We start from the raw sequence: 144,179 nt of genomic DNA on the forward strand, positions 1-144,179 counted from the left end.
CTGTTGCTACTGCTAGTGGCTGAAGACTGTTGTTGCTATGTGTTTTTATATGTTACTATTCCTCTTCAAAATATTGTAGTAAAGGTTTGCCATGTCTCTCAAAATGAAGCTGATAGTAAGGACAGTACCATTTTGGCCCATTCTAGGGAAAATTAATTACTGCAGGTGTTCATCCCCAGGGGAGAATCTGCATCCCTGGGGCAGGTCATCACCTCTCAGCAGTGAGGAGTAAATGCCAGGACTGCATTTTCTCCTATCCCTAGGGAGGGAGAAACAACTGCGGACAGAGAAGGGCAGGAGCCAATGAACTTCCTTGCACATACACAAAGCAGTGGAGAAGGTAGAGAATGAGAGAAGGCCACCTGCCCCTCTGTACATTCTCAGAACAATTTGTGCCTGGTGACTCATACAGTGTCAAGGGCTGCTAGTGGAAAGGAAACCAGACCGAGTTTCCTCTTCAGCTTTGCTCCCTTGAAAAGGCTTCTTTCCCCACTTGCAAAATATCCATAATGTAAAGTATTTTATGAACTTCTGGGCAAAACTGACCTAAGTGGCATTGTCCAAACCCATCAAAATCTGACTGTTAAAGGAAGATCAAAGTCAAGTTCTATGGTGAGATTAGCAAGCAATTCTAGGAACCTCATTCTATTGAACAATACCTACTGGAGGGTATATTTTTTGTAGGATTTTGCAATTGGGAGACGGTTATTTGCAGCAGTCACAGAGACAGTGTAACAAAATCAAGGTAAATTAAAACACAGCTTTGCTGCAATGAGTGATTTTTCAAAGTTATGAAATTAAAGGAATTTGGGGCAGGATTTTTTTAAAAAAAGGATTATTTTGCTTTTTGGTTGAGTTTGAGAGAGGTCATTACTGTTAGTGATGTTCCTCTTCATTTCTTTGTTGAGTGAGTCATTGGATTTGTGGACTGAAAACCACACTTTGCTCTTTCTCAAGCATAATAACCTTCACCTCCTGTATTTAATATATTTTTGATTTCCAAGTGCCATAATTTCTTGTATTGTTGATGACTAAAAGCATGAAGCTAGCATTTGATAATACGTTATACATTATCAAAGTACCATAAAGATGGGGGTGTTTTTAACAAAACAGAGGTGTACTGAGAAAAGTTACATTCTAGCTGTCATGACTATTTTTCTCATATCTAGTTTAAGCTAAAAACAGTGCATGGAGTCTGGAGAATTTAAGTAATTTTTAGGTATTGACTTTGCTGCAATCTGGGTGTACAGGATGTTATTTTTTACTGTAGTTAAGAAATTTGTTGGACCAATATGAAAAGACTGAGAAACTGTTGAACCTAAGAGCCTAGTAATTTTTTTTTTTTTTTTTTTTTTTTTTGTACGGGCTTATTTATACATTCTTAAACTGGTTTTACAGTAAATGACCCATGAATCAAGGTAAATGTCTTCACTAGCGGGTTGTCAAGTACCAGATTTTCAAGTCTCTGTAAAATAGGACCTCTGAAGTAGTATTTTCTTACTGCAATGAACTGGAATTTACAGATGATATATCCAATAATACCAACATAAACTTAGCAATCTACTCATAGCATAAAGCCTTAATATTGAGGTTAGAGTAAAGCCTATGACTGGCTTTGGAAGTGATATAAAGTTTTGAGGAGTATATTTTCCTCATTCTGGAGGGATTTGCAGGTGTAAACACCATAGAGAATGTATATCCACTGCTTTCTACTGGAAAAAACAAAAATACGAGACACTTCAGGGAAACCTCTGGTTTCCAAAATCATTCATATACTTAAATTCATCATGCTGAAATTAGTCATGTGTAAAAACCTGGTTTCCTGTGAGCATAAAATTTGTTAGGATTTATATTGTTGCAGTTAAAGCCAGCAAAAGCTCTTTAATAGTGGAAAAACTGATACATGTGAATATTTTCCAGTGTCTGGATGCACTGACTTCATTCTGCATACTAAATATGCATTTCTGAGGGCAGATGCTGCTTCAGTATAGCTGCCCCTTCTGTACATCCTTGGTTGGTGCATGCTGCTCGCAGTAAAGCCTTCTGCTTTAGTGCCCATCAGTCATGGAATACTGGTGCAAGACGACTTCAGGAGCATGACTGGAGTGTGCTATAAGTGTGCTATAAGTGTGCTATAAGTGTTCACCCTCTTTAAATATTCCCCGTTTCTCCTTGTTCAGGAAATCCATGGTTGTCTTCTCACAGGCAAGATGCAGGAAGAGCACTGATGGTAGGAAAAGGAGTCTTTAACTTTCCTTCAGTTCCTACTTCAGTGACAGACATACTTCCCCTGTGCAGCCACTCACTCACCTCTGCTCCAGTTTCTGCTCACACTGATCATCATTTATTTGTTCTATATTCTTGTTTCTCTAAGTTCCTTCTGAGCACTGTGCTTCTGAGGAGAGGATGAGAGTTGAGACTGTTGAGCCTGGAGAAGAGCAGACTCAGGGCATATCTCATCAATGTAAAACTGAAGGAAGGGTGCAAGGAGGACAGACTCTTTCAGTGGTGCACAGTGACAGGTCCAGAGGCAATAGACATGAAAGAAACTGTAAAATGGGAGATCCTCTCTGAACATCAGCAGAGAACTCTAAGGGTGACTGAGCCCTAGAATGAATAGGTAGTCCAGAGGTGTCATCTTCGCACTTGGAGTTACTAAAAAATACACCCAGATATGTCCATTCCAAGCAACCAGCTATAGATGGCCCTTCTTGGGTGTGTGGGGGATTTGACCAGATGACCCTTTCAAACTCAACCATCTTTTGGTTCTAGGACTTTTTGATTCTGCTGTCAAGCCAAGCATTATTACTCTTCACACTTTCCTGTTGCTTTTCAGCAGTCCACATAGTTCCCCATCCTAAAGCAGCCTTCACTCCTCTCAAGCACTCTGGCACGTTGCACAGAGAGGCTCACCCTCTTTAGTTGTGCTCTTTCACCATAAACCTAAAGTAAACAGCGTGGGGGTTGCTGCTTGAGGGCTGCATTTAGCTGTGCTTCTCCAGAATTGTGACTTCTTATTCCTACAGCTTATTTTCTGGCATCAACTCAAATGTATACCTCAACAAGGGAAATCCAAGTGAGAATGGGCAGATTCCTGCAATGCCATCTGAACTCAATAGCAAAGTTGTCGCCGAATTCAATGGGAACAGGGCAGAAACTGGAATACCAGGATGTTAAGGAAACCTGACTGACAGACTGACTAACAAAATAACTTATCTGATAATTTATATTAAATAAAGGGACTGTGAATAGCTAGCAAGCAACACAGTTTGGGTATGACATAATGTTTTCACCAAGCTCAGTCTGCAAAGTCAAAATATGGTTTATATTCACATCCTTTATTAAAATTCTAAGTGCCATTGATACCTGGGGTGGATAAATTCCCATGAAAAATGTCTCACACTAGGTAGTCAACAAATCTTAGAGGTCTTTTGGGTAACATCACTTACCCAAAAGCGATAGGTTTTGTGTGTACCCCACAAGTGTATGGGTTCTGAGTGGCATTCCTGAGCTCCTGGCTCTCTTCCAAATCTCAGTTGTAGTGCAGGGCAGGCAGCTCAAATCCCCAACTCAAGTTTCCCAACCATTAATAGAAAGGAAGAGAGACTTGAGAGTATTGCAATGAATGCATAAAAATGGCTGCTCCTATTATTAAGTGAGATTTTAGGACACATTCATCTGCAACTAAGGGCATTATACTCTGGGAGGCAGTGAGGTCTCATCCAGAACTGCAGTCTAAGCAGCAAGAAAGGTTGCATGGTTGAGTGATGAAGCACAGTCTGCTTCGTTTTACTTATACTGAGCCTATCTCCAAGGTTGTCCTCAAAGATAGCTGCCAGCAGAGCACAGTGGCAGTGGGCAAATATGCAAATATGTAGCATGTGCAGGATGTTAACCACAACTTGATTTGTGAACAGTGGCAACTAGTGAGGAAAACAGTTACCTGGAAAACTGTGATTTCCAGGGCCAACACAGGCTCACTGTGGTAACTGGAAAACTGAAAATACTTTGTCAAACAAATTGATGATCTCAGTCTGGTTTCTTGATGGACTAGTGCCTGTCTATGTTGCCATAATTGCAATGATCCATGCACTGCATCAAGAAAGACAGAGGCTAAGGCTCAAAGTCTCTCTAAACTGAGGCATTTTAGCTGTGAAACCATCACTTTTGAGTAAACTGAAATCTAATTCATGAAAGTGCTTCAAAAGCATGAAGAACCAAAAATAACATATTCAGACAATTTTGTTGTAAAACATCACAATCCTTGCACCAGCCATGCTTTATGTTTCTAGTATTTTTACATCATTCACTAAAACAAGGTGGAGAAACAGTGGTCAAACATCAGGTTATTACCTGATATTATTCTTCCAAGAGGAAGAAAAGGTATGTACACAAGTGTTCCTTGGTGGCTGGGTTTCAGATAAATGCTTTATTAGTAGGAAGCATACTGCTTGGATGACATTACCAATTCTTGAAGGATTTATTATGTGCCATTTAAAACAGAGGGATTTAAACTAAAATCTTGCAAAGACTTAAAACCTCCATGTTTAGCTTTTCACCTCCTACATAGTTTTACTGAGGTCAATGAAACTATTCACTGTGGAAAGCTAAGAAGGTGTGTAAATCTCTGTAGCATTAAACATTTTCTTGATTATCTCACCAGGGACTGGAGACAGGGATTGACAGCTATCAGACACCAAGGGTAAAATGGCAACTTGTGTCACTGAATATTGGCTTAATTGAAAAGCAGCATTAAGAATTATGAAACAATTCTGGCCTTTTTCCCCTAACTTGCAGTGGGTGCTATGTGGCTCTAAACTGCTCCCTTCAAGTACCCTCAAACTGAGATTTGCTCACCCAAGAGTAGGGCACATTTTGACTGTCAAAATCAGTATTTACAATTTTTTTTTTTTTTTTTTTTTTTTTTTTTTAAGTATTTAGCACATCTGGGGTTGCTGGGGACGTGTGTGTGTGTGTCTGTGTGTGTGTTATGGGAGGCTTGAAAGCAGACCCTCTGCCTGGGTCACGAGGGTGCTGCACCACCGATAATCATTCTTCTTCTCACCCTTCGTCTCATCCTTCTCCTTATCTTTCTCCTCATCCTCCTCCGCTTCCCACCACCCCAGGTGAACACAGCCCGGTGATCGTAGGCGCTTCGTAAGACGCTGCCGAAGAGGGGAAGGGGCTTAGCAGGTCTGGGGACCGCGGAGGCAGCGCGGGGAACGGGCGGGGGTGACGGGGAGGCGCCGCAGGGGCGGGAGTGGCCGGGGCAGCGCCAGCGGCGGGGGAGGCGTCGGTGCCGGCGGCGCGGAGTGCGCGGCGCAGGGGCGGCGGCCCCGCAGCCCGGGCGGGCAGCAGGTGGGAGCGGAGCGGAGCGGAGCAGCGGTGCAGCGGGGCGGGGTGGCTGGGAAGGGAAGGGATGGGCTGCGCACCCAGCATCCACGTTTCGCATAGCGGTGTGATATACTGCCGGGACTCGGAGGAGTCCAACTCCCCCCACCAGACCACCACGATCTCTCAGGGCACCACCACCCTGCACGGCCTCTTCGTTAAGACAGACGCGGCCGACTCCATCCCCTCCGTCCTCGCCTACCAGAGCCGGCAGCCGCCGCCCTCCTCCGGCCCACGCCGCAAGGAGCGCAGGGAGTCCGGCGGCGCCTCCGCCCGGTCCAGGACGCCCCACTGCTGCAGCGTCGAGGCGGAGACCCGGACCAGCAGCTCCAGCGCCAAGGTAAGCGTCGCCGCTCCGGAGGGAATCTCCGGCGGTGCTGGTGCGGGTCCCCGCCGGCCGCGGCAGGGGGAGGACGGTGCGTGGAGCCAGCGCCTCCCCCGCCGGAGGATGCTCGGCGGGCGGGATGCAGCTGGCAGGAGCGGTGCCCTGGTGCCTACTGACTCACCGCAGCTGCGGCGGCCGGGCCGGGCCGGGCTGGCACTGCTGCGGGGGGGCCTCCTCGCCTGGAGCTCATCGAGGGGGAGCAGCAGCCGCCGGGCTCCTTGGGCTCTCTCCGCCTTTCTCCACCCCGAGCCCACAGCCTCGGTGCGGCTCCGGGGCGCCCTGTGCTGGGATCGGCCACGCACACCCAGCGAGCGGAGAAAGGGTTTGTTTCGAGCTCTGTGGCTGATGGCAGAGAGTACTTGGTGCTGGCTTTACTTCATCCCTTTTTCTTCCCGCCGTAGCTAGTTAAAATGAACTGTTGCTTCTAGGCGTGGATATTCGGCTCAGAACCGAACACTATGATCTGCACACGTATGCTAATGAGCTTTGCTGGTGTAGGGCTGTGGAGATGCTCCTGGAGGAGCGGGCGAGGGCTATGTCTCTAGGGTACCTGGAAGACTTGTGTCCCCCTGTCAGTGGCTAAGACAGGCACTGCTGCATCCTGCCTGTCAACGTCTTCCCTTAAGTTTAGCACTTGAAAAGAGATAATTGAGCTGGATTTTCTTTTTCCATGATTTCCATGAGGTTTGTTTGGTTTGTGGTTTTTTTTTTTCTTTTAATATCAGAGTAGGCAACTTCCCTGAAAGCCTTTTAGAAATTAAATTTTGCTTTGTTCCTTTGACCCCTTCCAAAGTTTATTAATAAAAAACCAAAACAAAACAAAAAACAAAAGAAAACAAAAAACTAGTGTCATGATCCCAGCTGCATCTTAGGTTACTTTTCTGTTGTACTAAGAAAGCAGGATATCATGTCACAAAGTAATCCTAGTATTTTGTTAGAATATCAGTAAGAAATTCCAAAGTTATAAAATATTCCTTAATAATTTAAAAATTCAGAAGTCATCTTAAGGAAAACACAAGTGCGAGAAATCACAGAAAAAAAATCCAAACACCCCCACAGCCCATTGTCAGATTGTTAGTTCAAACACTGAGAAACTTGTAGAATTGTCTGCAGTCACATTGACTGTTTTACTCATTCAGATGAAGAGACTGCATCACCAACAACTGGGACAAAATTCAAGCATGACTGGAGTAAAACAATTCTTGTATTTCTTGGAGTTGTAGATTTATTTGTATTTTTACTAGTCAGAGTACAACACTTAAGACAAAATACGTTTCTTTTTTAATGCAGAGGAGAGCAAAATCAAAACACCTTTACAATTGTTTTAAGTTGAGAATAGAAAAGAAAATTAGAAGAATTGGAAAAATAGTTTTTTTAGTCATAACTCGGTTCTCAATAGTTGTTTACTATATGTTTTTACATTATGTGCTGTTATAAACAAATATATTTCCCAACTTTCTAGTTATTTAAACTGAATATATTTCAGATGTTTTTGAACTTTCTGATTGGTATTGTAATGTTATGGGTTCAACAAGGCCCAATCCTGGGTCCTGCCCCTGGGTCACAACAACCCCAGGCAGCTCCACAGGCCGGGGCAGAGTGGCTGGAAAGGACCTGGGAGTGCTGGTGACAGCAGCTGGACATGAGCCAGGCTGGGCCCAGGTGGCCAAGAAGGCCAATGGCATCCTGGCCTGGATCAGCAATGGTGTGGCCAGCAGGACCAGGACAGGGATTGTCCTCTGTACTGGGCACTGGTGAGGCCACACCTCAAATCCTGTGTTCAGTTTTGTGCTCCTCACTACACGGCATTGAGGTGCTGGAGCAAGTCCAGGGAAGAGAAACGGAGCTGTGGAAGGCTCTAGAACACAAGTCCTGTGAAGAATAGCTGAGGGAGCTGGAGGTGAGAGAGAAGCCTGAAGAAAAGAAAGCTCAGGGAGACCTTCCCACTCTCTACAACTGCAGGAAGGGAGTGTACAGCCAGGTGGGAATTGATATCTTCTTCCAGGCAACAATAGACAGGATGAGAGGAAACAGCCTCAAACTGCTCCAGGGAAGGTTCAGGTGCTACATCAGGAAGAACTTCTTCACACAAAGGACTGTCAAGCATTGGAAGGGACTGGCCAGGAAAATTATAAAGTCACCATCCCTGGAGCTGTTCAAGAAATGACTGGATGTGGCACTCTGTGCCATGGTCTCATTTATATAGTGGTAATTGGTCAAAGACTGGATTTGATCTTGGACATCTTTTCACAGAATCACAGAATTAACTAGGTTGGAAAAGACTTTTGAGATCATCGTGCCCAACCTATGACATAACATAACCTTGTCAACTAGCCCATGGCACTAAGTGCCACATTCAGTCTTTTCCAACCTAAATGATTCTGTAATTCAGTGATTTTTTTTTGATAGCTTCACTTCTTTTTACCAATTATGAGTTTGTTATGTGTCTGGGATTTTTGAAGTTATTTAACAATTGTTTCAATTATATAGTAGAAACATTTCCGTTCTTATAAGAATTAAGGTCTGTAAAATTTTTACATTTTTTTTTAGTTGAGTTAGAGCTGCCATTCTTACTGATTTTATAAAAGAATCGACTACAACAGAGTTGGCTTATTACTGAACTATCATAAAGGCAAAATAGTATACTATACTTGACAGATTAAAAAGAAGTGGAAAAGTGTGGAAACATGTTTCTACAGTAGTACATGATAACAATATTTATTTCTATAAAAGCTCAGAAGTGAAAAATAATATTATTTATTTTGGTATGGAAAGAGTGTCTAGCAATACCACTTGGTTTTAGCTGCTGTAGTGCTAGTTGCATGTATTAGCAATATTGGACATTCTATACCATATGGCATCCCACTTGGGGAAAGAAGGAGGAAGGCGGAGGAGACATTTGAAGTGATGGTGTTTGTCCTCCCAAGTAGCCACTGCACATGATGAGTCCTGCTCTCCTGGAGATGGCTTTACACCTGCCTACCCATGGGAAGTGGTAACTTAATTCCTTGTTTTGCTTTGCTCGTGTGTGCACCTCTTATTTTACCTATTAAAGTGTTAAAATTCATGAGTTATTTCACTTTTACTCTTCAGATTCTCTCCCCATCCTGTAGGGGGTGGAGTGAGTGAGCAGCTGCCTGGGGCTTAGTTGCCATTTGGGGTTAAACCACCACAAAATCTCATCTAAGTGATCAATATACTGGCTGTTAGCACTATTATATATTAAAATAAAGCTGTTGGGTAACTGCTCAAACCACTTAAACCATGTTGCTTGGTGTGTCTTCATTTTGTGTTCTGAACTGCTCTTTAGCTGTTTACAGAATCAAGTATTGCACTTTACATTTGATCCTGCCTCTTTAGAATGTTTTAAAACTCACCCACACTATGGTATGAAACTAGCATTAAAATAAATCAACCTGTAATAATTTCAACCCTATTCAGTTCAAATAAAAAATAAAATAAAAGCCAACCAAACAAAAAATGATCCCATGTCACTTAAAATATATGGACCTTACTTTCAAAGTCTATTTGATCTGTATTAATTTGGCATGAGGTCAGTGTTACAAAAAAATTTTTTTGTTGTTTTCTTTTCTTCCCCTTTCCTTAATGAAAAGTTCTGAACTGTTCAGAGCATTGAAATGTTTTGATCCCATCTCACTCACACTGTTTACGAGTAACGGTTCAGCAGTTTTGGTGGGTGGGTGTGTTTCTTTCGATCTTGAAAGCCTGGTAAACAGTTATCTACAAGTTGCCTGACAAAGATCTCAAGTGGACTTGTTAAGGTTTAGAAGATGCATCTGTACCTTAATTTGGGAGAGGACTCACACTTTCTGGTGCCCAGCCATACTCTCTGTTCTTAAGGTACTTGGGCAGAAGCACTCAATTGAAAAAAAACCAGATATTCCTTCCCCTTTTACCCTCCTTAACAAAGCAAAATATTATTATGAAAATAAAGAGTATTAATATCTCAAATGCCCCACCAGCTTTGTATAAAGATACAAGGCATTTAGCTTCCATCACAGGAGCGCAACAATGAGCTGAGACGATGCTGACTGTATAATGGCTGCTTGACCCATTGCTCAGTTATTGCTGGTTCTGAAGTGCAACAGTACCAGCTGTTCAGCAAGAAGTAAACACTTTTTTGGACACTTCCTTGGGGATTTGAAAATGTAAAAAAAATGCTTACCTTGTATATGTATTACATCTTTTAATTATGGTCAAATCTTAAGCAGAAGTTGTGAAAGTTGTGAAAAGTTCTGATTTTCTTGAGTATCTTGAGACTTCAGCATTAACAAAATTTTACAGCAACAGACAAGTTTCAAAGCTCATGTTGCTAACATATTAGCTAGATGGAAAAAAACTCCGAACTACTTGCAGGCTTCCATTGATTACTTGATCATATTTTTCTTCTTGAAATTACAAGAACAGCAGGTATACTGAATTGGTTCTTCTTATGCTGTCTTTTTTTGTAGAAAAGAAAGGCTTGTTTATGAGCCTCTCTTGATCAGTCACAATAGCAATAGATTTGACAGTTTTCAGGCTTTTCTGTAGCAAAATAATTATTAGACACAAAGCTTAGAAATAAGCAAAAATACAGTGGAACAGTATCTCTTACCAGTGTTGGTCTGTGTTAAGTTCCAAGGTGGAAGTGTTGGGACATATCCTTCTCTTCAAAATGTCAAGGACCTGGGAGTTTTTTTTGGTTGGGTGGGGTTTTTTTGTTGGTTTTTTTTTTTTTTTTTTTTTTTTTTTTTTTTTTTTTTTGTTTGTTTGTTTGTTTGTTTGGTTTGGGTTGTTTTGTTTTGCTTTGCTTTGTTTTTTATGTGGGGAATTAGTCAAAGACTGGAGCAGCCAAATATGAAGGGGAGAACATCAAGAAATCCAGCCACTGAGAGAGTTGCATCAGGTTCATGGGTCCTGTAGAAATACAGTCATAAGTATTGCCTTGATTTCAAATACAGTTGTTTTTCAAGCAGTACCAAGTATAAGAAAAGTCAGTGTACTTCTTGCACTTCTGGTTTTGTTTGAGGTGTATTATGGTTTAACTGGCTAGTAAGTTCTGTGGCATGAGGAACACACCAGATGTACTGTAAACTTAGAAAATAAACCTCCCAACTCTGTAACTTATTGTGATGAGGGTCCATTTCACAACTCAGTAGGACACCTCAGTAGACATAAGATACCTCTTGAATATAGCTGAGGTGTGCAGAGTTGGCATAAAAAAATTGAGCAGGCCAAAAATTGTTGAAATATGTTACAGTGCAGGACCTTGTTAATTTAGTCTAGCTGTTCTCTGAGAGGTGCTGGCCTGAATAGCTCTTACCATAAAGAAAATTGCTAGTATAGAGGTGTTCTTCGGTGACTAAGCCCAGACATCTTAAATTAATACAGTAAAAGGACTTTTGCTGCTCTGTATATGACCTTTCCATTTCTCCTTCAAATGATCCAGGTGAGTTTTGGCAAGCACTGTAGTTATGCTCTTAAGCAATGCTAGACAGAAGAACAGTTACAGAACAGATAAAACCATTTCTTCAGAAAATATTAAACCACCTGGCAAAGAGAAGCCTGATTAATGACTTCACATTGAGTCACACAACATTCTGGACTTCCAAAACTGCTCTGGATGATATGCATTTATACCACTAAATATAAAATGAACGCATGTGCGTGTGCACACAGGTGCATAAGAAAAGAGAATTGCTGAAAGCTTGTAAGAGAACAGTGAGCCTCAATAGTTTCATTAGAACTCAACAGGTCCAGGACCTCTCTAAGTCCTTCACTAAAAATTTATTTTGGAATTTTGACTTTCAGCGCCCAAAATACCCAGTGGTTTTAAACTGACCACTACCAACATCTGATTTACACATTTTACTGTTTGATATGCACAAAATGAGACTGAGGTTTTATCTTCTGAGGGGCTTGGTGTGCATCTTGCAATATTTTCTCTATTGTACATGTAATTTTTCTAAAAGTGTCTTTAGTGAACTCTGGATGTACCTGTGTGGCTGCTAGAAAATAATATGTGAAGTGTTTTATGATGCAGCAAAGTTTACGTATTTTTGGTGAGTCTTGTCAAACCCAAGATTATAGCTTAAGGAAATCAACAATCACATTTACTCACGTAAAGACCAAAATACAGAGCATTGTGAAGAGCAGCCTGTGTATTTGAAGTGGTTGAGGGCATGAGCTTACAGCAACAACTGCCACCTGATGATCTCTTGTGTACTACTGTCTCCCTCTGGCATAGATCAGTAGGTGCACTTCTAGCCCAGAAAGTCACCAGCAGTCACCTTGCTGCAGGGCAGCAACCCAACACCTGACTGTCCCCTTGCTTCTCCAAGGGCATCTTTTCTGGGACAGTCTCACAGACCATAAAGTAGAATGAGATCATTCTGCAGGAGCTTCCACAGCTCCCCCAAAACACCAGTGCTTTTGGCTTATGAAGCTTGAGTCACCTTTCCCTCTATGTGAGGAAGAAACTCTGTGCAAAGATACATTATTAATTCTGAGTTAAGGTGACATTCTCTACAGCTTATTGGTGGCAGTGTCTACTCCAGGTAATTTCCTTCACTTGAGAGGACCATTAGTCCATTTGCCGGTAAACTTTATTTTTCCCTTTCAGTTCAGCCATTTGTGTCAACCACAGCCCCATCCTTCAGCATCCAATTATTTATAAACCTCTTTCTCACCCATGTTGTCAGCTGTAAAAGAACAAAATGCATTAGAGACATGCTGTTCCTTTGTATTACCTCTGAGTCTTTGAATAGCGAGGTACTCTGGAGAATAGTTTTTTAAAATCTGTGTTTATCTCTACCCTGTAAATCTCTGACTTGGCTATCCAATGCCAAATATTTCATATCTTGGATGTAGAAAGGGTATAGTGCAGATTTATGCTGAGAAACCCCTCAGCTAAATGGTGCTACTTCAGAAGCTGTCTCAATATTAAACTCTTAATAATGTGAGATATTCACTTTGAAAATGCATGCCTAATTTTGATATAGATGTACAATTCATTGACCTTTTGCCCTGGATTCAGATTGCATCTGAGGAGGCAGCTTTTGATCCAAAAGGATGGGAAAACTGGACCAATGCAGTTGGTTTCATAGTATGGAAGAATGGAGCAGGAATTGCAAAGATCTGGACCACCTGGACTCCAGCACACAGAATTCACAGACAATATAGCCAGGTGTGAACATGTGTATAGACATTATTAAACCACATTTATGTAAGAATTCCAAAGGAACAATGGATAGTTGAGAGAGACTGCATCAGTAGGGTCAGTAACATCCACTGATGAAATGGGTAGAATGGAGTTTTGAAGCAATAGGTAGTAAAAATCAAGTTATTCAACATCTGTTTGTAAGCCTAGGAGAAACTGCTCAAAGTCAGTTTTCATATAGAACTGCAGCCTGTCAGATTTAATTATAATTAGTTTGTTTACATTTGGAAGAGTGAGGTCTGATTTCTATCTTGTTATATGCATGTTTTCATAAAATAGTGATATAGTTACAGGTGGTATACCTGTCAGTGCTGTAAAAAAAAATCAATGTAATTGAATGTGGAATTGAACATGAGGTCTCTGGTGTTAGCTTGGGAGCAGCTTCCAGCAGTCAATTTTCCCTTTTCTCTTCGGTTAGCCATTTTGCCGCAAGAACAGTGAGAGAGGCTTTCCTCTTCCCCTGCTGCAGATTTGGAAGGCTGTCTGTGGGCACTGTGGACTTCAATGTTGTCAATGGTCATTGTTCTCCTGCAGTTATCATGTCCTTTATAAAATGCAATTTATCAAACCATTGTGCTAGCCCAAAAACCAAGAAATCTCTTTTAGAAAAGGAGAGAGACAATTAGGTTTAGCTTTTTGTATGCGTTCTTTTCCAAAGTTAATAAAATTTCTTCTGAGGCCCCAGAAATTCTGGAGGTGTTAATGTGATGGCTCAAGTGTTTTCTGGAGAGACTCCCAAACTCAAGTCTCTGTTTTGAAAGTGTGTAAAAAGGTTCCCCCTTTTGTGAGTACATTTCTTCCTAGACTGTTGGCTATTGTGGGTTTCTCTTTCTCTTGCTTTTAAGATTGCTTCCCTGAAATCCATGCATTCCAAAGAGTCCTGCCCAATGAATCACTACTTCCTCCTTGTCACAATGACAAATCTTTCTTAAACAGCTATTTAATTATATTGTGAAAAAACACAAGATTTCAGAAAGGGTGGTTATATTACATTCCAGAATAAATCTATTCACATGTGTTAAATGTTTAGGTCTGTGTTAATGTTCCAAGCAGCGTGTGGCTCGTGCAAGAAGTCAGTAACTGCCATGTCAAACATCTTGCCATGGCCTTGTTTCAGGCTGCTGCATTTTACCTCAAATTGCAGTGTGAAGGCGTCTAGGATAGCAAGACAAAAAAGTTAAGATTTCTTGCATTCTCATGGTCATGGTGTACTGATCTGCAGCTGCTGGACAGCGCTCCTTCCCCTTGGAGCTCTGGATGGCAGCCACAGTGTGCTGGTGGAAACCTGGGAAATCTTTGGCTACCTTTGTTCCAAAGACATTGAAAAGGTCAGCTGGCATACTATGATGGTGTGGTGGGTGGCTAGAGAAGAGATGGATGAAGTGAAGGTCTGAGATGGACTAAGCAGGTGAGATATCATTGTTCAAGTAGTAAAAAAGTGATCAATCTAGCCAAGCTGGGGTGGTTGTGGATGGGTCCTGTGTTATGGACTGGAGGACATCAGGGCAGAGAGACATGCCAAAGGGAATGGGGCTTAAGGGGCATGTGGGTAGAGAGGTGTTTTGGGGGGAAATAAAAGTCTTTTCTTGGTGGCACTGGATGTGTTTTTTGCTTAGGAGTCTTGAGGAGATGGGATGTCTGAATCAAGAGATTTCTATCCAAATCTTAGAGCTGCACAACAAAAACATACCTTTACCGCTCAGTGCTGCAGCAACAGGAATTGCCTAGATGATGTTCTGTGTACAAAACTGTAGTAATGTATTCACTGCTGCCTAAAGTCACTTGTTAGTCTTGCTTCTCACCATTTTATAAATGAGCCTATCACAATAGCAGAGGACTCCTTCTACATCTTATAGCCAAACACTTGAAAGCAAGAGAGAAGTATCTAATATTAGTCTAGACAAACTGAAGATCACTAACTACCTGTTTTCTGAAGGAAGTTTTGACAAAAGAGAGACAAAAGTATTCTCCCCAAAACCAAAATTACAACAACAAAATAACACCAAAGCAAAATGAGTTAACACTAAGAATCAAAATTGTTCTAATATGGTGATATTACTGATATAACTGGTTTTGGTATAACTTCTGAGATAAGTTTGTTAAATGGCAGCAGGCAGTCCTGTATTGCCATCCCAATTAGGAGAGAATTCACACAATGTGTTAGCTCTGTGAGTCTTGTGCATGGGATTCATTTTAACTTAATGGTATTTCTTTCAAATGTAACTTTGTATAAATAGTGTCATTTTGTTTGGTGCAGGAGTTTCTTTGATACATTCTGGCATTCTGGGATTTTTGTTTGTTTGTTTGTTTTTGTTTTTGTTTTTGTTTTTTTGTTTTTTGTTTCACTGCGACAGAGCTTTTACTACTCTAGTTCTTTAGGAGAGGTTGGACTGAGCAACAGAACTGGGTTTTTTTTGGTTTTTTTTTTCACACCATTAGTGGGTTATAAACTATGTGTTTGATAGATTTATTTAAGGCTCACACTCAAGACAAAAGTTGTGCAAATCTTAAAGATAATATATTTTAAATGTCATAATTTTAAGTTAGATTCTGCGCATCCTGGTGGTAGAGATGTCAGACTTTTTCTTTCAGATTTTTGAAAGCGAAATATAAAATTACTGAGACCAGAAAAACTAGTGGGACTGATGAGTATTACAGTCAACCAGAATGGGTGTCTGTTTTCAGATACACATGAACAAGAACAGCTGATGCACATACAGATCTCTCTTGGCCCTCTGGCATTTTAGTGGCTTAGGGATTATCCATACAGTTCAAAGAGTTCAGTAATGAACTGTCTTCAAAGAAGGGAATCTTTTTCATGGGTTCCACTGCATTTATACAAGAGGCTATTTTTAGATGAAGCTTTTTTTTTTTTTTTTTTTTTTGCCTCTTTGGAGCTATAAGACATCTGTGACCTCACCTTAGATTTGAAAAATCTGCTGAAAGTAACTCCTTTAAGGCCATCCTTTCATGTTTGCTTTATTGTTATTTTTTATTTAGTTGCAAATATCTGCAGACCTGTATATAGTTTTAAACTGAAAAAGGTGCTATATTTCTGTAGCTCACATGTGAAGTCTTATCACAGAATACTGTTTTCCTGCATGACTGATGCACATGATTGCCTGTCAAAGGATGACCCATAATCGTCTGAATTTTTTGTGTATCATTTCCTATCACTGAAGAAAGAGAAGCATTTTATTTCAAAATCTAATGAATGAGCTTAAAATATAGTATTTACTGTACAAAACAATGTTTAATGATATGACATAAAAACTTGGTATCATTTTGCCCTTCCAGCCCCAATGCAGAAATGTGAAATGCATACATATAGTCCAGTGGTACAAATTCAGAAGTCGCCACTGCATATGTTAGAATGCAAATCTTGCATCTGGAAAGATAACACTGACATCAGTGAGATGATGATCTGGCTTTTTTTAGATAGGCAGTGGGCAAAAGCTATTCAAATGTTCCGAAAATTTCCCCACATTTTATTTTTAATTCAATAGGAATAAATTACTGGGCTGTGATACATTCTCTTGCGGCTAAGGGGCTATCAGGGATCAAAACAGCTGGCATTATACCTCCTACACAGCCCTTAGCTATTTTAGCTGTAGTTGGGGTGGGCAGTGCTGCTGCTCCAACTGGCTTGTTCCTAGCTCTCCCTGATAACTGTTCAACATTTCTTGGTGGGTGAAGGAGGTAGTGGCCAGGCATTGGTGCAGTATACAAGACACGCATCACTTGGAGATGTCAGCAGTGCATCCTTTCATTGATTGGCCACTCTCTCTGTCACAGGATTTTTGTTTTTCTCCTGTTCCTTCAGCGTAGGATCACTTAGGAAGTGATCACGTAGGATGAGGATAGTTTGCCTTCTTTGAGCAATGGGAGATTCTTTTGTATGTTTGTACATATACTTGCGGTATTCTTATTTGCAGGTGGGTGAGCCACCTGCTGGCATCTTTCCTCCAGTTTTGGTTGACTTTATTCCCAAAATACATTTTATTTATTTTATTGACCCTCTCATTGCCCTTTCTAATAGTTGCAGAGGTATTGCCATTACTGAAAATGGGATCAAAACAGGATACTTTTAAATGTGTGGATTTCTTGGTTCTTTTTGGTCACAGTTCACAGCTTGCTTCTACCAGCTGCTAAGTATCTTCAATCATTCTTCCTCACTCTGAAGGAGGGTTGTTCTTTGTCTATTCCAAGTATCCCACTAAACGGATTTGTATCTGACAATATAGGTATATCTTCTTTTTTACTATCAATATGCATGACATGGACAAGAAAAAATCATGGCATAAATGTGTGACAGAAAAAAGTACCTTCATGCTGCCTATCACAGAATTAAGTGCAAAACCAGGAAGAGCCTTCTGTGCATCTTCTCTAATCTCCTTTCGAATTTTTCCTGCTTGCCTTCTTAAAAATTCACTCGGCAACTGACTTGTATGCTAATGGGAAGTTGTAAGAATTGGATTTTCTGTTTATTCAAGAGAAATATTTCAGCCACAAAGTTCTGGGAAAAATGTTTCATGTAAATTAGAACTTACTATAGTCAGTTTGAGATTCTGGTTATATTTTGATAAAAATGTTCGCCTGATTTACTGCTTCTTCAAAAGCCTTTATTTGTAATACATTAATATCTTCTATTAGCTGTGAGGATCCAGCTGAAAAATTTCTCCCTATCTGGTACTGCTAACTTCACTTCATGCTGCAGTGCCAATGTCCAAAGGCATGTTACCATAGCGATACCCACAGTAGTTTTAAACCAACTTTAGGTTACTAAAGCTTGAGTGCTAATGATTACTGCAACATCAGCTGCGGAATGCACACTGTCAGGATGGATACACACTTCAGCAGCTGACTACACCTAACTACAGCCCAGTGATGTTCCTTTTTGAGGTTGGAAGCATAGGACTGAGACCTTAACAGCTCCTGCTGAGACTGAGCCACTCTTGTACTAGGGCACCTGACCAGATGCATAAGCACCTCAGCTGTACCACTATTATAAGGGAGAAGTAGGTGGCCTTGAACAACTAGATCAAATCTAAAAAGATCCAGTGTTTGCAATTCCAAATGGAATTGCAGTGCTTGCTGCTCTTCCTCCTTGTTTGGTAACAGACATGGGGTTTTTTTTAATTATTTGTGATGATGTATTTCACACCTTGGGTAGAGATTGCACTGTTAGATCAATATTCAGGATGAAAAATAAAATGAATGATTGTTTACTCATCTCACCATCAGCCATAACATCTTGTATGTAGTTACAGATTTGGCTCCACTGTGTTTTTAATGCTTGCAGATGTGTTCAGTGAGGACATACAGAAATGGAAGTTCATTCCCTTTTGAAGAAAAAGATGAAGTGGAGCACTAAGATGAAAAATTTAAGAATCAATTTTTAAATAAGTATGGTTTCTTATTTGGTTTGCTTCTGATCTCAAATCTGTCAAAAGAAACTAAACAAGGTGGATGAGTAGGCTGTTGCTGCTTCCGTTGTCATGTTTCTTTTCATGGAGAACCTAGTCATACGAGTCAGCACATGGATGAAATGCTTTCCTGTTATTGCTGGCAGCGACAGAAGGGTAAAGTGTATGACAGTGGGTTGTGTATGTTCTGTTGTATATATAAATTCATGAAGACTGCTGTGCTGCTTCATGCTGTACACATTTCAGTGAGAAGTAATAAACTCAGGTAGGAACAACTGCAAGTCTACCTGTCAGGAGCAACATAGAAAATCATTAAACCAAGCCATCTTAAATAAGATGGGCACTCTTGCAGCTGTTTCATTTTCTCAGAATCAGTCTTTAAAGTAGTAATAAATCTTTTCGAATTAGAGTGTATTTATCCTATTTGTACAGTCACAGCCTCTTCACTAGTCCTCCATAACAATGGAATAATTTGTCATGGGTACCAGTGAAATTACTGTGTTCATAGTATAATCTAGTTACTTGAACATGTGTAAGGACTGTGCAAATCTGTGTCTAAACCTGTGTAAATACTGCACTTTTTGGCAAGTGTCTCATGTAACAAAGAAAATTCAAAGTAATCAGTATGCATGAGAAATGCAAGAATAGTTTTTATTTGCTGTGAGCATAGGTAAGCCTTCTTCATTTTCCTAATGTGGTAACATGATCAATAACTACAAATTTTTTGCATTACCCTACATGCAGAAGTAGGGTAAACTCTTTTATGATCTAATATAGGAAAAGTTTGAAATTTCAGTGTCCCAAGATCTGAGATGGCCCAATGCCTTTCATGCTGTGGCTTTTGCCTCCCCAGACAATACTGCGGAGACAGTTTCTGCTTTGGGATGAGGATTCCTGCAACACCGCAGAGGTTGTCTCAGTGTGACCAAGTGGGAGCAAACTCCCTTGGCTGGAAGAGTAGTTTCCAATGCACAGATGAAGATCCCACTCCCAAAAAAACAAGGGAACTGTACCTAGCCTTGCCTTTAGCTTGCCTTTGTAGACTTCCAAATATATATTTCTTAGCTTACTCCTGGTAAGTGTTTTTAGGCAATCATATTTTGAATGTGGTAAAAGTGACTGAATAATTTAAAAAATACCTCTGTATACATCATGATCGAAATGCAAGATTAGAGAATTACTTTTCTTTTGATTTGTATTTTTAATGGCAGAGTATATTTTTGGGGTGTTGTTTTAATGAAGTGAAATATAAAATGCCAGTTAATACAAAGACATTTCATTTAAACTTTTTAAACTGTATGGGACAAACTGTATCTGCAAATATATATGTGTCTCTGCTGGAAGTTGCAAGAGGAATTGAAACACAAGAAACTTTGATAATATGAAATATTAAGTATTAGCCAGCACTTCAGACTTTCATGGGGAAATGGCATTTTCTTAGCATTTTGTTTGTATTCAGTACAGATTTTCTTAAAAACTGATGCTGAAATGGGTCAGCAGTGCATGCTTCTATAAACTCCCCATAGTTCTCATCACTAGCAAAACTACTTCTCACCTTCTTTCTCATCTTTCTGCTAACTTTTGTGGGGGCTCTTTTCCTGAGACCTCCACTTGTCCTCTAGAATACACAAGACAAATCCCCATCTCAGAACAGAGCTCTTTGCATGGTAAGTACACCATGCTGACTGTAAAATTGCCTTTAAGTCTATCAGAGCTGTTGTCTCTGACCTACTGCAGATTCATACCTACTGCAGTGGTGTGTCAAGGCCACTTATTTTTTAGAGTACACAAGGCAAATTCCCATTTCAGAACAGATCTCTCTGCATGGTAAGTCAACCATGCTGACTGTAAAATGCCTTTAGGACTATCAGAGCTGTTGTCTCAGACCTACTGTGGATTCAGGGTATGTTGATTCACACCAGCTTCGAAAATATGACTATATCTACCTAGAGGACTTAAAAATGTTTTTGCTTTATTTTTAATGTAAGTTTTCTGAATAATCTGTATCTGTTACGTAGTGGTCTCTATGAAAAACATAATGACTGCAAATTACAGAATGTGTCAGACTGGGCTGTGCTTCTCAGCTATATATAAAAAAGGAGGTAGCGTTCCATGGTGCCCATAGCATGAGATCCCAGCAACAGTACAAAAATAAGTAAAAGAGCTTTTTTTTGGAGGATTAATAAGTGAAAAATTATTCCTGTGTGTTTTGGAAATGTCTAAGGCCTTCAGTAGGGAATGGATGTGGGAGGTGTCGCACGTGCTTACACTGGTCTGGTACAAATTATCCTGTGTTGACCATTCTTAGAGATACAATGTTAGTTTGGTGGCTTGATATGACCCTTTGCAGCTGTTACGTCTTTGCAATCCTGATCTTCATTGAACCCTGACTTAGCAAAATATTTAGGGGCACAGTTAGAACCATCCAGCTTGACTGGAAAAACCAGAGCACCCATTTGACTTAACTTTTTCACAGGGTCATTGCACCCAGAAGTTTAAAATAGCCTTGGGGTGGTTATGACCCATGTCTGGCAGCAAAATTTGGAACAGTTGGTTAGCTCCCTGCCATTGAGGTCTAAAAGGGAAAAATGGGATTTCTCCAAGAACTGCATGTGTGAAAATTCATTGTTTTAGTAATTTTATATGGATCTGAAGACTTGAGGTCTAAATTCTGTAAGGGGTAGTAATGATATATTTGCAATACCGTAACTGAAAGGGTATGGGGTGCTCTTTTGTTAGTCAGTGTGAGGATCCAGCAATCTGCATTACCACTCCATCACAGGGTTTCTACAGGTGGGACTAGTGAGTAAGTCAGAGTCTTCTATGTGTGCCCAGAAATGAACTTTTTTATGTTCTTTGACTGTAACAATTACGGACATTTTATTACAGAGAAGAAGGCCTCCCAGCCCAAAGTCTCTTATTTGCTTTTGGGAAAGCATTTTATCTTTAACAGCAACTTGCTGTGTGAAGTAAAATGTAATTTCTGGACTCTTGGGTCAGAGAGCTGGCCCTTGCAATTGTTGGAAGCCACCTCCTGTATCTCCTTCAGTTTTATCAAAGCCTTGAAAAAGTTTATTTCTGGTCTCTGATTTACTGATGGAAGTCCTAAGCTGTCATGTCTGCTTTTTCTGTTGTATTCAGCTAAAAAGCTTCTAACAGATAGCAACAAAACTCTTTGTATTGTTTGAATTTCACTTAATTTCTATGACTCCTGCAGCCAAGGCTCTCTGCTACCCTACCTATCTTGCAGTTGGTTTTTTTCCTCCAGTTTTTTTAATAGCTTTGCCTGTGGCATTCCAACAAACCCTTTTCAGCAGTCTTGAACAGGACTAGTTTATTAAATTGTCTTTCTCTTGAAAATTTATTTTATAATTTTATTATATATATATATATATATATATATATATATATATATATATATATATTTATAAATATTTAAATATGTTTTTATCTGCACTCATTTTAGAGTGACCCCATATGTTTTATAAAATGATATTGTATTGCATCTTTTGTTCAATATAACTCAATATTTTTGTTCTTCCATAGAACTCTGTCACAGTGTGACACAGATTAGTACAAGTGGCCTGAATGCCCAGACCACTTTACCTGCTCTCTTGGCAGCTCCTTTCCTTCAGTTTATGGCAATCAAATATTTCTTAACTTCTTTGAAAACTTAATAGGACCCAGTTAGAAACTTACAGAAGTTACTGTTTCCGGTCTTGTGACATGCACTTGTAATAAGTACAATATTAACAGGGAACACAACATATTTCCCTGCAGAGTGCCTCTAGAGATAGTGGTAAAATAAAGAGATATATGAGAGAGATATATAATGGAAAACTCAGCAATAGCTTTTTCTGTTGTAATCTCATGGACTGTAGTGTAACAGTGTGAATAATTTTTGCATAAGCAGTTATTCATTGGAGTTGTCCATGATACAGGGTCTAATCCACTGAAGTGAAGACATCATGTCTTATAAAGTCTGTGTTGGTGAAAATGTTTGTCTGTGAATTGAAACTAAAATATTTTATGGCTTTCAGAGGCTGGATTTATTGATAAGGGTGGTTGGAAAGTGTCAGGCTTTTAATGTCCATGTGATCTCTTGGAGAGGAGATTAATACTCTTCCACAGTTCATGGTAGGTATATAGTTCCTGTTGCTTAGTAAGGGCTTAATTCAGTGAAGTCCTGAACATTTGGGCTATGCTACCTTTAACTGTACAAGAAGCCCTTTTTGTCTCCAGAAATCTTGCTCATAAAATAGAATTAAACCATTGCTGAGATTGGTCAGCTTCTGCAGTGTAAGGTGCATTGAAACTAGGCAACTGCGACTCTTCTTTGGGGAGAGAAAATTTGACAGTTAACATTGCACACAGCAGGCAGAACTTCCACTTTTAATTCTTAAGGGTGGAAGTTCATGCTGTGCATGTGCAGAAGCCATGGGAGAAAATTGATTGGCAAGACATTTGCAAGAGAGTCATGCTTCACTGTGTATGCAATTTTTTTTTATCTTCTCAGTAATGTGTTGGTAGTAAGTTGCATAATTACATCCTCATAATGGACAATCCTAATGGTGGACAAAAATAACTAATTTGTGTTCAAAGAGATGTCAGTACATAAAAACTGGAATTGCAGTAAGAGGTCTCTGTAGAACATTTGCATGAGCCTTGTAATGCTGGGTCTGAACTGTGGCACTTAATTTAATGCATATTTCCTTGGTAAGAGTGAAACAAAATGTCAAAAAAATACTTTTTCCAGAAAGCTTTTAATTTCACACATACACACCATGTAAGTAGTGATGAGTAATACCAAAATTATTATTGCTTATTGTGTAAGTAATAATTTGCACTGGTTCAGTAGACCAGGTGAAGGTTTATTGTATGCCTTCTTTCCATACTTTTGCAGAGCTTATTTGGATTGCAGCTGAATGCAAAAGTTAAATCCTAAAATCAGATATTTATCCTACCTGCCTTTATATGAATAGAATAATAGCAGTCAAATTTTCATGTCTGCATTCAAGTTTTTAAGACTGGGTAACTAAGTTTCATCAGAGAATTTCTTGTTTCAGTGAGGTATGAATTCTTCAGGTGCATCTAACACCTGCTTCTCTGTTCCTCTGAGTCAGACCTTCTCCTTTCTCTACCACTTCATGTATGTCACTTATACCTACCTTGTATATATACTCCTTCTACTCTTTCTCACTCTTCATCTCTGTTTGAGTAGGGCTTATAGGATCAGTCAGCCCATGTGCCCTATTATAAAAGTCTTTTGTCTTTGAGAATTGTAAAATAGGTGAGACAATCTTTGTAAACACTTTGTTCTTGAACAACAAAATTCAGAGGGTGGCAATTCTGGCTTTGGGTAACGTCTATTGTGGCTTAGTTTGATGACTCACGAGTGGGTAAGGCACCGTACATATCGCAGAGTGTCATATCTGGATATCAGTCTTGGAGTATTTGAGACATGACTGCTGCTGTCTGGATTAGGTGTAGTGGTTTTGTCAAAACTAGAATAGAAACTTGAACTGAATTAAATGTGATCATGAATTATTCAGTCAGCATAAGAGCCTTGGAGCTGTTTATTTTGATGAGAATTTGGCTTTGATTTTCGTTGTCTGCACAATTTTTAGTGTGAGACATGGCACAGATTTTCATATTGATAATTTGTAGTTTCACAATAACAGACAGTGCTAAGCTGGAGTCTTTGTTACAGGAGACAGCACCACTTGTGATACTTGAGATGGTAGGGTCTGCTCTGGGAATAATTGTATTTGTGGGCTTCTAACTAAAGGGTCAATGGCAAAATAGTTAATTTTGACATCTATTTAAATCCTAGGTTTGGATTTTAAAGTCAATGTTAGACTGTAATGGGAAAATGGTCCATAGGTGTCTGTTATCCTATAAACTTGGGAAGATTTAATTTTTGTTTTACTGGTGTTATACTGCGAATTTGCAATTTGGAGTGTTGTTGGGTTTTGTATTTTTGTGGAGGTTTGGGGATATTTTCAATAGAGTTCCTAGGCATAATTCTAAGACACAACTTGTGGATGCTAAAGTTTTAATCAAAAGCCAAACTGGTTGTTTTCCACTGCCTGCTCCCAAACTCAACAACCAAGACAGAAGTGCTGCCAAACAAATGTTGTCTGACAGTGTGAAGGAGCAGGGAGGAGAGAACATTGTTTTCAAAGGACATGTATCTGTCCTTTATGTACAATGCCCTGTTCTTTACTGGAGTGTATTTTGGTTTTTTTGTAAAATGTAGATCAAAGTTCAATGCTGAGGTTTTTTCCTTACTGCAAGACAATTCAGAAAACTTCAATAAATGACTCACTCTCATCGGAACATGCTTGTTCTGGATTTTGTTGGGTTTTTTGGCTTTTTTTCTTCTTTGCTCCAGCGAGAGGAGTATAGTGTTTTATAGAGGTTTTAGGCTGAGATAGTATGTAGGTGGCTTTCAGGAGCTGGCAAAAGAAGATAGGAACAGACCTCTTTGAACCAGGAAAAAATTCATTCCAGCAATGCCCACCCAAGAGAAGAAGTAAGAGGGGTAATACAAACCCAACACGCTGATGGTGACATCCATCATGCATCTCTGAAAAAGCAGCCTGGTAAGCACTGCAGCCTAGGGCTGGAGTTGAAAGCTAGCGGTATCTACAGTGAATAGTGTTGGAGAAATGGTAGCACTAAACCACATGTGTTGGTTTTGCATGGCCAGTAGCAGGGAGGCCACAGAGGTGGCTTCTGTGAGAAGCTGCCAGAAGCTTCCACACTGTCTGGCAGAACCAATCCCTGATGGCTCTGAGGACGGACATGCTGCTGGCCAAGGCTGAGCCAATTAAAGATGATGGTAATACCTCTGTGATAACATGTATAAGAAGAAATCAAAGCAAAAGTAGCGGCATACTTTTAATTCCAGCCAGAGAAGAGGAGGTGGTGAGAACATGTGAGGGAAACAACATGGAGACTCCAAGGCCAGTGGAGAAGGAGGGGAGGAGGTGCTCCAGGTGCTGGAGCCGAGATTCCTCTGCAGGTCGTGGTGCAGACCATGGAGAAGCAGCTGTGCCCCTGCAGCCCATGGGGATCCATGGGGGATGCAGAGATCCACCCACAGCCCATGGGGGAGGTGCCCATGCTGGAGCAGGTGGATGCCTGGAGGAGGCTGTGGTCCAGTGGGAGACTCTATGGAGAGAGGGGGCCCTGCTCCCAGGCTGGAGCAGCCTGTCCTTGGAGGACTGCACCCTGTGGAAGAGTGACCACACCACAGCAGTTTTGGGAGAACTGTCTGCCCGTGGGAGGGACTCAGGTTGCAGCAATTTTGGGAGGACTGCTGCTTGTGAAATTGGAACCATGCTGGGGAAGTTCACAGAGAACTGTGTCCTGTGGGAGGGACCCCACGGCCTCACAGGGGAAGGATTCCTCTCCCTGAGCAGCAGAAAACCTCAGGTGATGAACTGACCAAAATCCCCATGCCCTGTCTCCCTGTGCTGTTGGTCAGCAGGAGGGAGGGGTTGGGGGAAAACATGTTTTTTAAGGGTTTGATTTTAGTTCTTATTATCCTCCTCTGATTCTGTTAGTAATAAACTCAGTATCTTTAATTTTAGACTATTTTGCCCTTGGAGTATTTTCTCCCAGTCCTTATCTCAACTCATTAACTCCTCATGAGTTTTCTTCATGAAATATTCTCTCTTCTGCCCAGCTGTAGCAGGGAGGGTGACTGAGAGGTTTTTGTGGGTGCCTGGCATTTGGCCAGTATCAAACCATGACACCACAGCACATACCTTGAGTCAGGTTTTTTTTTTCACTTTTAACCCTTGTAATAGAGTCCGTAATTACCTACATGTGCACTTATACACCAAGATTTCAGGTGCTGCTTCTCAGACTGTTGAGGGGCATAATCTTAGTGATTTTGTTTACTTTCAGTAAAATGCTAAATAGTTTATTCTAAACAGTGGAAGCCAAGACAACTACATTTTTCAGGCTATCTACTACTGGAAGAGTAATGTTAAATTAATTGAGGTAGGTAACTCAGGTGTATGCAGGTAACTTACAGATGCTTTTTCTTAATCAGTGTTTGGAAGGCAAAGTAAACTTTGCATTTTAAAATGATTGTTTGATTGCAGACTAGCAGTATGCATCACAAGTTATGAGTATTTACCTAGGCCAAGAGGTGATAGAAGACTATCATGACTATTTAGCTAATCTCTTCCTGCAAATTATGTTCTAGCTGTTTCTGTTCATATTTCTATGATTGTATTACCTGAAATATCCAGTATTAAAACTCACTTCTTGGGTTTTTTGTATCAATTTTCATAGCCATGCCCAAGAATTGATCTACTGTATTAAACCATAAACCTGTCTGCCTTGGGAAAGTGTAAGGAGTCTTAGGTAACAGAGAGAAAAGAGGACAGATGGAGAGGGATCACTCCCTGGGCCCCTCTTAACTTATACCTGCAGGGCCTGTGAGTTGAGGTCATGTTCCACTGATGTGTTGTGCAGCAGCACAGGGGCCTACCTTTGGTAAGTTTTGTTCAACTGCTGTTTTAACAGTGCCCCTTCCAGTGGCCTGCTCTAAGTGCAATCAAATTTCTTGTATTGGGAATACTCTTGGTGAGTCATTCTTCATTCTGCTCTACGCTGCTCCTGATTTCATAGATACCTGTCAGGTCCTTAGGAAGTTCTCTTCCTAGAAGAAGCAGCCTAGTCTTTTTAGTTATCCAAAGATATCTTGAAATTTCGTTATTATTCTTGTTGCTTTCTCTTCAGTTTTTCTAATTTTCGTTAATTTGTCTCAAGGAAAGCAAAAGATTATATACAACACTGAAAGTGTTGGTTTGCCATAAATTTACGTGGTAGTATAATGTTGTTTTGTTTGAATCTTTGTTCCTATCCTCACACTGGTTGATTTTTTGACTACCTCAACATACAAAGATGAAAATACAATTAACTTTTATATCTCTCTGTATCTATAGTCTTGGATTTTTCTCTCTCCCAGACACCAGTGCAATTATTTTTGAAACAACTCAGTCTCAGTTGGTGTGTTTTTCCCTAAGGTAAAGAAATTTGATCGGATTCCCCAGTAATGTGTGTGACTCATACCTCTGTAAAGTTGAGAATGGACAATAATGACAGATGGATTTACAGAAAGAAGTCTCACCATGCCAAGATCCATAAGTCTGGACATATTCTGTTCACTTTGACAGATGTTTGTAAAAGTTTGTTTTCCCTTCACCTCTTCACACTGCAAGGGCATTAACATAACTTACCTGCCAAGCATATTCAGTGAAATGAAATTTGTGTGCTAACAAAATAAATATACTCTCAGAGAAACTTCTGTTGATAAGTCAAAAGTATTCAAAATAAGCTTGATGCATTCTGTAGTTGTTTTTCCTTCCAAAAATCTAACATAGTAGTTTAGAAATTAAAGCACTTGTCCAGAAAATGGATTTTACTTCCTGTCTTGTCAGTATAGGCTGGAATGTGATTGCTGAGCCGCAGCTATGCTGACAAGGGATAGGCAAAGCCATGGCTGATCAAGCATCTTTCAGCACCACTTGAAGGGACTAGATGGCTTTCAGGGGTCCCTTCACACCAAAGTTTTGTGTTTCTTTATTCATTGGAGTTTCACTGAACAGCTCAAGCCATTAGCCAAACCCTTCTTCTTATTCATGTTCCCAATATTTGGGGGAAAGGGAGGAAATTTCCCAGTGCTGTGAGTTTTGAGACACTCTACATGGTCAGTGAAGAAAGGGATTATCTTAATTTACATGCCCTGCTGCTTTGTGAGCAGAAAAGCATAAGCTAAGATGAGCTATAAACATCAAGGTTAGGGGGTGTAAGGGACAGCATCACTCTGTGCTTGTCCTGCTTTTGCATTTTCCAGTTTTCTATCTGCTTCTGGCCACTTCTGAAGACAGGATGTTGGACCAAGATTGGTTGGTTCGACCAATTTTTTTGATTGTTTTTTAAAAATAGGAATGTGTTTAGAAATCCCCCCAGAGATTTTTTTGGGTTTTATTAAGGAGCATCCGACTCAAATATGTTCAACCAACTGTATCTCAAATACCAAATTTATTCTATGTTGATACCAAGAACCAGAATTTTGGTAGTGATCCTAACACTAATGATCCTTGAATCCATGTAAGAAAAATCTGCATGGTGAGAAATGGTGTGTACAAACTGCAGGACTACTTCCAGATGCTGTTGAAAGCCCTAATCTGCAAATTATAGGAATAAATGGGATGTGAACTACCCTCTGTGGATAGAGGGTTTCTGAGTCTTTTGCAGCCTTGAAAGGTCTCAGAGTAGCTGCTGCTGTGAGCAGAATTGAGGACTGCTCAACAATGGTAGTTTGTATGCCAAATGTAGTACAATAATGGCTGAAGTAGTGTCTTTTCTGCTTGTTTGTTCTATTGTCCTATTATGATAATGTATTCACAAGGAAGCTGCTACCAAACTGTGAACAGAATGTAAAAAGTCCTAAAATAATATTCTTTCTTCAGTTATCATTTTATATCAGATACACGTTTATTATCTTAAACCTCATAGGATTATTTTACAAGTGTCAGCTGGCTTGTTCAAGAATTCATCTAAAATCTCTATCAACTTGACACTGATATTAATTTCTCAATTTTTGTTTTCCTTAGGGTGATCCACTACTTGTGACCTGTTGGTGCTAACTGCCTTTTGTTTCCCTCTCTCTTCTCCATGTCTTTCAGAGGTTTACCTGCATCCCTTTGGTTTGCTTTTCTTCCCTTACCACTGATTTTAAATTGAAACTGCAGTATTATATGAGCACTACTGACTCTAGTTGCTTAAAAATGGACGACTTATGTCCTGGGCACAAAAAAAAGGAGTGAGAAATAGAGACAAAACAGATCTGTGGTTTTGACTACTTTTTTTTTCTAATTTCTTATTTGAAACACAAGTCAGGAAACCATATAGTAAGGAATGAGAATGAAGGAAGAAAGAAATCTTAACATCTATTCCTGAAGCTGATTCTGAGACAAAACTTCTCAGCTTTGCACAAAAGGAGTTTGTGCAAAGGAGAAGCAGACTCTGAGAATGAAACACAAATAACCCCAACCAACTTAGACATTCATTATGTTACCAACTGTGTAATTCACAGAAATTCAATTTTAAGCATTTGATCCTTACTTTGAAGTTTTTATGAGGACTTCTGCTTATCTCCAGAACTGGTGACCATCTTATCTCTACTAAGATATGAAGTCTTGGCATATGGTTCACACTGAAGAACACGTGGAATTAGCAGACAGAAGCATCTCTATGGCAGGTCCCCTTAGGAACCCAGTCAGACTGGTATTCAGAGTGCAGGAGAAATGCAGGGACTACAATGGGCTGGTGGATCTGATATTCTATGCCTAGCCATGCTTGGTTTCAAATGCTTCACTGCTAAATGAGTGCTCTCTCACCAGTGAAGACAAGGTTGGTAGGGAAGAAGGAGGTGGGAAAGAAAGTTAGGGCTTAATGCTCCTTTTCAGACACAGGTCATTGCAGAAAAGGAACTCAAAGGTCATGGGTGAGAGTACACAACAGGAGCTGAATTTCATAACCCAGAGGTGAAAGTAGTCATGGAAGGGCTCTTCTTCCTCTTGACTTTGTTCTGCTGCCTTTTAAATATCTAATTCTCTTGTGTACAGTGACATAGCTTTAACTGGGGGTATTAATATGGCCTCAGCCCAATTCTGCTTGCTTTTGAGTGACAGAAGAACCAGATGCAGGTTTGTGAACACTACCCTTGAACTATATGGAGACACTGCGAAACCTACAAGTCTTGTGGATTTGGGATCCTGTGTGTTGCCTGTGGATGCAGTATTTTTATGCTGCATGCCTCAGTGTGTGCTGTCACAAATGTTAACAGGTCACCACTTCCAAATGCATGTGTGTATTTTTACGTACGTATCTCATGGATCAGACTTCTCTTAGGAGTGCTTTTAGAGACTGCAGTGGCTGAACCAGCAGTGATAAAACTTTATTTCTTCTAAGTAACATGTGTGTTTGATCATTGTTTTCAGAAAATAAAATAGCATGACCTTGCATTAACTTCAGAGTCGAGCTATCCAACTATCTAATGCTCCTTGGGACTCCGTGGAAAAGTGGCAGTCGGCTGGCAAGAGGGGAGCAGCTCGTGGAGCAGAGTGAGTTGGCAGCCCTCTAGTGGGGGGGGGGGAATGAAGGGGACGAGCAGTTCAGCAAGTAGATGTAAAAGTCAACTGGAAACCACAGCAAGGAGAATCTGACAGGAAAAAAAAGAAGTAAAAACAATAACTACAAAACCCAATAGAATTTGACAAAAAGGTGGCAGAGAGCCATCTTTCCTGCAAGAGAGTTGCTGTAGTTACTGGGACAGTAGCTGTTCTGGTGGGTGGAGAGGATAAGGAGTCAGTCAGTCAAATGAGTGAGGCAAGGAAAGATGGTGTCTGAAAAACCTGGGAGGTCAGACCACAAAACCATCTAGCTCAGGACCAAGCTCCAGCAGTATGAGTATGTACTGTAGGAGTGATTTGTCCTACTTAGTCTCCCAGCCTTTGCCAAATTATCATTTAGGGGCTTTTTGACTCAGAGGTGAAAAGAGCTCTCCAGTTTTCTCCCATAAATCTGCCCCTTCTTTATAAACACAAATCACTAAACAGGTCAAGTGATACTCTCTGTGACTGTAGGAGCTGACAAAGAAAGAGGGGGAGACTCCAAAGAGAGAAAGAGTGGCCAAGTGTTAAATTATACAAAAATACCTGTAGAGCTGGATGGACCAGAAGTGAAAAAAACTAAAAGAGGAGAAAGATTGTGATACAGTTCTATTAAGGAAGACAAGACCAAAAAAAGGGGGAAGAACAGAAGAATGTAGCTTTGCTGAACAGCAGAAGGGGATCTGGGCACCCTTGTCTAGTGTGCTGTAGCAGGCAGAAGTGCAGGATACCAGCTCCAGGCCAAGGGTGTTGGACAAGAGCTCTTGGCCCTGTGTCTCGTAAGGGATTCATGCAAGACTAAGGCCAGGGTTGAAGTCATAAATGGTTGTAGACTGCAGTTTGGCCAGGAAAAAAAAAAAAAAAGCCAAGGGACTTGAGGTTGAAAATAGTGGTGCAATCAAACATGAAAATGGTAGTAGCCAAGGAACAGGCTGAAGATTCAATCTTCATCAGCAGTGTGGATAGAGGAAACTGAGCTGGAGGGCAGTGCAAAAGAGCCCTGGCAAAGATGTGGCCAGGGAGCACAAGGCTGAGGTGAAAGCTGGGTCAAAACGAGATTCCTGTTACTGGCTTGCAAAACCAAAGGGACAGGTGTCTGAAAACACTACACAGCTGAATGAAGGGATGCACTTGTGAAAGGGAAAGGGAAGAGGGCAGGGAGCCTTCAGGGCAAAAGGGACCTTGGCATCTGTGTGTTGCTTCTCAACTGGCACATCCATCCTGAGCCTTTTCAGGAGGCTGAATTCACCGACACCTTTGCATCACTGCTTGGTTGGCTCTAGCTGCTGTTGTTGCTCTGAAGCAGGACAGAATTATGCAAGAAGATTTTGCTGTACTAATTAGTCTACACTAATTACAGTGGCGTGTTGGTAATTACTGATCATTCATAAACTGCATGGACTGTAACTCTGCAGCCATACTGGGGTAAAGACTTTTGTACTGGTGATTTAGAAAGGTGAAAATTCAATGCAGTAGTAATGCATTTTGTTTAATGGCACTGTTATGATAGTAAGGTAATTGGTGATCACTGGTTTACGCAAAAGCATAAGAGTTAAGAAAGCGCTATTGACTTTGTCCAATTATTGGTTTCATAGCTGATTCCTGGGGAGATTGCTTAGGAGATCACAATGATACTGAAAATAATATTGGGCAGTTAAAAATGTTAAAACAAACTCTTTTTTTTCACTGGTTTTATGCTTTTATTATTTCTAGGTGGTTATTTCTTTGCTTTCAATACAGTGTCTGTTCCTCTGCTCACTGAAATTAGGGATTTTCTCACTGGCCTCTTTGGAATCAAGTTTGTCTCTGCATGTTTTACCAGAAAAGTCTGTTATGAGCTACTACACAAATTGATTTAGGTTGCAGATCTATTAGCAGTCCTTCCTGGCAGTCAGTCAAATAATGAGAGCTTTATTTAAATTGGAAATCATCAGCAATGTGATATTCACTTAAGTGAGGAAATGAATAGAGGTATGGTTATGGTATCACTAATAAGTAATGTCCACATGGTCAGATTCTTCTGAGAGTTCAGAAGATGTGGAATTAATTCCTTCAGGCGAGTGAGAGATCCCTACGACATTTATGAAGGCCAGGCACACATGTCATTATTTTTGCTACCTCCTTTATCTGAGTTTGACAGAGAAAAGTGAGTCAGTTACTTATACCCACAGCAGTTTGGACCTATAAATCCAAATGTCTGATTCAGGTTGTAAAACAAGACTCAGAAAGGAGAATGTCAGACATAGTTTTTGCTATATCTAATGAGGTTTATTTATCCTTCCCATATTCAGGTTCATTACCAATCTTAATTTGTCCCATCTGTTTCTGTGCATTGTATAAGTGATGAAGTTGAGCATTTTAGGAACTCAAAGACTATACATAGCAATCTTTCAGGTAGAACAGCACCTAATCTCTATCCCTCTGTGGTTCTGACACCATTAAGTCTGCACTGAGCAGGACAGAGACACGTTCACCTACATCAGGAGTTTCTGATTTTCTAATCTTCACCTAGCTTTCCTGCTGTTAGGAAAGGCAGAAGCACCCTGAATCTGGAAGGAAGGGAGGAAGAGAAATACCCTGATTTTTTTTATCCTTCTATTCAAGTGCTTTCTATTCATTCATGAGGCTGACACAGAAACAGCTGGGAGAAAAACTCTGAGTCAGAGTCTGAGTGAGTGGATTATTTTGTTGCTGTTGTTATAAAATAAACAGGATAAGAAAAGTGGCTAATCTATAAAGTAATCTCTGTAAAGGACTTGATAGACTTGCCTGTACTGATCTGTCTTGGACACAGTTATTTCATTTTTGACAACACAGAGTGACTAATGCTAGGTATCTTCTGAAGCAGTAGAAAGTGGAAGGCATTCATTTACAATGTGAGTTACCTGATATTTCCCTGGCATTAATAAATTGAGAATAAAATAAATATCTGTGCCCAAACATACATGGATGTGTCTGTACTCTTTTTTTTTTGAAAAATCTGATGCTCTTGATCCATACCTTCTGAGACAGTTTGAGCTATAAAACACACTTTTGCTCTGAGACTGACTGAAGTCTGTTGTGTAGTCTTACAGATTTGTCTAATGAGATCACTTCAAAACTTTTTTTTTAATCAAAGTGTATGATGATAAAAGATTTATTTAAGAGTTTCCTATTGAATCCTATTGGAATCTGAACGTGCTGTTTTTCTCTTTCGGTTGGGGGGAATAGGAGTTGTGAACTTTCAGAGAACTGTTTCTTTAACTTACTCCTAACTCATAGTTGATGATGGGTGCTAACTTCGTTTCTGTTCAGATATGCTTACTGGCACTAAGCTACATTCTGCTACAGAAGGAATTCAAGTGGGAAGTGAAGCTTTCCTGTGAGAAAAGGAGAGGTTAACTACACTTATACTGGGGGCAGTTTTTGCTTTGGAAAACAGAGGCAGGCTTTGTAGTTTAATCTTTTGGAGTACTGCCCGTTACCACCTTCTGACGTACGTTGCTGGGCTGAGAAGAATCGATGCGCAGTGGTGCATGAAAGTCCAATGTGTCAGTTGTAGCTGTACATAATGCCACTGTCTCACGTGCAGGCAAGGCTGTTAATGCTTAACAGTATCGTATTCTCTAAAGGAAAGATTAGAATACAGGGAACTTCATCTGTTTTTAATGTTTATACACATTCCTTTGAAAAATACATCTTTTAAGGATTAAGTATTGCCCGTATAAAAGGCTCAGATTAATGAGTACCACAGAGAAAAATGCCACAGAAATAAGGCTCCAACATTCCTATGTGCCAGGGAATCTGCCTACAATTAGGGTTTTGGTCAGATTACATGTCTTGCAGGGTGATTTCTTTAACTCATCTATACCTGGGGCACTTGGGGTACCTGGGCAAGGAATCTGCCCTTTTGGAGATTGGTAACATGCAACTAATTTTCCATATGCATGAACATTTTAAGGGTTTAAAGACTCTTTTTGTTAAGTATGTGCACCTGTGTGAGGACATATGTATTGTTCTGTTGCTTAACAACCTTCTGTAGCTAATGGTCTGAAGTGAAACAAATCAGTAGTGTATGGAAGAAGTGTATTGAAATGTATCAAGACACAAAAAGTATTAACGTAGTCCAGCTCCTAAGAAGTATAACAAACAAAATATCCACAGCCCACATGTACTGGCTTTCTTACACCAGGTTCAAATTATGATGTACTATCATGTCTTCTGAAATATCATGGTTCACATGGTAGTGATATTTTTACCTGAAAACTGAAAGCTATGGTTCTGGAAAACAACTTTTAATCTGCAACCCAAACAAGTTCCCTTTTCTCAAAAGTCACTTCCTTCCCTATCAATCCCACTAAAACATTATTATTTAGAATATGTCACAAGACCTTTAAACAAAGTTCTGTATTACATTCAAATGAATAACTTTTGGCCAGAGATAAATAGCTTTCTGCAGTCTCCAGCAAAAACAAATAATTCTATGTAACCTAGGTACTCTGTTGGGGAAAGAGGGGAAAGGAAGTGTGTGTTTCTTGCTTCCTTATTTAAAACCCTACCATTTTTAACTTACAGGCAAGTAAAACAAAAATAGGAATTTGGTAAAGATGATGTAAGATGCACTTCAAAGTAACAAAATTAAAGCTGCTATTCATATACCAGTATGCTTTTTAGCGTCTTTCATGGTTCTGTTTGATCTTTAATTCTTGTATGTAAAATGCTACCTTAAGAACCAGACTGAAAAAAAAAATCTGTATTTCTCTTCTTTAGCAGGCTTCAGCTGCAGAAGTACAAGTTGGGCCCATGAGACTGACACAATACCCAATTCAGGTAAGATGCTCCTTCAGTGTCTGAGAGAGCCAATTCAGTATAGATAGATGAAGCAATTAAGGTTCAAACTCTTTAGTTAACTATAATACTTTAATTTCACTTGTACAAGGACTGTGAAAGGGATAATGTATGTTTTGTGCATCTGATTGCTTGAGAAGATCTACAAGTAAATTAACTTGGTAAATAAGACCTTTAGACTTCCATTAACATTCCCTCAATCCTTGTATCTGTCCTACCAGTAGGAGTGTGAGTGTATGTGCATCAACCAGGGAAAGAGCTGCCTCTATGGATATTAAAAACTGTTCAATTTTGATATACCAAAGCTGAGAGCTTCATGAAATTTAGGTGTATGTTCAGTTTTGCTGGGTTTTGCGCAACAGGACAGAGAACTGTAACAAGACAGAGAAGTATGTTTTACAGACCACCAATCCAAGAAATCACATGACCTCCAACAATACAGGTTCAAATTCAGCTAAGGAGCAGCACTTCTTATCTATACATTCTTCTTTTTCTGTACATTTTGTTCCTGTGAAGTATCAGATGACAAGTGCTATTTTTTCAGCTTATAGTGGATGTTGGAACTCTCAGATTATAGGAAATTAAATAATTTTAGACTTTAACATTGTTTTAGTGATACATAATTCATCTGAATTATTTTATGTGTCAGTTAATTCTGTAAAATACAGAGACATGTAGTCATCAGTCACCCTTTCTGTGAAAAGCCTACGTGTGGAAGAAAAGCATCATAAAGCTTTACATTTTTATGCCTTTACATTCAGTCTTAATGATGACTCAGTCTGATGAAATTACTTGTTTATATTGTAATAAGACTGTGGAGTAGTGACTTCAACAGTTGAACAACCTTCAGTTTTGCAGGGAATTTCAACATAGAAGTGTGGAACTTTTCACAGAAAAATATTTTTAGATCACGTTCATCTTCAGGAAGATTATCCAGAAAATATTTAACAACTACAAATACTCTCAGTGCTTTTGTCAGGGTATTACTTCGTAGAAATTGGATTTCCTCAAGGGAAAGTTGGATTTTTGTTGTTTTTAAAAACTGACTTTCTTCTTGGTATCTTTTCAGATGGGGGTGTTATTTTGTCTTTACATTTCACAACTGAGAATCTGTGTAAGAAAAGAATATGTCTTAAGCAGAAATTATTAAATAAAATCATTAACTGAAGAATTTTCCTTAAAGATGCTGCCATATGTTAACTTATTTACAGTTAAGTAAAACACTTCATGTAAACCCACCTCGTTTGTTTGTGGAACATACCACCTTACCTCAGAAAACTTGGCAAGTAATGCACACATCCTCACATTTTTTATTCCATCTTGACAATACAATTATGTATTTCTCTGTGCAGTGCAAACAGCTACTGAATATTACATTTTAAATGTCTATTTGTGGATGATTAATCATGTTTACAATTGTCTGAGAAGTTAAGTTCCATTTGTTAAAACAATTGCCACTGGAGCTTTTCATAGCAAACTTCATTTTATGCTGCTGTGTTTTATGCAGTTATGGGACACCTGTGCCAACCTCAAAATGCCACATATTTTTTTTGTCTGAGAAGTGACCTCACTTGTGCCTATGACCTGCCATAAAACCATTTAATAGATTCCCCACTGGCCTTCATGATCATATATATATATGTCAGAGTAAAAATCTGGTTTCATTTGTACAGAATTGTGATCCAGGTGCTTCTGGCTTAAGAGGCAAAGGGAAGAGTCCAAAGTAAACCAGCCAGCTCCAACCCTCCAAACATCCCATAGACAGATTGCACAATTGCCTCAACTTTGTACCAAGGCTTGTAAATGGGAATGGTTTGATTTCAGAAATGACCATGCTGAAAGTACACAAAAATGCGCTTTCTCCAGGGGACACGGGAGATGTGGTTTTTATAAACAATTAGTGTACATAAAAAAGGTGTTGGATCCTCTTGCAGAAATGTTTGCTCATAAACGTTTGAAAAAGTTCCTACTCAAATGCTGCATTTTCTCACCTTTTAGGACATTTATTTGCCATCATCTCTTTCACAGCAGTTGACACTGTGATCTTCCCTGATGAGCTGCAAATGAAGCACGATGATGCACAGCATTTTGCTGTTTCCTCATACCAATATAACAGGAGTATCTCTGTAACTTTATTCAGAGATACTATGTCTTTTCCATCTTGAAAGTCTCTTACTGGGATATCATGATTTGAAAATAATTAAGTAGCTTCTTAAGTTGCTGTAATTTTCTTTTTCCTTTTGATAGCTTGTTTATCCTCAGCTGGTGTTTCTTGTATTTCAAACTCTTTAAAGCAAATTTTTGTCCATTTTCTTTGTCCATATTATTTGTATAATAAACTGGGAACAAGATGTGCAATAGTTGTATGTCTTCCTAAGTAAATACTTAGAAAGAGAGTAAAAATTTCAGTACATAGCCAAAATTGGAAAGGCCTCTACAGAGAAAGTCCATGGTATTCCTAAACTAGAGTAACACTGAGTAAAATGAACTTTTTACAGTAACAACAGCAAATCATGCAGCAAAAAAATAACTACATGAAGTTTTTTGGCAAGGAACACAGATTGAATTTAAGCATTTCCTTGATCGTGTTGTTTATATGGATTATTACATTTTTGCCTTGACTTTGACAGCATTGTTCAAATATACTTCTAGTTGCATTTTTTGATGATTTATAATAAATTCCATACAAATGTTAATGAGAAAGCATAGTAGTAATACTTTAAAACAAATTTTTAAATTAATATTCTTGGAAGGATTTGTGCGCTGACAATTAGCTACCAGGAAGAGATTGGATGGTTTAATTAAGCTCCATTATTTTAAAGCTGATAAATTATTGCATTTTGTCATCCTTTATTTCCAAACTGGGAGTGCTGAGAGAAGGAAGATATCAAAAAACATGCCACCCCCACCCCCCTTAAATTTTCTTTCCCCATAGTGTTTCAAACTAGGAACAAAATAAAACTAATGGCATTTGGAACCAAACAGAAGATTGTATCAGAATAGGGACTTCACTCAGGAATCAGAAAATCTGCAGTTTGGCCACATCACTGCTTTCCAACTCTGGGAAAAAAAACCTGGAAAAAAACCCCCAGGGATTAGAAAGAGTGACAACAGTTACTTTGGATGTTAAGTGTCAGTAAACCAATCTGCTTATTGATAACTGCAATCAAAAGCCTTCCAATACATTTAAACTTTTACCTTCTTAATATTTACAGAATTTGTCAACATATAATTTTCTTCCATTGTTTAATGAAACTCTGACTGTCACAATAACAATGATTGATTTTTTTATTGTTTAGAATTCAACAATCCAGACAGCTAAAGATAAGAAGAAAGCTATTGTCACCTTTTCTAGCTTCTAGACTGATGGTGCTGAAATTCATGTGCTGACATCACAGCTGCATAAAGCAAGGCAGATAAAGGTTGTTGGCCTTTTCTACAGGCATTTGAAGAAAAATTTTACATATTTTTCTTGAACATGTTGATTCAGTAAAGTCAGGGGATGAGTTTTATTTGTGAAACAAACAGGATTTTGCTTTATACATGACTAATCTCTGGCTGCTGACTTTTTGTGCAATTTTAATAGCTGCGGATAAACTTTTGACTTTTTGAGGCCTTCTTTTTCACAGCATATTTGCACTAAATTAGCCCTTTTCTTTGTCTGACACATAGGGTAGCATGGTTAGTTATCAGTCTCTATGGTAAATATGTGCAACTGTAATGGGGAATGTCTGCATGACTTGGATTAAAAAATTGGACACTGATAAATTTTGTGTTATGGGGCACAGACAAAAAATTTATTCTCGCTGAAAAACACTTTCTTTTACATGAGAGGCAAGGAAATACAGCTGTTTTCAGCTTCTATTCTGTGTGTCAGCTTGCAAACAGGCTTCCTACAGCATCTCCTTGATCTTCAGGGTGTCACCTCCATATACTTCCTAGCTGATCTTGTGTGAGCAGTTCTTTAAGTGTTCAGTGGAAATTGTCTAAATTACTTTATATGCTTAGGGACAGGTTGGTACAATTTACTGGGTAAAAATTTCTCACATTTGAGTATTTTTCCTCCTGTACATACTTGCTTGCCTGTTGTTCTTTTCAGTTTTGAAATAATATTGGGTAACACCTTTTTTGTGATTAAAGAAGAAAAGAACAGATAAAACTGTGTTAATTTTTTGCCCATGTCTTCAGGGATGATAAGTGATAATTAAGGCAACTGCATTTCATAAGTTCCTTACAACCAAAAGTGTGTGTAGCTGGGATGTCTGACAAGACTGGCAATGATGTTTGAACACTCTGGCTGGTTGCTGATTGAATTGTAACAAGAGCTAGGAAAACATCATCATGTGGCAAGCTGGTTTTGTCCTAAATTTTTAAACAGTCCTTATTTAAAACTATTAACTATTTATATAGTTAACTGTTCTTAATTATTGATTATCTATTGATAACTGTGGTATCCATTAAGAAAGATGTACTACTGCATTGGTTGTTTTACAACCTGTGGTTCAAGCTTCCCACTTTTAAAGCAGACTTTAAATCTTCCAAAGGGCAGAAGTGTTTGTTGAGACTTTCTCCATGCAGAGGACTACTTTACATGCTTAATGTGGTGCTGCTGTTTTCCATTCCCTGCAGGTTTTGCTAATCTTTGCAAAAGAAGACAACCAAAGCAATGGTTTCTGGTGGGCTTGTGACAGAGCAGGATACAGATGCAATGTTGCCTGGACTCTGGAATCAGCACTTGACTGTTTCTTGGATAAGCACCAGGAAATAATTGTTATAGATCACAGGAACTCCAAGTATTTTGATGCAGAAGATATCTGCAGGTAACCTAAAGCACCTTATGCTTCTCTTAAGATTTGGAATACATTGTATGAAACCAAGCCTCCTAATTTTAACCAAAAATAAGGGGGGAAAAGGATAAAAACAACAAAGAAAAAATGAACACCTAAAATTGTAGTAAAGTGGAAATTTGGGGACCGAGGCCAAGAGGTTTTTGTACATCTGTAAGAGGATAACAATATGAAAACTACATTATGCCAAAGCTGAACTGTAGAACTGTATCTCTAGGTCATGGGGCTTCTATCAGAGCATAAGCCAAAGCTGTTGTGAAACTATTCCCTGCTGTGGGTGCTGCTTCTTTCCTGGCTTACTGCTGCAGCAAAATCTGAAGCTGCAGACTTCAAAGTAATGTGTTTGTTTTTCCACAAGGTCAGGCACTGCCAGTTCTTCACAAAAGTTTGCATCACTCTTCTAGTCCACATGGTTGTGTCTAAGCTGCTTTAAGATTACAAGTGCTTAGTATTGGGATCCTTTGCTAAAATACACTGTTTCAGCTGAAGCATACCATTTGCACCATACTGTACTTCTAGTCTGCCATGAGCTGAAATTTACCATGTTTATGACAAGGGGCATTTTAATGCTCAAATATTTGTGCTGGTCTAAGTTCTTCTAAAAGACCAACAGATAAACATAAAGATTGTTTATTCAGAACAGGGTGATATGAGTGAAAAAAACTTATCATTAGCCAGTAAAACACAAACGGAGTGTTTGTGATAGCTGGTCATATCTTTTTTGGTTTCTCAATAATATGCAACATGGTAAAATTTAGTTTATTCAGTATTTAATGAACTGTAGTCTTTTGTAATTTGCTATGCCCTCTTTTCTTACTTTCATGTCTTGAAAGCACTTCCCACCCTCTAAACAAAATTTTGCACTGTCCTTCTAGACAGTGGTAAATCTGAAAGAGGGTAGAGATTCTTGTTTAAATTAGTCAATAGCATTGAAGATGCTTTGCATGTACTGACCTTTCTCGACTCACGCATTCAGGGCAGTCTGCCCCAGATAAGCTGAGTACACAGGGGAAACCTTTGCTAGGTCATAAGAATAGGTCTGAAAAGCTGATGTTTGTACACTGAGGTTTTGGAGCTTTTGCCTTCTTACCTGCATAGAACAAAATGAGAAATATGGTGGCAAAATGAAAATAGTTTGTGTAAATGGGGATAGGTAGGTTTGCCAGTGCACTATCGTATTGTCTAGCCTCAGTGGTGTCTTTCAGTCCTGACTTTCATTTATATTTTCAGTGAAGGTACTCAGAGCAATATTGAGAAGGCATTCAGTGTAACTGAGAAATTTTTGTTTCCTCAGGTCTATTCGTGCCACAGAGCTATCAGACCATACTGTAATACTTGCTGTGGTTCCACGCACGTAAGTATTACTGGTTTGTGAAAGATTTTCATTTTACTTTATAAGAATAGTTATCTAATCTATAACAGTTATTTAATAACAGAAAGTGTCTTACTAGCAAGTCTTACAGAGTAAATGTAGTATTTTTCACCTGAAATGGGCTGGTGATGTTTGATGTTTTATTTGAGTATTTAATATCTTTCCTTTACTGCTGACTAGTATTATCCCTGTCATCTTCATGATGGGTTGTATAGTAAGAAAGCCAGACAGATATATGTTTTTTCTAAGAGGAAAGGAAAATACAAATCCAAACTAGAAAGTTGTGTATTACTTTCTGAAGGAAATAACTAGATAAAAACCAAATTTGTTTATTGAACTGGGTGATGGGCAAACTTCAATCCAGTTGATGATAAATTCACCAGAATGCTGTCCTTAAATCCTTATTCAGAAATTCATAACCCATGCATTTAGGAAGAATTCTTACTGACTTAAATATATATATTTATCAAATATCTTCAAATACCCTTGTTAGAACTCCTACACACTACTGAATCCATTATAATTTTTATACATTTCCTAAATCAATTAGAATATTAGGAAATAGAGTGTCAGGAGAACTATTACTATCAAGAGTTGAAAATTAATTAAATTTGCTGCTGAATAAGATTTTACAACTTAGCTTCACCTTTATCTTAATAACATATTTTTAGATTAATTCTCATAGGATATTACAGAATGTCTTTTTTATCTACTTCATACTTTTTTTTTTGCAATCCCCTTCTGTGTATCTAAAGAGATACAGGACTTCTCTGGAGGATCTGTCAGGTTTGCTATAGGAGTAATTATCAAGCTGTATAGAAGCTGCAAATACCTATAATAGAAGACTGTAGCACCAGCTTCTGTAACAGTATGATTTTTTTGTATGTATTTAAGAAAAAACTCTTCTCACTGAGTTAATTATGTTTAGAGAACTATGTTAGATTCATGCCATCTAATCCTCAAGTGTTGTGTCCCCTTATAGTAAATAATATACCAGCCTTGCTTAATATCTGTATCAATGACCTGGACAAGAGAATCGAGTGCACTGTCAGGCAGTTTGCAGGTGACACCAAGCTGGGTGGGAGTGCTGATGTGCTGGAGGGCAGGAAGGCTCTGCAGAGGCATCTGGGCAGGCTGGATCATGGGCTGAGGCCAATGGTGTGAGGTTCAACAAGGCCCAGTGCTGGGTCCTGCCCTTGGGTCACAACAACCCCAGGCAGCTCCACAGGCTGGGGCAGAGTGGCTGGAAAGGACCTGGGAGTGCTGGTGACAGCAGCTGAACATGAGCCAGGATGTGCCCAGGTGGCCAAGAAGGCCAATGGCATCCTGGCCTGGATCAGGAATGGTGTGGCCAGCAGGACCAGGACAGGGATTGTCCTCTGTACTGGGCACTGGTGAGGCCACTCTGGAATCCTGTGTCCAATTCTGGGCCTCTCACAACAAGAAGTACGTTGAGGTGCTGGAGTGAGTCCAGAGAAGGGCAGTGGAGGTGGTGAAAGATCTAGAGCATGAGTCCTGTGAGGAGCGGCTGAGGGAGCCGGCGATGTTTAGCCTTGAGAAAAGGAGCCTCAAGGGAGACTTTGTTTCTCTCTACAAGTACCTGAAAGGAGGGTATACCCTCCCTACCAGGTAGGGTCCAGTTTTTCTCCCAAGTATCAAGGGGTCTGACAATAGGAAATGGCCTCAGGTTGTGCTAAGAGAGGTTTAGATTGGGCATTAGGAAAATTTTCTTCCCTGAAAGGGTTGCAAGCTTTGGAACAGGCTGCCCAGGACAGTGGAATCACCATCCCTGCAGGTATTTAAAAGATGAGTGGATGTGGCACTTGGGAAGTGGTTCGCTGCTGTTCAGTGCTTAGCACTGAAGAGGAAAAGGACCTCTTTAAAGGGGTTAAAAAAGGTTGGATTCAGTGATCTAACAGTTTTTTCCAACCTGAATCATTCTGTGGTTGTGTGATTTTGTTTTGTAGATCTGCTGACCAAGAAGAGACTTCTGTTCTCCCCCTTCTTGATGCAGGCTTTGATAGGGTATGTATAAATTGCCTATGTAATATAGAAAGCATAGTAGCTTTATAAATTACAGACAATTCTGCTTCCTCAAATTGAAAATTACACATCCTCTTCTGTCAGAAATGTATTGATAAGGAACCAGTGGCAGTTGATTTAGTTTTCTTTTCAGGAGTATTCCAGAAGTACATGAAACAAAAAGCTCTGTGATCTAGGCAGTCCTTTCAGAATAGCAGCTGTACTGAGATTACCTTCTTGTGGTCTGGCTGGGTAGTGGGTGAGTTATATGACTGCACTAAGAAACAGGAGTAGGAGACTCTGATTATCATATCACAGTCACCCAGACCCCTCCACCTGTCTCAGACTGCTGGGATTCCTTTTCTAAAGGGACTACAAACCTGGTCCAGCTCATGAATGTTTTTTTCCCTCATAATGTCTGTTATGTTGGTTTGCACCAATTCTTCTCAGTACAGTTAGAGACACTCCTGTAGCAGAAGGCAGGGGTTAACTGTTCATACTGTTCCTCAGGCAGGAGTTCTCAGCTCTGAAAATCTAGGTTTCTTACCCTCTCCTTAATGTTATGTTACTCTAAAATAAACCAGCTGCATTTTTTAAGTTAGCCATTCATAAGGAAGGATGCGTACTTAAGCAAAAGAAGCATATCTGGAGAACTAGTTAGAATTAACTGTATATATTTTCTTTAAAATATACATGTTTGGGGAAATTAACTGTAGTAAGGAAAATCAGGGAAGAGATGGAATTAAGCCAGGCAAAAAATATCATTCTCCTATGGTGATACTGAGTCCAGTGTCTGAGCCAACTCACATTCAGCCCAAGTTTGTTTATACAGCAGAACATGAACCAGAATTACCATTTTCAGATGATCTCACAAAAATAGAGGTATAAGATCTTGCCTGTACTGCAAGAGTATTGTGGGGCCAAAGCATTTCTAAAGCACTTAGATGCTCTGAAAATTGGAAATATGAGTCTAAGAGAAAGGTCAGCCCAAGAATGCCAGTGCTTTATTAGTGTAGCTTCTCTCTCTCTCTCAGGCTTAAATATTTTTCAAAGAGAAGTTTATTACTTCTCAGGTCTACTGTTTCATTTGAACACAATGCAAGGCAATGTGTTTTGTAAGCTAGATTAGAACTGTAGGTGTAGTACTGAGTAAAGTTAGAGGAGACTCCGTGGCTGTGAGACACGGCTCAGTGGTACTCTCTGCCTTGGAAAGAAAAATCTTTTTGCACCTGACAGCTGTGCTAACTACTCTCTCTTGCTGTCCCATATTTATCAGAGAGCTTGAATAATGTAATAATTCCCTATTGGAATTGTTTTCAAGACTTTAAAATACATCTGATGTCAAAGTTTCTTTTTTCCTGTGGGGTGGACATAGGAATTATTTTTGCTTGGATGCGGCATTGCGTTCTTCTCCCCGGTCCCAGGCGGCTCAGGGAGCCCGGCTAGGCTCTGCATATCGGGGAGTCCGGGGCTGCCGCGTGTCCAGGCGCTCTGGTGCTGAGCGCACTGGCGTGGGCTGCCGCCCTCTGTAACCAGCGCTGGGAGGAGATGAAGGGGCGAAGGAATGGCACACCTTGCCTTGCAGTTTGCTGGAGAGGATTTATTGCCGTGAGGTTGCCGCGGTGGAGAGCAGCGTCCACTCTTAGCGCCCACGTGGACAAGATGGCGACGAAACAAAGGATGCATGGGGGTTTTATAAGGGGCGGGCAGACACGGGCAGAAGCCCCCTCGCCCAATGGGGACAGGCAACAGGGGTGTGACATGGACCACGGCAACCAACGGGAACACAACAGGGGTGTGTACAGGATTCCGGGATGAATAGGGATGTAGGGATGGGGTGACTGACACAGAAGTTTCAGGAATGAACAGGGGGGTGACCACAAGACTGACATGGGAAGGCTCCAATGGTAAGTGACCCAGAGCAAACCACCACAGAGGGAACATGGGGGTACACAGAACCGGCTAACTAACATTCTTAAAATCCCTAACTAAACCAACCCGGGATGCAACACTTGGATGGGGATCAGTAGGGACTAAATCCATTACCATTTAGAAATACCCCTCTTCAACCAGAGAGGTGATATTTACAGGGAGTCTCTTCCTCAGCAGCAAAAATGAAATTTATTTTTGGAAAATTGCAACCTGTTTAAGTCATATTTTTTTTTCTTTTTGCTGACTTATTTCTGGTCTTTCTTCCTTCTTCTTAAGTCTATTTTATTACATCTGATTTTTCCTCTGTATCATTAACAGCTTTTTTGTTTGTGTATTAATGCTGTTGCTAATCCAGTACATTAATTATGCTGATTTTTTTTCCTCTCAGCCTCATAAATCTAATAGTGCTGGCCTACTTAGGATGGGCTAATTTGAATAAGCAATTTAGCTTCCTGACTGATTTTTAGCTATGATTTAAATCAACAGAGATCTTAATGTTTGCAGTTACTGAATTACAACCTTGTCTTGTACTTTGAACTTCTTTTCCTAAACAAATGTTGATTCTCATTGACCACATACTATTAAAACTTACTAGATTATAATAAAATTAGTATTTAATATTAAAACAAATTCTTATTGCTAAGCAAAAAGAAGGATGCATTCCTGCTATCTTATAACTCTTGTGGCATGTACTAAGTTCTGTATAGAACAGTGGAATCCCATTATAATGAAGTAAGAAATAATTTAAGAGTATGTGTTACTTAAATCAAAATGTACTGCATAAATACAAAATTTTTTTAAAAGGAAGTGTTTTGTCTGCCTTCTAATAGCTGCAAGTTCAGAGATCTTCTTATTTTTGTGTCACATTCGAAGCACAGATTAGAAAAAGAAATGTTTCCTGCTATTTTCATGTCCCAGTTGATTTCTCAGTTTTGAGTCAGCCAGCGTCAGCACTATAAACTTAGATAAAGTGATTCTGTACATCTGCAGAAGACTATACAACAGTTAAGAGCATGGCTAGCACTTTGATAAGCTGCAGTTCTTGATTCTTAGCAAAAGATTTGTGCCAAGAGTTTTGTCTGTGAACAGCAGTGCTTAAATTTTTTCAGTAAAACACACTACTATAAAATTCAGTTTATAAAGAGCCTTAGTATATTCTAGTAAGTGTATTTCATAAAATAGGTTGCCATCATGGATAAATTTTATATTATTGAGAGTTGTTCTTATTGTTTTAAATTTAGCTCAAATGTATTTGAATATTTAAAAGAGCATCCGAAAACTGAAAATCTAAGTCTACATTGCTGTAGAAGAGAAGTTTGTTAGCAGGCAGTTTGATATGCAAAAACATAACATTGCTTACAGCTTTGCTTCTGCCAGATTTATGTTGTACCTTTTGTTTACCCATGCATTCTGTAGCATGTGAGGTGAAAGTTACAGAAATATTTTAAGATGTCAACATTAAGGAGCGGAATAGACAGTTATTGCCAACAGTTATTTTTAATTTTCCTTTTTTTATGTTTTCCTCACAACTTGGAATTAAGCCACTGGTCTCCAAAACACAGTTTTTCATACAGGACAGAAGGACAGATTTCTTGAAAGCTATTCTTTGGAGGTTTGCATACTCCTCTGCACTGTGCATGCAGCTGTGCTGTGAGAACTAGTGACAACACAGGGCATTTCCTATGATAACTAAAGTCAGTGCATGTGATTGATCAATAAACTTTAACTGAAGTCAGAGAATCTACTTCTTTTGTAGCAACATAAAATTTCTAATTTCAGCAGGACAAAGCACAAGACCTTTTAGACCTAAGAGATAGAGAGCATTCTCTCCTGTCTGAAGTAAAAGTTTTTTTCACTGTGGTCAGATGCTTCTTACTTTATTTACTTCTGTGCACTTCTGAATTCACAGTGACAACTCAGTGAGATTACTTGTGAAGCAAAGTTACTTCACTTTTGGAGCTTTAGCTACAATATTTGTTTGGAAACAAATGCCAAATATATTTTTCTTTCTTTCTTTTTTTTCCTAGCATGTATGTTTTGTCTCTAAGGTTTTCCATTTCCATTCTGAATTAAGGATAGGTGTTCAAAATAAAGTGTCAAAGCAATAATGGTTTTGTGTGAGACTGTTTGGGGGTTTTTTAGAGTATCTGGTGGGTTGCTAAAACCAAACAGGAAAATCCAGTAAAGGATTTAACATATTTTTATACTTGCTTTGTATTTAGATATTTGTGTTGTCTTAAAAACTAGAAACTCATTCCTGAGGAAAAGATTATTATTCAGAACACAAAAGGTACAACAAAAGCTTATTTCTACCAGAAAAGAAAGTATGGTTGAGGTTGGAAGGGACCTCTAGAGGTCCCTCTAGAAGTCATCTTGCCCAACCTCCCCTCTCAAGTTTACCTGCCCCCTAAAGCAAGGTTTAGGACCATGCCACACAGCTTTTCAACATCTCCAATGATGGAGATTCTGCAACCTCTCTGGGCAACCCGTGCCCAGGTCACCCTCACAGTAAAAAAAAGTGTTGCCTGATGTTCAGGCTCCCTGAAACTCCTTTGCTTCTTTTGTGCCCATTGCCTCTGGTTCTGTCCCTAGGCACCATTGGAAAGAAGTTGGCTCTGTCTTCTCACAGTCTCCCTTCAGATATTTATATGCCCTTATATATTCTCCACTTCAGTGTTCTCCTTTTCAGGCTGAAAAGTCCCAGCTCTCTTGGCCCGTCTCACAGCAGAGGTGCTTTATCACCCTTGTGGGCCTTTGCTGGCCTTATGCCAGCTCTCTTTAAAAAGTTAAAGTTAGATGCAGAAACAGAAATAACAGTTTAAAACTATTCTAGCTTATTTCATGCACTCTTGATTTGTCTTCCAGCAATTCATGGAGAACAGCAGCGTAACTGCTTGTTACAATGAACTGGTTCAAATAGAACATGGGGAAGTGCGATCTCTGTTTAAATTACGGTATGTAGAGGTGTGAGAAACTGCAAACATCAATCTCTTGGTCTAAATAATTGTATTATGTTACTTTCTGCTTCTTCCCAGCTACACATATGTGTGCCTTGCATCTATATGTCAACTAATATACTACACTTTCGTATTTTCTCCTTCTGTGTTTTTGTGAAGGACAAACTCAGTGCCTTAGCAACTGGTACCCTGAGAAATCTTGGTCAGTGTCGGTGTGGGCTGCAAATTTACGTGATGGTAAAACATTACAAAGTTATTCTTGATCTTGTGTGTCTGAGCTTTCATATTAGGAGGCTTGAACTGAATGCAATCTTGATTCAGCTCTGAGTTTTTATTTTCTTGCTTGGCCAAGACTTGGCAGGCCAGGAGCACATATGTTCTCACATATGTTAGTGAGAAGTTAAATGATGTTCATTCCCACATGCACTTTTTCTATAATGTGACTAATTCTGTATTTAATATAGGTGCTTTTGCATGCATGTAGATATTTTTGCAATGCAACCATATGAAACTGCAGGAAAGAAATACAGAGAAGGGGCTGTTCTCTTTGTGGCATAAATTAATTCCAGTTCCAGCTACAGAAAATACAAACACTTTTTTAAAGTTTCACTGTGTCTGTTTCAGAAGTTGATTTTTTCTAAGATTTCTTTGTAAACTGATAGCAAAGCGACTTTACATTTTGAGTGATTTCATATTTATGCATGCAAACTGCAAGGACAGTAAAACTCCAGGGAAAAAGATTGCATTTTGGTTTACACAATTTTAATAGTTGTTTTCTAAAACTCAGCAGGAATGTCTTCCCCTTACCTCTACCTTATCAGGCTGATGCCATTAAAAACTAATCAGAGCTGATACTGGTTATGACATTCAGGTATATTTTTTTTTCATTTGTGTGGTTTAATTAAGTGGGGAAAAGAGTGCTGCACTGCACGCCTGTGTTGCTGATTGATGATCTGCGGGTCTTCTATACAGTTTTATAAAAGTGCAGTGGAAGAGAATGCAGAAAGTTAGTTGGTAGAATTAAATTCAGGACATGTCATGTGTTCAGACACAAAAGAAATGTGATGCACCAGCCCCAGAGAGCAGTAGATGAGGTCATGTCAGTGGTCAGAAGTGGCTTTCCATTCCTAGCACGGACTCCGTTTTTCCACATAGCTGGTTCTGATTTGAAACTTGGTTGGACATCTGTGTGCTAATTAAAGGGGATAGAGGCCATTTAAACTTGTAATTTTGCTGGCCTGCTTGCCAGATCAAATGAAAATACGAAGGCTTGAATAGTGCAGACTTATCTGTGTGTTTTCTTACAGAAAGTCTATGTAATTACGTTTGTTAGCAGCTGATGTACCAGACAGGCATCTATCACTGAGACAAATTAGTTCCTTCACACAGCACAAAATCACACTTGGGAACCAGCCTGAATTGCTAGAAAATCACATATAAAATTACACTCCAAGCTCCTTTTATTATATGAGCAGAAACACTTCTGTCATCTTCCGTATAAAATACTTTTTTTCCTACAAATCTTCATCCATGTGGCTGCATGTCTGTGTTTCTGCGTGTGTCTCTTCATGTATCCCATTTTGTTTTGAGTTATTTCCACAATAAGCAGAAGTAGTAATGCCCTATATTTCTTAGTTCTCTAGTCAGCGGTACTAATTCAAACACTACTATGCAGCCTGGAAGCAAGATGTTCCTTTTAGGTGTGTACAAGAATGTTTATGCAAGGTGCATTTTACCTCCCAGAAATGAGACTTATATAAAAGATATTTAGTTTGTCTTCAGACCAAATCAAAGATGAGGTACTGATGTTTATCCAAGCAGGTATGACTGAGCTGTTTCTTTTAGTACTCACTCTTTCGGGCCATGGTAGCATCTTGAAACTACATGATCTTCATGTCCCTTCTAACCCACATCTTCCTATGATTCTATGAGATATACATTTTCCCCTAGTATTAGAAGCCTATATTAACGTTAATGCTATCCTATGTAAATCATAATTTAAGCAATTTGAATTCTGTACCAAGAAGGTAAGGCTTTGGTTTTCCTGCCTTAGTTCAAAGATAACCCTGAAAAAAATGGGTAACAAAGATCATCTGGGTCCTGGAAGATGAGGATGTATGGAAATGAAGTCACTGCATTATTACTTGGAAGAAGGAAAATTGGTATTTTTTGGACTAGAATTTTGAAATGGCTTGAATTGTTTCCTTTAACCATGTTGTATTACAGTTTCTTTGATAGTGCCAATCTATTTGCTGTACTGAAAACTTTGTATATATCTGCTGTCGTGATTTTTGTGTTTCCAATCTTTAATGATCACAAAACTTGCTGATGTAATAGTAATGTATTATTTTTATTGCTAATTGTTAGTTCCTGCTGTTCAGAGTATGCGTGTAGATGCAAGCATACTCTTAACGTGCTGCAGAACCTATGAGCACTTTTACAACGTAATCTGCAGTAAAAGCACGTTAACACCAGGGATGTCTGAGGCTGGATGTTTTGAAAAAGTCATAATAAAGATAGTGACATGGTCTAGTCAAAACAAGTGCTACTTTGTGGTTCATCTATCAATAAGTACAATTTAATCATGTATTTATAGTGAACAAAATGTTCTAACAATAAAACTGATGTGCTAATCATTTGCTATTTTCAGGGCTTGTAATGCAGTGTTTACGGCATTAGACCATTGTCAGGAAGCTGTAGAAATAACCAGTGAAGATCATGTCATTCAGGTAGGGGGGGAAATGTTAACTATTTAATAGGATTTGAAAAGAGGAACCCCAAAGAGATCTTGGCTTGGTAGTTCATGTTCTATATCAGTATTTTAGTTTTGTTGCTCATTAGAAAGTCTTGTGCAATTAACTGCTTAATTTCTGGTTGCTGTACACTGATGCCTGCTGAATTTTTAAGACTTTTCCTTCTGTAACTTTATTGAGATTATAGTTTTTAGTAATGTTGTTTCTGGTAAAACCTGCATTAGTTCTCTTTCTGTGCCTTCTGATAGATTACATATTGCCTTCTCTGTTCAGCCTCTTACTTGAATAAAATGTTTCACCATTACATAGAACTTTTATATGAGAAACACTGAATTATATGAATGCGTGGTTGTGGCTTTAGCATATGACTTGTCACACTTTGATACTTATATATAACTTACTAGCCTTTAAATAAGTTGGTTTTTTTAATATTGTACTAATGTACCTTTGTTTTGGCAGTACGTTAATCCAGCCTTTGAATGGATGATGGGGTACTGCAAGGGAGAACTTATTGGCAAGGAGCTTACTGAACTACCTAAAAGTGATAAAAACTCTGCAGATCTTTTGGACAACATAAACACATTTATTAAAAAAGGAAAGGTAAGCAAATAAAACAAACTCATGAAATTGCTATAGAGTTCTATTCTGATTTGGTTTTTATTGCTGTAGGTTTAAGAACACAAGATGTGCTCTTCTTGAGTAGACATAATAAGACCAGAATTCTGTTTCTCAGATCAATATCAGAATGCTTTCTGTGTTTCTGTTTTGCTTAGAGCCCATGGAGCTTTTGTTAGATGGAATGTAACAGTTTGTCCCTCAGTCAGTCTCTCAGGTGGCTGAATCATCCACCAAAACGTGTAACTTCTGTCAAACAGCAGAGCCTTCACTGACTGCATACTTAAAGCACCAAAATGTATTGGCACCCACTGGGGTGCCAATTGCTTTCCTAACAACTATACTTAGAATATCTGCAGGGCACTGTGAACTCCTGTCCTTGTGGTGATGGGCCTAGCAATATGTTCCCCTAATACCTGCAACAGTCTCTTATCCCATCTCCCCTGGGTTGCAGAAATACCTGTTGCTCTTCCCTGTCTCACGTTCTGCTTCAAGACTTTTGGGGAGTTCTTGAACCTTTGAGTCACGTCCAGCAATGATCTGAGCTTTGTGAGTCATTGTCTGGAGTTGTTTGCAGGTTCACCTTTGTTCATTAGCAATACCTACAGGCCACTCCTGCTGTGCTCCTCCTCATTTGTATGGGCTGCCCAGCAGCTAGCACTGTCTGCTCAAAGGTACCTTCTACCCATTTTCCAACTTCATCCTACCCTGCTGCCAGGTAGTTACCTCCTTAAGATATTTCCTCTTTGAGGTTAGTTGAGGGACATCTTTAGATCAAGGACTTCTGAAGTTTAGCATATGTATCGCATGACAACTGACAACTTCCAAGCCGAATTGTGCTTGGGCTCATTTCTGCTGGTGCCAAGGCTGAATGTGTTGTAGCCACTGCTCCTTATGGTGGTACCTAGCAAGAATGTTTGTCACCTCTTTAAGTAGATGATACCTAAAGTTCCTTGTAAAAAATACCTTCTCCCAAGAGGAACATAATTATATTGTCCTTATGTTAAAGGTGCTGCTGTGAATAGTTGCTGCTCACTCTCTCTCTCTCTGTGTTATACTTAAGAGTACATTAATTTTATACAAATTTTAAAAATACAACCATGAAATAAAAATAATAATTTAGTACATAAGGGCTATGCAGTAATAGATGAATATTTGAATGCAAGCTATGTATGCTCATCTCTGTTTTGTGTGTTTCTTTAGGAATGGCAAGGAGTTTGCTATGCAAGAAGGAAATCAGGAGACAGTATCCAGCAGCATGTGAAGATAACACCTGTGGTCGGTCAAGGAGGGTAACTAACTTGTCCGGAACATAATTGCTTTTTGGGTTTCAGGGCTTTCTCTCTGCTTTCTACATCTGTAAGTTTGACGTGAACCTCCACGTATTTAGCAACTGGGCAACCCCCGTGTTTGTGTGTGCACTTGTACATGTTCCCACCTTCGCAGTTTAGAATGGATGCATTGCCAAATTCTGCTCCCAGATATGCAGGAGAATTCCTGGACCAACAGAAGGATCAGGTGTCCTGCAACAAAAACCTCAATGTCAGGCTGAAGGAGTACTTGTCACCCAGTTGTCTTGCTGGTGTTGGGCTTGGTATCTGTTTTCCTAAGGGCATGGAGATCTCTCCATTAGAAAATAGTAATGTATCACTTCATTTCTGTCTTTACAATGTGATGTGGTAACAAGAGATAATTTCTGTTGCTAGGAAAATAAGACACTTTGTGTCCCTCAAAAGACTGCATTGTACCAATGAAAACAACAAACAGGTATTGTATTTCTTTCATGTGATAATTTTCATAGCTTTTAATGAACTGATATTTTTTGGCTAATAAATTTTTCCAAGAAGATGTGATTATATTGTCAATAAGATTCTCATTGTTGGAGCAAGAAAATTTCAACATTTGCATGCATTAGTCTCTGTAGGACTCCTGAGGAAGACCATCTTCCATTTTCTGGATCATGGATATGACAGTTGAGTCCATGCTACTGTGGAGGAGTACAGATCACAGTTCAAAGGGAGTTCAGGGCCTGTTTTGTAGGGCTGTTCTTGCCAGTCTGATCTGGTGTACTTAGGCCAACTAATGACCCATGCTCAGTGGCCCCAAGGTTTGACAATGTGTGGTACTTACATGAAGTGTAGCCCTCATGCTGACCCTTAGACTTCACACACCTGCCAGAACAGGTGCTGTGGAAGGGTGCAACTCAAGCCATGACCCCAGTAAACCAGCAGCAGTGGCAGAGCTGGGTCTCTGCAGTCCAGACACAAATCCATACCAGTGTTCCTGCAACAAACCTGGTGGTGTGGGGAGCTGTTTGCTGTCATCTTCTCCTGGCTTCCTCCCTCTGATGGTGTCTGAGGCAAATGATCATATCACATACTTTGCCCCAGAAATACTCTAGTTAACGTGCCATGTTGAGCAAAGAAGTTTGGACTTTTGTGAGCAAAGGAGTGAAGCCTCTCTTTGGTATGTGGTCTCTAGGGGCGAGATAGAAAGTGGCTGGAAACATTTTAGACCAAGTATGTGCTCTGTAAATAGGATATGTTTCCATGTCATTTAGGAGAGGGGTTATGTATCTTGTTTTATTTAGAATTTTATGTGCTTTTATCTGTGATGTGGGTAAAGACACTTAGACAGGAAAAGTATTTAGAAAGTCACTAGTATGTCTAGTTGTTCCTTCTTCAGTAGAACAATACTGAATATTAACACATTACTGGAAAACCACTACTTCTAAAATAATTTAATAGGGGGTAGCATTTGACTGCTGAAATCATCCTCCTTGCACAAGTTCTTGTGGAGGTAGGCAGTAACAAATCAAGGAGAACTCTGCATAATTCTTGGAAGAACTTTGCATGTCTATCATTGAAAAATAAGACTCACAGTATTTTAAACTAACTTCATTTTTTAACTTAAACATGTATTTTAGTATTAGCAGCAAAATACCATTTACAGTTGCAGGATGTTTTAAAATGCTCAGGCTAGAGCAATAAAGTTTTATAAAAGCAGTGATAAAGTTGCATGTATTTTTATTTCATTGTTTAAACCTCATAACTGTTGTTTCATTTATAGATACTGTGATGTTGATTTGAAAGTAAGACATAATCTAATGGCTTTTCCTATATTATACACACAGCTGAAAGACTGGTACAAGGAGGTGTGTATATATGATATTCTTAATGCAAGATAATAAATATTACAAACTTGTACCCGTATGTAAAGAATAGCAGTAGGAATATAAGAAAAAAGTAATTTTTTTTTGTCCTTCTTTGCCCTGTTGATTGGACTGCTTAAACCAGTAAGAATCATACAATCATAGATTGATTTGACTGGAAAGGCACCTTAAAGATCACCTAGTTCCAACCCCCTTGTCAGAGGCAGGATCACCTTCCACTAGACCAGGTTGTTCAAAGCCCCATCCAACCTGGCCTTGAATTTCCAGGGACAGAGCATCCACAACTCCTCTGGGGAACATGTTCCAGTGTCTCACCACCCTCACAGTAAAGAATTTCTTCCTGATAGCTAGTTGAAACCTACTCTTTTTCAGTTTAAAACCATTGCCTCTTGTCCTATCACTATACACCCTTGTAAAATTTTCTTTTATTTTCTTGTAGGCCCCTTTAGTAATTGGAAGGTGCTAAAAGACCTCCCAGTCTTCTCTTCTGCAAACTGAACAATCCCAACTCTCTCATCCTTTTCACGTAAGAGAGGTGCTACAGCTCTCTGGTCAGTTCTGTGGCCCTTCTCTGGATCTGCTCCAGCACGTTCATGTCTTGTGCTGGAGGCCTCTCCAGCGTGCTGTGGCCCCTCAAGCAGTTGTGACACCACAAGGCTTGGTGTCATCAGCCAACCTGCTGATCCCACTGTCTGTGTCCCTGACAAAGATGTTACATAATCCTGGCCCTAGTGCAGACCCCCAAGGAGCACCACTCACCACTCCTCTCCACCCAGACTCCACCCAGTTGTGGCCATTGGCCACAACTCTTTGAGCAGAATCATTCAGGCAATTCCGTATCCATTGAGTGATCTGCCTGTCAAATCCAGGTCTCTCCACTGTAGAGTCAAGGATGTGCATGGAAGCATCAAATGCTTTGCTGAGGTCCAGTTAGATGATATTCCCAAATATGTCAGGCATTATTTGCCCTTAGTAAAGCTGTGCTTGTTGTCAGCAATTATCTTCTTATTTTCCATATGCCTTAGCATAATTTCCAGAAGAATCTGCTCCATGGATTGCAGGGCACAGAGATGAGACTGGCCTGTCGTTCCCTGTGTTTTCCTTTTTCTTTTCTAATCTTTAGAAATGACAGTTAAGTACGTTTCCCCATTTCCAGTCACTGGAAACTTCAGTGGACTGCTATGACTACTCAAATCTGATAGATAGCGGCTTAGCCACTTCCTCCACCAACTCCTTCAGGACTCACAAATGCCGATCAGGTCCTGTAATCTCCTGTGCACCTTCAAGTTCCTTGGATGCTCCCAGACCTGATCTTCTTCTACAGTGGGTGGTTTTCCTTTTCCCAGTCCCTGCCTTTACCTCCTGTGACTAGGGAAGTGCATGTAGTTGGAACACTTGCCAGTGAAGACCAAGGCAGAAGAGTCAGAGAGTACCTCAGCCTTCTATGTGTCCCAGGTAACCACATCTCCTGTTTCCTTCCAGAGAGGGACCACATTTTCCCTATCTTTCTTTAATTGACCAAGGTACCTATAGAAGATTTTCTTGTTCTCCTTTATGTCCCTGGCCAGATTTAATTCTATCAGGCTTTAGCTTTCCTAACACGATCCCTGGCTCTTCAGACATTCTCTGTATTACTCCCAGGCCACCAGTCCTTGTTTCCACTCTCTTTAGTCTTCCTTCTTTTGTTTGAGTTTGTCAACAAGTTCTTTGTTCATCTACACAGGCCGCTCTGGCATTTCTGCCACACAGGCCTTCTGGCATTTTTCTGACTTCTCTTTGTTGTGAAGCATCATTCCTGAACTTGAAAGAGGTGATCCTTGAATATTAATCAGGTTTCTTGGGCCCATCTTCCCTCCAGGGCTTTACTCAATAGCACTCTACCAAGCAGGTTCCTGAAGAGGCCCAAGTCTGCTCTCCTGAGATCCATGGTATTGAGTTTACTGTGATCTCATCAGTGCCCTGAGGATATTGTACTCCTCCATTTTATGGTTGCTGCAGCTCAGGCTGCCAGGCTGCCCTTGAACTTCATGTGCCCCATAAGCCTCTCCTTGTTAGTGAGAAAAAGGGAAATTAAGAAACAAGGACTTGTGTCCAAGGCAACATTCATATTCTCCTGTACTGCTGGAAAGTATCACCCATTCCTGTCTTTTTAATACTGGTTCATAAGAAGCTACTGGTAAATTAAGCACTATAGACCTGGGAAGATTTACACATTTGGTGATCCCAGGGAATATGGCTTTCAAAAGGTTCTCCACAGATACAGAGGTCTGCCACAAAGGTTAAAGACTGCAGCCTAACAGAAAGTATGGTCTGTGGATATTTTAGGTCCCTTGAGGAAAAAACAAGGTGTATTTGATAGAAATATGTAACTGATCTGTTTCACTTCTGTCACAGAAATATCTCATGCCTGTAGGAGATCCTGGACATTGCAGTTTTCCTAATATCCATACCTTAATACTTGCAGCAGTAGAACTTTTCCTTAGACTGAAAAAATTAGTTTCCTTTTCAAGCTACAAATAAATCTTTATGGAAGGATAAAAGGAAATCAAATTAAATATTTACTTAAGTTACAGAGCAGTAAAAGCTGTCATAATTCAAATTTTGATGTCAAATGTCTAATGTTTTACTTAATCAATATAATTTTAAACAGCTTGATCTCAGCATTCAGACAGTATATGTTGACTTCAAAAACATCTTTACATCATTACACATTGTTTCACCTTAAAAAATGTGTATGTGTTTTTTGCCAGTACCAACATCCTCTGTAAGGGATATCAGAGACCTTCTTGTATTTCCGTGCCAGATTTATCACCTAGAAAAACCTAGCATGTTAAATTTATGCATGGAAAAAAAAATATCTAAAGAGCATTAAGCATTCTTACAATGAAGATTTATGAATGGGGATTGACTTTCATGTGATTATTCCTGTGTGCTGATTCTAGGTAATTATTAATGCTGCCATTCAATTTGAGACCTGGCAGGATAGAGTCCAGTGTTTTCACATTCATAAATTTACAAGAGAGGTGTTGTTTCTTTCAAGAACATATTGACCCAAGATTAACTGTGTAACTGCCCTCATAACTTACCTTACATGGCTCTTTCAGGACATGCCTGCAGAAGGGGAAGAGAAGTATTCAGAACAGAAATGTGGTTTATTTTTTTAGTAAAGCACTTGGAGGACTTTGCCTATGTTTCTGCCAGTTGTGCAGTAGACAGAGATATATCCATTGGCTTTGAGAAAAGCTCCAGGATGAGGCCAGAACAAGCAGTTCAGATGCCTTGTGTCAGTGTACCATATTTCATGAGATTTCCTTAACCTTACTCTGTTCGGATGAGATTATTTCTCCGAGAGTTTCTATATGGTTACAAGAGAGGTGTTCAAGCTTTTAAAATTTTTTTGGATGAAGAGTTAGTCCATATGATCTCCTGAACAAGATTTATATGGAGCACAAGCAAAGGGTTTCCCTTTCTTGGTTTTTTTAATTCATTACAAAAAGCCATGCCAGAATTTTGTGGGGTTTTATTCCTTTCCATTTTCTTCTCTCCTCCTTTCACCTTCTGTCTCTCCCTGCCACAGCAGAAAGGAAAAAATGAAAGGTGTGCAAGAATGACAGAATGACAGAAAAGAGAAATAGTATCATTCCTTTCCTTTCTTTCCTGAATAATCCCCATGAGGGCCCTGCAGCATGCACAGTCACAAACTAATACAGACAGTAAGAGCACACAAGTGCAACCTTGTCATACTCTCCTTTTAATTGACAGGTTGCAGCCATGGATTTCATGCTTCCATGCAATCTAGCGCTTTGCTTCAGGCAGGTGATGGATTTGGTCAGAGGAACCAATCACCATATGACAGTAATGGACTCCTAAATATTACATATACTGAAAAATTTGTAATTACAGTGTCAAGCACTGATAAATATTCATGTGAAGAGGGTATGTGTATCTTCTCTAGTGACTACAATAAAAAAGTAAGCATTATTCGTAGTAAGCATTATTTCTAGTCTTTCTCTGTGACTCTGTTAGCTATACTTAAATACATCACACACCAATTTTCAAGAAATAACTTGAGGAGCTGCCATTTATAGTCAGTTTTCCTATCAACAGCAAAACACTTTCTTCTAATCACATAACAAAGGAAAGGGGTGAGTTGATTAGCAAGTATTAAACTGTCATGAACTGGACAGAAGAATGAAAAGAAGAATGAAAAATGAGAATTTCTTCTTCTTTGAAAAGAATGAAAAAGCAGAGGAACAATTAATCTGTGTTATTGCAGACCAAGCAATAGCTGTAAATTTTAGTATATGGAAATATCCTATCTAAATTCTAAGAAAGCTTCAAATACCTATGTTGAAGCTAGCTAAAATGTTTCAGAAGAACAAAGAATTAAGATTTCGTGTTTAATTTTTCATTCATAAGAATGATTAAAAACTCTACTTGAAAATAAAGGTCTGACAAACAACACATACCTCTACCCCTTATTTCCTGGAGAGCAGTTTTTATAATTGAGTTTTTTGAAGTCCAGTTTATCAGTTATACATAAAAGGATACATTCAAAATTAGCTTCAATAGTTCTAAGAAAATTATTTTTAAAGCACAAAAAATAATGTTGTAGGATTTTTTTATTTTATTCTTTCAGGTTCATATGCAATCTGCACTTAAAACACTACCTAAATGAGTCCTCTTGTAAACACAGGCATTAAACAGGAATTCAGTACATAAAAGCACTTATATCTGTGGTTTTCTGCATGGCATATCTGTTCACTTCCATATTATTTCTCTACATCTAATTACACCTGAAGAAAAATCTTTGCCAGGCAATTTTTTTTTAAATAGCTGAGTGGAAAAATGCTGGATATGGACAGTGTTGAAAGCAGCCTGTTTTAAAGTTGTTTGGTTTTTTTGGTTTTGTGTGGGTTTTTTTGTTTGTTTGTTTGTTTGTTTTTTGTTTGGTTTTTTTTAATTCTTTTTTTTTTACATATATATTTTACTCTTATCTCCAGCTCTACAAGAGTCACCGTGAGGATAAGTACACAGGAGACAATTTCCAGTCAGGTTAGAATATTACCATTTATCTCTACATTCCGCTGTGCTGGAGGTTGTGTCGGGGTTCTCTGCTGGTATGAATTGTTGCCTCTTCCCCCTGTCCAGTCAGTGGTCAGAGCTGATGGCCAAGGACAGATGCCAGCTGATACACCATGAATTGGACTTGTAATCATCAATAACTAAGTCTCCTGTGCTGACCTCTTGCTGTGCATTTGAAGTTCAGATGCATTGCTCTGTTGTATTAAAACACTGCTTGATCCTGCAGCCAGTGTACCTTGGCACCTCTTTGTGTTTGAAATGTGGAATGTGCTGATTTGTGCCAGCACACCTGCCACAGTGTGTCCAAGTTTAGGACCTGTCAGCAGGCCATTGGTTTGGCCCCAGCACAGGCTAAGACAGCTGTCTCTGAGATGTCCAGGCCTGAGCAACTCAGTTCCAGTCAGCACTGAGTGAGTCACTGCAGCATGTCTGCAACCCTTGTCTTGTATCTCAGGTAGGTTTGCTTACTCACAGACAGCACACTCCAGCCCTCCTTGAGTTTTGCAGAGAGCTTTTGACTAGAAGTGCGGCGCATAAGGGAATAATCCCTTCCTCCAGTGCTGTGTAGTGTTTGGAATACCACTTTTCCCTGAAGAAGGAGGTATTTAAGGACAATTTTAAGCTTGTGACTCTAGTGGTCTCAGCCAGACTGATGGCTTCTAATTATGAGTGAAAAAGTTCTCATGCCTTGTTACCTTCTGGCACCTGAAGCCTTTCCTGCTATGAAAGGTGAGACAATATTGCTGTGCAACTTCAGGCAGCTTCTTGTTTTCAAAGAGGAGGAGGATATAGCATCCTAAGAGCATGGGACGTGACTGCTTGAAATCCCATGCTTTTTCAAGGACCCTAATACATACAAACATCTGAGGGCTTTGTGATGCCAAATAACAAGGGCAGAGGGAAGAAGAGACAATAGGAAATTGGCTGTCCTCATTCCCATTGCTGCCACCAGAAATGATCCACAGTATGTTAATCCATTTGCTCCTGTATCCCTGTAATAAAAGCAGATTTTCTTCTCACTGTTTCTTTCCTGCAAACAGGAAGGTGAGGAAGACCATAAATTAAGCAGTACACTTATTACTAACTAACACATTTATATTAGTTTACTAATGTTTTAGGTTTGCTCATTATTGTGACAGATTTCAGCAAGACTGGGAAGCCCCATGCTATGACACCACATTGATGACTACAGTGCAGTGAAAGTAGGCAGTCTCAGAGCATGTGATGTAGGTTATCCTTCCCTGCAGCCCATGGCTGTGGTCCAAGAATAACTTTCAAGAGCCATGGGCATATACCAATATATGACGAGCATAGAAGAGTAATCCATGTGTATCATGCTGTTTCCAGTGGTGTGAGATTTGTAAAAACCTGGATGATAAGATTTTCTGCTCACCAGGTGAAGAAAAAAACTTTACGTAGGCACTTAAATATTTACAGATGAAACCATAGTATGGCAGTGAGTAGCTTTTATGCACCTGTGACTCTTTGGGTGGCACTAGCAAAGTATCTGACTTGCTAGTTGGCATTTAACACAAGGAGATTTGTTTTGTCAACTATAGCCATTCACAGCTATGTTTATGTATAAATGTTTGCTCCCACTCAAGTGCCTTATGATAAACTCATCCAAATGTTAGTGCAAGAATGGGATTTGTAAGAGGAGTACTATGAAATAAATAAATTATTTAACATGCATTAGCTATGCCCTGCTCTTTGGTGTCAACAGAGGAAAATGCTTTCAATTTCTCCAGTTCAGACTGCAACAAAGAAGACACAAACTGTCTTACAAGTCTGTGGTTGAAAAAGAGAATTAAGACAGAAACTATTTCAGTAATTTTTAGGATGGATGAACTTTTAATTCTGGATAATTGTATGTTAACATTTTATTTTGCTAAAGAGAGGCTGCATACATCCTGTCTTGTGACATTATAATGAAAATTGGTCTTTATGTAAAGAATATCAAAGTAATAATACTTCTGACTTTTCAAATGCTTTTACCAGCTTTTGAAAGCCTGCTAGGATCTCTGATCCTTGAGTGGCATTTTAGATACCTTAGGAATAGGTACTGTAAAGACTCTTGGAAAGTGCTGAATAGATGCATGGTTGCTGTTTTTAATCATAAGGGAGAGTGCAGACTTTAATGTTTTGGAGAAAAATAAAATTTTACCAGATTTTTTTTTTTGAGACTCCTTACTGTCATTTCATCCAGCTTTTGAATTTGACTGGATGTGATAATTTCTCTGGCTTTAGCAAACAGCAGTTTCAAGAATAAGTTTATTGCATGGCTAATACTCAGAAGAACTAAATTGATTGTTTAATCATTCTCAGCATGTTGGATTTTCCTTAAACACAGGGTACAAATATTTATTGCAAATAAAAGCAAAAGCTGTCTGAGTCTGAACTATGCTTTGGCTTTAAGAATGTAGAGTAAGATGAGACTCTTCTCAATTAGCTAAAGTTTTAGGCAGTTAAACTCAGGCTTGTTCAGTGGTCAGAGTAGAGCAAAAAGAACTTGCACAATGGGTTCAGCCCACCTGCCTGAGACATCTCTCCTGAAGCAAGGTCTCTGATAACCTTAGATGATGACAGCCTGCAAGACTGCTGCTTTTAGGGAGCTAAAGTTAGGTGAAACAAGTCTCCTGTTCCATAAGGCATCTTGACTTCCTTGCAAAAGACTGTTCCAGGTAACTTCAGACAAGTTGCTTTAAATTGATAGACACTGCTGAGTTCCTTGTTCTGATGTGCAGAAATTGCAATATTTCCCCCACTTGTGTGATATTGTTAAGATCACTTAATTAAATTTCCAAAATATTAGATGGATATTTTGTAGAGGTTTTACTTGATGCATTTTTAAAGCTTTTGTTTTGTACTTACAGAATCCAGTTCTTACAAGTGCAAGAACAGGAGGAAAGACTCAGTTGATGTTAAGTCAATAACATCTCAAAGTAGTGATGGTAAGAAAGCAAACTGTATGTACAATACTATAAATATACATGAATATATATTTATAAATAAATAAAGAACAGACTTGGCTTGTCAATAAAAGAACAAAAGAATAACCAGACAGATTCACAGCTGGTTAAACAGAGATTACTCCATTTTTTAAAAACTGCTGTAAAATTTCTTTCTGATTTGCAAAGCACTGCCCCAGCACGAGTACCAGCATTGCTATACAATGTATGACAGTGCTGAATGCCTTCACAGGGAGGAGGAGTGACTGTGCTGAGGGATAGAAGCAGCTTGCTACAAGAGTGTGTGGTGAAGCCACCCCTCTTAGAGGACTGCAGCTTGTGCTCCTAAGCACATATTTTGGTTTATTGTTTAACATGAAAGAACCTATTGCTGCTGGTTACTTGAGAGCAGTACTTCTAATCCCACTTGTGACTGCTTACAGGGGTGGGACAATGGTGGCAGAGATTTCTTTCTGCCCCTGTGTGTAGTGAGAAAAATACTGCTTATGGGGAGCAGGAATGGTTTTCATTAGAGCAACTGTACCACCAAGAGGAGGGACACACACAGACTTACAGGAGGAGCCATGTCTAATAGAGATCCACTGCAGTCAAAGGGCATGAAGTGTAAGTACAACTCCATTCTGAAGTGAAGGATGGATGGAAAATCTGACAGCAAAAATGAGAGGTGGCTGCCAAGGAGGCAGAAAGTGAAGAACTTGCCAGGGGAGAAATGGGACACAAGGCTGTATTTCATTGTGCCATGCCCTGGCCTTCTGCACTCTTCAAATGCTGTCATCTGATTCACACTCTATGGCTCTTTAATGGCAGCTCCAAGTTTACAGACCCGACGGTACTCCTCAATGGCACGGATTCATTCTATGACAATAGAAGCTCCTATCACAAAGGTGAGTCCTGAGCACTGACTTTTCCACAAACTCCAGAGTTCCAAGTTCTGCTCATAGGGAAGTATGTAGTTTCTAGACAGGCAAACAGAGGCTTCCTACACTTTGTATTTAACAGAGTAATATAAGTAATTTGGTTTTTTTACCACTTTCTACATCTCATCATGGCATTCCAAATGCTAGTCATAAGGAGGAATATTAAGGAGGGGAGAAGGGTGCCCTTGCTAAATGCATGACTTCTGGCAGGAAGGGGACACTGCTCTGTTGGGTTGTGTGTGAGTAGGAGGATGTTCTTCCAATCTCACCTTTGCTCTCACTATTGATATTTATAAGATACCATGCAGAAGGGGGAGCACCTACACCATCTTCTGTCTTCCCCACTTTCTGCAGCCTTTCTTCACTGTGTTACACAAATTCTGCTGTCACAAATCAGCTGCACAGTCACTTGTAACACACCAGGGTGTAAGGTATCGAATAATTTTCAAATAATTTTTTCCTCTCTCCATATCTTTTCTTGCAATCATCAAGCTCTTCCCAGCACCACTGTGACTGTAAGAGCAACTGGCTCCTTTTCCTCAGTCATATCCACAGGGAGGCTTGTAGTGGCTGTGCAGCAGCCTCTGGCTCCTGGAGAAGACAGCACTGGGACTTTCTTCCTGTCATTCTTGGTAAAGCCAGGAGCAGCCACTGCTGCATTTCCAGATTGTGGCTGAGGCACAGTGTGGGTTTCAAAAAGCCATCCTTTTCTCCCACAGTCCAGCACTTCCTGCTCTCTGACCTTCACTTCTACAATGGAGAATATCATGGTATAGTATCAGTGAATCTTGAGTCATTTCCAAGAGTTTGTTTGTTTGGGTTTTCCTTCAGGGATTGAATAATTTGTTTCAGAGCAGACCTGGATACACTGAAGTACTGGGACATTGCTGGTTTTTGGTCCACCCACCGGCAACTATTTCAGAGAATTCACACCATTCTACTTCCATTTCCCAGGAGTTTGCCAGTTAAAAATAGCAGAGAGATACCAGGAAATCTGAGCACAAATTTACATTTTCAGTGCTGTACATCAAGGATTGTGGGGAATTACATTGCATTTGATGAGAATTAACATAATCAAGACAAGAATAAAAATTTTGTAATAAGAAAAAAGTGCCATTCACTTTTCTTTGCCTGCCTCCTTAATCTGCTTTCAGGTTATTAACATAATTAACGCTGCCCAGGAAAACAGCCCGATCACAGTAGCAGAGGCCTTGGATAGAGTTCTGGAAATCCTGCGGACAACAGAACTTTATTCCCCTCAGCTAGGTACCAAAGATGAGGACCCTCACACAAGTGATCTTGTTGGAGGTCTGATGAACGTGAGTAAAATTAGTAAAGACAAAATTACTACATTGTCCTACATCACAGTTCACTGCTCTGCTGTGCTAAAATTTCCCAAGCAATGGGAAGGGGACTTGTAATTCATCACCGTTTCAGTTAAGTATTTTGGCCTCTTTACTAGCAGTACTGCAGGATGTAGTAAGCTATGGCCACATTTCAGTCCACTGTGTGCATTCATCCTCAGATACAAGTGAACAGACTTGCCACCAGAAACTATATCCAATCTCTCAGAAGATACTGAAGGAGATACTTTATAGAAACTCTAGAAGCTTATATGGGATTAGAGGGATTGCTGTATAGCTAGTCCAGTGTATCAGTGAGATTGCTTTAATCAAGCCCTAATTTTGGTCCTGTAATAACAGCAAGAGACAAACTATCTTAATTTTGTCATGGATTTACTCATTTTTTAATAGACACTGAGCTAATCCCCACCAAAATAATATAAATAAAATGAAAAATAAATCATAATGGCCGATTTGAATTATGGAGGTGCCAATGAGAAGGTCAAGGTGGGCAATACACTGTATATTTAATATCTTTTCTGGAGATCTCATACCAGTGTTCCAGGGATCCTTTCATGTTTGTTTTGAAAGACCCTAAAACCACGATTATGTTATAGTGCTGCAATAAGAGTACTGCTTTTAGTACGCAGGAATAGTACCTAAAGTGCATATAGTGTTTGTGCAACTAAAAAACTAAGATAAACTTGCTTTCTTTTTCAGGATGGCTTGAGAAGACTGTCAGGAAACGAGTATGTGTTTTCTAAGAGTAAGCCACCATTTTAAACCTCCCTTTGCATGTGTGACTTTTGTCAATACTGCTAACATACAGCTTCAGGCTAATTTGCAGTGGGATGTATGTCTCTGGAAATGGTCCTCTAAATGACTGCAGCACAAGTGCTAGGCTGCCTCGATTTTGGTGTTGAAACAGGCTCAAACAATTAAAATAATGCATTTCAAAATGTTAGCAAAAAACCAAATTGTCACTCAAAGAAATGGTCACTAATCTTTTTGGTTTATGTTAAATTGCTCTGTAATAAACCTTTCTATTTTAGGCATTTACAGACTTTTTCATATAAGAAAAAAAAGTTGTTTTTTCTTGAAAAAGAGTTGTTTTCTAAATGGAATTCTGAAGAGGGGCTGTGGTAGTGTAGAGGGAATATCCCAGAAATGTGTTAATTCCCAAATTCCATTTCAACAGATATGAACCTGAGCCATACTCACCTTCCAGTGCCAAACACCATCAATGATGTTCCACCCTGTATTGCACAGCTCCTAGATAACGAGGAAAGTTGGGACTTCAATATTTTTGAGTTGGAAGCTGTTACAAATAAAAGGTACTGGACTCCTTTCCCTGGGTGCCCAGAGAAAGTTTGTTGAGGAGCTGTAGCTCTGGAAAAGCTGCAGCAAGACTCAGCAAATCTGTGAGAGTTGTCTTGCTTGACACAGATCCACTCTGTCCAAGTGACACTATTCAATGTAGTCTGATGTTGCCACATGCTGGATGCCCTCCCTTTTTCTTGCTCATGTGCAAATAGTCTTGCTGGAAAAAGCAAACCTCTCCCCTTCCTCACCTAAATCACCCCCCAGTTTGGGAAGATCCAAGGCAACTTGGATATAGCTTTTGATTATAGGGATAAAAAAATGGGATGGAGGATAAACCAATGATAGGATCAACAGACTGGGATTTTAAAGCTTCTAATGAAAATGGACGTCAGTAGTTTTGAGGTCATGCAGACCACAAAAATAAGCACATCATCCAGACAGAAAAGTTGCTTTAATTCCAAGATGCAAAGAATCAAGCAAACTACCCATTCTTATGTACTCTCATTGCATAAAATAGCCATTTTAGAAATTTGCATTTGACTGGTTTTAATCTGCAGGTGTTGGGGTTTGGTTATGCCTTTCTCAGCTCAGAGGCTCTGTAGGTCATCTTGCAGGAGTGAAAAATGTAACTGATGGATAAGACTCTCTCACAGGCAACACAGAGTAAAAGACAACCCAGACTGGATTTGGATTTAAGAATCAAAAAGATTAGAGGTTTCACTCATGTTTCACACATGGGATTCCCAGCATTGTACAAACACACACACACCTACGCACACAGAGCACTTTACAACTGAAATTTTACCTTTTTTTTTTTGGCTTAGGACTTTTTAGCCTTTGGCATGTGCTCATGTAATGTTCAAAGTCTGTTTTTTCTCCTCAGGAGAAAAATAAATGGAATTTTGTTCGATTGACAGATACTAAACACACAAAAAAAAGGAGTTTTAAGATGTTTTATCTGAAGCCACAGGAATTGTTGAAACTCTAATAGAATGGTACTATTTCTACAAAATATTAAAATAACATCTGAAAGGATGATAGATGCAATCATTTGTAACCTTGGCCCAGCTTTTTAGAGGTTATAGATATGCAATTTAAAAATGTTTAGCTTTACCCACCCCTTTTAAAAGTCTTGGTTTCTTTGTTCAATGTATCACTTCTAGAACATCAAAATTTCCTATTTTACAGCAGTGCTTTTTTTCTTCTGTTGTTTTTCAGGCCATTAGTGTATTTGGGCTTAAAAGTTTTTGCCCGGTTTGGGGTCTCTGAGTTTTTAAACTGTACGGAAGCAACACTGCGGGCATGGCTGCAGGTCATTGAAGCCAACTACCATTCCTCCAACTCATACCACAACTCCACACATGCAGCAGATGTCCTGCATGCTACTGCCTTCTTTCTCGGGAAGGAGAGAGTTAAGGTAGAACCATCACCTAGGAGTTCTTTGGGTTAGGCTTTCAGCGTGTTTGCCATTTTATGTGTGTCATCCAGAAGTCAGATGTTTAAATAATGGTCCTGGCTTCATAAACTCTCTCTGTCCTTGAAGTCTTCCTCTGATGCAAGCAGGCCCACACAGTTTCTCTAAAGTCTGTTTATACGAATTTACATTTTTAAGTAGCAATGATGGAGGTGGGGAGGGAACCTGGCTCTTTTCTGTCTCTTGTTAATTGGCTGTAGGTAACAGTTCTTAATAAAACTTTGCAAAATCTTTGGAGAGGGAGGTATGAGCAACAGGACATGTGGGAAAGATTCAAAACTGTGCCAGGGGAGGTTCAGACTGAACATTAGGAAATATTTTTTTACTAAGTGGTTAAATACTGGAACAGGCTTCCCAGAGAGGTGGTTGATGCCCCACGCCTGTCAGTGTTTTAAGGGGCATTTGGACAATGCCCATAATAACATGCTTTAACTTTTGTTCAGTCCTGAAGTACTCAGGCAGTTTGGCCAACGATCATTGTAGGTTACTTCCAAGTGAAATAGTCTATCCTATCCTGTGCTAAAACATAAGGTGTGTGGAGCAGAGTCAATACAGATACATTCAGGCAACCATACAAAGTGGAAGAAAACCACTAGGTCATCTATCCATTGAAGAATTCTATGCAAAGATATTGGTCAGGTGACAGCGGTGTAAAAAGCTTCATTAAAGAAAGCATATTTGGATAAGGGTAGGAGTGGAAGTTTTGTGGTAGGTAATCTGTGGGCAAAGTGAATGGAAAATGACTGCAAGGAGGTAGGATCCCTTCTTAAGTTTACATTTGTATAATTGTGGGTACCTGGAGGTTATCAAAAAATATTTACTGTAATTTTTGTGCCACATTGTAATTTTTCTCTCTTCCTGTAGGGAAGTCTGGACCATCTAGATGAGGTAGCTGCATTAATAGCTGCAACCATTCATGATGTAGACCATCCTGGACGGACCAACTCTTTCCTGTGCAATGCAGGCAGTGAATTAGCTGTCCTTTACAATGATACAGCTGTATTAGAGAGTCATCACACAGCACTGGCATTTCAGCTTACAACAAAAGACAGCAAATACAACATTTTCAAGAATATTGATAGGTGTGTCTGCTGGACAAGGGGAATGTCCATGTGTGGACTGCTTATTTGGCAGTTTGGGGCAAATTGAGAGCCTACCTTCTAAACAAGAATACATAGTTTAAATACAGATAATAAAGTTTAACCTCTTCTGGAATCTTATGTAGACATGATTTATAAAAAGGTTTTAATTTCCCCCTCACCAGCCCTTCTTCCAACTTGTGATTATTAGAAACTTAAAGATATATTTAATAATATTTTATGAATTACATTAACTTGGTCCAGTTAACGGCCTCAAGGCTGCATCTTTGCCCATTGCCTTTTCATTGAAGGAGCCTGGGCACTACTTTTTCGTGGTCTGTTTTACACACGAGCAGTTAGATGCTGCATGTTGTGTCTGCATATGGTTCTATGCATCCTTATGCAGCACTACTACATTCACGTGGAATCAAAAGGGTGGTAGCAGAGGACATGAAGCAATGGGAGAGCTGGAAGCTCCCTGTGGTTGGCTGGGCATGCAAGTAGCCCAGGAGTTCCCACTGCATGACTCTAGCTTTTGTAGGGATAAGGTGACAGAGAAAGAGCTCTGAAAGAGAAAGAGACTCACCTCAAAGAGGTAATTGATCTGTCTATCTCCCGTAACACTGTTCTTTTTGAAAAATCTGAGATTTGCATTCCAAGCTAACACTAACATACAGCACAACATACATGGACGCATTGGTGCCATTCCTGGAGAAGTTATCTTAGTCTTACAGCATTATGAAACTGAGATGTAAATTTTTGTTGACTTCACAGGATTTTCATTAGGTAAAAATAACAGAGTGGGGGAAATTTGGAGAGGCACGATTTTGTCTATTCCTCCATTCTTAGACTGTTCCAAACTCTGAAGGTGCCTGCTTGTGGCTGCGTCCCTGAGCAGTGTTCCGTAGCACTGTGTGGGCAGGGATGAGGAAAGGGCAGAGCTCTGTTTGGCAAGCTCATGAGCAAGAACTCTTTTTCTTTCCTAGAAATCGCTACCGGACATTGCGACAGGCCATTATTGACATGGTTTTGGCAACAGAGATGACAAAGCACTTTGAGCATGTGAACAAATTTGTGAACAGTATCAACAAGCCTATGGCATCTGAGGAGACCAGCCCATATGTAAGTGGACTTGCAGAACTTTATGGCTTGAGGCATTTCAGTGAAGTTCTTCCCAGACAACCTTAAATATCATTTTCAGTCACCTTGTATTAATTTGCATTGTGGCAATGCCCAAATGACACAAATGGATTTGTGGCCTCACATATGAAAGTGTGAAAAAATATGCTTTTTCTCTTTTCTGCTCTTATTTCATTTAAACACTTCATTTTATAAGCCTTGTGTTAAAAGCCATCTTGTAGGCAGGAAATATAGGAGTGGATGTTGTTTTACATGGAAAATTCTGTGCATGGAGTCAGGTTGGCACCTGTTCCTATGATTCTGTCTCCAAACAGTGGGATTTGTCTGAGCCTGTAACTGAAGAACCTCCTCGACAATTTTGTCTCTGTGTAATCTGGAGCCTTCAAGCCCTGAGGAATAACTTCCTGAGACCTCTCCACTCCTGACTGTACCAGGAGATGTCCAGGCCTTTTTGCATAACAGTTACACACCCTCATGCTCCACCAGGGTTCCTCAGCTGCCTCTGAGTTTCCCATCCCCTACTTACCTTCTCTTGCCGCCTCGCAAGGCTGAGCGCACAGAACCTGATCAGGTTCTCAAGGGCAGTGTTACCTGAGGAAAGACTATCTTAATGCACCTTAGTGAATATAATGCTTTGTTGGAAACATGCAAAAAACAATCAGACAAAACTGAAGATCAGCAATGCTAAAACCAAATTGAAGTATCTTCTGTTAGCTATCCAAAATAAGACTTCGTACTGTAGACTGTCATGGGTACCATTTACAACTTTAAAGACAGCATTCTGTCATCTGAAATTACCTGAGTCTAGAGACTGTTGAGCTCCACTCTCCCACAATATGAGCTGGAAACCACAAATGCTGCTGAATTTATCTCACAACAAACGTGAAGGACAGAACCACTTGCACTACAGACTTCTTGTTTTCCCTCAGTATTAGGTTGTTCTGTTCTTTACTGTTAACTGTAGCTCTTTCTGGTTTTGGTCTTGAACAGCAGTTAAGGTACAGGGTTAACTTGACAGCTCTTTCCTGGGCTACCCATGCTGAAAAAGGATTAACTGCTAAACATGAAGTTAGAAGACTAATGCCTGAATTGGCAAAAGTCACAGCGAAATATTTCCCCATAAGCCAAAATGATATTAATTTAGTTATGGTGGCAAAAAATACTTACATTCAGTTTTTGACTCGCGAGTTGAATTTAGCAGTGATGGGGGGCCAAAATCCCACAAATATATTATTTTGAGAATAGTATTAATGCCATGTGAGCAGAGGTGGAGGCCTTTCATTACTCCATAATTTACCTGTGCCTTTCTAAACTGTTCAAGACCCAAAATACAATGCCACAGCAGACTGGGAACAACTACCTTGTCACCACCACCTGGTCTCCAAAGCAGTCAGTAAGAAGTTTGGTATTTTACTGTCTAGCAAGCAGAGAATTTCTGTAGTCAGTCTGCTGCTCCTGTGATTTCCTACTGTTAATCTCAGAGATTATGTAAGATTTCACCTTTGCTGGGAACTGAGATCAAAGATTATTCCAGGCTGAATGTTAAAAATCTGATACAAAAAAAAGCAGTTCTACTTGGAAACATTCTGGAAATTAATGTCAGAGACCTGCTTTTCTGTGTGTAAAAGAAATAGTTGTGCCAGTCAATTCAGTCCCCTATGCCTGCCTCAGTTTTCTCATTTAGGAATAAAAATCTAACTCCAGAAACTCCACTAAGTGAAGCAGTCCCCTAGTAGCACCACCCCTACATTAAACATTCAGAAGTGAGGATTTTTATGAGCTTACAGTTGATGGATGCATCCCCTATGATTGTCCTCTTCCAAGAGGGCCAGGCTGGGATGCAGAGAAGATAACATCCCACCCAATAAAGAGCCTGTGGCACTTTATTTCACAAAATTTGATACTAATTCTGAGAATGACCACAACTGTAATATGTATTTGGGTTATCATTATTTACTTAGCAAGGCTCAAGTTCTCAGGCATCACCTTCTTCTCCAAGTTCCTGGTGCTCTGCATGAAACTGTAAGGCAGTATACTGGGTACCTGCTTAGTGCCTAAATCTGGCAGAGTTGATAATGATGCCCCCTGCTAGCAGGGGGATGCCACCACTGGTCCCTGTAACTAACTCTCCTTTACAGAGCGAAGGCAGCAACACTGAATGTACAGCCAACATAAAGAATTTTCCAGACAACCAGACACTGATCAAGCGCATGATGATTAAATGTGCAGATGTAGCAAATCCATGTCGCCCCCTAGAACTATGTATTGAATGGGCAGGCAGGATTTCAGAGGAGTACTTTGCACAGGTATGTATATTTTTATGATTTAGCCATTATATTAGATAAGGAAGTGTACATTGGCTAATCTGCTGTTCCACATAGGGTCTGCCTGGTGTCATCACAGAGTCCAGATGTATGTTCTTAGTTTGCAGTCAGAACTGGCCCCTCAATTTCATACAGAAGAATTCACTCCAAGTAATTAGCTAGTTTGCTTATCATGAACCTCATTGTACAGAAAGGTGGAAAGGAGGTTTTACATTTTCACGATCTGACCAAAACAATTTGATTAGTCCTACTCAATTTAACTGGCTGAAATTCAAGATGGTTAGCACTCTAGCTTCTTGTCACAATACCTTCCCTGAAGATCAATGCCTCAGCTAAACTATTGGGATCGCCCTTTCTCTTCTAAGATGGAACCTGAACTACTACCACTGTAGGCAGAAAAGTATTGCAGGCATGTAGGCAGTGTAAATACTTATCAAATGGGATGTGTCCAGATAGTACTGGAAGCTCAGCTCTCTTTCTTTGAATTCAGTTTTTCTGACAGAAATGCAACCAGCTTCCTGAAACACTCTTTTAGCTCTTTAATTAACAACTGATAAAATCTTAGCTTTTATTTGCCAGTAATGGTGTGGAAATAATAGCTATGAGTGGAGAGGAAGAAAAGTGGGCATGCCTACCCTTCATATTCAGGTCACACATGTGATAGTTACTACTGAAAGAAAACTGTAGCTACTACCTGAGACATGTCTGAATTTCATTTTAATCATAGTGAATTAATTTTGTAATGTCCTAAGAAAGATCGAAGATCACTTATGTTATATCTCCCTAGCAGTCAAGGTATCATAAACTAGCTTTAAATTGCCCAAATTAAGCACTAGCCTGCTTGCAGCAATGTGAGATTCAGAGAGCTGTTCTCCTGCTTATTCACCTCTGCTAATTTTGCAGACTGCTCTGCTGCCAATTCCTGTTTTAAATACTGATTGTACTAATTAAAAGGGCATGTTATTCCAAAATTACATTCTAAGAAACTGCTGATCCTCCACCATGGGTGCAAAAAAAAGAGGCCTCTTCCAGTTGGGGACAGAGTTAAAGGGCATACCTTTACTTCCATTCACCTGATAACCTGATACAAGCAGAGGAAGCAGCACCAGCAACAATCTCTTCTTACTTAAAAGACAAATGGTTTGTAACACCCACTACAGATGTGGAAAAATAAGAGATCAAATCTGTTATCTGCTAAAGGACTCTGCAACCCCATTTTCTGTATTTTTAGCTGGTGTACCCCTTATCACCAGATTACAGCATTCTGTCCTGTTGAAGCTAAGTGCAATCACAGGACTGCAGTAATAAAGAGTACTTGTGAAAGGGAAGAGATGTTGATTTCAGTCCCTGTTCTAGAAAAAAACAGCACACATGAAACTAAGGCAGTTCACCTCATGGGTTCTAAGGCTTATCTCAAATCTCCTATTGCAATTAATCTAATGTCTTAACCTCTGCTATTCCAGCACAAAAGTCAGCAAAGCTCTAGTTGCTAACTGGAGTTTTGTCTTCTTAGACTGATGAAGAAAAGAGACAGGGCCTGCCTGTTGTAATGCCAGTATTTGACAGAAACACCTGCAGCATTCCCAAGTCCCAGATTTCCTTCATTGATTATTTTATAACAGATATGTTTGATGCATGGGATGGTAAGTACTGATTTTTCTTCCTTGCTCTGACACAGAGATTCAGAGATTCCTACAGTCTAAAATTACTAACCTCAAACTGGCTTTGCATCCACTTTTTTCAGAGGTAGTACCCACATATAAGCAGTACAACACAGTATTGTGCAATCATGACACTGAAGCCTATTTCACTACACACAATGAAGTTGTGCACTTACCTGGCAATCTGTGTAGAGAAGGAGTAATGTGTTTTTTTTATCTATGTGTTTTTTTCATTTAGCACTGTATTTCTTCTGAGCTGTAGAAACTAAGACCATCCATGGCTGCACGTTAGCATCATTTAATGAAGTCACCATGAATTCAGAAAGGGACTTTCTTGAAAGAGAAATACACACACACAAAAAAATCTTTCCCATTTTAGTATTACTTTAAGGAATTGGAAGAACAATAGAGAGTAGGAGAATGCCAATTTCAGATCAGGCTGGGCTGTTCTTCTGCCCATTCTATAAACATGGTAAAACTCTTTTTCCTATTCTTTCAGCATTTGCACATCTGCCTGTTTTGATGCAACACTTGGCTAATAACTACAAACACTGGAAAACACTGGATGATTTGAAGTGCAAGAGTCTCAGGCTCCCATCAGAAAACAACAACTGATACTCAGCCAAGAAAACCAGACCTCTTGTTCTACCAGTTTCACTGTGAATCACTTACAGAAACTCTTGGCTACAAAGGGGATTAATGTTGCTTTTCCAGTGAAATTAAGACTGCATGACAAGAAGGAAATATTTTACTCATTTTTAAGCTCCTATGAATTCTACAGAAAAATGTTTTTAGAGGCTATATAAACCACAGATGACTAAGTGCTCTTTGGAAATAATATTTTGTGGCAGAAAATGTACTTCTGAAACTAGTTTCTAATACTGAATATGCACTTGTTGAATCTTGTTGTTGATACAACTGTATTCACTAATGCTTCACACAACTGTTTTTCAGAGAGAGGGGTAATCTAGTCACCAGGAGAGTAAGAATAGCCTAACAAATAAGGACAGAACCTTCCCACTCATCTAGCATAAATCTGTTCCAATTCTATCAATGCTCTTCAGCTCTATGAACCGTACTTCTAAACAGCAAAACAAGTAAATCTTATTAAATTGGATACATAAAAAACCCAAACATGACACCTTTTAAAACACCTTCTTATTATAGAGATTCTCTCAGAGCACCACCTGTTCTTTCTTTTCCATATAAAATCTTGGTAGGAGTCAATGTTCTCTAAAATTGATCATATAATACAGGAAAATAAGCATGTTCTGTCTACGTAGTGCCATCCACATGGTTCTCTGCCATCTTGCAGATCTTATCACACAAGTTTTCACCAAATTTTACACAAAAAAACTATTATGGCACTTGATCACCATACTTTTTTTTATAAAAATGGTGTTTGTAAACATGGTCATCCCTTTTATTAAACTGATCTAAATTTTATGGCAAATTCATTTATTGTGTTACTTCTAGGATGAACCTATCACTTTTTAAAAAAAGTTTCCAGGCTATAATTTATAAAAGCATTATAATTTGTACTGCTTTATCCTCCTAATAAAATGCTGATTGGTTTTGTGATGTAAGAAGTACTTCGAAATATGTATATCAGTTGGAAATCAAACACAGTTCTTCATTAGTTCTAAGATATGAAATTTATGCTAAGGCTTTCAAAGCACAAATGTGTATTTTTGTACATCTCATTTTAATCACATGCAGAACACGAGTTTAAATTTTAGACTATTCTCAGACTATTCAGTAAACAAATACTAGCAGAACTGCTGATTTTTAACACTGTGCACTCCAGGCTGCAAGCAAGACTGTCAAAACTGTGGCTGCAGTGCTGTATCAAAAATCAAACGGGGTGAGGGGAAAAAAAACAAACAGCATAGATTGCTATGGAAGAATAGTGACAATGCTGTTTACTGCAGGTAGCTTACATATGTGCCAACCTTTTTTGTACGTTTTGTACCAAGTTCTGAAACAAAAGGGAACATTCATAAAATGTATGTGCAGAAGAATGTATAGAAGCTATATTTTTGTTAGAATTGTAACAGATCCTTACTTTTGTCATAGCCAAGGCAGGTTGCTGTGTATTAAAATGTCGCATCATGTATATTTGAAGAATGGTGTTTCTGCTGAAGCATGGTTATTCATTCTTTCCTATAATCTACGGCAACATTCTTCAGTGGGTTTTTATTCAGAGAAGTTGAACCTCTTTTTTAATACCGAATACTGTTTGCTTTTACTATTTCTTTATTTAGAACTAGTGCTCTTGGTGGTTGTACGTTAACTATTCTGAACTGAACACTCATTGCAGTTTGCATTAGAGAAAAGAATTTCCCAAGATTTAAGCTCTGTTAATTTAATTTGTTAAATATAGCAAGTTGTAAGACCACATCCATGTAAAACATTTAATTCATAATTTCTGTCACACTTCTGTCACACAGAACAAAATGTCAACAGTGGAAGGCATCAAAAAAAATAAAATTCTACTTGTGAACCAGAACTAAGGCCAAGGCATTAATACAGAATCAATATATTTGTTGCAGGATCTTGTGTTTCTTCCCACAGTCAGTGAATATAGGTCCTCTTTAATAGCAAAATAAATCAGCACAGATTAATCATAATCTGCCTGTGTCAGGTCTCCTCAACTAGTCCAGTTTACTAACAGCTGTTTGTTTCATGCTGTTGTCAGCGCACAGATGTAGAAAAAAACACTTCAGAGTTGTACAAGTATTAAGAGTAGGTCTGATAAAGATATTCACTTCCATGATGTGAACATATGGAATTCAGTGTTACTGAAGGTGGAAAAAAAATTTAGGACATCAGTTAGATGCAAAAAGTTTCATCTGGTCACCATAATTCTGCTCAGTGCATCTCCCAACAGCAAGTGACAAACTCTCATTTAAGAAAGGAGTAGGATATATACCTATGTTCTCCGTTACACTCAAAGTTAATTTGTAAAACAAAGAACTCAGTACTTTTAAGTCAACCATCTTTAAAAGAGGAGACCCTTGGGAGATCTACTGCCAATGGAGTGTATCTGAGTATAATGGCACTTTTGGTAAATATAAATATTTATACATGTATGTAGGACTATTTAAAGCTGAATTACATCCCTGTAAAACACACAGCGAGTTTTGTGACTAGAACTGTGCAGTTAAGAAGGTCTTTTTCTCTACCAAGAATTCACTTAACAACAGTCAAATAAAAAGGAAATAGCTGTTCTCATGCTATAAAAAGAGATAATAAAAATATGACCTTCCTTCTCTCTAGTTATAACTGATGATAGCAGGAGGCTCTCCAAAAAACCTAAGTTTCACAAGCTTTCACTGTAAAGGTGTTATAATAGTATGTACACACAAGCAGTATATACAACCAAATAGTTATTTTGCAACTAAAACAACTAAAAAGATCCAAAGAGACATTTTATCTCCCCAGCTTCTCCTGGGTAAATCAAAAATGCAACATGTGGTGAAGAAGACAAGCTGAAGCAACATAGACTTAACATGCTTTCCTCTCTCAAGTTTAACACCATATACCCAAAGGCATCTTATCCTCAGGTGTAATCCAAATGCCTTTCCTACATGAGTCAACAGAATAGCCATCCTTAGCAAAGAACATGCAGCTCAATCTTTAACACTGATTTAACCTCCTTGAATTGAAAGGAGATGGTAATTTAACAATTCCTCCATCTGTTTTGTGGTTTTGAAATATATTATTTTGAGCTCTATACTCAAGTAAGATTAGCTATACAACCTAAGGTAGGGAAAAACTACAAGTCAAAATCTTACTGCCCCTCTGCCTTGCATTCCAGAGAAGATTACAGTCTCATAATATGACTCAAGAGGCAGAGGTGGTACCACTTTCCTTCTGAGTGATAGGAGAAAGGAAAGTGCCCACTGCTGCTGGGGGAAACAAGTCTAAAAGGCTCTTTGATTTCTTCTAGGAAGCTAGGAACTTTCTCCTTTTGCTTCTGCTCTTGCGAGAATCTGCTTAGCCCTTTGTTTTAATCGCACTTACTGCTACCACTGTATCTGAAGTCTGGAATTACAGCCATGTAATTTCCTCTACTGAAAACAATTCTCATTTATTCAAAGGGAAGAGATGACACTGAAAAGCTGCACGAGACTTCTACACCATTTAAGAACTGTATCTTCTGAGTAGACCTAAGGACAGCAGCAACCTCTTCTACATAGTTTTATGACCACTAAGTTCCCAAACTTTCCCTTGTCCCTAGCTCTTCTTTGTTCAAATGGTAATGTACCACTCATTATCTTGTCCTCCCTCATGCTTTCTTTGTATCAGATCTGGGTTTAACTTTGCTTCATGTTTTGGTTTGTTAGGGTATTTTTGGTGGGGGAGGGGATTATTTGCTTGTTTGTCTGTTGATTAGCTTTTGCTTTTGTGGTTTTGTTTTGTCTGTTGATTAGTTTTTGCCTTTGTGTTTTGTTTTTGTGGTTTGAGCTTAATTTTGCATTTCTTTCCCTACTCCTGTTTAGCTGCTGCTATCACAGACTCTTAGCACCTGTGTACTCAGATACTTATTTTTTTTAACCCCTGAAATACTATTTACCCTTACAAACTTGGTGCAGATTTCTCTGAAGTCAGAGTTCAGTTGAGAATTTAGTATTCATATGGCAAAACACAGTTCCACTACTATTGAAATATCAACTCCTACTGCTTAAGAAAGGATTTTACATTCTGAAAATTCATGGTAAGGCAAATGCTTTTTATTAAATACAAATTAATTTGATGAATGCACTATGGAAAGACCAAGCTAAACTAATCACATTGCATGCTAAACTTGGTAATGGTGTAATAGTAACGCTGTATAAACTCCAGTAATGTAGGCTAATCCAAGTAAAATTGCAGCTACTACTAGTAAACAGTTTCTACGTACCTCAGTTTGCCAAAAATTAGAACCTGACAAACTGGCATTATCTACTTTTTTTCTTTTTCTTACCATTTGTCCAGGATATTAACTTCAAATGCAAGATTTCTGTTTGAGAATACTTTCTTTCAGGGCTTTCTGTATACACACAAATCTGAGGCACCAGTGAGGAAAGTTCAGCTTCTAGAAATAAATTAGATAGAGCATGAAGCTGCAGATTTCTTCCCATGCCTTCTTCCTGCACATAGCACTGTGGATGCCCTCAACTGCTTTAATTATGATCCATCTCATGTATTTCACAATTTTTAATTTTGACATTCACCCATGATAATTTTAAACATTTGGAATAATATTAGAAACTATTTAATGAGTCATCGTTACCTTCAGTCTTTCAAAAGAACACCATTTCTGTTGACAGAGCATAACAAAATGCAAAATCTATCTTTGAGAAGAATAGCAACTAAGAGAAGTTCCAGTATAACACATGACATTAAGTGTAAGCTCTACTAGTAGTCAGATTCCCAGATTCTTTACACTCATGTTTACAACACATCCAGTTTACATATATACAGCTTGTATTCAAACAATTTAAAGTTTGAGCTGCAAATCACCATTTTGTGCCAATTTTTGAAATAGTGTTAAACTGCGGAGGCTAGATTCTCGTTCACCATCCTTCCACAAAATAATGAGGTGGTCAGCAGAGCATGTAGCCAATCCCAGTTCACCAAAGTACAGGAACATCTGCAATGAAACAACTATTATTACCATGATGCTTGCATGAGATGGTCAACTTGTTTAATTATTTAATGCGTAGCAGGACTAAACAAACATACGTATCTGAAATGGCTCTGCTTATAAATAGGAATACAAAATTACATACTGTATGTTAGAGATGCCATAAAATTGCTACACAAAAACAAACTCTTTAGTCATTTCATACTGAAAGATCTCAGTCTAAAAAAAGCAGTGAAGCCTTACAGATAGAGAAGTTAAAGGACAGAATTCTGAAGAAACTTGTTTCAAGTAAACAGTACAAGAGTGAATTACTTGCATGAACTCTGATCTGGTTTCTTGGGAACAGAAGTGTTCTGTTCACTGGGTACACTGTCCCCCCTCCCCCCTGCAACACAGTAGAGTACTAGCAGCAGGCCTGGAAAGACCAAACAGCTGTGACAGACACATGCCTAGTCAGACAGAGGAAGTCAAACAAGCAAGAAACACAATACTGGAGGGAAGTACACCATCAGTGGAAGGATTCTGCAAGATCAATGGAGCTGACTAATCATGAGATAACGCATGACTTCTGAGATCTTCACAAGACTGCCTAAAATTAACCACTGACTGCAGCTCAACGTGACAGTCAATGGAACCAGTGATGTCACTATGGCATGCTCACAATGCCCTAATTCTTCAGTTTGTTAAAGGGATCTGTCTGGGGGAAGCATTCAGGCCAAACCCTACCTACCCTGGGAATGGTCACTTAATAGCTACAGGGTTCCAGTAGACATAGTCTGCCAAGTCTTCATCTTGGCCATCACATTTCATCAGTACTCAACATTTTCTTTCTCAACAGCTCCCATCTTCCCAGAGTTTAAAAAAGACTCAAAATTTTCCGTATGTAGAACATTGCAGGAAATCACATCCACCTTCATCTCCATTACTCCTTTGCTCTGATCCAACATTTGCCTCTCACTTTCTTTGTGTCTCTTGCTGAATTACACACTATGCCCTCTTGCTTTGGTAGCAACCTTCCAAGTGGGTAAGACCCCCTCCAACAGTTTTTCAAAAGATAGATGGCAGAAAGGGAAAGACAGCCTTGAAGAAATCCCTTTAGTAGAAAGGTTCACCTTAGTTATAAAATAAAAGCTTTCAGGTTTTAGCAGCAGCAGTCTGAAATCCAGCCTGTCTCATGAATGCTTGTGAGCAAAGCTACTCCAGAACCACACCATCCCCTTCTAGCTGCTCTTTCCCCTGCTCCTGCCAAGAATGTAACAGTGGACTTCTACATACAAAGTGCTGTGTTGCTCCAATACATTGTCACAGAAAAGTGTGGAGGGAAAATGCCATTTAAAACAAACACACACTATTTTAGGCAGACAGAAGCATGGAATTATACTGGTAGTACTGCTTAAGTTAAAAAAAAGACCTCCTTAATGCTCACCGCACAAAGGGCTAAGAAATTACTCTGTGTGTTTTGGTTTGGGTTTTATGTATAGGAGCCCTTCTTTAGATTGTGAACTTAAGATGAAATCTGGGTCATGTACATGGTTCCCACTTGTACTGCCTGCAGTCTTTAAATGAAGCCAAATACTCTGTCAGATTATCTCTAGCATTTATGTGCAAACACAGTCCTCAGGCATTAGTGAGCAAGTTGTCATTAGAATATTAAGTCAGTGTGCATTACTGTTTTCACACTGCACTAAATATACCACAAAATGTGCTCCTAGCCTCCAGAGCCCGACAGTCAAAAGTTACAGTTCAAAAAACACTGTCAAATTTATGTTACTTACTAATATTCACTTTTTCTCACTCTTACTAAAGCTGACCTACCTGCACAGCTGATGAATGACCAATCAAATCACCAACCAGCTCCAAGAAATACACAGGTGTATTCTCCTGCATCTTCTTAGCAGCTTGGTTTGCCTGCTTGTTTGCCCTTCCAAATCCCCACATGTTGAAAAACCCTGAGAGGGGAAAAAATCTCTTATTTTGACAAAAATCACAAATACAATTTATTTCTTCCAGCTAAAGAGAGAACTACAAAAGCCACATAAAATCTATAAGCAGGACACACTGTATGGCAAAGACAGAAGCACGGTACCGTGCAGCCCGTTAGCATCTTATTATTATAATTATAATCAAGATTATTCATCTTGAGGGAAGAAGGAAACACAGCTACTTGTCCCACTTAATGTAATTTAGAAAACATGCTGAATTACATACCGGGATGAGAGAATATACAGATTTAGGAACAAATACAAAGACTTCCTAAAAGAATGAACTGAACAGCAAAGGTAGATACAAGACAAGTTTATGTGAGTGTTTATCTTTGTTCTGCCCTCCTAAATTGTTAGTTGTGCAAAGAGTACAAAAATGAGGCGCCAATCTCTCCTCTGTATGTTCTCCACTACAGCACCTAAGTGTCGGTTCATTGCCTCCTTCCTTCAGCAACAACTATCAGCAAATGTGGAGTGTAAAGATAGTACTCCAGATGTTCCATTTAGATTGCACAAAAATACACAGCCACAGCCCCCAGAACTGTGTAACAGTACTGAAACAAGTAAGAAGGTTGGGTTCTGTTGACAGTGCAGTTCAGACTTTATTCCCTATCCTTCCTTCAGCCTTATCAGCACATAAAACTAGAATTGTGCTAAACTTGGTGCAAGGGAGATAACTGGTGAGATGAACAGCTTCTCAGTGGATCCCCAGAATAAAAATAGTGCAAATCAACAGCAATATCTCCCTAAGGTTTTTTCCAAACATCTTGATTCATAGAAGTTAGAAATTTATAATGTGAAACCAAATACCACTTGCCACTATGCAAATCAGCCTGTCACCAGCAATGCTGAAGATTGAATATTCCTGAAAAAATGTTTCTAAATCAACCCAGACAGCAAAAATACATTTTCAAAAGTTACCAACAAGAGATGAATAGCTAGGTAAACAAGATACACCAAGAAAATTACTCACACCCTGTATAAAAAAATTCCTACAGAAAAGCAACAGTCTATTGCTGTTCCCAGTCCTTGATACAAATTATATTGTCCAGAACACCTATTGAAGACCACAACTGCCAGTGTGCAGGAGAGCTTGGTCAAAGAGTAGCAAGTACTACAAAGGAACTGTCATTACTCAAGCATAAGCATGAAATACAGAAGAGATAGAAGCAGGGTCAGGCAATTTGAAATTAATATAGAGAGGCTGTAAGAGTAAGTAAAAATGAGATAAGGAAGGCCAAGACCCATCTGGAATTACAACTGGCCAAGGGTGTCAAAGACAACAAGAAGGGCTTCTTCAAATACATCAAGAACAAAATAAAACCTAAGGATAATGTGGGTCTGTTACTAAATGGAGGGAGGGACCCTGTAGACCAGAATTCAGAGAAGTCAGGTACTGTACTTCGCTTCAGTCTTCAGTGATAAGACCAGCCCTCAGTATTCTCTGACCCAACAGACCAAGGTAAAGGAATGCTGGAAGGAAGACTTTCCTGTGGTCAAGGAGGATTAGGTTAGAACCCATCTAGGCAAATCTGACATTCACAAGTCCATGGGCCCTGAGTGGATGCATCCATGAGTGCTCAGAGAGCTGGTGGACACCACTGCTCATGATCATCTTTAAAAGGTCATGGAGATCAGGAGAGGTGCTGAGGACTGGAAGAAAGCAAATGTCACCCTGGTCTTCAAAAGGGGCAAGAAGGAGGACCTCAGAAACTACCAGCTAGTCAGCCTCACCTCAATCCCTGAGAAAGTAATGGAGCATTTCATTCTGGAGACCATCTCTATCTACATGGATGACAAGATGATGATCAGGAATAGGCAGCATGGGTTCAATAAAGGTAAGTCATGTTTGACCAACCTAAGTGACTTCTACAATGAAACAACTACTTGGATGGGTGAGGGGAAAGTAGTGGATATTGTCTACTTGACTTCAGCAGGGATTTCAACGCTGTATCTCACAACATCCGCATAGACATACTCAGGGACGTGGGCTGGATGAGTAGACAGTGAGGTGGATCAAGAACTGGCTGAACAACAGATCCCAGTGGGCCAAAATCAGTGGCACAGTTTGAGCCCTGTCACTGGTGGGGTCCTCCAAGGTTCAGTACTGGGACCAGAACTGTTTAACTTGTTCATCCTTGACTTGTAAAAGGTGGAATGTGCCTCCTCAGCAAATTCACTGAGAACACAAAACTGGGAGGAATGGCCAACACTCTGGAGTGCTGTGCAGCCCTTCAGAAGGACCTTGCCAGATTGGAGAGATGGGCAGAGAAGAACCATCTGAAAGTCAACAAAGGCAAATGAAGGGTCTTGCACCTGGTGAGGAACAGCCTCAGGCACCTGGGGCTGACCTGCTGGGGAGCAGCTCTGCAGAGAAGGACCTGGGGATCCTGGTGACCATGAGCCAGCAGCATGTTCTTATGACCAAGAATGCCAATGGTATCCCGGGGTGCATTAGGAAGAAGATTGCCAGCAGGTGGTCCTGCCCCTGTACGCAGCCCTAGCAAGGTCTCCCCAGGAGTGCTTTGTCCAGTTCTGGACTCCTCAGAACAAGCAAGCAGGTCAAGCAGAAGGCTGCAAAAATGATGACAGCATCTGGACAGGCTGAGGACACTGGGCCTGATCAGCCTTGAGAGTGGACCTCAGCAATGTCTGTCAGTATCTGAAGGGAGGTATCAAGACAATGGACCAGACTCTTCTCAGAGGTGCTGAGTAGTAGGACAAGAGGCTATGGGCAGACACTGATGCACAGGAAGTTCCATCTGAATAAGAGGAAGAACTTCTTTACTGTGTGGGTGACTGAACACTGGAACAGGTTGCCCAGAGGTTGTGGAGTCTCCCTCACTGGAAATACTCTAGAACCATGTGGACACAATCCTGTGCCATGTGCTCCTGTGTGAAGAGGGAGGTTGTACCACATGACTCACTGTAGAACCTTTCAACCTTATCCATTCTGTGATTCTGTGAATGTCTATACTTCGGGAAAATGCTCCCTGTAACACAATCAACTAGCTCTGAGCACTGCAGTGCCCAGAGGCAGTATGTGAGTTTGGATACAGCTTCAAACCAAGTCCCAGTATAATTCCAAGTTCAAAGAGGAGATGTGGAAAACAATTTCTTTTGCTGCCAGCTGCTTATCTGCAAGTTTTTGTCACAAGGTCCTGCAATTACTTACTCTTGTATGCTACAGAATTCAGTACAGTTTGGTACAAGGAGGAAAGGATCAAGGTTTGTCAGGTCTTTTTTTTTTTTTTTTAACCGACTCATACAACTGTAAACTGTAAGTAAGCTTTATGGCACAGAATTGCTTCAGCTGGACCTTCTATCATCCCATATCAGATCTTTGAGGACTTGAACACCCACACTCTCTTCAGTTTCCCTCCCACACCTGTAATCAGTTGGTTAAACACAAGACATTATCTGTCTTTAAAAAACCTGAAAGCTTCTCTATTCCTATGTGATGAATACAGGATTTTAAATGTTCCTTTCACTCCCCACTACTAGCAAACCTGTCGGAACTGGTTCAGCTGGCAGCTGCTGCTTTTCTCTGAGTTCCCAAATGCGCACACTGCCATCTTCTGAACAGGAGATCAGCTGCCTGTAAAAACAGTTGATAAGCAACACTAGCATGGACACTTACCTGTGCAAATCACCTTGTGATGCTTCTGTGAAAGAGACAGTAAGTGCCTCAGGTTCCACACAAGTTTACTAGAAATCTTAAATGTAGCAGGGTGTACAGATGTTCCACAGAAAACAAAATTCATTAGTAGCAGAACAAAGTTTAACATATTTAGAATAAGTGGAAAAAATAAACCTTTTCAGCTCCATACTAAAAGCATACCGCTATGTAAACCAAAACACAACCTGTCTAAACTCTGCAAACACAGTTCCTCTAACTGGTTTCTGTAAGTTTACTTTCATTAAGCAAAACCCTATTTTTTCTTACAGAAAAATAATGAAAGCAAAGGTATTCTGTTTCATTACACATTTAGAACAGCTTAGAACACATGCATTTACAAGACCAAGGCCTCAGTTTTTATCTTTTGGCAGATTTTTCCCCAATGAACAAGAACATAATGGGATTTAATACTATTATCTATAGTACATTACAGCATATACATATATATGCAGCAACTTGTCCAAGTTGGTTGTCAAAACAAATTCCATCTAGAAACTCTGCACTAAGAAACAAAAACAGCAAGTTAGTTTTTGTTAAAACATTTCAATTGTTATAAAATAATTCGTGAAAAATATATTCTGAATATGCTATATGACTTTGCCTTCCAGAAGTAAAATGCCATTAAGCTATATTTTCACAATACAGACAAAAATGCTTCATCAAATCTGATTTTGAAAATAGCCAAGGTATTTTCAGCTTGTGTACCAGTCATACTGGAATATAGGTTTTCCCATTGAATTATAATGACAAATTTTCCAAAATCAGATCAACAAGCTCTACCTAATAAAAGCAGCTCAAACTGAAAATCAAGTCCCTGCCCTAGAAATCCAATGTAGCTTTGCAGTCTGTCTCTAGCCACCCTTCCAAGTTTTGCTTTTCTTTATTGCATTAAAAAAATGTACTATGTTTTTTGTACCTGTTTGGAAGCTTCTCAATGTGCAGCACGGAGGAGTCATGAGCAGTTCTCTGGCAGGCAATCACACGCTTCATTTGAAGATTATATACGTATATGCCTTTCCCAACACCAGCAAAAACACACTGGAAAGAAAATTCAATAGAGCAACTTACAGAAACAGATACTGAAAGATCACCTTGCATATAATGGATTTCCAGTGATACTATGACCTAGCTTGTTTCCATCCTCATGTTACTGCTTTATCCCAAACATATGAAATTAGCACATTATAAAAAAAGATGGATTTTTCAGAAGTAAATATGGGATATAATCTTATATTCTAAGCAGTAATTTTATGTCTGTCTTTTTATCCTGTTCCTCACAGTCTAAGCAGAAACTACGGATACTAACTAATTAATACACTTCTGTAATTAAATGCTTATGTTCTTACAGTAAAATAATGTCCCATGTTTTGAAAAACTCTTGTTTTATCAAGAAAAACTAAGGTTTATTCTCAGCTGAAGAAAATGATGGATACAGGCCTTGCTCAAGCATTTGATTTCTACTGAATTCAGAAAAGGAATTCTCTCATAGTAAAGTATTACACAATAATGCATTTTGCATTCAATGCTCTTCTTCAGAAGATTGCAGGCATTCCATCTCATAACCATCATGACCCAAAGACACCAGAAAGAGTTTACAGATCTTTGGACCTGGACCACTTCACATCTTTTGATGAACTTACAGAGGACAAGTGTACAATCCTGTGTATGTTCACATGATTAATATTCAGTACCAGAGAGGAGTGCAAAATGTTTCCATCCAGTACATATTTGCAGTTTTGAACATGCCTTGTTTAGATGACGGTGCTCTGGAACATTTCCTTAGACAGCAGCTAGCTTCCATTTACACAACCCATACATTAATATCTCATATACAATTCACATTACACATCTGTCAACATTCTGTACAACTTGTAACCTTAGGGTCTTTTGACAAAAGTTTCCTATATATATTCATCAATGTTTTGACATTGTTCAAAACTCCTTGTTCAGATTTTTATTCTTTTTTTTTCCCTTATGTGTATCTGTTGTGGGATCACTGAAACTGAACAGATTTCTGATACCACCATTACCAAATCAAGACAAAAAACCAAACCACTGAGCCCATTATCCTAGTTTTGTATAAGGTTCAAATTCAATGGCCTTCCACGTAACTCTTCCACCTTGAGCCATACAACCTTATAGCTTTGCAAAAGATGCTCTTCATGGAGCATTCTTCTTTTTTCACAAGCCCTGGCAAAATCCTGGTCATCTCAAATCCAAGAAAATAAAACATAAGAAGTATAAATTGTACAGTTCTATTAACAGGCAAGCTAAACACACATATACCAAGACAGCAGGTGCACTCCTTAGTGTTTCCTCTAAAAACCTCTACCATCCCATTTGTTTATGAATCATGTTTTGCCTACAAGCTCAGTGTCAAACTAGACAAGCGTACCTTCTCCAACTACCTAACTACCAAGTGTGGAAAACAGATAAAACACATATTTTACACTTATTTATGTTTTACCTATTTTTTAACATGGAGAGCAGTGTTCTGCTTTGAGGTAGCACATAACAAAATAATATCTTAGACAAATACATTTCTGCACCACCCTTCAAGCTCCTTAAGGAGCTTTACAAGTACTACCTTAAATGCACCTTCTCTTCTGGTACGTAACACTAGAACCACCTTTTCTTCCCATCATTCAAAACTCTCACAATGAAAAAAAAAATTACAGCAATTTATTTAGTTCAGTTCCATGAATGGAAGAAAGCCTTCAGCAGCCCCTGATTCCACATTGAATGTTTTGACAACTTCTGTCCTTCCTCAAATTCTTTCCTACTCCCTTAAAACACATAATATGTAGCCTTCATGCATGGAATCAAGATGTTTTGAAGCCAAATTACAGAACTTACCCTAAATAAAATTCACTTTTGGGTCATTGTGGAAATAAGTATTGTCATGGTTGGACACTGGCGCAATGCCAGCGTCCCCATGAAAATGCACCTTTTCTAAATAAATGCTGTGAGATGTTATCAGGAACAGAGCAGAGCAGGCCCAAGCTTAATAACAAAGGAAAAAAAAACTTTATTAATCTACTACTAATACAGAAAACACATAAACTAAATCCAGGATGAAGACCTTTTAAACCACCCCTCCTCCTCCCAATTCCAAAAACACCCAGCCATGAAACATCACCCAGGATTCTTGATCAAATCACCACCCTTCAGGTAATCTATACTCAAACTATCAAGGGAGAGAGAAGTCTCTCTTGTACCACAGACCCCCAGGAAACACAGCTGCCACCCTGTGTTTCCCTGTCACACATGGCAACCGCCCGGAAAAAAAATCTGCCAGTGTGACACTCTCCATTCCATGTCACAGTGCTCTCACCACCGTGCATGGACAGACTGCTCATAGGGCTCCTTTAAGGATGCTTTACCACAGACCCAAAGATACAACAGTTCAGTTTCTCATCCTGGGACTACAGTCCCCCCCATTTTCCCCTGGGGCCGAGGGGTCCAAAAACAGGACTCATCTTCTTCCCGAAGACAGAGGGTATCACCATTCCCTCTTCAGCTTTCTTCGTTTCTCGCCATTCCTGTGCTGTTCGAAGCTGAAACAGGTCTCCCTGGGTCACCACTGCATCCCCCTAAAATGCAGTCTCCATTGCAGGAGATTTTGGTTCAGTCCATGGCTAACAAGAAAAGTCCAGCCAAAGCTACTTCATCATCTCTTCCCACCTAAACATTTCTTCTTCTAACATCTCAGTTCCCGGACTATCTCTCTTCCACTACAAATCAAGGAGGAGTAATACCTTTAAAAAGCCCTCATTTCCTGGAAAGGGTTAAAAGTTCAGACTCCCTGGACGGCTGATATCTCAGTCCAGCGTTCCACCTCCCACGCTGGGCATTCCCCCCCTTCTCCTTCTCCTCTGCCGGCAGATTTCCAGGTGCCGCCAGGCCCTCTGTCTCTTTCCCTCTTGGCGGGGGGGGGGCAAAGGCATCTCCACTTCTCTCTACCCTTCTGTCCACAGGAGCTGGCTTGGCTCCAGACCCTCAGCCCCTCGGCCTACCCGGACAAGGCCGCGTGGCTTCCCCTCCCCCACCCAGCCCGAGGCCGGGCAGGGGAGGTCTGCACTCTCTGACGACCGGAACCAAAAGAGAGAGTTCTCCTGGGAGTTCTTGCTTTTAACCCCCTGTGTTCTCAGAGGCGTGTCCATACTTTCAGTGGTCACTCCAGGTGCCAATATCCAAACCTGACCACTGATTGGTTTGACCCAACTTCCTGGAAAAAATTCACTTCCATGTCAAACCACGACAGTATTGATAACAAAACCACTGGAAATGTCATCTTTAAAGGCAACCACATCTTTTTTAGCCCCCCACATCCCACCATATTTCTCCTCCAGGGTTTTAGGAAAGTTCTATTCAGAAAGAGGCAAATGCATCAGGCAACTATTTGGTCCTTACCCTATATTCAGGCTTTTCTACAGCTTTTATTTTGTTACAGCTTATATATCTGAATCCATTCTCAAGAATCTCTTTCTTAATCATTCTCAATAACTGACCTACATGCCCCAAACAAAATCCCACTGTACCTCAACAATCTTTTATTTTGCCACATTTAATTTTGTGAAATGTTGGTAACATTTAAATTAAATATCAACCTGAGTATTTTTAGTGTTTGCTGTACGATAACTGAGTTCTACCTGAGTATTCTGACCAAGAACTTATCTCTAAAGCATGACTATAGTAGACAGGCTCTTGGAAACATATTTGAGTATACAATTTTGTATAGTCCAACGGAACAGAAAGAGCAATACTGATTTACTATTAAGCATAGACATATGCCTGCTCTTAAATAGTACCCCATAGTATTATCATAGTAACCTCAGCTATAACTGCTCAAACAGGTGCATTACTGGGAAAACTGTATTTCCAGAAGCTGGAATACGAAAGATGCATGCCATCAAAACACATACCCATATTTATTTTTCTCTATTGGTACTGTAAACAATAAATCTTTGTTAGTCAAAAAGAAATGTTATTGTGATAGTCCATTATGTTAGTTTTCATGCCATCAATATATTAAACCCTTCATATAGGTCAAGAGCAAATATTTTATATAAAAACTGTTGACCATATAAAATAGCTGTGCACATTTAAAAGAAGCCTGTCATATTAAAACAAGGAAACTGAAAATATAAACCACTCAGTCTTCTTTGTAAGATCATCCTAGCTTACTTAAAGTAATTTACTCTGAAGCTTTTTACCTCCTCGTCAGATGTTAAGTGTTGAACTGAAGTTTCATGTGGGCTTTGGGATAACTTTATTTCTGGTTGTACATCTGGATGGACAGAGGAGTCCCAGAAGTTGCACTCAGACGCCTGCTTTGTCCAGTCAAGTGCATCCCAAACTATTAACTCACCTATGTGAGAACCTGTCACAAAAGTCAAATCTGAAGGGGAAAAAAACACACATAGAAATCACATATTAAAAAAAATAAATTTCACACAAAGCTACAACCCTAGAAAGGAAAGACAGTCCATTTATGCATAAAGCTAGGTAGAATGTGCGGTGCACAACTGACTGGACAAAAACCTCCCTCTTTGAGTAAATACTCATCTAATTACCTAATATAGCTCAGACAAGATCTCATGTAAAATTAGAATTAGGAAGGAGAACATTCACTGGCCACAGGGCACAGCACAGAGTTGCAAAGGCAAGGAACACCACCGGAAGTATGTACAAATATTTGAACTCCATTTCTACATACAAAGCCCTTCTATTCCTTGGAGAAGCAGGTGTACAGACATCACCCAGACACAACAAAGTATGTCTTTACCATAAATAGAAATACTGATCACAAATTAAATGAATGAGTTAATGATAATATTGAAGTGGCTGCTGATGACTTTGTTTATCACATGTGGAAAGGAACTTCTACAACAGTATTTAATGCAGGTAGCATCTTGTCTTTTGAAGCCAAACACTGCTTGCCTTTCATAATCAAAAAGGAGAAAATAATGGCAACAGTTAAGCTCAGAAACATGTATCATAGAATCCAAGTTTTCTTTCTTCCAGCCTCTTGTTATGTCTGTAACACAGCCCCTTTGTGGCAGGCAGACCCAAGGATAAATACACACTCTCTACCCCACCAGTAATACATTTTCCTGGCTGTGGGGTAGCTCCATTAAAAAAACAAAACAAAACAAAACAAAACAAAACCAAAAAAAAAAAAACCAGGGAACAAAAGAGTAGAGTAGAAAAGGCCATGGCATCGCATATCCCATTTTAAGAACAAGGAGGAACAAGCATTTTTAACTTTCACAACAGAAAGACCAAGAGTTCCATTTCCATCAATAACACGGACCCTTCTCCATTACAACTGGCCTGGTCTCATTTCACTGCTAATCCATAAACAAAGGAATTATATTTTGTCATATCACTACCTTTGCAGCTACACAAAAAGGTACATCCACTGGTTACTAAGTTTCACTCCAGTTAAAACTTTGGTTCAAATAAAAACTCCATAGATGAAATATCCCACTGGTAACAAAACCAGTAACATTATGAAATTACTCTTACCATTAACACTGACTAATGATGAAATGTTATCCTGATGGTCAACAAGACGCTTTACTTGAAGGATATTCCAAACTTCAGACCCATTGTTAGAAGCACTCAACCTAAAAATTACTTCAAAGATAGAAAAATTGTCTAAATAAGCTTTTTCATTTGTAATAAGATGGAGCTATACCTAAATAAAAAAACATTTTCAGAGATATAAATTAAGCATTTTCAGTGAGACCCTGTAAGAGCCACTATGATCACTCATAACATCAAAAAACAGGAAGCACTTATTTCAGTATTACCATTAAGGCCTCTTAACCACAGCAAATACAGCCTAGTAACTCTCAAATTCAGAGACCTGGTCAACACCAGAAGTGAAAAGTATCAGAGACTGTATGGATAAGTTACTAAAAATGAAACATGTTTCTTCAGGACTCTTCTATCTGAAATATTAATATTCAAAAACAATGCAATATCTCCTAGTAAGGCAACCAATATTGTCAGAAATTAAGACTTTAATCAGTCTTGGAATTTCTTTTCTATTGCAAGGGTACTACAAAAGCTACTCATTATAGCTTTGGATAGATAGAGATCTTCAATACCTCATACTTCAGATCCCAGTATAAGGAGACTCTAGAGAATCTGAGTATCTGACAACTCAGATAAGCAATTCCAGACCTTCTCCAGAAGAACAAATGTCAATTGCCACAATCAAATCTGTGGACAGGACAGGTGGCACTAACACTGAGGGAGCTGACAGAAGAGCTCACCAAGCTAATCTCTGTCATTCATCATCAGTCCTCGTATACCAGGAAGGTTCCAGTCAAATAGATGATGGCCAATGTGATGCCCGTCTACATGACTGGCTGTAGGAAGGATTGAGGGAACCACAGGCCTGTCAGCCTGACCCCAGTGCCAGGTAAAGTGATGAAACAAATTATCTTGAGAGTGATCATACGGCGCATACAGAACAACCAGGAAATCAGACTCAGACGGTGTCGGTTTAAGAAAGACAGGTCCTGCTTGACCAGCATGAGCCAGTGGGTGCCAAGGTGGCTAAGGCCAGCAGCATCCTGGCCTGTATCAGCAATAGTGTGGCCAGCAGGACCAGGGTAGTGTTTGTCCCCTTGTACTCCATACTGGTGAGGCCACAACAGCCACTCGAGGTGACACCTCAAGTTCTGTGCTCAGTTCTGGGTCCCTTATGACAAGAAAGATATTGAGGTGCTGGAGTGTGTCCAAAGAACACCAACAGAGTTGGTGAAGGGTCTGGAATACAAGTCTTATGAGAAGAGAGCTTGGGTTGTTTAGCATGGAGTAAAGGGAGACCTTATCACTTCCTACACCTACCTGAGAAGAGGTCATGGCAAAGTGGGCATTGGCCTCTTCTCACAGGCCACAAGTCACAGGAGAAAAGGAAGTGGCCTCAAGCTGTTCAAGGGGAGGTTCAGGTTGGACATGAGGAAGAATTTCTTCACTGAAAGGGTAGTTAGGCATTGGAATGGCTTGCCCAGGGATGTGGAGGACTAAGCATCCTGACAGCGTACTGGACATGGTACTTAGTTCTATAGTAGGTGGCAAACTGCTGATTGGCCAAAGCTTAGACTCAATGATCTTGGAGATCTTTTCCAATCTAAGTGATTCTATGATTCTACATATAGAAAAGCTTTGTTTTGCATGTCATGCATATTTCTAAAAAATTCTTGAGTAAGATTAGTATAGTCTCCTCTTTGTCAATGGTGAAAGAAAAAATGTTGCTGACCACACCCTAATACCATTTACTTATCCTATACAATTCCAGCAGAGTGCTTGTCACACATATCTCTGATAAGCAGCTGTTATGGAGAAGCATGAACACTGGAAAATGCAAGATACTCACTTAGCTCTTTGCCAACTGCTGCTGCAACACAATTTTTGGGCAATTCAACCAAAGCACTGATGCCTTTGAAAAAAGGGGTAAAAGGATATTAATTGATCACAAGAAAAGACAAGAAACTGCTAATTCCTTATTAATAAAGTTTTTAACAATCTTTCCACTTATCAAAACCAAAGTCTATTGCCTGAAGTTAAATGGCATCAGAAATTAACAGATTATCTCAAACAAAGGTAAGGTCAGGAGTTTTGGTGCTGAATCAAGCAGAATTCTGAACATCACACTTGTGGTGAAGCTGAAACTAAATCACCTTTTTATTTTAAATACAATTAAGATATTTATGTTCTAATGCTGGACAGTATTAAAAATACCATGACTATTATTGAGGCTCTAAATACAGGCAGTACCAACATTATTAGATACTTTTAATTGTGCATACTACCTCAAGTATGCACAATTCTAAAATAATGTGCAGAGCAAGATGAAGAATAAAGCATATGCTAAAATACTCAGCTTCCTGTCATCTTTCTTTCTTCATCCTGCACAGAATTTCCCACTCTGTGCCAAAGAACCAGCAGAGGAAAATTCCCCAAGGAATAAGCAACCTTCTTCCCACAAAGGAAGTCAGAGATTAGGACAGAAGAGAGGGCTCATGCCACACATTCCATTATTCCTTGTACCAAAGTTTCAATAGCACTTCATACTAGGCACCACAGTCCAACTGGTATTTAGCATGATATTTCATACTGAATCAAAAGAAGTATTAATATCCTCAAGTATTCAGAAGGCTTTGCCTACAACTACTCTATTCTATGACAAAAATAAGGCCAATATCAGTTCCACCTTTCAATGTGATTCATAGCTTTGTAAGCATCTTGGTAAAGCATAGCAATAGCATGCAAAATTTTTCTTCACACTGACAGATAATACAGAAGTTTATTAACAGAAAAGTATGATTGACAGTCATTTCTGATTATTATATTCCTATCAAAACATGCATTTTCTACATCAGAAGTACTGATTCTTAACAATAAAAAAGTAATCTTTACTGCTCTACTATTACAAAGCTTTGCTTAGAAATATAATAAAACTCCCACTCAATCACACAAAAAGCCAATCAAAGGATCTGGTACATGTTACAGCAAACACATTAATCAGCATCTGAGCTCAAGCCCTGTAGTCCAAGATAACGTACAGTTACTGAGATCTGAGATATTCTAAAACTTGTACAGCACAGAACATTAAAAGCAGTCTTAGTTTGGAAACTATTAAATCTGACATTTAAAAAAATAAAGGGCGACTAATACATAATGTTATCATTAGAATTAAAATGAATTTTCCAAGTTGGTTTTGCATCATTATACAGATCCTTTTTACTTGCACTTTAAGAGCTATAACGAGTCATTTCCATTTTTACCTGCATCAGTAAGATGACTGGTCTTACACAAGAGGTCTAATTTTTGGTTCCAAACACATAGATCACTCCCTCCAGACAACCATACATTCAGTCTTTGAAGAACTGTCAAACACTGCAGAACAAAAATCAGATATATGTCTCCTGCAAAAGTTCTTCAGGGAATTTCTCAATGAAATGATCATGAGCTTTAGTTAGATAAATCTGTAAGTACTATGAAATACAGTATCAAACATATTTAACACATATTTAATTACACACTAATATGTTAAATTTTTCATCAAAAAAACTTTAGAGTGTAAAAACTTTAAATGTTGTGGGTCGCCTTTTCCAACACAGTAGTAAAACCAAGTCACAGCACTACCTTTGATCTTTTCAAAAAGAAAACTGAGGTATTAAGAGTTCCAAAACCAAATTAAGAATTATGCCCACTTCTCAGCCACTCATTATGTACCTATTCTTAAATAAATCAATGCCATTCATTCTAACACACCTTCCCACATGACCCATGAGCCAGACATAATAGCTTAATGTATAAAACAAAACAACAGACATTCATAGGTTTTCCTCAGTACCTTTACAGTAGAATGGAAACATGACACTTTTTGAACCTGTCTGCCACTAGTGCAGTCCCAAACCTGTCTTTATTTATTAAGGAAACTGAAAGGTCTCTATGTATCATAAATGTAAATGCTGTTTTGGTAACTAAATGACAGATGAGGAAAGAGGTATGCAAAGACTCAAGTTTCCTAAACCCTGACATTCTTCTCAATATGGCCTAAATGATGTATTCATAAAGGCCTGTTATGGATTAATTTTTTTTGTGGCAAGGGTTGTATCTACATGTGAACAACAACTAGTTAAACCCCTGTGTAATCCAATTACACCTAGTGCATATTGGTAGCCATTAAGTGTTGAGATGGGCTGCAGCCTGTGTCAGTGCTATCTTTAGAAATAAAAACACAAAAAGCCCATAGCATTTTAAATTCTCTCCAGATCAAAGGATACAATAACTGTTCTGTCAGCTGATGCTGTGATAATCACATCTGTTTTTTCTTCAGTAACATTTGATGAAGAAAATGATGCTATAGCTGTAATTTTGTGTGTGTGCCCATGAAGTTCATAAAGTTTTTCTCCAGTCTGAAAAATAAAAACATGGAAAACTAAGGTTAAAATAGAAAAATGCCTACAGTAGCACAAAATGTAGGTATTAAATGACTTTTTAAAACAAGAATTACTATGAGTCTAAAATCTTCCTTCCTAAAGAAATTTAAGGATTTTCTACTTACTACCTTAAGTATTGATCGAGATCTTAAATTAAATAACATCCTATGAGTAAGTTTAAAGAAGTAGAACATGATGCAAATTACTCTCTGAGTAAAAAACCTCTAAAAGCCCTAAAGAACAAAATTCTGTATTAAAATAATTTAATTTTAAGGCAAATATTGGCTAATCATCCTTCTTAATAAATACTACAGCAATTCAGATTTGTTGACAAACTCTTACTTGAAAATGTTTTTTTTTTTAATTTTAAGTATTAGAAAAACCTGACCTATATTTATGGCCAACCTCCTGCCAGATTTATTTACTATGCACATAATCTACAGATTCAAGCAGGTGCTTTAGACAACTGCAGCTACTTCCACTAACATTTTAGTTAAATGGCAAAACCCTACAAACAAACATGCAGAAGCATTTTAAACATACAGCTAAAATACAGGGTAATTTTAACTTCTTGACAAGTAATGCAAACTTCTTGACAGATGTGATTAATGTTTTAAATTAAAAGTACAAATATTTGCTTTAATAAACACAATAGAAGTCCCACAGAAGTAGAAAACAGAACTCAGTTCATAAAGCTGGATATCCAAATGAGGTTTATGCTCAGAACACTGGGCATATATATTCATATATAATCCCTTTTTCAAATTATAGAATTACAAAATTATAAAAGGCCTTCAAAACCAGCAAAGCACTAGCAGAAACTGCTCAAAAGAAAAGTTTCACGTCTCTCATTCTGACCACTATAAATGTCACATAAATTTTTCAGAATATTTTAAAGAAAATTTAAAATCTGCAATTTTTGTTTCCTCAATTGAATGTTTGATACACTGTAGACCCTTCAAACTTCCTACTAAACAATGTAACTCATATACTAGACTTCCTTAGCCTATGCCTAATGCTCATTGGTTCTCTACAGTTTTATCAATGATATGGAGAAACAGAGCAATAGAGCAAAACAGCAGGTGTCACACTTACAGAGCACTCTTTGTATGATAAAACTAATGTCTTAAGGTTTTCAAAAGTTGCAAGAAAGTTTTTATCACAGCAAGAAACTAAGGGCCTGTTCGTGCACGGCATGAAATGTTTAATTCCTACTGAGTATCTTTTAAATACAATTTTTTGATAGCTCTCCATTAATCAATCATACTAAAGAGGTATTACTAATAGAGTGACTGAAATGTATTTAAATCTTACATGTATATAAAAATCCTGGCAGGTTTGAGATCTTGTTACATATTTGTTGAGTTACTAGTCAGCATTTCAGCATTTACAGCAAACACAGAACATACTTTCAAAGAGTAATTGAAGTCACAACTTCATACACACTTCTGCTTTTAAACAGAAAAACACTTTCAAACAGTAGCTCTGCAGCAATTCTTATTTATTCCACTTTTTTTGCTCCTAGACATTTCCACCTCTTCTCTACAACTTCTACCCTATCCAGAGCACACAAACTACTTCAAGAAATGACAGCTAACCTGAGCATTCCACAGAAATATGATTCCATCATCTCCTGCAGATGCAAACCTGGAAAAAAACCAAACCAAACAAAGAACCATAACAAACTGAAAACTTCATTATATCGTAATGTAATGGAAAAGCAGTAAATAATTATGGAAGTAAAAATGCTTACAAGATATATCAGATTCAGTCTTTAGAGAATAAACATGTATTTGTAAATCCTAATTACAGTTCCTAAACTGAAATAGCATATGTAAATAGGTGATTATCAACATATACCTAATATAAGAACAAGACCTAAGGATTCCAATAGTGTTATAAAAAAATATCTTCATGGGTGACCTCAGTCTTTTCCAGCCATGATCACCATCATTTATAACCTTGTCTGTTTCCTGAAGGAGCAAGAAACGGTCAAATGATCAACAAAAAAATCTATTCTTAAAATGTGTTATGAACTCTGTTTAATTTAATGTGTCAAATGCTAGAGTATTACTTGAAATTTTATCTCAGTCCAGTTTTTGGCAGACTCGTGCTGAGGCTTAGCCTTCTTTAGTGATCTTCCAATCAATACGAGCCTTACGTCATGTTTAAAAAGTACAAGAGCAATGAAGAAAAAACCAACCAGCTTTCTGTTACATTCATAGAGGATTTATTTAGTATCTTCAAAAACCAATATGAGAAAATTTTCCACTCACTGGTTTTAGCTGAGCCACTGAGAAAACAAGAAAATCCTTCTGTAAAATTCTCACTAAGATGATATTATCTAAAGACCTGAAGCGTGAAACTTGGCTTACAATAGTTGACAAAAAGCACACAATGGAATAGTTGCAGAAACTAAACAAAAACATTTCAGAAGGTGAGTAACAATACTAGTCTTACTGAAAAGAATCAGGTGAAAAATATTATCATGTGTTTAACAATATAGAAAATACCATATTCTTGATAAATAAAATTTAGAATTACTGCCAGTAACAACTGAAACAACTCTATTAAACTCCTCAAACTCTCAGAATAATAACCAGCTATGCAATTCACTCATTATACATATGCTATTTCATAACCTATCTTAAACATCACCACTTAGGCTTTAGTTTTACAATTATTATCATTATTTTAGCTTTAGTAATTTACCTGCCACCAAATAACACAGCCCAAAATGGTAAAAGATTTCTTTTTATAAGACTGCATGTACAAGCTAATAACACTGCAGTGTTTCTACGAAGATGAATTACACATATTCACTTTACATTTGAGAAAAACATACTTTGATAAAGAGTTATTTTACTAACTTGTCTGGGGAAAAAAAGACTGAAGAAACCACAGAAGATTCTTCCATTTTTATATGAATCTTCTGGTGGACTACTACACAGAAAAATAAATGTTATAAGAATGCATGTAACTTTCCTGACAGATATATATTTATGACATTTAAAATAAAAACCAGCAAGCTAAAAATCCTCCACGGAGTCTTCTGTGAAATTTTATTTATGTATATATATATATATATATATATATATATATATATATATATATATATAATATTAGAAAATAAGATTCTGTGGGCATTTCTGAACTGGAAGACACCACTAGCATGGTCTCTTCCAATCAATGTGCATGGGAAGGAAGAGAACCTTCCTTCATGAAACACCTGCTGTACACTGCAAGGATACAAAACAAACTCTTGGCCATATTAACTTCATGCAGTGTATTGATGACTATATTAGAATTTCCCTTCTGTGTCTAATCTGTAAAAGATATAAACTACTACAGCTCCTTAACAAAGCTAATCTTGCCTATTACTTGTGTTCTTAGTCACTAAACGTTTTCTATTTAATTCTCCACATCAGTCAAGAGTCACTACATTTTATGACTGAATAACTTTTAAGGCAGAAAATTATTTCTTCTCTCATAGAATTACGTTAAATTAAAGAACATGCAAGGTAAATTTAGAGAAAACTAAAATAGAAACTGGGTTGTAATGTACAACTATCATAATTCATTCTCTCAGTCACATTTCCTAAGTGACAAAGGTAAATACAATTATTTCATCTTCTTAACCAATTTTCCAGTTTTTAGATAACTCTGTCCTCAGAAGATAGATAACTCAGTCTTCAGAAGTTACAGACAGAGATTGTTAGGAAATATACAGAAAGGTGCATATAGCTGAAACCTGAAGGAGAGAAACAAAGGAACTATCAGGTTTCAAAGAAGTATAGCAAGTTGAACCAGATCAAACTGGAAGAGACATGTAATGCAGAGGTTAGGCATATGGTGACTTGTGCTAAGTAGTCATTCTGAATAAAGTAGCTAAAAACTGTAAAACTTGCAAAGCTAAAAATTGCATTAATCAAAGCTCAAGTGAATTTAGCACTATAGCATCAAAAGTGCAACAAAAGATCAGAAAGAAAGGAAAAGCAACACTCATTATTGAAGATGTCATGTCCAATTGTTATAGCACATCTGTAGGAGTCCATCACACTCTTTCGTAGAACCAGTAGGTAAAGCAACAGCCATCCTCAATTCAGAAACATAGAGCACATGCATCCTGTCAGAACAGCAGCAGACAGTACTGCATATTGTCCTGTGAGAATCTATGCATGTACAGAAGGCAGCACTCAGACTAAGAACAGACTGAAAAAGAACAGCTGAATTCGCTAAAGGCAATTCTTACAAACAGATGAATCTTTACTGAGAAATGTAACATTATCACCATCATTTTCTCATTAAAGTATGACTTAAAAGAGAAGCCAAAAGATACCATAACATAGCAAGAAAAGGGAGTATACATCACTTAACATCAGTTTTTCCAGCTCTCACCCTCCAAAAGTAAAAAGAGAGGATTAAAATGTTACTACATTTTTACAAACATACTGCCAAAGACATTGTGAAACAATTTGAAATGGCATTTCATACCTGCAATCATCTATTTGCACTAGAAATCGCACTATATCTTGATGGCCTTTCAACACAAGGAGCTCCGTGTAAGGATTCTGTATTTGTTCTTCACCAATTGTCTGTACAGAGGATTTCTAAAATTCATAAAAAAGGAAGTAAATTTATTTTGTACCAACATAATTATTTTCATCAGATCTTTGTAATGTCTAACAGTTTACAGACAGATCCATGTGTAGTTTCTGAAATACCATGTTGCCTTAAGGAAAATCATTACAAAATATAATTTCCTGTTATTTCATGTAAATAATAGCTTTCTATAGTATGTATTTTAAATTCCGTTATAGCATTTTCTTTTCAACAAAAACATTTTGTACTGATTTAATCGCTGATACAGTGAGATGAAAACCCAGCTCCAGTTATAAGCTGTCATGTGAAGCCAGCTTCATGACTCAATTCACCATACATTCAGTTTTTCATTAAAGTACACCTCTTACAAGATGGCTGTAAACCTCTCATATCTTTCATCTACTGTTCAATTTTAAAATCCTATATAAAGACAACATATTTAAAGCAAATAAAAACAAATGCTGTTCTCTTCCATAATATATAAATGACCCACTGATACTCTATTCACAAAATACCAAAGCAAACTGCTTAAAAAAAATAGAGAATTATTAATCATTTTACAGAACAGCATCTGCAATTACCCCTGACTAGACTATTAATTAAAAGAACAATCAATCACTTGGAGCAACCTGATCACTAGGCAGGGTCAATAAAATACTGCATAGAATTACATTTTCAAGACAGAATAGTTCTGTCAATCTCAATCATCATTTTATTTCAAGACAACTTTTTTGTAATTAAGATCTTAAACATTCTGAAATAACTTGTCAGATTTAACCATCTAAATAGCTCAGTAGTTACTCAGTGACAGCACTCTCTCCCCTTAGATTTATTTTACACAACAGTCAACATCATACTATTTCCAAGACTGTCCTTTCTTTGAGAACTTCAACAGAATGTACACTGTAAAAAGAGCAGCTGCAGAATGCTGTACAACATCCAGCACATGACAGGTAACACCATATGAAACACAAACATGTTATCCTCAGAAAGTTGAACTTTTTCTTGCAGGATTAATAAATTATTTTCTATTATTTTGATATTGATACTATGATAATATAATTCAGAAACTAAGAATGACAGTTAATGAATATGGATAGAAAGAAACCTGTTGCTTTTTTAAAAATGAAGAGTTATTAATTTTTAAATAAAGCTCTTGTGATTTTATCTTGATTTTGTGCTACCTGATGCATTTCATGAAGCAACTGTTCCTCATTTTGTGCAATCACATGAGAACAGCAGTTCCCCTTTAAAATAATGCAAGTAGAATCTGCATGGCCATAATAACAAATTAAATAACTTGGAGTTCATCCATTATAAGCTAATCAAAACATTTCTTTAAAAAAATGAGAGTTCTAAAAATCCTAAGGAAATCTCAGTATTGCAATACTACAATCAGAAAACATACATTCAGAAAACAATTTTAACACCATTCTGAAAAACTCAGAATTTGTATCATTAACACCCCAATTCTACAGTCTGATGTTGCTCCCTATTCAATACAAGATGGTGTTACTTCTTTTGAACAACATGTCTAATCTTAATTCTAACAAAGCCTGTGAATACTAAAAGGTACAGCACTTATAAGGTACTTATATATAAGAACAAAATATCATCTTTTTCCCAAGAAATGTCATACAACAAGTTATGCTGTCTTCAGATCTTCATTAATATTTACCCAGGTGTTGGGTTACATAAGTGTTCTTTCTCTGAAGAAATCTATTTTTTTATACAAACTATTAACTGGACTCTCCTGTAGCAACACCAAGTTTTTGGAGGTAAAAGCTGAATATTGAAGTTAATGGAATCTATTCCCAACATGCATATTTTTATGCATGAGCTGTAAGCAACATTACAGTAATCAGAAAAAAAAAAAAAAAACAACCAAAATGTTCATCTCAACCTCAAAACTTCCTAAGATGTGAAGCATTTACAAAGTGAGATTTTCAAAAGCTATTCATGAAAAACATGGATACAAAAGTACACAGGCATACTGATCTATGGAACATGGAGCATGACAGATTAGCTCCCATGGATCACAATGCTCCTGCACTTAAGTGCTCCCACCACCAGAGCCACTCTGCCCAAGATGAACACCATGGCTGCCCATCAAGTGAAGAGATTCTGATTCCACAGTTAATAAATAAAAATAAATAAATAAATGGGTAAGGAGAAATTTCCATTTCACAAACTTAGGACAGCTTTGCCAGAGGCCTCCTCTATTCACCCAGTGCAATGCCACTCTCTAACACATCTGTCTGAAGTCACAGCACAGGAAACAAATAAAACAAATACCATAAGTCCATAGCCTACACACTGCTGTGGGCTTTCTTATCTATTGCAGAACTAATGGTGACAAAAATTATTAGGTAAAACAATATTACATCATGCAGCGGGGGAAAAGTTAGGGGACTAACCCTCAGCAATACTTCTTCTTCAGATTTTCAGCTGAGAACTAAAATTATTACTATCATTCCACAAATCTGTGAGATCAAAACAATGAGAAAAAAAGTCCTGTGGATTGGATTTAACCAAGGCATGAATGGTAGAATGGAAGAAGCAGGCCACACCTTGATTTATGTTCATGCTTTATTAAATCACAGTATATAAACCAAAGCCAGAGTCTAAACTTTGGAGAGGGATACACAACAATGCAGTTTTCTATCGCATCTTAAAAAACTGCATCGTATTTCCTATCCTCCTCCTAAAAACAACTGCACACAAGCCTGCAAATGTGACTGCAATCCAGCTGGCATTTTGACTGATGACAAAAGTCAGAGGTATTTCCATACATCGTCATTCCAACCTGGTGCAGACCCAAATTAAGTACTGACCTTTAAAGTCAACCATAATATTGGCATAACTTGCTCATGAACAGCAGCTGAAAAATAATTATTTCCTCATACTTGCCTAAATTACAAAAGCACTAAGTGCATGGAGCACAGCAATACTTTAATTAACTCTGGTTAAATCCATGCTGAGAACTTCAGCAGATTCTTAGAGACATGAAAAGTCCAAAAATCTCTCCCTCTAATCCAGTAACATTACTCTTAATTTGAGCAGCAGCAAGGATGTCAGTGTATAGTGCACTCCATAACAAAGCATATTTAATGGATGAGGTACTAAGAAGAAATGCTGGAAAACTACTACAAACTACTGTGACACATAAATAACAATTTACTGCCTATAACTTACATTATCGACCTCAGAGTCCTGACAGCAGAACTTGCAAGAACTGCATGAAACACACCATAATTCCCGCAAAGCAGGAGCTTAGCTCAGTCGTTCTGCTGTTCACAGAATCAATTAGGTTGGGAAAGACATCTGAGATCGAGCCCAGCCTAAGATAAACATCACCTTGTCAACTAGACCACGGCACTGAGCGTCACGTCCAGTCCTTAAACACCTCGAAGGATGGTGATTCCACTGCTTCCCTTAGCACTCCATTCTAATATCTAATCACTCCTTCTGTGAAGAAATTATTTCTGATGCTCAGCCTGAATCTCCCCTGGTGCGGCTTGAGACTGTGTCCTCACCCTGTCACTGGGTGCTTGGGCCAAGACACCAACCCCCAGGGCTATCCCCTTTTCAGGTAGTTGGAGAGAGTGATAAGATCTTCCCTGAGCCTCCTTTTCCCCAAGATAAAACCAACCGAGCTCCCTCGACTATTCCACACTGGATTTGTGGTCCAAACCCTGCATCATCTCCAGCACCTCAATGTCCTCCTTGAACTGAAGCGCCCAGACCTAGACACAGTCCTTGAGGTTCGCCTCTGTGCTTTCCCAGCACCCCTGTTTCTATTCGAGGACGTCCGTAATCCGTTCTAATCAGTCCGACTGCCTCGCAGGCCGCGACCCGGTCCGGAGCACGACCCATCCCGGGGCCAAGACCCACCCAGCGGGAAAGGCCGTAGCCCAGTGCCTCCCAACTTCACGACACCACCAGCCCCAAGCGTAAGGCTCCCAGGGAGCTGCCTCACCTCCGCCAAGCCCTGCGGCTCCCGGCCGCCGCCGATCAGCCAGCGCAGCATCGAGAGCAGGCCCGGGACCGCGTTCGGCCCCTCCTGCGGCACCGGCGGGGCGGCCGCGCTGAGGGACAGGCTGCTCAATCGAGCTCCGCGCCGACACCCGCCCGCCGGCGGGCGGGGCTGGGCGCGGCCTGAGCAATCGATCGCCGAGGGGGTGCGCCGTGCCGGTGGTCTAGGGTGTTACTGCGCGGCTTCGTACGGCGGGCAAGTGAAATATTTACTGGCCTTTTACCTCGCTGTCTTCCGACGTCAGAGAAGACTTATGCTATTTCCTTTTACCATATTGCATATTACCACATTACATATATGTTATTACCATTTTATTGTGACGGTCTTCAACTGTTTCTTGAAGTGGAATAAGCACCAAAATATTTTCTAAGTAAAAGATTTCTCTGTGGCGGTTTCCATCCTCCCTTGCTGAGGTCTTTGATGCTTCTGTCAGGATGAAGCAACAAATATGGGTAAACTCACCTGATTCACTGTCCTGCTCCTCTGCAGCCCTTCACAAATCACAGAGTTGAGTGGTTTGGGTTGGAAGGAACCTTAGGGTTCATCTAGTACCAACTTCTCTACCATGGGCAGGACCATCTTCCACTAGACCAGGTTGCTTAAATCCTCATCCAGCCTGGCCTTGAACGCTCTTAGTGGTGGGGCATCCACAACTTCTCTGGGCAACTTGTGTCAGTGCCTCAGCACCCTCACAGTAAAGAATTCCTTCCTAATACCCAGTCTAAATCTATCCTCTTTCAGTTCAAAGGCATTCTCCTCTGGTCCTGTCACTTCATGCCCTTATAAAAAGATCATCTCCATGTTTCTTGTGGGCTTCCTTTAGGACCTAGAAGGCCGCAAGAGAGTTGACTCGGAGCTTTCTCTTCTCCAGGCTCAGCAATCTCAATATTTTCAGCCTTTCTTCACAGGAGAGGTGTTCCACCCCTCCTGAACATCTGCTATTGGCCAGTCTATGTGTGTTAAAGCATGGGATGCTAGGATGAAATGACACTTTAGTAACCTAAGTTCAACAAATATTTGTAGTTTGTAATCTGAGTTTTGCCATTTTTAACTGCTGTGAAATCCTTGCAGCTTTGTAACCAACTGAAGTTGATAACAGTCATAAACCAGTCTTAAAGCAGCTCTTTATCTACTTTAACAGACTTCTGCTTTTTCATTTCAGTTCAATCATGCTGACTTCCATCTTAGAGATGCAGTTCCTGCAGACTAAGGGCACAGCCAGTGGAATTACTTGGTGCATGTAGATATACCTGCCAGGGTTTCCATGGTAATCAGCAGTTTTGTCATCAGCAATCTGGTCCCTGGCAGTGTCCCTAAATAATTTGGTTTGTTCTCCAAACTGGCAAGTGTTGAGTCATTTTGTTGCATTTTATTTATTGGAAGGAAGGACTGCACAGCATTACACTACTTACAGTTCTATGACCTGTATGACCATGTGAGATGAGCTGACCACAACCTCCTTCCACCATCCCCCTGCGCATCTGCAGGAGGAGGACAATTTGTGAGTAAAGTTGAGCCCAGAAAGGAGGAAGACATGGAGAGAAGGTGTTGTAAAATTTTTTTCCCTTATTTCTCATTATCTTACTTACTCTGATTTGATTGACAATAAATTAAATTAAATTTTTCCCACATCGAGTATGTTTCGTCTTGATGGTAATTGGTGGCTGATGTCTCCACGTCCTTATCCTGACCCATGAGATTTTTGTTGTACTTTCTCTCCCCTCTCCAGCTGAGAAGGGGGGTGATAAAGCAGCTTGATGGGCACCTGGCATCCAGCCAGGGTCAACCCACTGCAGATGGACTTCAGGAGAGTGCTTTTTGTTTCTTTGAATAGAACTGACTTCAGAATTCTGCTTCTGAGCATCTTTTTGTTCCTCCTTTAAACTAACAATGCTGTCTGCTTCCAGAATTTTTTTCCATTTTCCATTTCTAGCCTTTGTATGTTGTATAAATTTCTGTACACTTCTTTTCTGAATCCTTCTTGCAATCTTAAAAAAAAACAGTTTTGTTGTTACTATTTCAAGCATCTAATGTATTGTACACTTCCAGGAAGCAGAAGCAACTTCTCTGTTTCCCAGTGTGGTTGGTACAGGTGCTGTGTTTGTTGTGGTGCCTAGGTAAAGAGTACAATTGATCACAGCATTGCATTTGCTAGGCCAAGTTGCAGCATTTTCTGCAATTTATGGCTTGTTGCTGTCAACCATTGGCAAAGCATTGTGCTCAGGCTCTTAAACTGTGCAAAAATGATGGAGTGTTGGAGGATAACACTCACTGCAGGAAGTGTGCAGCACATGTTGTGATTACACAAGCACACTTTTCCACCAGTGTGACATTTCTTGTCCTCAGGCCTTAGTATGTGAATTGAGGAATACTTTTTCTTCCCACCTTCTAGCACAATGGCTTCCCTTTTAACTTGCCCCAGTGAGATCCTGGCCCCTGCAGTAATGACTAGGCATAGAAACTGTCTCTAGGTTATCTCCTGCTATATTACCTAACATTTCCAGTATGTCACATTATTTGTATACATCTTATCAATTGCTAAAGCCTATTACAGTTTCCTCAAGTTACATAGTTCAGATTTTTCTGTAGATTTTATTCATTGAATAAAGTTCCTAGGAACAGGTGAACAATTTACAATCAGTCTTACTCTAATTACTTGGAGAGATTTTTACAAAGGAAGTACTAGAAAACATTATTTTAAAGGTGACTTCTCTAAATCAAACCATACACCTTTGAGATATCATTGTGATTCAGTTTCAAAATTCATGCCTAATCCACATAGTTTTTCCTTTATGTCTAATAAGTAGATCAGTTGAAAAGTGTGTGCAAGAATTTCACACACTGCCAAGATCAAATACAGTCAAAACACTTTACATATTAAAGAAACAGAGTTAGAAGCAGCCAACAAATGAAATTTCAATGGACAGCATATACTACAGTCCTTCACAACCAGTATATAAGCCTTAAAAATCCATGCTGCTGTTTCTTGTATTCAATGATGGTTAAATCCACCCCCTCAGGAAATGGCTAACTTTACATTCTCAGGTCAGGTGAGTGATACAAAAGTTCAGACATCTACTATTCCTACAGAGAAATTATCTGTTTCAATTCTGCACGCCGTGTTAGAAGTGCGGCACTGGATGATGGGGGATGACACAGCTGAGTCTCACTTGCATCTTTCTGGTGCTTAAGGCCGTGCTGTCTAACTAGTTAACTTTTGTGACTGAAGGTGGTTAAAAGTGCTGAGAAAAAATGGATCCTGTGGCTCCTGCCAGTTAAAGGGCATTGTTTTAGATATGCAGTGTACCACCAAAGCACCCTCATGGCATTCCTTACAGGATTCAATTCATTTTGTCACATGATCACCTATCTCCCAGGTAATCACCAGCATTTAGAGGTTTAGGAGAAGGGTAGGAGATCAACCAACAATACCACTTGAACACATTGAGTTCCTCCTCTTGGCCTGAATCCTGGTTGCAGTAGACCTGGCCTAGGGATATTAGCTTGATTTAGGTGAGACTGAATCTCAACTCCAGGAACTTAAGAGGGAATGGAAGTTCAACCACTGGTGGTAATTAACTTGACCCCCTTTATCCAAAGGGGATCTCTGCAGCTCCAGTGATGGTGTTGTATCTGAGAGAAATGTTTTCCCACCTTGATGAAAGGTTCGCCTGCTTTCATCATGAAATCCTGGAGTTGCTCACAGGCTAAATAAATCTATGGGTTCAGATTCATAGATGAAAATAAATAGCTTTGTATTTTTCTAGATTTTTGTGGCTGCAAGAAAAGGCTTTGTCACCCCTTCTAGTCAATGGCTTCAGCTACCCTTGAAGCCATAGAAGAAATTCACATGTTGCCCAATTATATGGGGTCACCTGTGTATGCTGTCTTCCTTCTCTGTTGATCAAATGACCCACGATGTGAGCAAACACAAAATTACTCTGCCCCTAAAGATAGGCATCCTTCATGGTCCACAAGGACACCCAAGTTCCAAGATCCTTGACCCCAGAACAGCTCAGTAGATGGAAGGAGCAATCAACATGTACCTGAGTGCTTCAGGATCTTAGGACTGTGATGCAGCTCTTCATACAAGTCAAGTAGTGCAGTACTGCTATCCACCCCTTCATGGAGAATTTCAGCAGACTGGAGAGAAGTGAAGAAGGGTATCACACTGCTTCTGGCCAAGGGAAAACTAAATGGTGACTTGATTAAATTATCAATAAAATCTCTTTTCTCCCTTTGGTCTTAGATTTAACATCTAAATGTGCAAAATATGTATTATTTTCTCCTGTCTGGTCAGATTCAGAAAAGTTCACCAAAAGTGCAGATGAATACTAGTAGTGTGGGGATGCTACCCTAGCTACATACTAACAGCCTTCATTTGTATTAAGTTGTAATTCTGACCCAATCATTGTCATTTGTCATTCTGGCCCAATCACTGAAATTAAAGTCGAGGAAAGTCTTATTTTTAACAGATTAAAGTTATTGTCTGTGTATTTCCATTTTTAGTACTTTGAGGTTGTAGTTATCTGTGCTTGAACAATCCCTTTTCTGCCTCTGCAAACTGTGGCCTTCTCCATCTGATGCAATCTAGTCTTTTCTATATGTTGTCAGTAAATAAACTTATTTTTGTGTTTCTTGTATTTAGTTTACATTTATCTGTGAAAAATAGATTACCTCATACAGTGCATAATACTGTGTTTCTCTTCACAAAGAAAATTGGTTTGCCTCTTCGGTGCCTATTTCTTGTATTATGTTCTTGCTGAAGGTCTAAGGAAGCAAGAATTTGCTTCCTCCATGAATTTGTCAAAGTCTGACTGTACTTTGTAAAGAAAATGGAGTGACATTGATTTTTTTTTTATCTCGCAGTATAAATTGCATGCTGCTCTGATCTAAAGTGGAGTGTGATGGCAATATAAGCCCCCAGGTGGCATTCTAACCTTGTTTTTCTAAGTCGTTTGTTTTCATAAGGAGCGGATCTGATTCTTTTGTTTAAAAAGAAATTTTCTTCAACCTCATGGTAGATTTGAACAAAGAAATTAAAGCCACAAGCTGATCCTTTTTTTGTTGTTTTTTGAGATTTCCAAATTGTACATGTTTTGTAGATTCAAATGCAGTAGCCTCAAACTCAGCTTGAAATTTGATAGACGTTTGATGGAATGATGTAAATTATACTATATTCCAGATACTAAAGTCCATAACATGATGATGTCCTGCAACAGCTATTCAATAAAATATACCATTTGAATTTTGAAAATCACAATTGCAGTAAAACGCTTTGCAACAGATTTATGAGAAAATCTTAAATCCAATTGTGACTAATACCTTACAACACATGGATATTAACTGATTCTGTGTTACTATGAAATCCAGGCAGAATTCAATATTATGACTACATGAAACCAGCGTGATTCTGGTTGGATTTCTATTTCCTTCCAGGAGTACCAGGTAGGCCTTTGCAAAGAGCACAACTTGTACCTCCTAGCTTAGGCACCCTGTTTATGTACTAAGGGTGCTGATGGTTCATCTTCAGGTCCGTCATTCACCAGAGGCAGGATGGCTTCCACAGGGATTTACTCAGACTACCTCACATAGCTCATCAGCTGAGTTGCTCCCTGCTGAAGCATTTCTTTCCCCACCAATTTCTCAGTTCAAAGCTGGGGTCTAGTGTAACTTTCACAGTATTTATTCCCTTTCAGCTCTCTCATACCCAGATATTACTTTGCTAGTGAATACTTATGTGCTTTCCTCCATAATGTCTGGTACATGTGGGAGGAGTGCCCACAAAAAAAACTTCACAACCACCCCTAAAGTCCTTTCTTCCAACTTTTCTCTGCAACAAAACCCACAACTTCCTTAGAAACCACTCGGCTGATGTGCTGCAAGTTGTCCTTACAGCTCTGACCAAAACTGTCTTCTAGTCATGTGCACCATGGGCTGCCCCTGCAACTCTTTGCAACCTCTGCTTTTATTTAGATTACAACCTCTTTGAAAGGCAGACTGGTTTAGCTTGTATTTGTGCAACACTCAGACAAAAGGAATCTTTGTCCTTCTTTAGGATTCCAGTGGGATAGAGAGCACAAATACACAGTAATCATATTTAATAAAGCAAATGGAGCTAATTTAAATTACTGCTTAAAATATATCAGTATGTATTAGGTCATAAATAAAAATTGACCTACATGCTGCCCTGGATATCTTTCAGAGTGGGAGGAGTCACTAAGTCAGAGTATCATCAATCATAGTTCCTAAAGCAGCAAAACCCAAATTGCTGCCTCACTGTAAGACTCTAAGTAGCCAGAAGGCACAGACGGAATGTTTGAAATTCAAACTTCGTCTGTCTTTACTGTGTTTCAGCCCTAAAGCTCTCAACAATCCTTCTGAAAAGTCATTCCTGTATATTTTTCAGTATAAGGACCAAGCCTTAATTTATAATAGACTCTTTCAAGGTGGTGTCTCTGGGCTTTGGACTGGACAAATGTAAAACTTCTTGAGTTTAAATGGATTTTGAAACAAAGCCATGTATGTTTGTTCACAAAGGCTTATGAGTTACCCTTTAGGCTGTCTTGCACTGTGCACATTAAACATTTCTGTTTAGTTATTTTCACATTTGTCTAACACATTTTTTTCATCCTAAGTTTTCTAGTGAAATTTAGGTATGGATATGTTTAAGTACTATGGATAAACATAAAATTTTAACCCCCTGTCCCCTTTATAGTAAGTTTGAAATTTATCACAGGGTATTCTCTTCTTCCCTATTTCAGAAATGCTTGAGACAATCCTTTGCCCTTACAAAAAAAAAAAAAAAAAAAAAAAAAAAAAAAAAAAAAAAAAAAAAAAAAAAATTCCTCTTCAGAGGTAAAGTATAGCCTGGCAGCTGATCACAGTAAAGTTTCATACATGTAGTAAAGAGGTGCAAAATGGAAGAAGCCTCACTGTCTTAGCTGTAGTGAATACTCTGGCAGTATTCAAAATACCTTCTATACCTACAGCACATTAAGTAATCTCAATGAGAGGATGGGTAACTTCTTACCTTGCCAAAGAAGTTGTTGAACGTCCTCTACTGTTAATTTTCTGATTTCCTTGGGGTGACACTTAGTTTGTGGCAATATGAGTACACTGGCAGTGTGGTGCAAATGTACAGCTAATCTCTGCAGCTACAATGGTGAGATACTCCTAGTACAGATTTATAAAGACCAGTCATCTTACAGGATGCTAGACAAGACCTGATGCACCATGTCAGCTGAAAGTCTGGTTCTTCTCTCAGAGAACACTAATTCACACCCACGCACGAGCACGCAGCAGTCACTTTAACCCCAAGGCTCATCATATCATATCATATCATATCATATCATATCATATCATATCACTCCAGAAATTCAGCTTGACCAAACAGAAATGAAAAAGGGACAACAGGACTCCCTTGTGTATTATGGAGACAGTAGAGGAGGCTGGGAATTGGGAAGCGTTTTTAATCCAAAGCAAGGTTTTGGTTATAGAAGCTCTTAAGGGCTGCAGAATGGAACACAGGCAGCCTCAGAAAAGGCCTATATGGACAGAAGTGGTGGTTATCCTGGAGAATCCTTTCCTGTGCTCCCATTGTCATGCACCAGGCTGGCAGAAGGCCATTAAATACCTAGCAGGGAGAGATGATTAGATGGGTATCAAAGATACATATACCTTGCTCTGATCTCTGAACTGAGCATGGTGGTAATAGGTAAATTTCAGCATTTATTTAACAAGATCCAATCTAGCAAAATATTTCCATGACATTTGCTATGTACACTGTCTGAATTGTCACCAAAAATTGTCACCAAAATATTAAAAGGCAAGTCTGTGTGTAGAAGTGTTGCCTGAACACTGTGGGCCACATGCTGATAACTACATTTCATGCCCTTTCTATTATTCAAGAGAAATCTTCCTGCTCAGATTAACAGAATAAAGCCAAATCCTTGAGCATATTATTAAAATAATTTATTCCAAGTAATTTACTGGAAATTAGGCAACTAAATATCTGATGGATAAAGGCTCTAAAGGCTCAGTCATGAAAGACAAAATATTGTCTAACTGCAAAGTCCAGCCTCCAGTTAAGAAATACACTGAAGTACAGGTTACATGAGCACCAGATATTGAGGGGTTTTTTTTCTTTCACATTTCAGTCTGCAGAGTTTGCAATAAAATGTCATTCAAGTTTACATAATAAGTTAAAACAAAAATGATTCATAATGATTTAGAAGATTAGCTAGGGAAAAGTTCCTTTCTATGCATACCATAGTTAAAAAATATTACTATGTTAATTCATACTGTGTAAGTACAATGATTTTCCAATTCTGACTCCCTTCTCTGTATGAAACTACTGAAATGCTGCAAGAAGGTAGTGGTATTATAGGCCATATTCTTTGCTGCCTTTTCATACAAATTCCCCCTTGAAGTAATGTATAAGGCTCAGTCAGGAGAGGTCTCCATTTTCTTTGGCTTTGATCTCTCAAATCCTTGCACAATGTACTGTTGGAAGCTTAGAAATGCTGTTCTCAAGACTAGTTTTGTGACAGAAGAGTCTGGATGATGTAGCATTGAGTGTGTGACTGTCAACTAACCAGCTGTGTCATTTGTCCTGTTGCTGTGTGGCTTTCCTTGCATCCTTCCTGATGAAACTTGCTGTGGTTGTTTTCCAGAGCAAGTACAAGAAAATTCTGCATCTGGACTACAAGAAAATTTAGGTGAGACCTGCAATCTTCCATTAAGTTTGTAAATGATTCACAAGAAGCCAGTGGCACCTCATGTCTCCTCCTCCTCTTAGAATAGGACAGGCTGTGTTGATACCAACATTTGGCTAGGTTATCTCTTCTTTTTAAAGCCTGCTTTCTTGAGTAGTGCATTGTTTCCTTTGTGTCCTGGCTTGAGGGGCATTTTAATAAGCTTTCACACCTTTCTAAACATTTTCTCTTTTTTTCTCCCAGGCATTCTTCCAAACAAGTTTGTCACTTCAGAAATAAATAAACCAGAAAGAGCTACTTATTGTGTTTGGAAAGTCATATCTTCCATGTAACACAAACCAGAACACTTCACCCAACCATTTCTATAGCAAGATTCCACACATGCTGCAGCGTATCCTCATAAAGGCAGATGTTCTCCATGTAGGGACTTCACATGACTGAATCTGGTGCACATGTTGTCCAGCCACTTCAGGGCTTGATTCACCTCACTGTTTAAAAATGTTTAAAAACATCTTGAATTTTTTTCTGACTCTGACATCCAATGACAAGGATCATGGTATGTATTTTTATGCCAGATTTCAATAGCTAGTCTGTTCATTCCCAGACAAGTCAGGAAAGTGAGAAACCAAGTATTCCTATGTACTTTTCTGTGCTTCTGAACTGTTCTTTTTCCTTCTTTCCCAGATATAATCTTGCTCTCTACCTCAGTATCTATGCTCTCATTCCTGACCTCGGTATTATACTAATGTGAGGTTGCAAACCCATTCATACCTCATCTTTGGTCCATAGACTTGTGAGACTACAAAATCTGTGGCCTAGTCTCACCTTCTCTCACTACTCATCTTCAATTAGATAAAGAAGATTAACCATTAACACTTACAACAAGACTGCCCTGAATGAAGCAGTATTCGATGACAACATGGATCAGCTTCAGGATGTACCCATTGACCATTCAGATTTGGTGGCTGATCTCCTGAAAGAGCTCTCCAACCACAACGAGCGGGGGGAGGAGTTGGAAAGGAGATCTTCTGGAGTTGCTAAAGATCACAAGGGAAGATAATCTTGGAGTTTGGGAGGAGCATTTCAAACCCATTCTGCTCTTGCTGCTGGAAACACTTGGAGACAAAGATCATTCGATCAGAGCCCTGGTGCTGCAAGTCCTTAGGGAGATCCTGCGGAACCAGCCAGTGAGGTTTAAGAACTATGCAGAGTTGACTATCATGAAAACACTGGAAGCATGTAAGGATTCCCACAAGGAGGTCATCAGAGTGGCAGAATAAGCTGCTTCCACCCTGGCGATTTCCATCCATCCTGAGCAGTGCATCAAGGTGCTTTGCCACATCATTCAGACTGCAGATTATCCAATTAATTTAGCTGCCATCAAAATGCAAATGAAAGTCATCGAGAGGATTTCCAAGGAATCATTGCATCAGCTCCTACCTGATATCATTCCGGGATTGTTACAGGGTTATGATAACATGTGTCAGAAAAGCCAATGTATTTTGCCTAGTGGCTATTTATTCAGTAATTGGAGAAGAACTGAAACCTCATCTCGCACAACTCACAGGAAGCAAGATGAAGCTACTAGACTTGTATATAAGGCACAGACCACCAATAGCAACAGCACCTCCTCTTCAGATATTTCAACACACAGTTCGTGGAGATCTGTGGAAATATGTGTTGACTTCGAAGTAATCAATGGTGCCTCTCAGAGACCTTCCTGCTACTCTTCACTGGTGCACTCCATCAGCTTAAGGAGGCCCTGCAGATATTTATTGCAATCAGTATTTTAATCCCTTAAAAGCTTTTATGTAGAATCTTACTGGTATTGAATGTAAAGGAAGCAAGGTCTGTGTTGCAGTCTTCATTAAAAGTGAACATCAGAAAGCCAGCCTTAAACATATTTGTATAGCCTGCTGAAATCTCAGAAATATGTTTAGGTTAGCATTCTAACACTGAGTCCAAGAACCTGGACACATGTAAAAGTCAAACAAATCTTGTTGGTTTAGTTCATTCCCAGTTTTGGTTTCTGTGTGCTAGTTACCTGCTCTCTCTCCTCACCCGTTCTGGCTGGGTCCTTCTCTTCTTTCAAGTCTGGTGTTCCTGTTCTGTATTCCCTGTTGCAGCTTGCCTGACTTGCAAGACTCTCCATGGGGAGATCTTTGCAGGTGTGGCTGTGATTCCAGCCTCAGATGTTTTAATACTGAGAGATACCAAGTGAGTAATGAAAGTAGGTTATTTTTAAACATCTGAGTTTTGTACCTATTTCTGACAGAACCCGGATGGGCTGATCTCGCTGTAATGGCTATCCAGCCAGCTGTGCTGTGCGTAACAGCTGGGCTCTTGCTCTTCTCATGGACTTTGTAAATACTTCTTCCCTCTCAACCCATTTGACTCTTTCATATGTTGAAAAGATTCTCCAGGTTACCTGTTACTGCCCAAAGGGAACCTGGTACCTAGTTCGCAACTAGGATAGTGGAGTTAGGTGGGTGGGATTGGGTTAGGCTCTGAGTGTGTCAGTGAGTGGGCAGTGGGAGCTGGCAGAGCAATACTTCAGTGCCAGCTGTTTTCCTTGAAATCTGTAGCATCAAAGGGCTGATCTGCTGCTCTGACTGACCCACTGATGCTGGATGGCTTTGTCCCTACATCTCCTTTACACTTTGGGCAAAATTTTCATCCCAAAAGACAGAAAGGGTGTCTGAATCAGAACAGAAATACCACATGGAAGCACGTGGGAGCCAAATGGGACAGGGACTGGTTCTCTGCCACCTGTGGTAGAGTGGTTGGCTGTGATAGACTCTGTACAAGGTAGTGTAGGGGGTGGTGTGCCTGCTGGAAACTCCAAATAGAAATCATTAACTTTTAAGAAAAAGATGGTTACTTTAAGGAAACTTTCCTTTCTTTCCCTCTCAATCACCCTCCCTCTGGTATTACAAAGGAACTCTGGGGGAAGGGATTAGTGGAGAAGCCATGGAAAGGGGGAAAAGGTGGTAGGAATTTGTGGGAACATAAAAAAGGGGTAATAGGACAATGGAAAGGAAAACGGGAAAGTGGGAGGGGGGAAGGGAGGCCACAGGAATTGGGGAAGGGTATTAGAAGAAGTGGGACTTATTGGACTGGAAGGTTCAGTCACTATGGAGGTAGACTTTTGGATGCAGGACAGCTCGTTGGTGTTCTATGCCCTTTTGGCTTTTAGGCTGCTGCTGGGGTTTGATGGTTATTGGTTTTGGGTTCTATTTCCTTGGTAGGTGTGTGGAGGACTTCTACGATATTCTGTTTTGAAAGCAAAACCAGTGAGAGACTCCAAGTCAGAAATACAGTTTATTGGGAAAAGAGAAAAGAAACAAAATACATGCAATAATACAAAAGAAAAACCACTGACAGAGTCAGAATACAACCTGACACTCCTTTGGTCAGCATGTTGATAGCAGTCCAAATTGGAGTGGCTGCAATACTCCTGGAGTGGCAGATGTGGTTCTGTTGGGGCAGTGGTCCTGTAGAAGGGCCTAGTCTTCCTCTGAAGGTCTAGTGAAAAACCCCAAGCTGTTCCTCTTGGAAACCTGTGGGAAGGCTGCCTGCTCTGTCCAAAACCCCAGAATATATCCAGGTGGGGATGCTTAGCTCCTCCCCCCTGGGCAGAGCATCTCACAATGGGCTGATGTCATTCTGAGTCATGCGGTGGGTCCTTGATTACCCATTAAACAGAAATGGCTCCTGCAGGGAGTTATCTCTGAGTCATGTGTCAAGACATTGATGGGCCCATTAACAGGAGATAAGAAAAACTGCCCAGAAGACAACTGCTACACAGGTGGCAATAGAAAACATCTTGCTTCTCAATCTCAGACATATGACATGAGTAATATTTTAGAGGTTTGCAGTTTGGTGCATGTTTACTGCCTTGCACTGGAACTCCACCAGGTCCTGCTACATTGGCTGCTTGGGGGCCTTTTATTCTTTGTATTGTTTTAAATTCAACAATTTCTCCATCTCCTAGACTGTGGAAGTATTTCCCGGGGTTATTCTTTGTGGTATTCACATATCCTCTGAACAGAAAGAGACTTGGCTTTCTCAGGCTTTTTCCTGAGAGAAGCTGTGAGAGAAGCAGAGAAAAGGATGGTCAAACAATTCTTATCTCACTTGCTGCTACTTGTTGTTGTGCAGGTGTGGAATGTGTTATGGAGATTGTTTACCCAAGGTGATTTCTTAATTGGATACTGGTGATGGTGTTTTGGATTCATTGACCAATTGGATCCACATGTGTGTTGGGACACTCAACAGAGAGTCACAGATTTTTCTAGTTAGTTAGTGATAGTTCTTGTTAGTGTAATATAGTGAAATATAGATTAAGTATAATATAGTGTAATAATAATAATAATAAAGTAATTAATTAGCCTTCTGATATCATGAAGTTCTGCACATCATTCTTCCCACCGGTCGGGCATTGTAGCACTAATAATTATTTTTTATAGCAGTCTGATGAACAAACACATATTCTTTGTTATCATTCCAGGTGATGAAAACTTACCTGTTTTTTACATTAAACCATTTCACTGTCCCCAAAACATTCATGGCAAGGACTTTTTTACCTTTGCCAGTGAATTTGTGTTTGTGTTGCTGGTGCTGGACGTGTTGTTGGTGCTGGTGCTGAGGCACTGCTGTCTGAGCTTCGTCTCGCTCCTAGTGCTGGCAGCTGTGCTGGGACTTGGCCTTTTCCCAGGGGTCTGTCTTGGCTGGTGCCTGTGGGCACTGCCGGCGCGGGGCTTCCAGAGCAGCAGCAGTGGTGCAGGCCCTGTGGGCTGGTGGGGGGCAGCAGTTTCACTGCCAGGACTGCAGCTCTGAGCCATCTCCTGGCAGGGCTGCCCACCCACCCGGTGACAGCAGTGCCCCAGGCCCGCCAGTCTTGTCTGCCCACCCTCAGCCCCAGTGTAGCGACCGGGGCTGGGCTGTGTATATCAGCTGGCTCACTCTGGCCACGTGGAGTGGCAGCAGAGTGGCCGTGGGTTTTCCACAGGGGGGAGAGCCGCGGAGGAGCGGCGGCAGTTCGGTACAAGGGGAGATGGCTCTCGCCACCTGCGCCACATCTCGCAGTGCTATAGCAACCAAAGTAAACACATCTGTTCTTTTGTTTACTGTCCTTTTCAGGACTGCAAGCGCACGTGGGGTTTCCTTACCCTTTGTAGTAAGAGACTGGTGCAGCCATAATTTGCCAATCAGGGGTCCTGCCTCTGTCCCCCCCCCCACTCACTCCTGGGACCGGGACTGTGGGAACTGTGGGAGGTACTGTGAGGACCAGAGGGTGGAAGGGGAGACCCCGTAGCTCCTGCCATGCAGTCTCCGCCATCTTGAACATGTGAATGTGACCATGCGGCCACAGCCACGCCGTGAGAGCTACCTTTGGCAGCAGGAGTAAAGATGGGAGAACCTGGAGGAGTCTTTCCCTGCAACAGGGGAGGGGTTGCAGGGACACAAAGAGGGGAACACAGAGGAGGGGTTTTCAGCTGGGGTTCACCATTTTTTAAATGTTCATCAAGATTCAGAACGCATTTCTTCATCATATTAAATAAAGGATAGAATTCTTAATGGAATTTTTTCCTAGTTGTTAATTTTTCCCAAGCTACTTCCAAAAATTCATTAGTTAGGACTGAGTTCCATGAAATATAAGGAAAATGCTTAAATAACCAGTGCACAAAACACTTCAACTTCCCCTCTGCAAAACAAAAATTTTCTTGAAGAAAAGACTTTTTAAAGTGGAAGTAAACTTCTTGTTCTGTGTGGGTGAATGTTGTTTCCATCTTAACCCAGTCTCTTCCCAACACCCAAGAGTAAAAGAAGGAAGGAACTAAAATTCCAAACTCACCACACTGGGGTAAAAAAACCTCAAATTCTCGGGGTGGTCTAGTGCAAATGTTTTCAGGAGAAGAGGTCCCTGTTCGGGTGCCATTTGGTGCTGCCTGAGCTGCTGCTAGTAAATTCCAAGGTAAAGAAGGAGAAAGGGCCTTTGACTGGTATACACAGATATTTAATTCAGCCGCACAGTGAGATGTTCAGAGCCTCAGGCACACACACATGTGAAGGGTCCAGGTTTCTCTCTCTCCAAGACCCCGGGAGACCCTGATCTCAGGGCAGTACAAAGATAAGGGCCAATCAGGGAATAGGGAGGGAGTGACTCAGGCACACAGAAACCGACACAGGAACAGGGGAAGGAGCCAATGGGGTTTTATCAGCTTTTTGGGGAAACACAAGCTTCTTGTGTTTCCCCAACCCAGGGTCTCCACAACACAATTAAATAAAGAAGATTCTACCAAAGACCATGTGTAATTTTGTGACAGGATTGTACTTGAGGGAACCTACATAAGTAAAAACTGAAATTTCAGATATGATTGAAATGTGGACTTTGAGAACAGATGGTTTTAGCATTTTGTCATTCAGCATGCAGTTGAGGAGACAAAAAGCCCAGTTATTGCTTTTCACAGGCAAGAGCTGCTTCTTACAAGGAACCACCAGATAGGCAGCCTCAGCATGTCTGAAAAAATTAGGGGACAAGAAATATGTGTTTCTGCCCTGGGGCTAAACACAGCTCCTGCATTATGTGAGGGAATGGGGAAATACCAGGTCCATTGCTCCTCTCCTGCCTCTGAGTATCTTCAAAAATGATGGAGAAGGAGCTCTTTAGTAGATAAAAATTATGTGGTACTGTGACCCAGCAGTGTTGACAATATTCTACACTCTGGCAGGCTCAAGGATAACCTCCTGAGTAAGAGCTGGGGAAGGGTGGAGATGAGACAGAATTGGAAAGGACTCACTCGGTCAAGAGTTGAAAAAGGGAAATCTTTGGTCTCTTGCTCTTCTCATCTAGAGACACGTTAAACACATTTTTTCCCATCAAGAACTACCTAGGGTCTAAATGCCAGAGGACCTTTGAAGAATAAATCTCAGTAGCTTTCATCTTGAATGACCATATTTTGGGGTGTTTTGGTGTGGAGTGCCAGGAATAAGGTCCATTTTCAGAAGGGCTGAGTGCTGCTCACCAAAGGAAGACTGCCTGCAGCTGTCAGTGCAGGAAGCAGTCACTGCCTCCAGGAAACACAACTCAAGGGGTTCTAAACAGCCAAAAATCAGGAACAGCTTTTGAAATGTGTGAACTTCCAAAGCAGCTAAAACAGCTGTGCCACTAATCAGGCAGCTTGCTACACTGCCATTCAGGTCTTCTCCACCACCAGCTTTTAAAAAGACTTGATTGTTGAATAGCATGGCGATTTCTGCAAGTACTTTTTTTGTGAATATGGGCTTGGAACCATCACCACCTTTTTCCTTGTAGCTGTGGTTATACCCAAATGGTACCTTATCATCAATTCTGGGCTCAAGTGAGAATTCAAGAGATGTAAAGGAGAAGGATGAGATTGTTAAAGGGGAACCACAGCCCAAGAAGTCTCTCACCATTCAAGGAGTGTCACACACACCACCCAGGCTTCCCTTGCTAGGACTGGAGTCTGTTCTCAGTGGGGCTGATGGGCTCCCTTCCAAATGCTTGCACACATGCTCATTCTCAGGTGCACTTCCTCCTTCAGGCTTTATCCTGATTTTCTGCAGCAGAATCTAAGGTGTCAGATTTATAAAAATAAATAATTTAATAGAATGATACAGCAACAGATCAGCTTAAGCTGACCCAGCAACAAAAAACCTCCAGGCAATTAGACCCCCATGATTTATGCACCTGCCCTCATGCACTCTTCACGCGATTTCAAGTCCAATGGTGATTTTTGGGCTGGGATCTTCTAACACCTTATTGGATTCTTTCTCTGTCTTCCCATAGCCAGGCTGTTAACTGCTCATATTGTGTTGAACTGTAGATTCTACTGATGGCTGCAGCCTCCTTGTCTTCTGGTTTGTGTTTCTTGTGCACTAATCAGTCAGGACATGCGGCGTCGCACTCTTTCTCCCAGGTCCAGGGCAGCTCCGGCACCCTTTGGCGCAGCCTCCGCCCGGACGCCTGGGTCCACCGCTTTTCTCCCGTGTGCCGCCGCTGCTGGCGCGCCGGTCAGGGTCTGCCAGGTTCTGTCGCCCGCGCGAGGGTCCGAGGCAAAGAGGGAAGGAATGTCCAGATCACCCACGAGGAAGGCAGGAAGGCTTTATTGTCACGAAGAGTTGCAGTGGGAGGGTAGCGACCCGTGCTTCCCACGCCACGTGGGGGAAATGGCGCTGGGACCCGTGAGGGAATGGGATGATATAGGAGATGTGATAGGGAGGGCAGATGCCCCCCTGCCCAATCCGTGTGGGTGCCGCGGTGATGACGTAGGGCAGCAACCAACCAGGGCACCACAGGGGCGGACACCAAGCCTCGGGCTAAGTGGGATCGTGGGGATGGGGCAGCGGACACAGGGTTCCCGGGGCCGGATGGGGGAGTGGTCACAGGAGCGGCAGGGGGGAAAGCCCAACGGCAGGCAGCATGGGGCCAGACACCGCAGGGGGGGGAAGACACAGGGGAAGCACAGGGGTACACAAGACCTGACTAGCTAACACAAATAAGAACACCTAAAACCCAATCCCAGGATGCAACAAGGACACAGTAATGAAAAAAGGTCTAGACTTAGGGATAAAAACCACTTCCACTTTGCAACAACTAAACATCACTGTGTCATTAATATTCTTCCCAAACTAAAGATAAAACACAACACTGTACCAAGCAAACCAACTCTGTTCCAACATATCTGGGTGAAAGTTCACAGCTTACAGCTCAAGGCTCAACTAAATCCAGCTGCTCATGCTAAGCAAATAGAGCCAAGCAAACAGCAGATTAAATCACACAGTATTATAATTCTGACTGACCCATTCTGTTTAAAACTCCCTTATTTAAGCTAAAGAAAAGGTATCTCTCAACAGAGAAGGTATTTTTTTCTTCATAGCCAAAGAACAGTCAGGGTCCCCTGCTGCACTTCCTAGCTATCCATCTGGATTTCCATGCATATCCACCTGTGTATGCATCTGGATATCCATCTTAGCATTATCTGAATGTGATGACATGGCTTTTGTTTGTGTGTTTGTTAGTTTTAGGCTTTTTGGTTTGGTTGGGAGTTTTTTTGTTGTGGTTGTTTTTTCATTTTAGTGGGCCTCAAACTTCACTCAGAGTCTTCATGTTTTTCCTCAAGGAAAAACCCTTGGAGACAGAGCTCTGCTTTCTTATGCAAGGTACTAGAGCTCCTAAGGGTCAGTGTGTGTAGAAAAGACTAGTTCCTAGCCGTGCTCCTTATCAAGACCAACTCTGCCTTCAGATCACACTGGTGAGTTGCTGCAGGTGATACCAGCACTGCCACCACCTGCACTCCAGTCTCCATGTCAGACTATGAGTGAGATATGGCCTCGGGGTATAGTGGATACCTTTTTGCTTTCTCAGGTCAGGATTAGAGGCAACTTTTGTGATGAAAAGAGGTGTGAAACAAAACAAAATTACTGAGTCTGTCATTTAAGCCTCGCATTGTGGCATACTCCCTGATAGTGACTGAGGTTCCTGCTGCTTTCTCCTCTTAGCTGCAGGCAAGGGGAAGTGTTTTCCCTGGGCTCAGGCAGCCAAGAGATACCAACAGCTGAGTGAAGACAAAATGAAAAATATGTAATGCTTGTAGGCAGACATTCTCATCTTTGCCAGGCACCTCAGCTCCTCTTGTCATCTCCCATGTTAGACAAAGAGCCTGTCAAAACCAAACAGATTGGTAGATTACAAAAACCCCTCTGACCCACTCTCTTCTCCCAAGAGGATTCACTTCCTTTCAGCTTTCACATCATTAGCACTCTCATGGCAGGCAGGGGGTCATTTCTAATTTGTGAATGCCCTTGGACCACAAGCTGGGATTTTTAATTTGTTTACCTTGCATATTAAACAGTACTTTCAAAGGTACTGTCAATAAATCCTCTATGAATCAGAATCTTCACTCCAGACCTTGTTGCTACTTTCACTTTTTTGATTTGACTAGATGAAATTAAAAACATTCCATAAGGGCAATCTCAGTCACCAAACACAGTGCCATCACCAAAATCCCCAGAGTGCTGAGGGCAAAACTCTAGGGTTTTGTGACACAAGGGAAGGACATGACTTTGCAAAGAAGTCAAACCAAGCTTCTACATCAGATCCTCAAGTGGGGACTCAATTCCTAGGGTTGTGGCAGTGAAAAATGCCTCCTGGGATAAGCTTATGCAGAGCCTCCACCCATCCAGAGGGATAAGGGCCACTGTATCACCTTACCCAGAGTACCTTTTGCAGTACCTAGATCTGTGTTATCAATCCCCCAAGCAGCACACACAAGGAACCAACAGGTAAATCTCAATTAGTTCATCAACTTAGCCTTCCCTCAGAGATCCATGCCATGAAGACAAGTATGGTACTCAACAATAGCTGTTACAGTCTTACATCTTCATGAAACCTTGCTTGTAACCTTGTCCCTCCTATCTCTTCTCCAGAGTAAAGGGGGGAGTTTTATTTATTTTTCAGGTTTTGAATTCAGGAAACAGTTCTATTAAGTTTATAGGGCAAAAAAGGAAATGCTTGCATGTGTTTGAATGTAAGTGCATGACAGTCCATTGTTGCAGCGTGTTTCAGGGGAACCCCCCCCGGGGTGTCCCTGGGGGGGCCCCTAGGCTGTGAGTTCTCTGGTAGCAGCCTGCCCCCCCTAAGCTGTGAGTTCGCTGGTAGCAACAGGCAGGCAAGGAGATTCCACACGGCTTCTGAGGGTGCCAATTAGATGAGGGTTTATTGAGGGTCCTACCCCCGGGAGCAGCATGGTTTCTGAGGGAGAAGGGGGGGGGGGGGGGGGAAGGGGGAGTGAGGGGGGAAAGGGGAGAGAGGGACCAAGAGAGCACCAGCCAGGAGAGCCAGCTAAGAGAGAGAGAGCCTCATCCCCCCAGCACATTTAACAGGGAGATTCAAAGCGGGCGCAGAACGAGATTTGGGCCAATGGGATTAGAGACATGTGATACTTCAGGGGAGGATCACAGGCTTGGAATAAACCATACATTTTTGAGGGGTGAGACAGAGCACACCATTTGACTAAAATATAACACCACAGTGCATCAATAGTGGTCACAGTTTCTTCCCCACTTTGGCTGATAGGTGGTGTTGCAGGGCTATTGAACTCTGGCACTGATCACATATAGACCCATGAGGAACTCAGCAGTTTCAATTCACAGGATAGCTCCCTGCTAACCTTGATCCCACTTTTAGCTCCTGGGAGGTTTGCTCACAAATATAGAACATGTCTGAGTTTCATGATATCTAAGATATTGGACTAAAACATGAAACTGTGGCAAAGCCATCACATTTAATAATATGTAATCAAATAATCATTTAAAAGAGGCACAGTCAAAACTGGTCCATATTTGGTCCTTTTTATTCTAAAATTAATTCAAAATTTTGACCCATTTCCTAAAGATGTGTAAATTAGAGCAAATATGTAAGGACCCAAGAGATCTCCATTGAGCCCAGATAAGTTTAGTCGTAGGTTAGTTTCCTGGTCCTTAAACTTTGGTAAATTTCAGTAAATTTCACTGGATGCTTCACAGGAAGCTGCAACATGAAAAAGAAATAAAAGAAGAATATAAAAGAAAAACAAACCACAAACTACCTCTCAAGCTTGACCTTGAGAGCATGACTTGGCCTTCTCCAGGGTAAGAGGTAAACTTTCTTTCAAATAATTCTGTTTAGAGCTTACTTTACATCCTGAAACATCAAGGATATTCTGTAACACAGCATAGGAAAAGAAAGGAGTGTTGTCGAGCTAAACACACACTTGAGAAAATGCTGTCAGCCAAGGCACACTATCTCAAAAGATAGTTTGCATTTTCCTCACCACCTGGGCTTCCCCTCTGCTTCATCATGAGCAACTGCTGCAGTGGTCACAACTTCCTCTTCTACCCACCCTTGTCTGTAGTACCTGGGTCCTCCAGGACTGCTCCATCATGGATAGGAGTTGGTTACATCACGCAATCCATCCAGAGGGTATCAGGAATGTGAACAAAAAAAACAAAGTAAAAAAGAGGCAAGAGGGGCAGTGGGTAACCTTGGGCTGAGACCACAAAGAGACACCTCTGTTTGCAGAATTACTCAGCATTTATCTTCCTAGCTGGATTTTCTCTCCAACACCACTCACCAGTACTTTTTTTCCTGTGTTCAGTGCCATGATTCTGGGCTCAGGGGTCATGTCCTGCTTATAATGTTTTTTCACATGCTTTTCCACTGTTCTGTGGAAAGTCAACAAGAACAAATGACCCTCCATGTCTGACACAGTGGCACAAAGAACACCATAGGGCCTCTGTGAGCTGGGGTGTAGAGCCACACTGGTGATGGAAGCAGCACCACAAGAGGCGTCCCTGCGTAGGACCCTCCTGCAAAGTGGTGCACTGGAGTGGAGGGACTGTGGCCACATTGACAGAGACAGCCAGCTTCATAGACTGGGCCCCCTGGAAAGGAGAATGAGAGGCCAGAAGAGCCCCTTAGACAATGAATTATCTAAATCAGGCAGTAAGATGTAACACTGATTGAAAAGCTTGTTCAAATTGCTTTCACTGTGATTCATAAACTCTTCATGTAGATTTGTATGTTAGGATGAGCACAAAAATTAGAAAGCTGGAATAAGATTGCTTTAATTTAAATAAGAGACATGGTTGTGAATATTAGGCCTTTACACTGTTAGCAGTAACCCATCAGATGTTAACAAAATCTGATATGCAACAGTTTTACATATCCCCTTGTGGGAGAAAGATCAACTAGCAAACCGCTTTGTAAATCAGCCACACTGTCAGAGTTAGGCTACTGTATCTAAATGGCTTTTAGATATGCTTCCTGTTTTCAGCTACCATATTTACAAATGAAAGCTTTTTCAAACCACGTCTTTTAATATAATTTGCATATTTAGTAATACATTGATTAACATTAAACACGGATTATTGCAATTTATTTCAGAAACAGATGGGATACATTAAGTGAAAAGCCAGAGCATTTAAACAGAGAACACTCCCAGGCTGACTCCTGATGATTGATGAATACAAAAACTTTATTAACTATAAAGAAAAAAAAGAAAAAGAAAAAGAAAAAGAAAAAGAAAAAGAAAAAGAAAAAGAAAAAGAAAAAGAAAAAGAAAAAGAAAAAGAAAAAGAAAAAGAAAAAGAAAAAGAAAAAGAAAAGAAAAAAGGAAAGGACACTTCATGCTGAGGTTTTTTCAAGCGCTTCCCTCACTCAAGAGTATACAAAACTGCCATTAAGGGGAATTTAAATAAAGTAATGCTACTCAGATATGGTCAAGGATATACAGAAAGCTCTGGCACAAGGAAGACAAAATTCTGACCCTTGGTGTCAACTGAAAGGAGGAAAAACCTGCCCCAGGAGCCGAGGACTAGTCCCCCACCGCGGGCTCGTCCCCGGTGCCAGTAGATGGCAGCCGCCCACAACGCACATTTCGAAGGCATGTTTAGGACTGGTTTGTTGTCGGTTTTTTTTTCTTTCAGCGTTCGCGGAAAACTTCTCCGGCTGGTAGAAAGCTCTGTCGGGTTTCGTCCTCTTCGCAATGGCCTCTTAGCACCTGGCTTTCAAATAGACTGCCTTCAGTTGGCACCTGATATGAGGAACGTATGTTGTGGTGCTCTTGTGTTTGTGTGTGTAAGTACACAGGTGTAATTTTGACACAAAACCAAGATGCACATAAACTGTATAAAATTATCTATGAATCAGTCACATGTACAAGGATATGCATAGTTTTTTTAATAGCAAAATGAACATTTAGAACAGCAATACAATGTAAACCTGCTATTAATGTTTACAAATACTCTGCTCAAAGAGAAACCTTCATGTCCCAAAACCAAGTTGGCAAGTCTTTCATCTTTATTTAGGAATATGCATTGCAATAGTCAAGAAAGGAATAAGCAGTGTCATTGAAAGGTAGGTCCATTGATGGTATTAAAACATGACAGTTCACGAGCCGTGGAAGTGTGGTATGGGGGGGATTACTTCTGTATGTGCCCTGCTTCTTACACTCTTATAAGAAAATGTATCCACTGCTGGGCACTGATTAACCCATAGCCTGACCCAGTGCATTGGTTTGTATCTTATTTAAATTAGCTTTCTGTATAATTAATGATGCAGCCAATTAGTCTGACAGAGCCTGGATACCATAGCTAAAATAAGCTTTGACACTTCAATAGATCTTTTCAAGCAGATTACATAAATGTTATTTCTATACTACCCATTCAGAGCCCTTCCTTTTGCCTTATATTTCTAACAGGAATGGTCCTTCCCAAAGCAGGAGGTGGAGATCTCCAAAGGGAAGTAGTTATACCTTCCCCCTTCAGGTTATTTTACTTCCAATGGGCCTTGTTTTCCTCTCATGCAGTTGCATGTGAGCTTTGCAGTTTAGTATAGTGAAGGAAGGGAAGGAGGACATTCTGTCCTCCACATAAATACAAACTCACAGGCCCAATTGTATTATTTTCTTTCTGGATGGAGAACATAAGTTACTCTAGAGCTGGGAAAATAAGACTCTATCAATCAAAGTACTTTGTGATCTTGGGGGGAGTAAGAATGGCTCCTCTTGAGCAAAGTCTGAGGGAAGAGACCTGGGAAAGGAAGGCAATTTTATCTAATGTTCAGCTGGGGGGGTCTTCTTCAAAATTTGTCCAAAGAGAAGGAGCAAAATCACCTGGAACTGATTGTACTGATGCTGGAATTTAACTCCCAAATTCCCATTTTTTTCTGAGTTCTCTATGAACCCAGGGGAAATTAGCAGCAGAAGGAACCTGTATGCTCAGTCCTCTGTGAGTCAACCCAATACCCCTGCAATCAGGTGTCTGTGAGATGAGAGGACACTCCTAATTCCAGGCTAAGGACCTAGCAGGGAGATCCCAGCAGGCCACTGGTGGACACAGAGGAAGAAACTATTTATTTTTTTATCCTTCACTACTGTTCCTCCTTCTCTGCTCTCTTGATCCTAAGGACTCTTGTACTGGGAAATTATTTTCAACTCCTCCACTTTCTGTGAAGGGAAGAAGGAGAGCTGTGTGTGACACAGGCATCTCCTGCACAGACCCTAGCCGGAAGATCAGCCTGCACACACCCATAGTTTGGGTGCTCGTATGTAGCATGGCTGGACACACAGCATGGCTGAGAGATGGTACATGGCTTGGCCAGTTTATACCCTACTGTTCAAGCTCCCCTTATCTCCTTTCAACTTTGGCAATAGATCATGTCTTGACTGCCCTATTTAAACCCCTTAATCTACAATCCCTCTAATTTCTGTTCATTTAGATTTGTGCTGCTGTTAGAGTATGCAACTCTGGACATTCCTTTAGGACACAATTTCAGGAAAGATGCTGTGCACAACTCTATCTTCACTTAAACCTCTTTCAGATTAATCCACTGTTTAAGGTTATTTGAGTAAGTTTCGTTGCATTCACTAGAATAGGGAGAATTTATTTAGGGGAAAATAATAGAGAGTGTTCATTCATGAGCATGTTAATACATATGAGCTCTCCCAGCTCTGGGAAAGAAATTATTTGTTAATATTTTGGGTTGCTGTGGCACAGAGCCAATGTTTCAGTTACATTACAAAAAGTACCCAAAAATTACCTATACCTCTTTTCCCTGTCTTCAAACTTTTATTAAATACTCAAAAGTATTTAAAAGGTCAGTTACCCATTTTGCTGCTATTGGGAGATTACTCTAACATGATGTGTTTGTCTCCTATTGTGAGTAGTGAAAATCCCCCTGTAGCCAGTGTGTTTTGTTTGGATTGAGATGGCATGCAGCTGATGGCTGTGACCTTCATGGTGGCTTAGATCCCTGGCTGGCACTGATTTTTGATTTAGTGCCGATCTGCTGCGCTTGTCACAGGCTGCAAGGTGCTTTCCATGCACTAATGGAACAGCTCAAGGGCAGAGGGGCCCTGTAAATGTCTATCTTTCACCAACACTGTGCTAAATAGAGAGCTGAGTTTTCTACATGTGAATGACAGAACCTGAGATTATATACAGGAGTGAAGTGGGAGTTCTTTCACCTCAGCTGATGTTCAGCAGTAAATAAATGTCACTGTAAAATGGGGAGTTTTTATTATTCTGAGTGGTAATGAATATAAGTGTACCATATTATACAGCATATTTAATATTGCCTATATATCCACATCTGGAGAAAGGAACTAGTTCTATACAGCCCATATCCTAAGGAGCAGTTATTTCCTTTGAATATCAGAGGATTTGTACCAGAGTTCAGTTTGACTCTGTCTGCATTAATAAGTCATTAATAAATCCTGTTCCTTAATGACATATTCAGCTGAAAATGAATTCACCCTGAGCTCTCCCTCACAAGAAACCAGCACACTGGATTGCAAATGGCAAAGGATTCCAGGTTAACTCTTTGCTTATTCAAGTTAGAAATTGATGAAGGGCCAAGACAATGCTATCCACATAGGAAAAATTTCCTACTGGCAGAGGCTTCTTTGACTATGAGTGTGGGGAAATGCTATCAGGTTTGCCTCAACCTCCCCCTTATAAGGAGTAATGCAAGTCTCATAATATTTGTTTGTTTGTTTGTTTACTTAGTCTCATATTAATCTTGTAGTTTATTTTTAACAAAACAGGTCTTAACAGGATAAATGTATTTCTTACACTCAGGACTTCCTGGGGAGCTCCATTGTAGTTTCCATACATTAGATTCAAGCTGGAATATTCAGATAGCATAAACAATTGGGATAATAAATGCATGCCCTCTTAAGTATAATGAACCAGATCATACCATCAATTTCTGCAAAGGAATCCTGAGTGAAATCAAAATTAAGAACTATGTATGGACTTGAGGTGGAATGAGGAATTCTGCTTACAAGCCAGAACTGTCTCTCTCCCTCAGCTGATCACCTCTCTCCTTATAATTGGAAAATTATCTGGGTTTTAATTACTTAACTGCTTTTTAAAGTTGTTGGTTTAATCAGTAAGGTTGCCATCACCAATTTATAAGGTGGGAGATGAAAGGAAAGAGGCCACTGCTTCCTAGTTCCACCTCTTGACAGCTAAGTGCATTCTCAAGACTACTCAAAACAGCGTTTTGCTGCCCATTGCTCCATGGAATAGCAAGGGGTAATTGTAACCTGGGAGCACTTTGGCTGTGGAATGATGCTCCAGACCAACTTTGCTGACTTCAGTCGATGTCCTGGGTAAAACCATTAAAGCACTTTTCTGACCAAAAGAGTAAATAAAAGCCATAGTGAAGGAAAATTATTCAAACCAGTTTCCTTGCTTATGAAAAAAAAACAAACCAAAAACAAAACAAAACAAAAAAAAACCCCAACAAAAAACCAAGCAAAGCTATGATGTTGAATTAATGTATTATGAGTATATAAATTATTAAATCAACCAAGGAATTTTTATGGGGAAGGTAGAGGGAGTAACATCCACTCTGGAATTTTGTAATACAGGGATTTATTATCATTTTCTCCAAGCCCTTTTTTTTTCCCAGCAGGAATGAGTACTCTGTGAGTTTTGTCTATAGGGAAAGACCTATAGGAGAGGACCCACAGTCCTGTGGGGGCCACATTTGGCCCATGAGTGTATTTTCACTGGTTTTGACAGTCAGAGGCCAAGCAGGATTGGGCTATAGGCTACAGAGCCTCAGTTTCCTCATGTGTGACTTAGAAGTTCTATTCATAAGGGTCTTTTTGGGCTAATTAATTGCCATTATCAGACCACAAAAGCCTTACCCAGACAAGAGTGAGAGGCTAGCAGTCCCACCTAGGGCTGAGCTCTTTCTTGGGCATCTGCCTCTGAGCCTTGGCTCAGAGGGAGAAGACTTGCAGGGATGTGGTTGACACAGTACAGTTTTAGGCTGTGGAGAACAGGGCTTTCCCTCCAGCACCTGCTGCTGCCTGAGGTTCATTTGAGCACTGTGGTGGTTTGGAAGACCTTGAGAGAGACACCTGGAGCTGTCAAATCATACACTGCCCAGAGCTGTCAGGCTGGCCCCCTGCCAAGATCCAGATTGCAGCTCGGCACACAGCTCTCTCCACCACCCGTAAGGGAGCCAGTATCTGGCAACCCTACCACTGCATTCCTCCCCTCTGCAGAAACTCAGAAACTGCAAGAAGTTCAATACCTCAATACAGTCTTGTCTGACGCGAGTTGAGGGCTTAGGATGCAGTTCAAGTACATTAAAGTGCACTGTTGTGTTGTGCGTTGTGTTGCGTCCAGGCCAAAGCCTGGATCTCACCTGTGAAGACACAAGTGCCACCTCCCCTGCACCTTGCACCTTGCCCTGGGGCAGTCCCCACGGTCCCAAGACCCCAATACCTGGATTTCTGAACATGTCTGTTTAAAATGGTGCTGGGACAAGGCTTGTCCTCGTGGTAAAATTGGGACCTTGGAAACGCTGTTGCAAAAAAGGCTTGGACATCAGTAGTCAAGATCTGGTGTGGAATATCACAGCTGCTAACAGGCTGATGAGAGACTGCAGGCAGGTATGTGTATTGATGATCATACTTAAAAGACAATATTTGTTTTGCTCTGCACATGATGGTTTAGCACAAATTAGTATCCCTGGATAATCATATATTCCCTAGCATGGAACTAAGTTTGGGGAGAACAGTAAAATTACTCAGTTCACCTCTTCACTTCTTATAATATAAGAAGATAACATATCTAGGATGTAAATGGTTTTTGCCCCAGCCACAATAAAACTATCACTGGAAATTCAAGACCTATATGCACAGCATGTGAGAGCATGGATTTACCTAACATGTAAATGACATTATTTGAGAATGCTTCACCTTTACATTAACTTTTTCCTGCAAAGCTGTGAAGGTCAGTGAGACCTTGGTTCATCTGCTGCATAAGTGCCAGTTGTTTAAGGCAAAGTTGCTGTGGAACAAGATTCTTGAAATATTCCTACCTCCCAAATTTGTGAATCAGTAGAGAATCTCACGTGTGTGTCACAGCCTTTACCAGCCCTCCTTCTCCCCTGCTGCCATTTAGGTTTTCTAATGCAGCATATTTCCAAGTGTTCCTCTGAATACATCTACCCTCTGGTATTTTGAGAAAATAAGGTCTTTTCTAACAACTTGCTTTACAAACTTACAGAAAGAGTTCAACATGCTCTTTCTTGTTCAAATTAACAGTGACACGTACAGTACATAATGCATGTGAACCCTAGATTACTATGGATGATCCACTCCGCAGAGCTGTCAATAGATGGATAATGCAGTCATCACATCCTATGAAACACCTTTTTCTTCTTCTTATATTTTCGCCACTGACTTTTTGAGATTTTTAACTGGGGCTTACATGCATAAGACCAAATTCTGAGGGAGTTTCTGGGCCCACTCCTGATCTGTCTTTTTGAGTGCATGAGGCTGAACACTCAGTCGCTCAAATGGCTGGAGAGTCCCAAAGTGAAGGATATTAAAGCCTAATTTTCAGACTTAATTTTAGAAAAAGCTGCTTCAGTGTTATGTGGTACAGAGATATCTCATTAGCTCTTACCAGATCCCTGCCTTTGGAGGGCTCTTTCACTGTGCTAATGGCACTTTGACATTTTGTGGATTACTCTTTCAGGTTCCATAATCAATTTAACATTAACATTCATGTAAACTATTAATGAAATAATATTAAAAAAGAAAAATGTTCCTACAATACTGCAACATTTTAATGCCTCATTAAAATCATTAGTAATGCTAATATTAAAGAACTTACTTCATCTTTCAGAGAACCCCAAAATAAATCATAATCAAATGTTTGCTAACGTACAGCCAGAGAAATAATTTATACATTGCTGGCATATAGGCATCACGTACACTAAAGATGACACTGTAAGGTCACATTATTAAGCACTCACAACTAGTTCTGGCTTTGGAAACTCATTGTACACAGTATTATTTTATAATTATCATTAAACATACTGAATATTGTTTGTGGTTTTTATTTATGAGGAAAAAAAAGGATATAGTGTGCCTCTCAGCTAGCCAGTGCTTTCATGGAATTCAAGTTGCAAACAATGACATGCTTCACTGATCTCAATGACTTACAAAGGCCATTTATATTCAATACGCTCATTTACTCCATCTTTAAAAATGAGTAAGAGACATATATTAATAGCAAGAAACTGGGAGAATGATTGCATCACTACCCATCTCCAGACTTATCGCAACACTTCTTTCTCCAGGAGTAAAACTGGCATGGGAATGTAAATGTCATAGATAATATTTATATAAATTCTTCCTACCTGTGTAAGGGTAGGCCTGTGGTCCTCCCTTCACTGGCCAACTTCTGCATATCATACTGAAGAGCTGTAGCCACAGGAGTAGCCTTTATTCAGTGAATTGTAAGGGTGAATACCAGAGCAGAGTTCTGATTTGGGGCGCAGCAGAGCTTTAGACATATAACAGGGACATCCTTAGCAGTGGGCTGGGAGGACAGCTGGTTTCAGGTGGTCAGCACTACATCACACCGGCACCTTCTAGGGAGTGGTCCAGAGGAGCAACAAGGCAGGTGCTAATGCTGAGCTGGAAAGAGTCCTCAAATGGGTATATCATTTGGTTTAAACCACTGTAGACATCCATTTACACCAACAAGCCACCCATTCCCAGACCAGCAGTCCTGTAATGTAAAGCGGCAAACAGGCAGGTAACTGAGCATCCAAAGCCTCAGCAAGGAACCAGAAAAAGAATCCCTCCAACCTTTCCCTAAGAGCCCACACTGTCAACCAGTTCAGCAGCACAGGTCCCAGGACTGGCCTCCTAGCCCATCTCAGGGTGAGCCCCATGGACACAAGCTGCCTCTTGGGTGAAGGTTGTCCCCTCTAGCACAGGCTGGGCTAGGCAGGGCTGTTCCAAGGGCAACTGCAGCTTTCCCTTACTCTGAAGCAAAACATACACAGTTTTTTAAAAATCACCTCCTCACTGTTGGGTTTTACTGGTTGCTGTGCCAGATATTTGAGATCAGATCCATGGTCTGGGTCACAGATTAAAGAGGAGCTTTGGTCTCAGCTCACAAAAATGAAATACCCAGCCTTTCCCGGGTGGTGTCTCGATCCACTCACTGAACACCACTCTCCTTTATATCCAAGAGTGTTGCATGTCTTCCCTTTATTTCTAGCATGAGCTGACCCAAGCCCTCATTATTGAACAGATTTTGCTTTGCAAAACCTCCTTGAGGAAGCTCAGCAAATAAATCCATTGACATAGCCTTCTGAATTCAAAATCAGAGGGCTGATTCTGGTATGGTTTATATTTTCCGTTTTAATTTGTCATTTGGTTTAGATGAAAGGTTAATTGCGTTTTCTCTTAATATATTTAATATATTGTAGTAACAAGCAAGCTCTAGAAATGATAAAGCAATTTGTTAAAAAACTCAGCTACATCATCTTTAGCCATTCATGTTCCCTTCAGAGAGAAAATTAATTGTTCCAATCTAGTAAGCTACAAAAGAAATACAGCCGACAAAGGGTGAAATATGAACATCAATGGTAAGTTTCAAATTTACCCTATTTATTTTGAATGTAAGATCTTGTGACCCACTAAAATTTAGTTCACAGTGTTTTATGAAAAATAATGGCTGAAATTGAATGTCTTAATTTACATTTAATGCAATTAAGAATGGTTTAAATTATGACTGATGAACAGCACACACAGATGTCAGTCAGTTTCATCAGAATAAATTGAAGTCAGTGTCAATGAATGCTCCACTGATAAATCCCACTTTACATAAAATTAATAAAAATAAGGAAATATAATCCTTAGCTAATTGCAAAATGTTCTGGAATTCCCCTGAATTTTGGAGGGGGTGGGGGAGTGTAAGTAGAGAAAGCCACAAAGTAGAGCATGAAGAGTGATTTATTGTTAAAGGTGTCCTGTCTGAAATTGTGTAATGGTCTGAAAGTTTACTACAAAGGGTGGTTTTGTGCAGAAACACCTTGCTTTACTGAAATGAGTCATGGAAGAGTGAGGAAGACACCTGAAATGTGCAGCTGTGCATGACCACAAAAGAGCTGTCCTCCTTGCAGATTCTTAGGAAGTTCTGTGCCTCCACACAGGATGCAGCACGTGAATTGGTATTTCCCTTGCTTTTGCAGCTTGTTGGGGATCTGGCCTACCTTTGACAAACCCGGTGCTAGCAAGAATTAGCCCAGAGTTTTCAACCCTGTGCAGTAAACGCAATGGAAATACCATTTAGCGCTCTCACACGTAAGGAGTTTCAACTCTTCCATGTAGGCATAGTCTTCCAGCTCTCTGTTGGCATGGGTCTGGCATGGCAGCATCATGGCTCATTGTGAGTCCCCTAAACACTTCCACAGTTAGGAGGGTAATTTTCATAAAATTAATATAAATTCAGACTGATTTATAGAATGTATTTGTGGTAAAGCTAGTCTACACTGGAATTTCACCAAACATTTGATAAATGTTTTTTATGCTAACATATGAGGACAGCTTTCATTCTGCCTCCTGCATTGAAGAGATACTGGTGCTTTCTAAATAAATGCAGAATATTTTTCAGTCTGCCTTCCTGAAGCAAACGTCAGATGTAGGGAATGCTGTAAGCTCAGCATTTGGCTTACAAAGTAGTTATGGAGCAGTCCTGCAGTCCTAGTGCAGGAAAGAGAGATCCAACCAATGCTGAAGGCATTCAGGAGTCTTTTGAGCATTTCTACTGTTTCTCTAAGGACTGCAGAGGCTGATTTTAACAAATCTAAATTCTCAGGGTAAACAAAAATTCTTTCAGTGGAAGATCAGGGCAATGCTGGAAAATATTGAGCTTCCTCATCACAAATATCTACACATGCTTGTGGTGGTCACTGTCACCAGAAAAGCTCTGGAGAACAGGGTTATCTGACACACATGAGCTGTTTCCCGTGATTTTACAGGTAATCATTAACACTTTTATTTGTAGAGTTTACAGGTTACCAATCATTTGTTTGTGAATACATAAAGACAAAACACCATAATCTTCTAAGACCAAGCACCAGACCTTCTAAAATATGGGAAAAGACAAATTATGATACTACTGTAACTAAACCTCCCAACAGTATTTTACAGTTACAGGCTTACATTTTCACTTGGAAGTTTTAGAACAAGTGGCAATAGAGCAAGCTCAAGCTGGCACTTAAATGTACATGGTGTATATTCTACATAAGTAGGAAATTACTCCTTACCTCTTTCAGGATATGCCTACTCCCTGTTGTATGTCTGTTCTGTGATAGCAGATTAATCAGGATGCCTTAATTGTGTATTCTCTCTGGGTGCAGGTGTTCATTATCTGTATGTTAAAGAGTTGAGTGTCCTACCTGTCCTTATACAATATGGCAACTGGGCCAGTGTGTGCCCTAGATAGGTCAGATGAAAAACATATCAAACTAAGGGGACTGGAATGATTTATGCAGCTCCTTTCTGGTGCCCAAAAGCAAAAGGACACAAGTTTCGGTCACTGTAATGTCCTGCACTCCCACTTACCTTTTCCTGTGAAATGTTTTCCTGCCATACCAAGGTCAAGTTGCTGGGCTTGCATTTCCATAGCCCTACGCAAAACCAGACATGGACCCAAAAGCCATAGGGAAGCATCTGCCACCAACAGGAGCTGAGCACTACCTCTCCCTGTTCAAACCCATGGGAGCTGTGGGTGCTCCACACCTGGTGTTAGCCAAGTCACTCTTTTCACCTAGTATGGTGTCAAACACAGCTCATGTAATCCTTGCCAGACACTGAAAAGGCACCAATTTAAGGACTTACCTTGGGCCAAATTCTCAAAATGGAGGTCCCTAAGACTGCAAACCAAAAAATGAGGATGTTCAGAAGTGCACTCAGAATTGCATGCAGTATTAGTACAATGTGTCTTTGCTATGCCCTTATTATCTTGTAGATACATAGTGTAATTTATGCTAATAGATTGACTCCCAAATTTACCCTTGCTGCGTTAGTTACTTTTCTAGAAAGTACAAATGGCACATTGTTAGCAAAGGACCAAAAAAAACCCAAACCTGGAAACAGAGGGCAGGGGAGCAGCCTCTGGTGATCCACCCTAGATTCCAGTGCACAGGAAAGTGCCTTATATTTTATTCTCCTTATATTTTCTCATGCTTTTTCAATTTAGTTTTAAATGCATAGAGCTTCATATGATGGAGCTTCTCTGTTTCCCGTGAGAAATTGCTCCAGAGCTGTATTATATATTTTTTGCTCTCAGGAAGCTTTTCCTAATTCTTCAACCTAATTTTTTTGTTTGTTAACTTCATTGTATTACTCCTACTTACATCTCTTTTTTTTCAGCCTAAATAACCTTCCCCTTCTCATTTGATAGCTGTACCCTTCAAACATTTGTAGCATGCCATCATATCCTTCCCCTGTGTAGTCGAGCTACATATATTTTGGGGAAATATATATATTTTTAACCCTTTTCTTCAGACATTCTTTCCATTCCCTTACCCACATTTGTTGCTCTTCTCCACATAGTTTGGTCTTTTGTTCAGACAAGAAAGCAAAGGATATTCTAAATGCATGTTTCTCTTGAAAATAGACGCTATGCTTTTGTTTGCTTGCCTCCTACAGCCACAAATTTTCCCTCTTGTAGGCTAAGCATACAGAGGGGAGCACAAATGAAGGAGGCAGGATTTGCATAGGCATGTAGACAGCCTTGGAGTGACACAGAATGCTAATAAAACTGTTTTTTTCTATGTACAATTTTTTTCTATTTGACTTTAAGAGATAATCACTCAATGTTATTTCTTAAACTGAAGAATCTAAGGCAAATGCTTTGACTTGATTTTAAAGACATTGAATTTTTTCTGCTGGTATAAATAGTATGGACACAGTAAAAGTACTTGAGAGAGCCTAATGAACCATTTCTTACACCCCATTACCTTTAGTCTGATATGACTGAGAGTACGGGCACTAATTATCCTCTCTTTCACAGGCACCGACATAGATCTACAGTAGGTCTTAAAACACAATATTCCATACAACTCTTAGCAGTATCTCATGTAATACATTTCTGTATTTTTTTCTAATCGAAATTTAAATTAGAGGCATGCCACTTTCCATCTACCTGCCACTTATATATATTTTATGAACAATTCTTTTAGATTATTTCCTATAAAAAAAAAAAAATGCAGGTAGCACACGACCAGTCACAGAGTGAGTCCTAAAAATTAAAGGATTTTTCTTTGAAAGGAGTGAGGCAACCATACTGCTCTAATGACAGAGAAGCTCTGCACAGTGGAGACTAGCACAGGAAAGCTGCCAGTTGAGGGAATCAAGGGAGTGTGAGATGAGCACAAGATCAGAGCTCATTTCCCCTGGGTCTCTTGGAGAATGGAAAATTGCTTTTACTAGTTAACTCTGCTCTTCTGTACAAGAAAAAAGTGGGGAGCAAGGCTGATCTAGGGGGATAGGAAATCATGCATTGCTCTGCATTGGTTTGCATTTCACAGATAGCCTTGCTGAGGTGATGCAGGTACATCAGGCAAGATGTATGCCGGTCAATGCCAGTGGCTATGCTTTTCCAAATTATTTGTCAGACTTCTCAGGCTCAGGTCATTTAAGGAAGCTTGCCTGCAAGCCTAAATTCTAGTCTTGTTCATCCACCTGGAAGCAAAGTGCAAGGCTCCAACACCTCACTGCCCTGGGGTAAGTGGCTGCTCCCACCTGGAGTGCTGATTTGCACAACTGTTGCTGAGCTTCAACTTTTATCTCACATCAGATGGAAGATGAAGTTTTCTGCTGGTTAACGAGGAAACACTTGGAAACATATGAGCTGCATATTGAGATGCAGATGGTTGTATAAGACAGAACATACATTTGTAAAGGAGACATGTAAGGTCATTGGGAACCATCTGCTTTAAATATTTAAATGTCCTTACACTGAACGTATGAGTAGTTTTGCCCTGGACTTGTAATATTACCCATCTACCAATTTTTTATAATAATGGTGAAACAAAAGAAAAATGGAAAGGTGGGAGACAAGGCATGGCAACCAATTTACAACATCTGGACCCTACACAGCCAGCTCAGCAGCAACGCAACCTGTCCAGGAGCAGTTTGCTCTTTTTGCAGTTGCTCACCCCCAGGCAAGAGTGTGTCCTCTGGGGCTGTCATAAAGTCCTGTGCTGCTCTGACCTGGCATAAGGGAAGTCACTAAGCAATCTAACTATCAGGAAACCTCCATGACCCTGCACCTCCTTGGACAGGGTATTTCCTTAAGGGGGTAGTTTCGCCATGATTTGCCTTGCCCAAACAGCAGTCAAAGATCTTTTTCTTGCACTAGCCCATATTCTAACTGAGAATTGAAGAGCTATGGCTCCAGAAAATCTTGCCCTGATGACTCTGCACAGCTTTTCCCAGGAAGATAGGCTCCCACTTTCTTTCAGTTACCCACAGTAACAAACCAAAATAAATCTACTATGTCCACCTCTACGTTGTACTCCTTGCATGGTTTGAGAGCCCTATACTTTGCAGGCAGGCATGCTGGCACTCAGAGAAACCACCACCCTTAACTGCCCTAAGTCCCACCTAGGCAGACCCATGCTTTTTCTGAAGACAAATGTAGTGTTAAATTACTTTGGTCCTACTTTACTTTACTGAAGTATTTTTCACCAAACAGAACCACCCAGGTAGAGAGAGAGGAGCTGGAGAGCTTCCAGGAATGCAGTAATGTTCCAGCCCTGACTCTCAGCTGCACCTCTGGAGCCCACAGCACTGCAGTGCTCCCCAGAGCTCCCAAGGAGGAGCAGTCCAAAAGGATCCACATACTCTGGGTTTAGTTCCTCACTGCAGCTCCTGTAATCAACATGGGAAGGCAGAGAGCACCAGCTTCTTTCCACTTCTGGGTTTCTCATCTAGGTTTATCTTGGGCTTGCTGGGCCAGTGTACTCATAGTGCTGGCTAACAGCATTGAAGAGCCCTGCTGGGGCAGGCTGGACATGGTACCCACAGCAGACAGAGCTGTTGCTCATGCCTGTGCCACCAGCAGAGTAGTTTCTTCATTAATTTTGTGTGAATATCTCCTCCATAATCTGAGTAGCAGAATCCACATGGTGAAATTTTTAAATGGTTATCCAGTTTCACACCCTGTGCTGGGAGTATACATATACCATATTCATCATATACATACATACATACATACATACATACACACATATATATGTGTGTGTATGTATAGATGTGTATGTATAGATGTATATATATGTACATATTGTTCCTGGGGTCACATTTTCCCTGAGGTCTGTCCTTGCACTACAGTTCTCCTGTTCAACTCTCTATCAAACATAGGCAGATATGGGGATTAATAAATTTACCAGGACAGATGGAGTACTTTTGATGGTAAAAATCTATTACCTACCAAAAGAAGGAAAGCTGTTCTTTTGCTCTCCTCTGGAAATACATGAGGAGTAAAACCACAGCCAAAACCATTCATTAATGCTTTTTAGTCTGAATCATTCTCTCTCAGACTGCCTTGAACTGTAAGAACAATTTTGCCTGCAATTACCAAAGCCTGGGAGCATACCAGGATAGCCTCCTTCCCCAACATGAAGCCTTCAATTGTACTATTGAAAATGACAGTTGGTTGTTGTTGCTATTGCATTTCACTGATGTTATGATTTAGAGCCTTGTCTTACACCTACTGAGGAGAAAAGACAAACTCCACCACCTTCTGGGAGCCCCCACACTCTTCCAAGTTCTCTTTGAGATTGTTTGGTTTAGGTTTGTTGGGTTTTTTTCATTTTCCCCAGGAGACCTTTGTCTGTGTTATTGCAGATTCACTATATCTATCTTATCTTCATTTCAGTATTTCTGTCCTTTTTAAAGATCCCTTTATAAATACTACTTTTACCATCTTGATAGCAGCTTTCGATTCAGAGCAATGATGTGACTTCTTAATGAAATTTGTGCATCTGTGTATCCTTGGATAATATTCACAATAAGCCCCAAATAACTACCTAGAGAAAGAGTGAAGAATCTGGAAAGAAGAGGAGAGAAACAACAAAAAAGATAGATGAAAAGCAAAAGTGTGAGAAATAATTACACTGCTTTGCTCACACAATCAAAAAGCATATCAGAGGAAAACAGTTAAATTAGCTCACTGAGTGCCTATAGGAGTTTTAAAGCTCTACTGTCAGCTCAATTAAAAAGATACCCTAACAACAGCACACTGATTTATAAAGCAGATGACATTCTCCAGCAGCCTGAGATGGTCTCTGTGACACCAACAGCAGCCGCCTCCTCCTCCTTTCGTTGTCCTTTGGAACATTATAGACTACACAGGATAATTTCAGACTGTCAGGGCTCAAAACCAGCTGTTCCTTTTCTGGAAACCAAACAACCCAGCCTTCCATTTTCTATGGCAACAACAGTGAGCCCTTCACAATCTGACCTGCTGACGAAAACCTGCTGTTAATTAAATGTTAATTGCCTTAATGCAGTATGCATTATGTGGAAAAATGCAAGTTATTTTAATCTGTATTTTAAAGAACATATCTGAGGCATAAAATGCCAGGCAGAGGTACCTTATAAATTGAGAGATATATATTGCTTTTGCCCCTTTGGTGTTAGAAGAGACTCCTATGGGTCTAATAAAGGTGTTGTTCTATTATTTTTCAGACTTTCAGGTCTCTTTCAGACAATTTCATTTTATTTCTATGCAAACCCAAATGCACCATTAATAGCCAAGTTTGAGTGATATTAAGATGTGGTTTTTTAATTACATCAATTATTTATTTTTATTTTAAAATATGTCAGGAGCTGAGCCTTTCTAATTCTAGCAGACAGGGTGTGTGATTTGATTGAAGAATCTTCATTCCTGGATAGATAGGAAAGCCTTTGTGTTGCCTCCTCTGTGGCAGGCAGGCACTCATACAGCCATTCTCAGAGGGGTTGTGCCACACAACATTCCCAGCAGCTTGGGGAATATAGGATTGTCAGCTTCTTAATTTGAAGGGCTTCTCTAGAACAACCTCTCTCCCTCCTGCAACCTTCTGCTCAAACACCTTGCCTTCCCTTAAACTACTTAGCACCTGGGCAAAAAAGACCTCATTACTGCAGCAAGTTTTCTGCCAGCTTGGCCCAGGCCTTGCAGACACTTTCCACCCCCAAAACTGAGGTGATGGAGATGAGAGGAACTAGAAAGTACAAACTTTTTTGATGTGTAAGAGAACAACTTCTAACAACTTCTTCATAGCTGCTTGCTCTGGCTAAAATTCATTGTAATGGCTGTCATGGGCACAGGAGTGCCCAAAGGTTCCTGTCAGGGGATGGATGGGTGTGTTATACTGCTTTTTCTCCTGACCAATTTTATTATTATATTTTACCTTAGGCTGCTGCAAATGCCATGATGGGACAAGACAAAAAAAAAAAAAAAAAAAAAAAAAAAAAAAAAAAAAAACACCAAAACCACCACCACCTAAGTTTATTCCCATTAACTTTTGGCTGACTCAAGAAGCAGTGGGGATGAAACAAGGTATCCCACAATGAATGCTTGTGTAAAATCACTGATCATGTACCTATGTTGCCCAAACTGTCTTCTGGGAAGAATAAATTGTGCAGGGTTATAAAAGTCAGACCTGATAGCAGCAACTATAAATACATCACTCTCCCGTCTTCCTTTTTTTAACTTATCTGCAATTCACAATGGCAAAACACCAAAGTTAACCCTAGCAAAGGGTCTGCTGTTCAGTTTCTTTGCTATGCAAACCAATAAATTGAAGCTGATGAAGTTCTGCTGGCATACACTAGCAGCAAATGCCACCTAAAATAAGCTGCATACATGCTGTGGTGGTCTCATGGGGATGTGGGAATACCTGCTTCTGTGATTTGATGCAAAACTATTTATAGCCTCAGAATTTTATCCCCTAGACAGGAAACTGCCAGAAGAAAGATGTCAGCAGAGGCAAGTGCTGTCAGGGAAGCAATGGCACTGCCAGCACAGCCCAGGGGCCTGCCTAAACACAGAGTCAGCATCCATTCCAGAGACCTGAGCCTCTCTCAACCCCATCAGGATTTGATCTCCAACGTTCACAAATCCAGGGAGTGTCTCAGTGTTTTTGGACTGCTACATGCATTATTTTTCTCATCTTAAAGCTGCCCATGTAGAGAAAAACACAAGACTTCAGTAACAGTTACCAGCATGATTTGCTTTTA

At 39.8% G+C, this 144,179-nt stretch overlaps 2 protein-coding genes across 4 annotated transcripts; one reads left to right on the forward strand and one right to left on the reverse strand.

Moving 5' to 3' along the window:
* Positions 1-5,419: 5,419 nt before the first annotated feature.
* On the forward strand, positions 5,420-76,899 carry PDE8B (phosphodiesterase 8B). The gene is made up of 22 exons (XM_054002632.1): positions 5,420-5,731; positions 35,374-35,430; positions 40,078-40,268; positions 41,590-41,649; positions 43,635-43,692; positions 48,487-48,575; positions 51,229-51,307; positions 51,791-51,931; positions 53,150-53,238; positions 53,653-53,713; positions 60,122-60,173; positions 63,077-63,154; positions 63,980-64,056; positions 65,244-65,408; positions 66,153-66,198; positions 66,631-66,766; positions 67,974-68,172; positions 69,094-69,311; positions 70,295-70,430; positions 72,587-72,754; positions 74,286-74,415; positions 74,933-76,899. The coding sequence occupies exons 1-22, from the start codon at positions 5,420-5,422 to the stop codon at positions 75,046-75,048; spliced, it is 2,658 nt and encodes an 885-aa protein (XP_053858607.1). The 3' UTR covers positions 75,049-76,899.
* A 2,248-nt stretch (positions 76,900-79,147) lies between these two features.
* WDR41 (WD repeat domain 41) lies at positions 79,148-105,377 on the reverse strand. 3 transcript variants are annotated; one of them, XM_054002635.1, is made up of 14 exons: positions 105,275-105,377; positions 101,188-101,303; positions 98,292-98,340; positions 96,538-96,669; positions 96,105-96,167; positions 95,533-95,644; positions 94,122-94,184; positions 92,258-92,368; positions 91,098-91,127; positions 90,943-91,016; positions 86,643-86,764; positions 85,557-85,645; positions 81,881-82,014; positions 79,148-80,071 (listed from the first exon to the last, which is right to left on the reverse strand). In XM_054002635.1, exons 1-14 carry the CDS (start codon positions 105,323-105,325, stop codon positions 79,919-79,921), a joined length of 1,299 nt encoding a protein of 432 aa, XP_053858610.1. In that variant the 5' UTR covers positions 105,326-105,377; the 3' UTR covers positions 79,148-79,918. The 3 variants fall into 3 exon arrangements, with proteins under 3 accessions (XP_053858610.1, XP_053858608.1, XP_053858611.1); XM_054002633.1 differs by having other exon boundaries at positions 90,943-91,127; XM_054002636.1 differs by lacking the exon at positions 105,275-105,377 and adding an exon at positions 99,564-99,636 and having other exon boundaries at positions 90,943-91,127; positions 101,188-101,280.
* Positions 105,378-144,179: the final 38,802 nt, after the last annotated feature.

Source organism: Vidua macroura, chromosome Z, assembly GCF_024509145.1.
Source record: "Vidua macroura isolate BioBank_ID:100142 chromosome Z, ASM2450914v1, whole genome shotgun sequence".
Classification (NCBI taxonomy): Eukaryota; Metazoa; Chordata; class Aves; order Passeriformes; family Viduidae; genus Vidua; species Vidua macroura.

Bases quoted from the DNA above. Each gene is read 5' to 3' on its own strand.
- WDR41 (XM_054002633.1), bottom strand. From the start codon at position 105,325: ATGCTGCGCTGGCTGATCGGCGGCGGCCGGGAGCCGCAGGGCTTGGCG. The intron at 94,185-95,532 runs GTAAAAATGGAA...CTTTTTTCAAAG, and splicing joins CAGTCATCTTACTGATGCAG to GCATCAGTGCTTTGGTTGAA. The intron at 91,128-92,257 runs GTAAGAGTAATT...TTTCCCCTTCAG, and splicing joins ATCATTAGTCAGTGTTAATG to ATTTGACTTTTGTGACAGGT.
- PDE8B (XM_054002632.1), top strand. From the start codon at position 5,420: ATGGGCTGCGCACCCAGCATCCACGTTTCGCATAGCGGTGTGATATAC. The intron at 60,174-63,076 runs GTTAGAATATTA...TTGTACTTACAG, and splicing joins AGGAGACAATTTCCAGTCAG to AATCCAGTTCTTACAAGTGC. The intron at 72,755-74,285 runs GTATGTATATTT...TTGTCTTCTTAG, and splicing joins CAGAGGAGTACTTTGCACAG to ACTGATGAAGAAAAGAGACA.